This window comes from Stegodyphus dumicola, chromosome 5 (genome assembly GCF_044657685.1).
Source record: "Stegodyphus dumicola isolate Sdum_Otavi_A_Nest chromosome 5, ASM4465768v1".
Classification (NCBI taxonomy): Eukaryota; Metazoa; Arthropoda; class Arachnida; order Araneae; family Eresidae; genus Stegodyphus; species Stegodyphus dumicola.
The window spans coordinates 170,295,029-170,439,207 of NC_140772.1; the positions used below are offsets into that span (position 1 = coordinate 170,295,029).

General features: G+C 33.3%; 2 protein-coding genes across 3 annotated transcripts; one reads left to right on the plus strand and one right to left on the minus strand.

Moving 5' to 3' along the window:
- Positions 1–9,596: 9,596 nt before the first annotated feature.
- On the minus strand, positions 9,597–10,423 carry Rpp20 (ribonuclease P protein subunit p20). The gene has a single exon (XM_035363148.2). The coding sequence runs from the start codon at positions 10,105–10,107 to the stop codon at positions 9,673–9,675; it is 435 nt and encodes a 144-aa protein (XP_035219039.1). The 5' UTR covers positions 10,108–10,423; the 3' UTR covers positions 9,597–9,672.
- Positions 10,424–10,574: 151 nt separating this feature from the next.
- LOC118192235 (putative RNA-binding protein CG14230) lies at positions 10,575–78,770 on the plus strand. Of its 2 annotated transcripts, none has more exons than XM_035363146.2 (11): positions 10,575–11,314; positions 11,439–11,556; positions 22,416–22,538; positions 22,654–22,741; positions 38,195–38,288; positions 43,199–43,297; positions 54,010–54,185; positions 54,284–54,365; positions 73,359–73,432; positions 73,519–73,595; positions 78,638–78,770. In XM_035363146.2, the coding sequence occupies exons 2-11, from the start codon at positions 11,458–11,460 to the stop codon at positions 78,731–78,733; spliced, it is 1,008 nt and encodes a 335-aa protein (XP_035219037.1). In that variant the 5' UTR covers positions 10,575–11,314; positions 11,439–11,457; the 3' UTR covers positions 78,734–78,770. The 2 variants fall into 2 exon arrangements, with proteins under 2 accessions (XP_035219037.1, XP_035219036.1); XM_035363145.2 differs by having other exon boundaries at positions 10,587–11,314; positions 73,516–73,595.
- The last annotated feature ends 65,409 nt before the right edge of the window (positions 78,771–144,179 follow it).

Consider the following 144,179-nt stretch of genomic DNA (forward strand, 5'->3'; position numbering starts at 1 on the left):
GAACCAAACTGTCAGACTTTTAAAGCTTATTTTACATGGTGGTTATTATTAAAGTTCCACTTTGAAATGGTCATAAAAGGAAAACTACCGGACCAAATGTTATCAAACTTGGGAATCGTGTAAAGGAGGTTATGAGAATTTATTTTCGGCGTAAAAAAAAAAAAAGAGTTCAAAAACTCACCATCAGGGGAAAAATGGCGCTGTATACAATATTGTTAAATGAAATAAGACACGAAAACATCTGTTTAAAATGTGTTTAATATTTTCCGAAACGTGTTACAAAGCATGTTCAATGTAGCGTCCAGCATTTTCCGAAAGCAAGTTAAATCATGTTACTGCATTCTCAAGAGCAGCTCTTAGCATATCAGGTTTGGTTTTGGTTTAGATTACGGCAAAGCACTCGAGGGCTATCTGCCTTAAAGGAGGGATGCCTTCGTGGAGGACTTTTTAAGGGAAACTGGCTCGTATACACGTTACACATAGCATATCAGGAGGAATGTTATCAGTGTATCACATTTTTCATTTCTCCCAAATTGTTTAGATTATCACCATAAACAGTGCTTTTGAGATAACCTCATAGACAAAAGTCACAGAGGTTGAGGTCTGGTGGGAAGAGGGGAAGTGTTGGCCTATAAGACGTTCATTCGTGAAATGTTGCCTAAGTAACTATGCGACACTCTTGAGGTGGTGCCCAGCCCTGCATAAAAATCGTAGTATCTAAAATGCCACGTTACTGCAGTTCATGTATCACGAAACATTTTAATATTGGCTCTAAGTGAGCTGCAATCGCAGTGGTCCAGTTGTCGACTGCTCTTCAGAAAAAAATGGTTCAGTTATAAAACTAGCTGTCATTCAACAGTAAACGGTGTTAAATGACTGTTATGCAATCGAATGCAGTAGGAGAATGCAATGGAACTAGATAGATAACATGAGAGGTTTCTTTGGCCCAAATCGATTAAAAGCGTTTTGAATCAGTATCTTCATGTTTTAGTGCCGAATTCAGGCTTAAAAAATTACAAATTAGCTATCTGTAAGAAAACGATTTCCAGATTGCACGCACTTGTGAGAGTGATTTGCGATCTCACATTTTCTAATCGCTAATTCGTGGTTTTCACGGACGAAATTCTCACTTACAGGGATGGTGCACTCGACATTTATCGAATTTAACGTCTTTAAATAATAATTTGCCTACTTCAAAGTTTCTTAAGGGTATACAACATATTAAACCCGTTTAACAAAAGGTTAAGTTAGATTCCGACCCATATTTCGTTTAACAATATTGCATACAGTGCCATTTCCCCCCCTGGTGGTGAGGTTTCGAACTTCCTTTTTTTCGCAGAAAATAAATTCCCATAACCTCCTTTACACGATTTTCAAGTTTGATAACATTTGATCCAGTAGTTTTCCTTTTATGACCGTTTCAATGTGGAACTTTAATTATAACCACTCCCTATATTATTAAATTTTAATTTGAAGCTATGCGTTATATGTATACCATGCGTAAAATTTTCGCTTTTATGGAAAAATAAAAAATCGAAGCAAATATACTTAGTATAATGGACCAAAACTGAAAACATTTCCCCTCCCTCCGAAAATAAAATATTGAAATTTCGAACTTGAATTTATTGGGTTATCGAAATATTTAATTTGACTTATCTTCTAAGTCCTAGTTCCGACAACAATTCCGAATTACTTAAGCTAAAGTTAAATATTTAGTATATATTCACTGTATGTTAATAAAGTAATCAGAGTGTAATAAAAATAGATTATAGAATTTACGCTGATGTAACTTTTTGTCTGACTGCACAACATGTAATGGAAGAGAAGGTTTGTAGAGATCTGTTTTTCACATGCCTCTAAAAGTAGATGTCATATTAATTTTGTCTCTTCCATGTCAAAAAACTTTCCTTTGAGAGGCAACTTTAGTTTTTGAGAAAGAAAAAAAAATCACAAGAAGACAAATTTGAAGAACATGCAGGACGATTGAATATACATACTTATTTTCCGAACACGAGCGGTTCTCCGACTGGTTATTGAATAATGAAAAGATGCATTGTCATGCAATACAAAACATTTGGAATACGTATTCTGGCTGAATAATGTAAGATTAAAAGTCATCTGCTTAATTCACATCCATTTACAAGTCAACTACTCGGGCAATTGCAGAATCGTTTTGATCCTGAGCTTGTAAGACAAACCTAATATCACTGGATTTAAATACTTCTTTAATCTTCCGAGAATGTTCCTTCTTTAGCTCATATTCCAAGAATATTAAGTGAATACAATTATTGCCAAAGAAATTGAATATTCATTTGCACTACGACTTGGTAGTTTACTAACGAGTTAACAAAACTTAAATTCTGCTTTTTGTGTCAAAGAATACAACAATATTTTAAATATTTACAAATAAAATATTAAATTGGAGATTTAATTGGAGCCTCATCAGTTGCCTAGCATTTAAAAAAGAAAAGATTGTTAAATACTAATTGTTTGCTGCTCAGTCTAACCCAGGCTGCATGGTTGGTTTTCGTAGTTTTTTAGGTTCTCTTTACAAAGATTCTCTATGAAAGCATCTTAATCAAATAGCTCCCATGTTCTTTCTATGTTCAAATAACCAACTAACCTAGTTTAAGCGCGATTTCCAAGTGAAGTTACTAGTAAAATCTGAATACTCATGAAAAATCATGTAGCTAGCCAATTGGGAGTAACATGAAAGATACGGAACCAATAATTGAAATGTTGTTACGGTACGCTGTTTCTTAACTTAGATGGTCATTCCTTAATTAAATAGCCCACCAACAGCCGAGCGGTAAAGACGCTGAACACTGGTAGTTTGGTTCGAGTTTCGAATCCTGCGAACGGGCGGTTTCGTGGTTTTCCCCATGTGTAACGCGTATATGAGCCAGTTTCCCTTAGAAAGTCCTCCACGAAGGCATCCCTCCCTTTAGGCAGATAGCCCTCATGTGCTTTGCCATAATTAAATAATCCAATTCAATCCTTAATTAAATATAACTGATTTGTAAATTCTACTAGAACTGACGGTAAGAATTGAAGTGGAAATAAGTAATATGGTGTGCAATCTTGATTAATATAAAATAAAAAATATTTGCATAGAAAAATGTTTGCATTCAGACAAAGTTTTTTTGAAATATTTGCAATTACTTTATAAGAAGGATTTATTAATAACAGTAATAATTACTTATTATATTACTGATGATTAGGATTCAGTTCTTGACAATTACATTCTAAAGTAGAATTTTAAGGATATAATGAAAATACGCTACGTAGAAAAATACATTTTAGGAAAAAAATGAGTTGATTTTTTATGTTTTAAAACTTCTTAAATTCATTTAGTAAACATAATATCCTCGTTGTTTATTGAATCCAGAATGTTGGTGTCGTTTATATAATTATTCTTACTTGTCCACAGAATCAGCTGACTTATCCAGCCATTAAGTAGCTGCAGATCATTTCTACATAACCATTGAACTTCCATTAATTCAGTCTCTAGAGGGTTGTATGTTTATATCATAATTTGACTTTTATAAAAAATGATTATTCTAAATATTATGTTTCTATAAAAATATATTGTGCTTTAAAAATATGGATAATAGTATCAGCCGCTCTTTCACCCACTTCAAAAGCAACAGTTTGTTTAGAAATAAATTATGCAGTTAATGTCATAAAATTCAAATAAATATCAAACGAAAATTCTCAGTTTTAGACAATTCGATTTAAACGAAGTAAAGTAGCAGACGATAAAACGCCGAAGGTAAAAATTTACTCTTACAAAAACTTACTCTTAAATTTTTTTAAAAAAGAAAAGATACGAGAGAAATTTAAAAAAAAATAGTTAAAAATTTGAATAATATCATCTATAATTTAAAAAAATAGCCTTTCATATAGTATTAATAAATATTTATTACGCATCATTGAGGGAAAAAATGTCATATAATTAATTCTCCGTAAAATTTTACTTGAAGTTTAAGGTTAAAAATAGCTGTGGCAATTCAGTGTAACAAAAATCCATAGACCACATTTGGCGTTATTATCGCTCAAAAAAAAGGTGCCAAATTTCAAAACGCGAAATTGTGTAAATTCGTGTATATCTTAGAAAATTTTGAGTAAAAATGTCTAATTTTTTGCAGATATGCTTAAAAATACACCTACTTTAAGACGATGGTAAAACTTTTATTGGTTATAATTCAAAATTTTTTTCGAAAAATCTATAGAAATTATTTAAAAATAAAAATTTAAAAAATAAAACGCAAAAAATGGGTAAATTTTATTTGGAATGAACCAAAATTTCGAAATGTGAGAGAAAAAATCAAAAAAGTTTAATAAGAAAAGAGATATTAATAAATATTTGTCAAATTCAATTAACATTGAGGAGCTAAAATTTTGAGAGCTAATATTTTAAAAACTAGTCGTACGATTTTTACAAAACTTGGTATTCTGGCATAATTTGAGTCGTAGAATCGAAATATGTAAAAGAATTGGTATGTTATTTCAGAAAAAGTCCGATTTTGTGTAAAAATACCTATGTTAGAATAGTACTATATATAAATCTAATATATATCCTAAGTCGCGCTTTCGAGACATGAAAAACGTAGTTTGAATTTTGTCAATCGCCCCAGTAGAACGGGAGATATAGCACTGTCCCATTTTTTTTTTTTGAGCAGTGTACATCCGCTGAACTTGTCTACGGCACACCCCTTCGATTACCATCTGAGTTCTTTCAGCCATCCTCTGCTCCAGTCGATCCAGCATCCTTTGTCCAGACTTTCCGAGAGGCGACGAAGAAGCTGTCTCTGACTCCTACTTCGTGCCACAACAAATCTGCCCCTTTCGTGCACCACGCACTTGCACTCACGTGTTTGTGCGAAACAATGCGGTCAAACCACCACTCACTCCTCCATATGATGGACCCTTCAAGGTCTGTGCACGTAACAATAAGCATTTCACCGTTCTCGTGCGCGACAAGGAAACCGTTCTGAGCATAGATCGTCTGAAGCCTGCTTTCTGCGAAGCTTCAAACACTCAGGTTCCTGTGACCAGCGATCCTCCCGACTCCCCGGATATTCCTCCTTCGACCGACCTTACGCTTCCTCCCAGTGCTCCACCAGTCGTCACACGACCGATACGACGTGTGCACTTCAACACCAGATATTTGTGAACTGATTTTTTCATCGTACCTTTGGTACTCGGGGGGGGGGGGGTTGGATACTGTGGAGAACTCTTTATTATTATTATTTGTCCGCTGCCCCAAGAGAGGGCGCTACCAGCTTTCTCCCTCTTCCTCTCTGGAGGAAAATTCGAACTGGTTACTCGGTTCCTGGCTGCCGTCGGTGAAGCATGCACTCACCTTTCTTTCCCTCCGTGATGTTATCGTAGCTGTAATATGACTTTCTTGATTTTTACTCATGCGGACTTGCGAACTGTTGGTGTGGTGTATTTAATTATGGCAAAGCACACGAGGGCTATCTGCCTAAAGGGAGGGATGCCTTTCGTGGAGGACTTTCTAAGGAAAACTGGCTCGTATACATGTTACACATGGGGAAAACCACGAAAATGCCCATGCAGCCAGCCCGTTCGCGGGATTCGAACCTCAGGCCGAAATACCAATGTTCAGCGTCTTTACCACTCGGCCGCTGGTGGGCTGCGAACTGAAAAATGCTCATCTTGTAACTACATTCAATGTGATTGTGTATAAGTGAATATATGTTAAAATATATATCATCCTAGAATTAAATATAAATGTTAATATTACCGGTCAGATTTTGTTAACATTCAACGTGCAATCAAAAATGGCATCCATTAACAACAGCCATATATACATAAGTAATCCCACAAACAGCAATTTGCGTATTTTGGTTCTTATAGCAGAGATCAGCAGCAGCTTTATGTGAGAACAAAAATCTTTCTATTGCTTATACAAATAAAATAATTCACTACTTCTCTTCTATAGCAGCAATTCTTCATAAAAAATCAAAAGCATGTAACTATTTTAAAAACTATCAAAGGTAATGTTTCTAATTGTAGCAAGAAGTACAGGACTTTTAGGTATCTATATTATTAAACTTTTATTTCAATATAAATGCACAAGGAATTATTATCATTATTTGTTAAATTATAATTTTTTAGTGACCAGGCATTACTGTAGGATATAATAGCTCCTAATTAATTTTATATTAACATGAATAAGCCTTATTTTTGGCTCAAATAAAATAAATTATGATTTAATTTTTATGCCAAAGTATTAAAACAAATTAAATCATATAGAAGAAACACACAATATACATTTCACTCTGTAAACCTGTATAATAAACATTAAAAAAAAACTTATTAATTCATTCAAATATTCTCATAATCAGACTTTCAGAAAAATCTTCTTCAATTGCACTACAGGCTATTATTACAGGCCAAAGCCATCTCGATAAGCTTCCAACAACGGATATGATTAGTCACTGCAGTCCACCAATGATTTGAAGTCTTGAGATCTGCCTCCACACAGTTTATCGATCTTTTATGAGGTCTTTTCAAGGTACCTTCTAAACTTATAAAAGTCACCTTTTTAACAGGGTTCACGTTGTCATATCCAAACAACCTAATACGATAAGATTTGAGAATTTGGACAATATTAGGTTTTTTGTATCTTTCATATATTTCATGGTTAAATAAAATTCTCTATCTATTAGTTTCTCTAACTGCGCAATATATTTTTTGCAGTATTTTTCTTTCAAAGATCAGAAGTCTTTCTTCATCTGTGTTTGTTAATATCCAGCATTCATTACCATACAATGCGATAGGCCTAACAAGAACTGGATAAAGATTTATTTTTGTCTTTAAGTTTAATAGACACTAACAAATTCTTGACACCATGATAACAACTGTTTTAGCTCTAAATAATCTATTGCTAATCTCAAGTTTAATATTGTTATCATTAGAAATGATAGTACCGAAATATGTTGTAGGGTTTATATTTATTTTAACTAACATTTATTTTAAGTTTAAATTATCTTTCCTGTCAAGCCTTACTTTTCCCTGGAACTGCCAATGCCAGAGTATGTAAATTTTAGTAGAACGCGCAAGGATTCAAATTATCAGCGGAAGTATTCTGAGTTAAATAGAATGGAAACGAGTTCGAGGTGTGCTGTTCTTACTTCACGAGCGCGGAGGTAGTTAGCCAGAAATTGAAGAACCCCGCGTTTCGGCCTGTGTGCTTGCCTCGGAGAATTGTTAATCGTTCAACGTGATATTCAAAGTTTGCTGAATTAGGAGCGGTATTGTAAAATGCGGTGAGGTTAGTTACGTTTAGAGAGCCTCGTAGTTAGAGTCTTGTTATTATTTCTTTTCAGGTTCTTATTTTTATTTTACCGCCGGGTCGGCGTAGTTTGTAAGCGTCAAGAGCACGCAATTGTAATTTCTCAAATTGAATAAAAAGGGACTTAAACCCTTAGCAAGACTGTCTATTTTCCAGTTTCAACAGTCACCTCTTGGTTGCATGCAGGTTGGAGGCACGCAACTCTACAATGTAAACTGAAAAATGCTCTCGAAAGTATAAGAATTTATTTGCAGTGGGAAGAAATTATGTACTCTATTAGTTACTGCCATAAGTTTTGTTTTATACTTATTAATGGTTAGTCTAATGTCTCTGGCTGCAGACTCAAGAGAAATAAAAGTCTTCACGACCACTTGTTTACTTCTGCCAATAATGTCAATGTCATCAGCATACGCTAGCAACTGTATAGATCTTTAAAATATGGTGCCTTTAGTTATAATTCTAGCATCTCTAATAGCCTTTTAGCCTTTTCAAGGGTGATATTAAAAAACATGCATCACCTTGTCTCAACTGCTTTCAGTTCAGAACAATCAACCATTTTAATTTTCAACAAGAGCAATTTGTTTATTTTAAGAGAAATGCTGTAAATATACCTTTCAAATTTTTGTTATGAAAACAGATTCTAAATAGTTTTTAAAGTTAAAAATTATCGAAAGCTATATAATGGCATTAAAAGTTTTTTAATCTTATTACTTTTTGCTTTTGCAAATTAATTTTATGTATATCAATAGAGCAGTTATCAACTAAAACATATAATGCAGATATAAACAGTTAAAAAATTCCCCATTCAACTGAAAACTAAATTGGGAATTATAGCCCACTAGTGGGTGAATGATAAAAATCACTGGACGTTGGTAGTACATCCTGAGTTCAAATCCTGGCAAATGGGTAGATTGCATGGCAGTTTTTCAGATTTTCTCCACATTATGTGAATACAAGCCATTTTCTCTTAAATGTTGTCTATGAAGATATCCATCTCTTTACACAGATAGCCCTTACATAGTTTGCTGTAATACCCAAAGTAATTATTAATATACTAATAACTAGTCTGCCAATATAAGATAAGCAGTTATAAGTAAGAAGCTAACTTCTCGTTGCATAAATCCTCATTTAAAGAAAACAATGCAGAAATAAAGGTAAAATTACTGACATTTGCTTCTTTAAACTGTTTAAGATTCCTGTAAAGAAATCCTGTAGAAATAAGACAAAAGGGAACATTTTGATTCAGAATATGTTCTATGTTAAACCCTTCCCTAAAGTTCAAATTAAAAATTTTAAAAAATACAAAGAGAAAATTATACAGTAACATAAAATCATATGTATGGAATTAATACCTTCAAAGCAAACAGAACTAAATATGAAAAAAATTACACAGGCTGAAGAATAAAAAACAAACAACTTTAAAAAAAAAAATCAACATAAAACTGATATTTTTTAGCATAAAAAGTTTAAACTTTTTGCAATGATTTAGAAAAAGGAAAATTCTAAATGCAAGCTTTTACCAGATGTATTGGAAAATAATGATTTTGCAGGCCATACTGAAAACTAGGATCAGAGTAAGCATATATTAAACTTACGAGAAAATATATAAATGAAACTTTTATTTTCCCTGAAAATCTTAACAGGTCAATAATACCAAAATAATAATATTGCATTAAAATTGTTTTATCTATTTCAGATGGCACTTTCCAATTTGAATATTCATTCTTATTTTCCTATGAATTTAACCCACACAATATTTCTCTTAATTTCAACATGTTTTATTGAAATTACGAAGAATACATTGCATTTACAGAATAATGCAAAAAGATTTTGGTACTATGCCTATGATTTCTTAGCATAGTTATGGAAATAATTATGATATTTTTTGTATTGGCCTTCGTATAGAATTCATCACATATGCCTTAAACACATTAACAGCTATCCTTTTCTCCTCATATAAACATGTCAGCAATATTTTTCTTTTTAAAAAATTCTAAGAAAGATAAGTTTTTCATTAAAAAAAAAAAAAAAAAAAAAACATGAAAATGTTTCTTAAAACAGCAAAAAGTATTAACATTGAAATGAATTTCCTTCTTCAACTCAAGACATCAAAAAACACACAAAATTGTGAAACCTGCTTATGTGTGCCCCATTTCCTCTAATGTTTCACCAGAAGGAGGTTATCCAATAATTTCCTACACGAACATAAAGTTTTTGCAACAAGAATATAAAGCAATATGAAACAGCTGTTATAAAGATACATACACATAAGTTTCAAGGAACTTACCAATATTAATTTTATTTTATATTGAAAAGACATAATTATATAAGCATTTTGATTTCTGAGTTTAACTTTTTGTTGCAATCGACTGCTTTATTTTTATGTGAATAGCGGAATTCTTCCGATATTGAAAACGATGTCCTTCTTCTGATATCATATCATCCACCAAATCAACAGTCGAGGTTGAAGCCTCTAATGTGAGGTTACTTTTCGAAAAAGATGATTTCAACTGGAGAGCAAGATTCACTGCTGTATTTACAGCAGCACCAAGTCCATGAATGAATATTTCCTTTTCCCCATTAGCAAGCATTGATTTACACTTATTAAACTGAGCTATGAAATTAGACTTTTGATTTATGTATACATCATTTTTACGTCTTGGGAAGGTAGCTGGTAGTCTTTTCTCAAAGCGCTCCTCATTACTAAAATTCAGTTTACTAACTTGATTTTCTTCATGAGTAGAAGTGCCACTGTTTTGTTGAGACTTTTTTCGGTACTCCATAATATACTATAGTTCATATAGTGTTTCAAGCTTCGAAATCTAACATTTTTAACCCCGTGTTTTAACCGCACACTCTAAACAACGAGCAATTCTTTGCTCTAATAACAACTTTCTGCCTTGCAGGCTGCGATGGAGGATTTTTACCTTTGGTATACAAAAAGGAAATTGTTTTAAAACTTATTCTCAACATTTTTCTCTCTTTCTTCCGAGAGATACTACTCAGCGACCTAATAGTCTTAATAGAATTAATAGTTAGTAATGATATAAAGTGTTTAAAGATAGAAATCTGTGAATAATTAAACCTTAGATCTTGAAATGGTGTTCAGGTTTTCACCCATAAAAATTTTAAAATAAAATAACAAATTACGGATAACTTACATTTCTAGATTTGGCAACATGTTGAATAGGTAGCAATTTTGCACAGATTAGATACAGGAAATGTATACGGCAACCGTCTTATACAGCCAAATTTGGCGTTGTTTGGTCATTGGTGCTCCTTCTCGATTCTAATCATGAAATTTTTCACTCATTTACTTGCTTTATGAAATATTTGCTAATATTCAGTAGCGTAGCTAGGGTGGGGCAAGGGGGGATATCTGTCCTCGGGCGCAGCATCCAAGGGGCGCCAGATTGATGATACACCTTTCAGAATGAAATGTTTTCCATTCTTGGAACACAGAAAGGGGCGCAAAATCTTTAGATGTCCCCGGGCGCTTAAAACCTTAGCTACGTCTCTGCTAATATTCAATAAATATTTATTCAAATTTTAATTGTTTCTGCGTTGTAGTCGTTTGATTCATATATTTATTTGAGTGATATGCAGAATCGCCCAGATTTTAGATGCATATGTCTTAAATACACTCTAATTAAAACATTTCTTTTTTTAGTTGTTTCAGTAAATAAATGCTTAGTAAAATTTGGGAGAACACGAAATCAGAAAAACGGAAACCAAAGAATTGTGTACCAAAGAATATATACGTACATAATCTTGTGAACGCATATTCTTTGTGTGTATCCTGAGCCAAATGAGCGATAAATTGCTGAGCATGGCAACCACTCCACATGAGTTATTCCTTTGCCTTTCCACATGTGTTTGTTTATTTACCTTTCATTACATACAGCATTTTGATATTTTATGAATTTCTGTGTTTTCATTATTAATCGATATTTACGAACAAAAGACATATCAAAATTAAACTGTTTTCTTGTAAATATCTTGGGCTTTTCCCTTTCTTTCCTATTTTATTTTATTTATAAATAATTTGAATTATTTTGTTTGCATAAAAAAGTAATTTTGAAGGTACATAGGTGAATTAGGAATTATTTTACAGAATACAGAACTGCAGTCCAATGGATAAAAAGAAAATATCGAATGAGAAACGTTTGCAGGCAGTAAAAGCATGGAAAAAAAATCAAAGGAATGTTGGCGGCTGTTGTGGAAAACGTACGGTACGTTGACATTTTAAAAATATTGAATAATTCTAGATTGATGTTAGCAATCACTCTAAATTTCAAATAATAAATTTTTGCACTGCTGGTTGTGGAATTTTACCAGAAGGTTTAGTATAGGTTTCTTTTATTAGGTCTGACTTAACCAGGATTCCGTTGGCAAACCTCCTCAGATGAAAGCACACAGCATTCGTTATCTTTGCCATGATAAATAATCTGTATTCCTTCACAGTTCCTTCAGTAGCTAAAATTTAATTTCGGCGCGGCGGGGGCTGTGACTTATATATAAAACGGATGTTTTTCTAATTGAAACTTCAATTTCGGGAAGGGCTGCACCCCTTTCAATTTCTCCCTAAATACGGCTATGCGTCACGGGTACCGCATAAATGAAAATTTTGTATCAATAATGTTTGCTTGATTTGTTTCTAATCAGAGTACTTACCTTGTTTTCAATTGGAAGAATAATCTTGGTTTATGTTAATATGCTGAATCAAAATGTGTTGTAATAATAACTAATGTAAATTCATATTACCAAATTGCAACATCATGCTGTGTAGAGTTAAATTCAGTTTTTTGTATTGAAATGATATTGATGCTTTTAAGTTCTCAACAGGCTAAGTTTTGATATGCAGTTGTTTTTCAGGCCTGTAAATTAAGCAGTTTTATGGTTAACATTAGTTTTTTTACAGTTTTTGGTTGGTATATACCTTAATTGTGCTTCTCATGCAATTAAGTATTTGGATTGTAGGCAAGAATTTTAATCTTAAGCTAGCCATACATTAATTTAACAGTTTTTTTAATATATGTATTGTAATATACTGTAGTAATTTGATGACATAGTTGTTATGGACTTGATGCCAAATGTTTACACGTGGGAGCATTCCAGTTACACATTTATTTAAAAAAATATTAAAATATTTTATAGATGCATATGTAAAAGATTCATTTCTAGATGTAAAAATATATTTATGGGTGCCCCTTGGCAATAATTGGTGGTACATGGACACCGAGTTTGTGCAATTCTTTGATGTGTTATTTTGGCTTTGTGTAACGGAGATTTTTGCACCAAAATTCGCTGCTACACAAAGCTAAAACAACAAGACAAAGAATTTCACAAACTCTGGATCCATGTACACATCGACCTATTTTTACTTAAAAAAAAAAAAAAAAATCAGAGAATTGCACAAACTTGGCATTGCACACTCCCTTTATCTATGTACACATCGACCTATTTGCACTTAGAAAATCACCAGCAAATTGTGCAAACTAGGCATTGCGCACTCCCTTGACTTTGAACACATCGAACTATATTCACTTAAAAAGTCAAAGGAGCAGCCAACAAAAAATATATAATCTCAATAAACTAAGTTTTAAATTAATGAAATTCATCTTTGCACTATACAAAGGAAATATCCACTTACCTTATTTACAAATTAACATGTCGTCAGTCAAACAAAATTCCTTAACAGCATCCAAAAACTTCCTAAAATTATCTGAACTAGAATCTGTATACTGGCATCCCTACATAAATTCACAAAATAAGAGTAAAAAATATCTTCCATAATGCAGTTATCGTCCGACGTTCGACCATACACATTTCCTTCCTACAAACAGGACACTTAATAATGGCTACTAAGTAAAGCTTCATTTACACACCAGTCAGGTAACGCACTTTTCCCCTTTCTTTCCAAATTGTACAGAAACTTCAAATTAATCTTACCACATTCAAATATTTTATTACCTAAACTACAATACGAGCAATAAACTTTGTAACCAACACGCACCGTAAGCCCTTATGAATTTACTGCAGTCATGCAACTTATTACATCATAATAATCTTTTCATAACATTTAACTACTCAGGTTACCACAAATGAAACAACAACTTGGCAATAAATGAAACAACAACTTTGTGGTAATACAAGGGGTACCCTTCTTTCTACTCTAACCAAATTAATTAATGAAAATGGTGCTTTCTGACTATTTGCACTCTTAGTTTCACCATATAAAGAACTTTCACGTTTTGGTGTATTTCTGAGTATGCTAGATCACTACTCAAATCGTACATATGTGTACCATGCTTGTATATACAAATATGTGGATATATTCACTTTAACTATATTTTACTAGGTAAAAGTATATTTATGGGAACCCCTTGGCAAAAATTGGCGATTTTTTTGTAGTAAATGGATACCAAGTTGGTGCAATTCTTTGACTTGTTATTTTGGCTTTGTGTAGCGTCGATTTTAGCCAAAATAACAAGTCAAAGAATTGCACAAATTCCGTATCCATGTACACACTGACCTATTTTCACTCAAAAAAAATCACGGAATTTCACAAACTAGGCATTGTGCACTCCCTTTATCCATGTACACTTCAACCTAATTTCACTTAACTTGGCACTGCCCACTCCCTTGACTTTGTCCATGTATACATATATCATAAGGAAGCTAGGTACTTTATGATTACCTGCATTGCCTGATCTTTGCATGAAATTCATATTGAAACAGCATTATAACAAAAGTGTTGCATTTGTTACTTTTCTACTTCAAAAAAGAAATTTTACAGATTTAATAATATAATAAAGTGTATTTTTTTTCCAATTGAGAAGTCTTTGAAACACTTTTAGGTTATTTGGCTGCAGGGGTGTAGCTAGAGGGGGGCCATCTGCCCCCGGGTGCAGAATCCAAGGGGCGCCAAACTGATGTTACAACATTTTAGAATTAAGTGTTTTCCATCCTTGGCAAGCAGTTTGGGGCACGAAATCTTCATTTGTCCCCGGGTGCTGAAAACCCTAGCTACTACTCTTTTTGGCTGATGTGAGCAAAACAGAATATGTAAATATGATGTATTCTTCTATTTGTGCCATTAAAACCTTGAGAACTAGTACATTTTCTTTCAAATTTAATCTTAATCCTGACATGGTATATTGTATAAGCAAAGAAATTGTTTTATTTATGTTATACAGAACAACAACAGCTATCCTTATATAGTATTAATGAAATACTCTTTGTCTAAATGTATCTTATAATACTCATTTAATAATTTTGCTATATGTCTTACTTTTGTGCTGAATTGTATCTGCTTGATGAATAATTTGATTTTCTCGCATGGTAAATCAAAATATTCATCAAGAAAATATACTATATAAAAGAGCATATTTTATCATATTTTCACTTTTCAAAATCATAAGGAAGCTAGGTACTTTATGATTACCTGCATTCCTGCCCTCAAAAAAAGATTAATGAGACAATACAGTGTGTTGCCAAATTTAGCAACCCACGAAGTTGCCAAAATATATTTATATATCTATGGGCAGGCAGCAGACAAGTGCCACTCATTAGTCTTTATTTTTGTTGCAAACATACTCATTAGTGTTTGTTTTTGTTGCAAAATATTTTGATTTGCCAAACTTTAGACATTGCAAACAAATTACAATTACTTCACAAATGATGAAATTTTATGGATCAAAATTTGTGCTCTGATGCCGCTATTTGTGGAATTCTCTGATGCTCTCTTAAGCAAAAAGAGTTCACTGTATGCACAGGAAAACAACAGTGTGTGTGATGCTAAAATTGTTCAATTCTCTGGTTGTTTTCTGAGCCAAAACGAACCGTAGTGTACATGGGGAGGAACACTGTGTGTGAAATTCTAACTTGTTCACAATACTAAGTTTCTACAATTTTCTGGTGTTTGTTTAAGATAAAACAGATCACTATGTACATAAGAACAACAATGCCAAAAAAGAGGTGTAAGTCTTTAATTAAAGATGCTTCTTATGATTTTAACTTTGCTAATTAGTTGCTGTTTTATGTAATTTTTAATGCATCACCATTTTTGAAAATAACTTTTATCTTTTACTTCTTAGCTTGGTGACTTTTCGAGAGAGTAGTAGTGTTGATAATCAGGAAATACCGAAAGCTTTCTTATTTATTTTCTGGCTATGCATATTTGTAGATAACTCAATATCATCAAATAAATAATGTCTCAAATAAATAAATACAGTCAAACGTCTTTAATCCGGACCTCAAAGCTACAAACTTTGCATGCGCATATGCATTCACACATGTGCAAAATACCTTTACACATGCGCATATGTGTTTACGCATGCACATGCGTGTTTACTGTATAACGGACAGTATAAGCTAAGCTAAAATTATCTAATTATCTATTTCAGTTAATGTTGCAGATTGCATTGTTCCTTAATCTTGGAATTGGATCCGGCTTATTATTTTTTGCAGACTGTTAGAGTAATTTTATAAAAGTAAGCTTGAACTTTCGATTATGTCAAAAAGAATTTCCGATTCTGGAGCTGTGAAAAGGATCTACAAACCAAAGGCATGTTTTGATGTCCATCAAACAAAAAGTGGAATTGCTGCAAAAAATGGATAAAGGCATATCCTTTGTTTCTCTAACCATTCCGAAATCTGTTTATCAATTTCACGCTGCTCTGCGGAGGGGGACTGGAATGTTGCGGCACGCAATGAACTGGAAGTTGATCTGTCAGCACTATCCTTATCTTCGGGGCAGATATTTTAATTTTATTTGGCTGATAATTCCTTACTAAATGTAGTATTTCATATTGATGTACTTCGTTTTTGATATGATTTAAATCAAGTTCCTCATCATTATAAATATCACGAAAACACATCAAATAGTTTTCTGGTTGCAATTTTCTAATCTCGACTATGCGTAATGTATGCTTTACGCATGCGCACGTTGAAAGAAATGTTTAATAAAGTAACCAAATAAAAAATAAGCTGCTTTTTTTTTTTTTTTTTTGTAAATTTTGATACCCTTTAGATCATAATTGCTCTTTATTTCATAAATTATGGTTTCATATTTTTAATTTTATAATTTCTGCATGCCATTTTGCCAGATTTAAACTGATGATCGCTGAAGTCCGAGTCCAGATTAAAGACTTTTGACTGTAAATACAGTTTAAAAGTGCCTTTTTTTTTTACCTACCAGTAACTTTAAAAGTAAACTGCTCAAAATAATTAAAGGATATTGTAAGTTTTATATAAAATAAAGATAAAAGCGAAATTCTTTTTTGCCGAAAATGGAAGAAGAGAATCACAAATGCAAATTTTTCTGATTTTCAAACTGTAGGGTATGATAATTTTGAGTTTGGCGTCAATAACGTCGCTTCAGCGGTAGTGAATGAAATTTGACTTTCAACTGAATAAAAGACAGTGAAGACAAGGATGATCGGCATTCAGTGACTGCTTTGTTTCGATGAGTACGATGTTTCAGCGAAGTCATTTAACCGATTCAGAAGTTTGGAGAGTTGTTGGTAGGTTAGAAGGGGGCCAAACTCAAGGCGAAGTAGCGCAAGCCACTGGAGTGTCACAAAGTGTGATTTCCAGGATCTGGAACCGTTTTTTGGAAACTGGAAGTGCAGGCTGAAGACCAGGGCAAGGTCGTAGACGGGTAACAACGCCCAATGAAGATCGTTATTTAGTGTTAACAGCTCGGAGACACCGAAATATGAATGCTACTCTTCTCCAACAACACCTTCGCTCGGCTACTTTCACCACAGTTCCAACTCAGACTGTCCGAAACCGGCTCCATGGTGTAGGTCTGTATGCTCGCCGACCGATGGTATGTGTTAGACTAACATCAAGGCATCGTCCTGACCGCAGGGAGTGGGCAACAGAGCATATGAACTGGAGGAGAAATGAATGGAACAATATTCTTTTTTCTGACGAGTCCCGTTTTTCTGTTCATCCTGATAATGGGCGTATTTTCATCTGGAGGGACCGTGGCAGTAGGAATAATCCTGCGTTTGTGCACGAAAGTGTCAGATTTTGTGGTGGGGGAGTGTTGGTGTATGGTGGCATCTCCATTGACGGGCACACAGACCTCTACGTTATTCGAGATGGACTTCTGACTGGTCGCCGATATAGGGATGAGATCCTCAGACCTATTGTAGTCTTTTACACTGCAGCAATCGGAGATGACTTCATTTTGATGGACGATAACTGCAGGCCACATCGTGCTAACCTGGTGGAGGATTTCCTTTTCTAGAAAGGAATCGTACGAATGGAATGGCCAGCGTGTTCTCTAGAGATGAATCCTATAGAGCACGTTTGGGACACTCTAGGAAGATGAGTTGCTGGCTGCCAACCATCCCCACAAACTCTCCAAGAACTGGAAAAAGCTCTGCTGGAAGAGTGGGACAGAATACCCCAACTCGTGATTAATAGCCTCATTGACTCCATGCCTCAAAGGTGTTCAACGTTGCTGGCCGTCCATGGAAACCATTCCCCCTACTGAAATAATTTCCTTTGAAGCAAACAACTTTTCTTATTCTTTTTTTCTCATATGCACAAATTGTGTTTTTTTCCTTTTGTACACAAATGCGCAATAAAATGCATTTTTTTCTGCCAAACATGTGTAATTTATTCTCATATAACCTACTACGTCTGTCGACCATGTATCAATCAGCCACAAGATCCACCTAAAACCGCAATATCCTTTAATTGTTTTGAGCAGTGTACTACAACTATTCATTACAAATCCAAAGTGATTGATATTCAGTCACTATTCTTAAATATGTAGTTGATGAAACAATCAAAATCATTGAAAATCATTTAGAGCTTTTGCAGGCAGGGGCCAATAACACAAGTTTCAGGTTCCCAAGACTGATTTTACAACTCTGGTAATTCTATTTTCTCCTTAAGAAAACAAGGAAAGTTGGCTTGTAGAGGAAAAAAATGCTCCACAAAGAGTCCCAGACTCTATTAATCAGATCCTGTATGCAAGCTGATATTCTATAGGTTGTTTTTTTATATGAAATAATAATTAAATATCTGGGAAAAGTGTATTTCTCATTTAGGTTATGAGTAGTCAAGGATGCAATAATGGCGATAAATGGACTTCAAAGTTTTCATTGAAATACAGTTTTAAACTGTGGGCTGTTCATACTCTAAATTTAATTATAAATTATTCATTAGAAATACTTTCATTCTTTGCTTTGCTGAACTTTTATAGACCTCTTTTAAAAACTATATAGTTTAACTCAGCTGAAGCCACTCAATAAGGAAGTAAAATTGAAGCAGTTCTACTCCTCTGATATTAACTTGGAGAAATTCATGGCTTATTGCATGAAATTATAAATTATGATAACTCCAATTAAAAAATACAACATGATGAATAAATTTTGATACTTATCTTCTGCAGCAGCCTTGTCAGGAATGTTGATTTGGTACATATCAATACTGGGGAGAAACAAATGGTTACTGATTTGCACATGAGCATGAAACAAGCGTAATTACATTCTGTCAACATAGTGGTTTTGCTTCGCAACTTACTCATTTTGCTTGCTATTTTTGAATGAAATCAAGAGTTTTAAAGTATTTAATTTATTTTAGTACACAGCTTTGTTAGCAATTTATTAAAAAACATACCAATGCATACCTCTGTAATTTTTTTTTTCCCATTTTGTTGATCCCTGCAGTTCCATAAGAAAGGGTATTCATGATCTACTAAACCATTTCTTAGCACAAAGACATTTCTTCTTTTTATTGCTGCTGACACTGCATCACCAATTTTTTTTCCAACATATAATTCCATATTATATTATGCTCATTTTTACAAATTCTTTCTTTGGGTAAAATACCTTTTTCTTCTAATAAAATATAGCCACCTTTTCAGTTGATGGTAGACTGAAAATAAGAAGCATGATACAATGAAGAACTAATTTAAAAGAAAAAATTTTCATTAGCTGAAGAAATATGAACTATGAACCTGCATAAAACACTATTATATTTTAAAATTGAAGGAAGAAAAAATGCATATACAGAGATTGGTAACTGTTGAAAATTGCTTTATTTTAAAAGCAAAAATTTTTACTAGCTAAAGAAACATGAACTATGAGCATGAATGAAAAATTATAATATTTTATAAGCTATGTTACAAGAAAGAAGGTCCAAGAAATTCATATGCACAGATCAGTAACTATAAAGGCTTGTTTCTCGTAATGCAGGAAATTCCAAATATTAAAAAAAATCGCACACATTACTTGAAACAAAGTTTAACACAATTAGATTATGTGGCTTAGTCAAATACCTAAATTTTAATTTAAAGAAGTTTAAAAGTTAATTTAAAAAATTATCTTTTCTTTGATAATTTGATGTTGCGTTTTTATCAGATTAAATGTAGTCAATAAACAATATTATACAGTGTGAATATTAACTTGTTTTCAATCCACTGAAGTGATAAAAATACTTTATTAGAATACGGAATAGATATAAATTACTGGAATGTGTTTGAGGGAAAATACATATTACAGCAATGAAGACAGATGATATATCAGAATTTAATGCTGCCATTGAAATTTAATGAAGAGAACTGGTATGACAGTTTCAATGCTAATATTAGGATGAATTATAAGTAACCTTACAATTATCATATTTTATATGCTTTTGGATAATGTGTGCACTTCATTATTTGGACTCTTTAAATAACTGCAAATAGGGAATGGTAATTTTTATTCTTGTATAATCTGTTAGAAACAAACAATGAAGATTTAGGGGAAAATATATTACTTTATTAAAGTCAGGTAATAGAAAATACATACATATATTAAACGTCTACAATGTGATCAAAGACTTAGTTACAGCAAGGGTGAATTCAAACTAAAATGGTAGAAATAAAACTGATTAAAATTTTCACCTAGTTGATATTGTAGGGTTAAAACTTGGACATGGAATACTGTTACCCTGGAGGTAACAGTATTTAATAATTTGTAACTTATCGATTCTGTTTAAGATTTTTTAAAATTATTTATCTTAATCTTGTAACCAATAAACAGTTACTTTAGAATTCATAAGCAAAAGTCAGCTTATATGTATGATCATTTACAGATGAACTTGCAAACTTAGTGTGGTTAGTAAATGAAAATTCTATATTTGATTTTTTTTTTTTTTTTTTTGCTGATAATTTAAAGAGCTATAAAAGAATTTCAGTATGTTTTATAATGATAATATTTTCTTATCTAATAAAAAGTGTGAATACAACACAATTTTTTTTTTAAAAAATGCGTTATTGAAAACCTGTACTGTCATAGCAGTCTATCATTTGTGAAATATAATTTTTCATTTTTTCCTGAGCTTTCACATTAAATATATATATATATATATATATTTACTTGGTCTGATTGCAAAGAATGAAAACTAGGCTAAATAATGACCTTGTAAATTGCTCGAGATATCAGATTTATATAGTAAGGCACTTTGTGCATAAGCCTTGCTTTTCTCTATAAAATAGCTTCAGAAATATAGAGTTATATTATACACTGCTCAACACTGAAAATGCAACACCAAGAAGGAGTGGTCAGAAAGTGATGAAATTTGGAAAAAAAGACAGAGACAGCAAGCAACAATAAGTGATCTTTATTTCAAAATGATAGTCAGAATACAGAGAGAGAACGGCGTCGGCTCAGTAGGATGTAGGACCACCGCGGACAGCGATGCATGAAGAAGCGCGTCTAGGCATAGAGTCAATAAGAGTGCAGATGTTGTCCTGAGGGATGACTCTCCATTCCCTTTCAACCATTTGCCACAGTTCGTCTTCTGAACGAGGCAGGGGCAGAGTCTGCAAACGGCGTCCAATCACATCCTACACATGTTTGATTGGTGACAGGTCAGGAGAGTATGGTTGTCAGATGTGAGCACTGTGTGGTTGGGCGTTATCCTGCTGAAAAATTGCATTAGGCAGCCCCTGAAGGTAGGGGATTGACACCGGCCGCAGTACATTATCCAAGTATCGTTGGGCCGTCATAGTGCCCTGAATACAAACTAGAGGTGACCTCGAATCATACGCAATAGCGCCCCAAACCATTATGCCACGTTGTCGCACGGTGAGGCATTCCACATTTACTGCCGGATTAGATCTGTCTCCACGTCGACGCCATACACATATGCGGCGACTGTCACTGGGTAAACAGAAGCATGACTCATCTGAGAACACAACGTTTCGCCATTCTGTCATCCACATCGCTCCAGTCTGGCAACATTCTAAACGTTGGCATCTATGCTGTGGGGTCAATGGCAGTCTTCTTAACGGACGCTGTGAGTGCAGGCCACGTTCAACCAATCGACAGGGATTTGTTCTGGTCGACACAGGAATATCCAGGGTATCTTTCACATGCTGCAGAATCGCGATACAAGTGACTTGCGGGACGCCACAGTTTGTCGGCAGATGCGTCGATCCACGCATGCTGACGTCACTCTGGCTGCACCTGTACCCCTCCTTCTTCCCACATTTCCTTGTTTCAACCATGTTTGTCATAGCCGATGCACCATGCTCACATCGATGTGGGTATTAGCTGCGATTTGATGTAAGGACCAACCTGCCCTTCTCAGTTCGATCACCGTACCCATCGTAAAATCATCTATCTGCTGGAAGTGCCTTCGTTGACGGTGGCCTGGCATTCTCTTCTATTACATGTATCCTCCGGGACAAAAATCAACTTTCTTCGATAATTTGTCTGGCAGAAATAATGACAGGAATATTGCCCATTCTAAACATTCCTTCCCTTATATCTTACTTCACATGTGTCGGAGAGCTGCACATTTCACATCATTCGCATAACTCAGTGACGTGCGTCTACTCTAAAATTTGCATAAATTTCTGACCACTCCTTCTTGGTGTTGCGTTTTCAATGTCGAACAATGTATATGAAGCCATCTTGTATTTGGATTAATATTGTATTTCTTTTTTGTGTATAAGTTTATATTCAGTAAAATTTTATCTATCTCTTAATTATAAGTCAAATATAAAATGTGTTCTAAACAATTGAGTGTTTAATACATCTGTAAAATACCAAGTAATATCATTTTTTAATTTTTCAAGGTTTTTGAAGATGTCAGCAAAGAGGAAAATAAATTGAAATTATTTGATTCAGATAATGAAGAGGATAACTATGATGATGCTTTTAATATTCGCCCTCAGTTTGAGGGGCCTAGAGGTCAACAGGTATGTAATTAAAACTCATTAGTTTTTAAGATACCTGATATTTAATTTTTTTATTCATTTAAATGTGTAAGTTTTTAGTTAATAGATTCTGATTTTTTTTATAATAATGTTTTAGTTACTTGAAATGAGTTCTGAGCTATCGAGTCGGTTTAAACTAGATGAACGCTTCAAAGATGATGATCATGAACAGTTTGAAAAGGAAGGTATTACATTTTAAGTTTTTCATCTTCATTTGATTGAATATTGTAGCAAAATATATATAGAGAGTTGTATTGGAAGTTTTTTCATTTGTTAAAAGAAATGCAGCTTTTCTTATTTGACTATGTTCTCTTAATAACTTTAGTTGCAATGTGATATGTGCTGGGGTAATAATTGACCAATAAATGATTTGTTTTATTTTTAATTAATTTAGAACTATAGCTTTAAAAATAATGTAATTTCTTGTTATAAGGGAGCACTGTTTTACATTTCCCATTTGTATATTATTTCTCTATCTTCTGATTCATCCATGTTCATGTTAATGGTGAAATATCGGGTTTTAACAAAAGTTTCCAGCCATAGAAAATACTGTCTGCACAAACAGTTTGCGTTGGCGTGTTTAATCATATTTTGTCAAATGATTTTTGGCATTTAAAAGAAAGAGACTTGCTTTAGAACACTGTGTTGTGAAATTGTCATGAAATTAAAAAAATATATATATCATTATCATTAATTACAAGGTGTGTGAAATGGAACTGTCACACTACCAGTTTAGAACCATCCTTTACTTTCAGTTATATCGCAAAATGTCAACTGCAGAATGCCACTAAATCATGTGTACAACTTTAAGTACTATAAGATATTTCTCCCGCCTTCTTAGCATGCCTTCGTGGTCTAGTGGTCTGCATGCTGGGCGCGTATTCCAGATGTCCGTGTTTCGATTCCCGGCGGAGTTGTTGCTTATTTTTTGTCTTTTGCTTCCAAAAAAAAAAAAAAAAAAACCCTGACGTCTCTAGAATGGCCCCCAAACTAAGAGGGTGGTGAATGATGATTCTCCATACTTCGGGATTCGGGGATACTTCAGGACTTCTCCATACTTCAAGACCATAGGATTAGGGGATTAGGTCCCTTAAAAATCCCAGTTGTCCTATAAAGGGAGAGTATATAAGGTATTTCTCCCACCTTCTTAGCGTGCATTCATGGTGTAGTGGTCTGCATGCTGGGTGCATATTCCAGAGGTCTGTGCTTCGATTCCCAGCAGTGGCATTGCTCATTTTCAAGTCTCCTGCTTCCAAAAAAATCCTGTCTCTACAGTACAAAATAGTTAAACTTAAGTTTAATTATTTTGGATATTAGTTAGCTTATTTTAAAATTATTTTATATATTTATTTTTTTTGCCACTTTCCTGATGGTTTTTCGTAGGCATTTTTAATTTTAGAAGTTGATTACTGAATGGAACTATCACGCTACAGGTTTAGAACCATCATTTACTTCCATTTCTATTGCAAAAAGAGGTCAGCTACAGAATGTCACCAAATAATGTGTATATCTCTAAGTACTAATTTGTATCATATTACACTGTGAAGGTTTGGTACCGAAAGTTAAAAAACAAGGACTATGATGTTCAAGAAGCAGAGTGCTCTGGTTAGCCCACTGATGCTGATGAGGCCCACCGGCAAGAATTTGCAGAAGAAAGTCAGTATGCAACCACTCGAGAGCTTACTAAGGAGTTAGACGTTACTGCCATGTCCATTAATCACACTATGCATCGTATAAACTTGACGTATAAGTTCAATCGCTGGGGAGCGGCATGAGCTGACTCAAGCAGATAAGGATAGATATGTCTGTGCCTGCGCTAATCCGCTCAAATATTTACAAGGACAAAATTCTGAGCCGGATCATCATTTGTGATGAAGAGTGGATTTACTTCAACAACACAGGCTGAAAAGTAGGTTGGTTTGTGTCTGGTGAGCCCGTCGGCAGCATCACCAAGTGCAGTATGACTAACAAAAAGATCATGCTTTATATCTGGTGGGATTGCTGTGGTATTATCCACAAAAAATATCTGGAAAATGAAAAACCCTTGACAGTAAGGTGTACAGTGAGATGCTAGTCAATGTTGATACTGCTGTCAAGGAAAAACGTCGAACCGAAATCCAGCGCAAAAAGGTAATTTCCCATCAAGATAATGCAAAACCACATTCCATAAACTGTTTGCATTCAATAAACTGAACTCTGTTTGGACTCGAATAGGATCTTTTGCCACATCTACCATATAGCCCCAACATCGCTCCTTTGGATTTCTGCCCTTTTTCGCACCTGCAGCTATATTTTGCTGATGCTATCTTCCATTCTGCACAGGATGTCCGAAATGAGGTTGATCTGTTTTTGGACTCATGGCCAACAAGTTTCTATGCTGAAGGCTTTGAAAAACTACTAAAATGTTGGCAGAAAATCATAGATTTGGGTGGTAATTACTGAACATTTTTGGTTGGAAAACTTTTGTTGCAACCAGATATTTCATTTATATGACACATCACTCATACATTATCTTCATCCTTACTTACTCATCAGCATTTCATTTTACAGCTCAAACACATTCCTCAAAAGGCATTTATTTCTTTTGTATCATTTAGAAGTTGTTCATTGGGTGGGATATGAGGGCGGAGAAAGAAGATGAGAAATATCTGAATCTAGAGAGGGTCTAGATCTGGCATGTGAGTGCAGAGTAATAGGTAGTGAACCTGCTGACTAGACAAATTTTATAAGAGAGACAATTGATTCCTCTAGTATTTGATAAATTGGACTATTATTTGTCTTTTGCCCACTGCATGCTTTGTGCAAGACTTAAAATCAAATGGCATACCCAATGACATTTGATGTTTTTTCCCCTGTGAGAGAAATTAAAATTTGCATCTATGTTAACCACTTGTGCTACGACTAAACTTCACAGTTGCATTGTCGTGCGCTACAATATAACAACAGGTAAAGTGCCTCATTTATGCGGCTCTGCGTCTGCGAGTGCAATCCAGAGCTGTAACTTGAGAAATAAACAATCTCATTGTCAGGCAATGTGTGCACCACGCTATTTTCATTTTTGCGCATGGTTTGAGACAAAAGCATCTCGACGTGCGAGGCACGTCTTTTTAACTCAAGTTGTTAAAAATCTCTTTTTGAAAAGTGTTATTTATTCAAGAAAATTAGTTGAGGTAAAAGCAGTCATTCACATTTTTATGTATAGTATTTTACAGTTTCAAATATTATAATTTAAAAAAGGAAACATATTTGCTCTTATAAAGACAGCATTTTAAGCAAACAAAAACAAATTAAACTTGTATGACATTAATAGTATAATATCTGCACTAAAATTCTATGGTTAAAATTTAAATTTCTCAATCATAATCTGAAGTGATATTTCTCTATTGAAGATCCCTTGAAAGCTGCATAAACATCACTTTACTGTATAAGTATTATACTAAAATTGTGACTATCCATTTTTTACTGTTTCCACAGTAATGGCACATTTTTACTGTTTCCACTGTAGTTTGGTTATGTCTTGATAGTCTACTGCATACCAAATTAAATAAGTTGCATATTCATATGAATGGCTATAGGAAATTATTAGTCATAGCTTGATTTTTCCAGCTTATAAATTCATTTTTCTTAAAACTACAATAACTTAGCAATTTCAGCACAGTGCCAATATTCTACTAATCCAAGTTTACTGATATTACTGTGTGAGGTAAAAGAAACTAATCATATTTTTTAAACTGGGATAAGGAACAGCACTCGGAGAACGAAGCACAGTCACGGGACTGGAGCTGCTGAAATGGATCGCCGCCACCAGCCCATGCATTTTCAGCAGTTAAGCTTAATTAAATATCAAATTAATAGAAATAAGGTAAGGTATAAGTTCAGAGAAAGTCTGTAATGACAACTCTTCTCCAGGATTATATTCCTCTGTGTCTGAGGAAAATGAACCTTCTGATTCATTGTGAACACTAATATCACTATTACTGTCTTCATTAATCTCAGAATCACTTTCATTCATAATTTTACATATTTCACTCTCAGTTAGGTATCTCGGTCTCTTAGCCATGGTTGACACATGTCCTAAAACTTCTTCAAAAGACACCCAGAAATATTTCATCCTCAAACCCTATGTGACATCAGGTTTATATTAGAAAACTTCCTGTTTTTCTAGATAAAAAAACAGTGTCCGCCACAATGACAGGAAAATGATCAAGGAAAGACCTGCTTTGGCGGGATATCCGTCACTGATCACATCAATATATACATTATATACATAAATACATTATATGTAAAGTAATTACATTATATACCATAATATAATGCCTAGGTCATTATATATAATGACCTATTAAATCGAGTAAGAAAAACAAAAACCCTGGCTCTTTCCTGAGAAATGCGAGCGAGTAAGACACATTGCTCGTTGAGAAAGCTGATGATTTTCCCCCTTCTGTAATAATGTTGTAATGCCACTTTTTAATTAACCAAGAAAACTTATGTTCAGTTTCTAAATAAATGGTAAAAAGGTAGGTATTAAATATGGTAGATATTTGCTTGTTAAATATCTCTGAATGCAGTTTGCAAAGGGACATATTTAAATGTAGCTGCTGGAATGTGTCAACGACACAGTGCTACACTACGAGTGTTCCCTGAAAATTGAAGAGAGTGGAAAAACTAAAGGGGGGGGAATTCTATTTGGAAATGCTTAGGCAAAACAGTACAAATATTGCAAGCAAATTGACACCATTTGTGAAGTATAAATTTTAGAAGGATGATATTAATGAAAATGTAAATTTAAAAAAATAAAAGTAAACCTAATGAATGACATTTGAAAATTTAAATATCTTTTATGCAAGGATTTTGAGGATGAAAATTATCTGCCTTAATTTTGAATTAGAATCTTTTATGCATTCTAGTTCAAAATTAAGACAGATAATTTTCATTGGCACATTATAAAAGTTTTATGAAATACTAATCTAAAGAATCTGATAATTTAAAGATGTGATCCAAAATTGAGGCACCACACTAAAGAAAGCAGAAGACAACCATGCTTTAAATTGCCTCTTTCCATGTAGTATTGTCATTAGAAAGTCCGTTTATTGAACTTTAGGGTGAAAGGTTAATATTTTGGTCTAAAACTTCTTTTTTCTATACAACATATTAATTAACATTTGTATTCAGAAAAACATGATTTATAAATTATTTTACCCATTTAGATTTATCTGGAGACTTTTGATTAGCTTTTCACACAAAGAGAACTAATGAAAACTCATTATAAATCTTCAGTATAAACAAGAAAGGAACAATTTTAAATTTGTTATAATTTTAAGAGAAGGTGAAAATAAAAAAAAGAGGGTGCGATATGAAGATGAAAAGCATATACTCACTATTTTATTTATGCTCCAATACTTATTTCATTAATAAAATATTGTTCATCTTTATGTTCTTCGCATTGTTCTGTGAACATTTCTTTCTGTTACATTGATTATTTACTTTCAATAACAGATAATTTTTATCTGAAAATGTGGGAATTATTTATATTTTATAAAAAAATATATATATAACTAGCATCCAGTAGACTAGAAGAGAAATATGGCAATGAAAAGGCAGCAGTTTGTTTATTCCAAGCCATATCAGTTTTAAACTTTTCAATTAAAATTATACTGACTAATTTATTAATTAATCCAAAAATAATAACTAAAAATTACTACTTAAACATTTTATACAATTTTGAAATTCGTTTCAAAATCTTTTATAAAAATATTTATAATTATTTTCTTAATGAAATTTTATCACTTATAAGCATTTATTCTGTCTGTGTTTCATAGTGTTCAACAGCTGTTTTTCAATTGTATTCTCAATTTTGTAAAATTGCTGATAGATTTTTTTATCAGGACTTTTCAGTTTAAAATTTTTCTTATAATTAGTAGTGCTTTTCTACATTTGATTGATGATGGTATGTCTTTACTTTTTTTTGGTATCACTTTCAGTTTCTGAAGTTCATTTAACACTTTCATAGCCAGTTTTTATATTTATGAAGTTGCCTCATTATTATTGCGAGTTGACACATGTTATAAAAATGAATCTTCATAATTTTGCTCATTGTTTTCTGATACATTAGCTATAGATTGCAATTCCCAGATATAGTTATATTGTTCCCAGATCCCAGAATTCCCAGATCTAGTTATAGTAGCTGTAGATTGCAAGGCTTCTTCTACATAAAAGCCACATTTTCTAAAACAGTTTTTTATTGATTTTAAAAGATCAAATCACTACATTGACTATAATATCCATGACTTATAGCAGAGATATCGACTTACTTATCTGCTTCAAAATGGTTGCTTTTTCACAAAATTATTTCTGTTCATTTACTGAATATTTCTTCTATAATGACAGCCCACCAGCGGCCGAGCAGTAAAGACGCTGAACATTGGTAGTTCGGTCTGAGGTTCAAATCCCGCGAACGGCTGGCTGCATGGGCGTTTTCGTGGTTTTCCCCATGTGTAACGTGTATACGAGCCAGTTTCCCTTAGAAAGTCCTCCACGAAAGGCATCCCTCCCCTTAGGCAGATAGCCCTCGTGTGCTTTGCCATAACTGAATAATCCAATCCAAAAATCCAATCCTTCTATAATGACATTTAAAAGCTTTCATAATATCCTAAAATAAAAGGGTTTAATATTAAAACTGTATTTGCAGGAAGATACATTAACGTTTTTCAGATTAGATGTATGTGTGTGTACTGCACAGTTATGTAATTAGTTACTGCACAGTTATCTAACCTATTTTTAATTTTTTAGTTTGTTGTCCAATTTTAAAATCAATAAAAGTACTTTTTATCCTTCTTAAGTTCTTGCTGCTATGGTAAGTTAGAAGGAAATTCTTGATTCCTTTCAAACATATTTTTTTTTTTTTTTTTAAATTTTTGTCAATAACCAGTATTGGTATCTTAATTGTTGGGTCCAGAATGCATGTTAAAACACAGTAACTTAGTTCTTCAGTTTCTTAAATCAACTGCTGTTTCAGTTTTAAATATTAATGCATGTTCTAGTAATGTTCTGTCATTTTGTCCAGTTTCATCTGTATTATAAACAGTTAATGGATTGTATTCATTTGGTAGCCCAGGTAAAATGTCTATTATCCAGTTATTAGTTGTATGATGATACACGCTTTCCTTCTCACTATGTAATTCCTAATGAATAGTGTTGGGTTTCTCTTTCTCCAAATTCAGTTGATGTAAATTTCTGTCCTACTCTTTAGTGAATTAATTAAGAAACTCTAGAAATATAAATATTTTTAGTTTAATAACTTCAAACTGTTCTAAGAAAACAATTCAACATCTCATGATTTTCTTTTTTGTTCTTCTTTGAGACATTTGTATTCTTATTAGTTCTTCATTAACCATAACTCCTTGTTTAAGTAAATTTCACAATGCTTTTTGGGAAATTTCAAGTTTAAATATAGTTTTTTTCTACTGGAAATTATCAAGAACATTAAAATGTTTTAGTAATTTTTTCAAGCTCAATCCCCTTTGCTTCTCATTTCAGTATATTACAAGTTAAACTACATCATGTTTAAGAAAATGTTTTTTCCAATAGTTTATTCAAATTTCAGAATTCACGTTTCTAGCCAGCTAAAAAATTGACCTTTGTTTAATCGATCTGTTGCTTCATGATTACAAGCATGTAATCATTTTTTCATTCCTTTTTCTTCAGTCTATAGTTACCACTTCCTTTCCATTCAAAGGAAATGTTTATGTAGGGAATGTAAGGAAATGTTTAGAAGGATTTCATGAACTTAATTTATAATTCTTTGAGAACATAATGTATTTATCTCAAAGAGAAGGTTTTGAATGTGGAAACCTTAAAATATAGGATACAGAAGTTGCACTTCATCTCCTATCATCTAGTATTTAAGAAGGAATCCCACACATTTATAGCACCGGCAGACAATTTGTTTTTGTTAATTGTTAAGGTACAAAAATTCTGCGTCTTGCAGGTCCGGTATGAGTCCCCCCCCCAAAAAAAAACCTGAAAGTAGTGTCTTACTGGTACAGAATCTGAATGGGGTTAAATAATTTTTTATTGAAGCACGACATACTTGAGCGATAAAACCACAGCCTACAGCACATTAAATGGATGAAATACAAAATGCTTTGATAAGTAGGGTTTTTGGCATTGAAGAATTCAATCTTTTGCCAATCTGAGTTTAATAAATGATAGGTTTTGTATTGATTAATATTATTTGTTTTAATTTCTGGAAGTTTAATGTTATAAGTGATTGAGTAAGTTCCTGGAAATAAAAACATAATAAGCAGCTGAGTTCCTGAAAATCTGGGTTTGATAAATGGCTGAGTTTTTTAATAAGCATTGGGTACAATACTAAATTTACTGCAGAAAAGTGAAAATAGTATATAATCAAGGCCTTTTAGTAACAGCTCAAGGTAATTTAAAATTTGGAATTATTTGCATTTTAGTTTGTCATCATTATCAAAGAAAGTTTTCTTTTGATTATTAAGTTCAAAAGCATTGATCAGTTTACATGAAAAAATTTTTGTAGCATTCCAAATATCTAGTCCGGGGTTTCATAAACTCAGCGAAAATGCTTGTTTTCATAGGTCCCCAGTGTTGCCAGAAATTTTTGATTAGAAGTAATAAGAGAAAAATGAAAGATTCACATAAAGTAGCATGGGACATTGGAGATCATGTGTTTTGTGACATCACAGCTTCATAAGCTTACATGACCTCTGATGACATCACAAATTCAGTATTTGAGGGTTCTGTTGGTTATTGTCATTTGATTCTTAGACATTATGTTATATGTATTAATTTTGATGAAAATCTTAATATTAAATCACTAATTTTAAATTGTTTAAATCCCCAGTTCTTCTTTTAATTAATTCTCAGTTAATCTAGTTTTTTATTTTTTGGTTAATTTATTTCTGCTGTTAGATGATCTCTCATGTTTGTATTGCTAACATTATTTTACTGATTTTTTGAGCTATCAGTTTATTTTTTTATTCCCTTTTTCTTGCTTTACTTTAATTATTAATGCTCTTTTGTTAATATTTCAGTCTGATTATTGAACTTATTTCACTTCATCAAATTCTGATTGCTGACAAAAAGCTACCTTCTTTCCTTGTTAAATTTATTTGTGTTGCTATTTACCATGAGATAGTTATTTCAATTTTGAACAGACATACATAACGTAGCTTCTAGATGTCTGATTCTGTTTTGTTTAAATTCTATATAAATTATTCTACAAATTTTTCATCTTAAATTTAATCATGTAGTGTTTGAAATAATTACAAAATAAACATTCTAAACACACTATAACACAATTAGCCATTTTCAAACATGAAATTTTCTTTATGCTTTAAAAAAGTACTGTGGCTCAATAAATTAATTTTATGGGCTCTCAATTCACATTTATGTAACTTGTAATAGGCTTTTGTCTTGTTTGCTTTCATTCTTTGTAGCTGATTCTCAAACATGGCTATTTAAAGCTAAACATTTTGGAAAGCTGTGCTGAATTTTTTCATAGTATTCATATAAAATACCAACTACTAATGTTGAAAATTAAATATCTTGCACTCATAGGCTATGATTGCAGGTTTGTCAGTTACCAACTTTTATTTAAGCCTAAATTATTTACTACTTTTTTATTATAAATCAATTTTAATAGACACATTATATGCATATATATGAATTTTATGGTAAAATAATAAATAAAAAAAACTATTAAAAAGTAACATAGCAAACTGATGAAGCAGCAGAAAATTAGCAAATTTGCATAAACATAAATTTTGGTTGCAGACATTGCAAACGTAGCAGATTTGAAAATAATTGCTAGATCTGACAACACTGATAGCTGCATCAAAGAACCTCACTTTTAGGCTTCATAAATGTTATTTGACTTGACTTTCATGATCTTGTGCGATCCAAGAAACTTGAGTTTTAGCTTAAGACCAGTTCCATGTTTTATACACTTGATTGCCACTATGTCATAATGATAGAATTTACAAGCTGGTGTACATCTTATATTGTAGATTTCGCAATTTTCAGCTTATACCTTTCAAATCTATTTTTTAGCTTCCTTTTAAATGTTATCGTGAGCCTTGGAAAAAATTAACTGCATCTCAGCATTTAGCAGCTCTCTGATTTTTGTTATGATTATCGGATTTCATTTTAATCCTAAACATGGGGGTTATATTGTTGCTCTACTGGTATATTAAATTATTCACTTGCTGAGTTTCATTAATATTATATGTATACCATTTTGTTGGGCTCATAATTAATATTTTTTGTACAGAAATTATGCTAGAATTGAATCTTTCAATTTGCTCATACTCAGGAGTGAATCTAGTAGTAATTTGAATGTGCTGGATACTTTTTTTTAACAATAATCTTCAAAGTTCTTAGAAGTAAATGCTAAACCTTTATTAGCAATTATACATAAAGGATTTCCAAAAATAAATTTTTGATTTTTCAGTTTAAATTTACTTCAGCATTGTCAGTAGATTTTGTTCAGTAAAGCCATACAAACATTGTGAATCAGTCAATAATAGAAAATATATAATTGTAATTCTTTTTTAGTACTTGCTAGGGGTTCTAAATGGTCAGTGTGATTCGTATGCAGGGGAACATCTTGTTTGGATATAGAATGCTTTTTGCTTACCATATTTATGATTAATATGCAAGCAACACAATTTGCAATATAGTAGTTACCAACAGTCCCCAGGCGCAACAACGAAAGGGCGCCAAATTGTAATTAAAGAGTTTTAGAATGAAATGTTTTCCATTCTTGGCACAAGGAAGAGGATGCAAAATCTTCAATTGTCCTCGGGTGCTGTAAACCCTAGCTACGCCTCTGGTTACCAATTTCCTCTAAGTTATAAAATTGGTGTTTAATGATTTGTTCAGTTCTTTTAGAAGCGAGATATCATCAAAGATCTGTGTCCGTGGTTACATTGGTTTGTATTGATACTGGAACAAAAAGTAATTCATCACCATATACAGATTTGTAAAGTACATATTTTAACACAATAATCATCATCAGGTTTAAAGACTTCTTTGATAGCTCAAATGTCATCATCTTGCTTTTGAGCATTTTATATTTTGAAAATATGTCTATCTCGAGTGATGACCGTAACAAGATTCTACTCAGTGTGTCAACCTGCATCATTCATGCTTTGATTCGGTATTACTAGAATATTATACCTAATGGTGTGTTATGTTTAAGGTGTTTAAGTCTTGCTTCTGCCAACGTATTTGCTAGATCTCTCACCAGTTGAGAAGTCTGGTCAGTGGTTGCAGCAACGCTATCAGCCAGTGTGTAATATTGCAATACTTCTAACTGCGATCCAGAGTCTGTTCAATTCTATACTGAGTCATATAAAAGCTACTATTGTTACCAAAGGTAGAGGATACTAATTTCTTCACGTTCTGTACCTCAAAATTATTGACATTTTAATCCTTTCATTTAATGTATTCATAAAGCAAGTAAGTTTTTGCTAACTGCTGAGTTTTTGCTCTAGCAATTTTAATTGCCAGCAATGTAGTTCTTCTAAATCTCATATTCAAAATACTATTTTAGTGGCTAATAAAGGGGAAAAACAACATTTCTAATAGCACTTATACAACTTTTGTGTTCACAAATAAAGTTTTAGAATTCTTTCTTCTTTGAAGAAGCTATGAATGCTTATAAATATTTGGATACATGAATATGATAGTTCTCTGGAAATAAATTTTCAAAATGTATACAATATTTATAAGACACTATTAAATTTCTTCATAAAAATTCATTTTTTAAAAATTTATTTATTTTGAATATGATTATTTATTTTGAAAATAATAATTTTATTTATTTTGAGACATCCATCCTCTCAGACTCTCTGCCTGAGAGGATGGATGTTTTTATGAAGGACTTTTTATGCAAAGCTGTTTATATTTCGTATATAGAAAGTCACAAAAACGCTCTTGCAACTGGCCCTTCACTGGAATCTGAACCTTTCTCAAACTACCATTGTTCAGCAGTTTTGAACACTCGACCACTGGTGGGCATTCTTCCTAATAATAATTGCAATCAAATCATAGAATAATTGCAAAAATATGTGTTTCATTGTTTGCTCTTTAAATGATGTTATTAGTTAATTATTATTTCTGTTCTTGTTTTCCACATTAGCTTCTCTCAAATAAATATAAAGAACATGCAGTATTTGTAATTCATTGTTAAAAAGTCGGCGATTGTTTATAATTTTTTGAGGCACTCCCTGACTAGGATTAGTAGGAAAAGGGATCACAGTATTTTTTATAAACTGTTGAAGAACATTCATGCCATGTTTGGTAAAAATATGTTGAATGGTTGTAGTCTTTGTTTAATACCCATATAAGTTTTGACTTGCATGAGTATTAGATTAGCATACAAGTCATACTTGTTTTGACTTGATCAAGCAGACACATTTAAAACTAGCTTGGGTCAACGATTTCAATAGCAGATTTTTTTTTTTTTAATTGTTGATTAAAATCCGACATTCTTCCTTCTTTTCTCTTTTGAATTATGAGAAATTAAAGATTGAGATAACTTGTAATGCTTTTAAACAGATTCTAATTATTGAATATAAAAAAATATATAAATAAATAAGATTTTTCAAAATATATTAAATAGGCCATGTTAATACAACAGGAGAAAATGGGTCACTTCCATGTCTGTTTAGCCTCAAGAGTAAATCTGATGATGAGTACACTGCTTCAAAACATTGGTGCCTGATCTAAGTAAAAATGTTGTAACACATAATATTAAAATTTTGAACAAGATAGATTATCAAGTAGGTAATTTTTTTCTACTACAAAGACGTCATTTGTAGCACAGAAAACCCCTTTTCATAAATTAATAGAGATGTTGCATCCTGGGTGTAAATTTCGATAAATTATCAAATGACAGAAATACAGAAATGCTGTAATATTTTAATGAATCAAACAGCATGTTTGAGCTAAATGGTTAGTCTAATATCTACAATCAACCAGTAATCTGTATTAATATTTGTTCAATAGATGGAACTGTACATTAAGTGAAAACTCTTGGTTCATCATTAACACTATGTACAAGTGGAAATTTATTTACCCTGGCTTTTGATAGCATTAAAAAAGTTGAAAATGAAGTTAATTGTAAAATCATAGTTTTGTGGCTAATAATACACTAAATATGAAATGAGAAAACAATTTTAAGCTTATGTCCAATGGTTATTTAGCACATATACATAATTTATTGGCCAAAGATTTAAATATATCAAATGTTACTGAGTGTGTTATTCAAGTCATAAAATATTTTTGAAATCACCAATTCCCTAATCCAAATTTAATTAATTTGGATAAAAAAACACAGTGAATCGTATTTTTATATATAATATATGTTTAAATATTGTAATTGATATTTGAGGAAAAGTCAGTAAATAAACCATAAATTGTCATGATATCTCATGTGTGTTAGTAAGTAGCAAAATCATATTAGTTCATAATATTCTTTTAGTTAATTACTAAATACCAGTTGCACGTGTGTAGTTCGGTTTGAAAATGTTGGTGGAACTCGATGACTGTACAAAAGAGGAGCAGCATATGCTGTTATCTTTTTTTCGGGGAGGGGGGGGAAGCAAAAGGACTTTGTGCTAAAGATATTTATAAAGGAATGTTTTCTGTTTACGAAGAGAAGTGTTTATCGTGCAAAGCTGTGCACAGGTAAGTTTAGAAAGTTTCCAAAGGCCACTTTTAAGTTTGCCATGAAAACTGAAGTGGGCTTCCTGTTCAGATTTAGAAAGAGTAAACAGTGCAGTGGGTGTAAGAATTGATTCAAGAAATGTACTGCACAGTATAACAATAACACAGCAGTACCTGTTAGCCAATTAAAAAATACTTTTGGTCGTTTTGTATCATATTCCCCTTCCCTTGGCTTCCCTTTGTCAGCCTTCCAAATTTCTAGTTAAATTGGAATTGTTTATGCATCTGCAAACTGTTCATTGATGATAACCCTAATTGAAATCTGATAACAAGATAATTTCTCATCACATAATGTATACTTTATTGTGAATGATATTCTATCAAGTTTTCAAATCAATCACTTTAAAGTATTAAAGTAAGAAATGATCATTTTTTTTACAGGCAGAATTCAGAATCAGAGTGAGCTATAGTGGATTGAGAAAGCAGTTTTAATATTTTAATGTTTAATTATCATTTTTTTCTGCTGTTATTTCCTTTGTAACTTTTCAAATAATGCTGTCATTTTAAAATGGTAACAAATAATGAATTCTTTGTAAAATTATCTTTACAATTATTTATGTATATTTATTAAATTTTGAATTGAAATTAATTCTGAAAATGCTCAAAATATAATCTTTTAAAAGGTGTTGCAGAATGTTCTACTAAATTACATTTAGATATGAAAAATAAAATTACTATTTATTAACACAAGCTTCATTCAAAAGCTGAAGTACTGCAAATGACTTCCAAGCTGCAGTATGGTCATGTCTAATAGAAAATCACCATTACCATCTTTTCATTCAACTAATTTTATGTCATCATAATACACTGTGCATTTATATATTCAACAGGTCAAAACTGCTTTTGTAACAGCTTTCACATTTCTCTTGAAATTAAATAAAAAATTGAAATTTAAACCTCTCTCATTTTGCTTTCTGTGCAGGAATTTTATTCATTAAAAGATCTCTTTAAGTTCACCCATCTTTTTATAAGCATCAGAATAAGTCTTTGTAATAGCTCAGAAACTAAAATTAAATGCATCAACAAGTTGTAAGATTCCTCACTGTGTAATTCTAAGTTACAGTTAAAAGTGAAGAATCTTAAGAACTAGCAAGCGGATAATCGCTTGAGTTCACGAGACAGTGAATAAGCTTGGAAAGAGTTAAACGACCCTTTATTATTCAAATAAGATTTAACAGAACTCTGTCTTGGAGTTGTGCAATAAAGCCGACACTCGGGCTTCAACTTAAGAGACTAAGAATTAAACTAAACTAATCTTAACTAAAGAAATATAGCAGAAGCTATCCAAATTCTAACAGAGTTGGCCCCTTAACACCAATTGACTGCGAAGCTATCAAGGGCCTAAAGTACGGCCAAGCATAATAATAGCTTACGAGAGAGTAGCCTAAAAAGGCGGACTCGTGCTAGCCAGAATATCTGGTATCTCTCTCACTAAGACAGTAGAAATTCGCAGTTAAATACCACTCTTCCTCATTAGCATTCAGACGTGATTCTAAAACTACGTTCTGACCGAAAGTGGTAAGTTGAAATTAAGAAGCGATAGGAAAGGAAGTTTAGCTCAAAATTTAATTGTTAATAAAATTTACATAATCCTTATGAAATAATCAGCATTTTAAGTATTACGCTAAGGATGCCTAAAAGGAATTTCCTTCAAATTGTCTTCAGGAAAAGTAAACTTTAACAAACTATTTTTACAATTTTTTTAACAATAACTCTTTATTGAATGAAGCAAGAATATTACAAAATTAAATAAGAACAGCTATAGAATGCCTAATTTTACTTTTGCTTATCATCAAACTCTGATTGCCATCAAATCAGCAGTTTTTTTAAATATGTATAATCACAAGTTTTTAACTAAATTATTGTGCTATTTTCAGAAGAAAATGATGAAATGAAAAAAAATCTTAAAATACTGGAATCTGTGTTGGGTCATGAAGTTATTCCCAAACATAATACTGAAGGAAAAGCAAAGTATGTATTTTTTTTAATAGTAGTTTTATCTACTTTTTCAAGAAAAAGTGTAATTATTATAATTATTATTTGTATTACCCACCTTTACTTTTTAAAATAATACTTTTATTTTTTGTAACTGAATACTTAATTCTGTTTTGTAATCTCATTTTAATGCTAAGCATAAAAAAAAAAAAAAAAAAAAAAAAAAAAAAAAAAAAAAGACTGAAGATAAATTATAATCTTGATTTTTACTTTAATAATGGCTTTAATATCTTTTGAGATCTTAAAGAGTGGGTATATTTTGTAAAATGTACTAAATAAAGGGTTAATACAAGAGTGCAGCAGAAATTTGCATTTGAGTGATGATCATCTAATTTAATCTCGGAGCTCATCCAAATGTTACCTATTTTGGAAGAAAAGGCAAAAGAGAACACAAATGTTTATTTCAGTGTATGTAAAATATTTTGTACTTTAGCTTCTTATCATACAGCTTTTATAACATTTATAATATACATGTAGTAGTCTAGTTTCTAACAATTTCTTAGGAACATGATAGTGGTATATTATGGCTAAGCAGAAACTGACTTGGGCATCAAGTAAGAAAAAAAATCAAGACAGGAACAGATAAAAATTTCTAGAATATGGTCATGTCATTATATGTAATAATCTGACAGTGGGAAAGGTTCCAAAATACTAGAGATATTAGTTAAAAACTAATATAAGAGTTAAATTATCAAATCAACTGCATAATGACTCAGGATAATGTCTACAAAAAATTTCAAAGAGCTGCCAATAGCCACAAAAGTTATCCTTTATAGGAAACTGATTGACATTAAACAATTCATCTGTCACTTATGCACAGATATGTGCATTTACAGCAGAGTTCGGATCAATACTGAACAGTGGTGATATTTCTTAAAGTATGAGAAAAGAAATCACTTACTGGAATTTTGTGTATGGCTTTTTCAAAATGAGTCAATGTTTTACAATCATGACTAATAATATATGTCTTCATCAGTCTCATCTGGTTTTAATTCTTCTTGAAGAGAAGATATTCAGCAAACCAGCCATATCCATCACAAGAATTCCACCAAAGAGCATTCCTGAACTGAAAACAGCTGTACAGTATAAAGTCTAGACATCTGATATCTGGAGTGATCTAAAATTTGGACTACCAGCATTTTTGAGGTCTTGGCATATTTAGAGACAGGCAGAAAATCTTGACATGTTTAGAGGAGTATAACAGGGAAATTTTCACTCGTGTCTACTTTTTAATATAGCAGTCGAGAGAGTTATCCTGATTCAAACATCAATTTCAATGGACATATTTTTTCTAGACTGGTACAGCTACTTGCATATGCAGATGATGATGATGTGATTACCAGGACTCTTCATATTCTTTTTTGAATTACTTCATACATTTTTGAATTACTCTAAGACAAGCTTTTCTTCTACTTTAGGTTGGTGGGAAGTCGAATGAGCTTAATTATAAATGAGGAGAAAACAAAATATATGTCTTTTTCATTGTCTGTTTGGGATTTATTATTACTACTGATAATATATTATCTCCTGAAATTCAGAATTGGCTGTATCTGGCTATTGTATGTTTAGAAAGTTCTTCAAATCTGGATTTCGTTCAAGAAAAACAATGTTTTTGAATTACAAAAGACTAGTTGCTTCTGAGACTTTGACAAAACTGGAGGAAAATCGTATTATTGCAACTTTTGAAAGAAAAATTCTTGATGGAATAAATGAAAATAATCTATGGAGGAGATACAATTTTGAGCTTTATTAGATATATAAAGAACCTGATATATTAAAATATATAAAAATTAATGAAATGAATTGGCGGCTTATGTGGTCTAAATGGAAAATGACAATTTGATAAGAAGCATATTGGTTTTTAAACCCACTGGAACACGAAAGCAGGGAATACTGTAGCTGAGACAGGCTAGTTTACTGGCTTTGGATTTTTTAGATCAAAGATAACCAAAGAGTCATCATGGGAAAGTCTTCTGAGGAAGGCATTGGCCCATAATGGGCTGTCTGGCTATTAATGATGATGATGATGATGATGATGTGATTTCTTTTGATTTATACATATCACAATGTGTTTTGATGTTGTTAATCACAGTTTTGGGAGTTAAACTCCACTTCTCTGACAGTATGGTCTGTAGAGCATTAACATCTCTTGTAGGACAAATTCTCTGTGTAACTGCTTTTCATAGATAGTCCCCTAAGTTCTCTGTTGGTTTAAGATCAAGAGATTTTGGTGGCCAGAATATTTGCTTAATGTCCTCTTTTTCAAGGTCCAATGAGGTTTGCTCAGTGTGGACAAGAATTATTATACGTATATTAAAAGTCAACTCCATATGCATATATGAAGTTGACTTTATATACACCTTTTAAAAGTCTTACTTAAAATTCTAAGACCTCATTTCAATATCTTTGGATGATCACAGATCCGATGCTGAAAACGTGTGAGAGCATATGTCCATCAATCATTATTCTTCCTCATACCATCATACCTGCACAACTGAAATGCTCACATTCTGTATAGTTCGAAGGAAAATTTCACATTCCTGACTCCCTTCAGATGTAAACACATTTAGAATCAAATGTTAAATTAAACCTCGACTTATCACTAAAGAGAACATGGGACCATTGATGTTCACTCCAGTTTTTATGTTCTTTGGACCAGTTAAAGAAATCCCTCTTTTGCTGTGAAGACAGTGATGGTTAGGTTAGGTTAACTTAGGTTATTTAAAAATGCCAAAGCCATTTGCCTAAGAAAAGGATGCCTTCGTGGAGGGCTTTCTAAGGGAAATAGCTTATGTTCACATTACAGATGGGGAAAACCATGAAAATCAACCATGCAGACAGCCCATTTGTCTAGGATTGAACCTAAATCAGGTCAAACTACCAGTACTCCTCAGCCTTAAGTACTCAGCCACTGGAGGAACAAGACAACACATATCCATGGCTTTCTGGCATGAAAAACTTTTTCATTAAATGTTTGTACAATTTGCTGCGATACGACAATCCGCTGACAATTCACCACTTCTCAGATTGTTTCAAATGATGTTTTGGAGCTATAACAAATGTTTTTAGTCCTTAAACACTGAAACCAAAAGCTGCATCACAGAAATTCGCTCAGATATTCACTTTGCGCACAGCACTTGATTCACTGTCAGAAGATGCAATGCCTTGATATGCATATCAAAAACCAGTTGATTACTTTTGTTTTGAATAAAGCAATTAGGCTTGTCTTTCACTCATTCCCCGCAAAAAATGGATTACATCAACTTGATATTTCATGGAATATCATTATTTTTGGATATGTAAAGATAATTGTGGACATGAATGTATATTGAATTAAGAATTATAGTGTAAAGTAATTTGTGTTAAAATTCATAGAACAAGTGTTCTAGGTTGTATACTGGAATTGTAACTGTTGTAGAATGTTGCAGTGTGTTACAAAATGATATTAATAGAATATAAACACTTCTTTAACTGCACAATTTTAACTTTGCTGCTTGCTGTGCTGAGCTCTGCATTTACTTCTCTTTTTTTCCCAGACTGAAGGTATGGAAAAAAGAGAGATAGGAGGAAAAATAATTATAGTATTAAAGGTACTTTTTCGTTTTGCCGGCACAAACGATAAAATCGCCAATAATGGTACAACTGATGCCAAACGGAATATCTTTGCTGGTAACCTTTTACCCTTCATTTTCAAAATAAGTCGCAGCCATTTATCAGATTGATTGTTTCTTTCAATACTGGCATAAAATTACATAGAATTTTTACTAGTTAAATTTTATGTCCTAAGACCATTAACGGTAATTAATTAGGATGCAATCACACCACTCACTCGAAGGCGAAAGTATAGAAAAGGCAAGATCAGGGGTTAAATTCATCAAATCTAATGAGAATGCACTAGCGAAGTAAAGCACTGCAGTTTCACATAATTTTTGAGTAAGCTATTCGTACGAATTGAAATAATTCTTGCATTTAAACTTGTATTCTGTAAGATTTAATTTAAGATTTAACTTGAAATTAATGTAGATAATTACTGTTAGATTTTTGTAGCGTAGTTTACGTGAGATAAGATCACTTGGGGTCACGTGATATGAACCTGTGAATCAAGATGTTGAACCATGAAAGCATAGTAAATTCTTAAATTAATGTCTTTTTACAAATTTGTTGTCTTTATTTATTGGCTTTTTACAAAATTTTAAACCATACTAAAATGTTTATGCCTTCAAAATAAAAAATTCTTAGAACTAACATTTGTTAACATTTTTTATGTGTATACTGCACGCTGTCACCAACAAAGTCTGCTTGGTGAGATTTGTGCCAGCAAAATAGAAAAGTACCTATTAAAGTAATTATAATAACTATATCTGATGAAGATTACACTACATTAACTGTGAAAGATTTATGCACAGATTAATTTAAAACTATAATCCACTGCATTACATTATTAATTATACTATTTATACTATCAGATGCTGGTTAACTTTTTAAAAAAAACCTGACTTCATAGCATAATAGTGTTTTTGTGAATTTAATTTTTGCACATAAGTATTAAAGAAGCTAGTTCTCTTTCATCTTTCAACTATGTCAGACAACATTATGTGCAACATAATGTGCAAAATCATTGAGATTTTTTTTAAAAGAGGAGCTACAATATATCCTTCTTTGCAGAGGAATTTCTATGAACGTTTTGGCCTAACAACTCTTCTGACAGATAATTCTCTGACCAGTGCATTATCTTATCCACCTTTTATATATTTTTTAATTTCTGAATTTAACTGTAATAATTATGTTCATACTTTTCTACATGCAGCAGTATGTAATATTAAAATATATCAGAAACTATTCAATGAACAAAGTTTGTACTATTAATACTGAATTAATTTTTCTAGGAAACGTCAGTTGATGAGATTTGACCCAGAGGATGAGAATGCATCAAAATACATGAAAAGAAATGAAGTTAGTGATGAGAAGAAACCAAAGAAAATAAAGTATGTAATTATTGGCTTGTATATTTAATTTGTGTAAAACAGCATCAAATATAAAGTAATTTAAAAGTGTAGCATGTCTATATATATAATTTATGAACTATAGAGTCGGACAGTCTAACAGAAAAAGGTGAATGAAACTTGTGTTCAAAATAAGTAAAAATAGCATTAAATAACAATCGGCAAGTTTATTAATTAATTAATAAAGTATTATTTAATTTTTTTGATTATGATTTTAATCTTTTAAAACATCCATATTTTACATATTGCAAAATACATGGTACATACACTCTCTCTCCCATCTGTAAAAGTTTAATGCTAACCTAAACTATAAACTGTTAGTGTATAAAGAAGGAAAGTAGTTTATATAGTAGAGTACAGATCAAAACCAAAATCTGGACATCCAATGTACAAATCTGTGTACCATCAGCAGTTCTCTTAATTATTATTATTTTTTTTTTTTTTTCAAAATTTACGAATGGGGAATATCCAAAAAAAAAAAAAAAAAAAAAAAAAAAAAACGCAGGTATGTCATAAAATAAATTTTTTCTCAACTAAATAAGATTCCTGTATGTCGCTTTCAACACTTGCTGGTTGGGGCATCACTGCGGTTAATGACAATGCATGATGTTAGCCATCACAACACATTTGGCCCTTGAATGGTTGCGGAGGGGGTTATTAATATTTTTTATCTGACATAAACAATAGCTGAATACATATTTGTTTGGGATGTGGCTAACACTGGTTTTCTTTTATTGGCTTAAAAGTGGGAGGAAGTAAGAATTAGATTAGGAAGAAATTCAGTTAATATAGCAGATTGCACTCTTCCTTAACTGATTTCATCCAACTTATTATTTTTTGCATGCTATTGTTATTACAACTTTCTTATCAAAGTTTGAGTTTTTGATTATATTGAAAAGATCTTATTTTGGAGCTGTAGCAGGATCTGTAAAATAAAAGCATACTTGGTACTTGTCTTGTTTAATGGCCTTGGGCCAAGAAAATAGCACTAATTCAATTTCGGCATAAAAGGTTCAATTTTTCAATTAATGAAATTTGTGAAGAAATGTAGAGAAGTTATAGTAAATAAAGATGATATAACAGATGTTTTCAATTGCAATGACAATGCCTTAATCAGAAATCAGCTAATGAGTGGCAAAATCTGTAATATGGTTTTAAATCCATAAAATACTGTTCCTGATAGTGATAGAAGTGAGAAATAAATTTCTGAGAATTAAAAGATATCAATCAACAGATTAGGGAGAATTTTCAGCACAGCAATTACAGGATTTGAGCATTGGAACTTTCTGACTGTACAAGAAATTATGTATATATATAAAATTAAAGAGAACGTTACACAAAAATGAAGTAGCTTAAACTACATACATTATATGTTTTACATTAAGAGAAATGTTTGCTAGAACAAACAAATAAATACTAAGCTATTTATATATATATATAAAAATTTTGATTACTTTAAAGTCATAAATGCTTCATTATTTCATATTTTTAATTTCAGAATTTCTGCATGTCATTTTACTAGATTTTAACTGTGACCTAAGATCCAGAATTTTCTGGAATCCAGAATTACCAGAATTCCAACAATTCTGGACCTCAACAGTTCTGGATTTTGAGTATATTTGTACTACTTTGAAGAATAGAAGTAAAAAATCATTCACCATCCTAATTGTAATAATTACTATCAGATTGAGCTCTATTATCATCATTACTCTTCCACTTTAGGACCATTATTATAGTAAGAACTTTTTAGCATAAAAGCTTTGATTACATCTCACTAATGAGAGTAGGAAGCGTGGTAAACACAAAATTAAATCAAATCTACAATTTTTGTGTTAATCGATTCTGTCGAAGCACTTGAGAGCTGTCTTACATTTGGAAGGCTTTCTGATGGCAGCTGGGTCATATGCATATTATATGCTGGAAAGATCATGAAAATGGGCAAGCAATCAACCTTTCACTAGGATTTGATTTCAAGTTGAACTGCCAGTGCTTGGTGGTCTTGCCCACTTAGCTGTTGGTGTGCTCAGAATAAAATTGAACTATTTGATGTGAACATACATGTGCAAAAGACAGTAATAGTGCTGTATTTCATTATGTTGCACAACAAAACTCGATTCTTTTAGTATATGTAACATATTGAACATTCTAAAGTTTAATACGTTTTCATTATTGTAGTTCCTTTTTTGTTCCTCAGCTACAAACTGTGGATTCAAAGGCAAAGCTGTGTGTACAACATTCCCCCCCTACAATAAACATGGGTCTTCAAGCTTCATTTAATGATCAGAGAGCTAAATGAGACAGGAAAGTATTGCCCCTTCCACAGGACTCTGAGGCTGTTAACGAAAATGTTGTTCACTGGCTGTGAAGTGTATAAAGGTGAAACACTATGCAGGATAATTTAGCACTGTCACTGATAATGATGTTACTTGGCAAAAGAAATCTAAGCAGACTGGGAGTAAAATCGATTAGTCTATCTAGCTTTTTCTTGAGTGATATAGTCTTCCTACTCTATATCACGAACAAAAATTTCTCAAAAAAAGGGGGGGAGGGAAATAATGAAAGAAAATTCATAGATGGTTTTAATAATTGGCCATTCTAATTATTAGACATCCAGATTTTGGACTTTGTACTCTATTCATTCTTTTAACCATATAATTTTGTACACACTCTTGCTATTGAGACCTTTCCTTGGTCATTTTCTTTTTCCTCAAAACAGTGGGGTCATCTTTATTTTGTATTCTTTTTGTTATTATTATTTATTTCATTTCTGTGCGTTCCTCCTGCAACATTTATTATCACTGCCCATGTCCAGTTTCTTCAACATATTTTTTATCACATTTTTTAATGTTATATTGAAGGATATGACAGAAGTACAAAGAAGGACCCACTTCACCTGAGCTTTATGTGGGGCCCCTCATTTTACAATATAGCATATGTATATTATATTTTTTAAATTAATTAATGAGTCCATTTAACTTTTGGACCTCATATAACTCTTCTCTGATGATTCATCTCTGATAATAGCCCATCATTAGTACTAAGTAAAGAAGATTTGATAATCTTATATTCAATATGGTTCACAATCATTAACATTAATTTAGAAGGAAGACCTCAATATGTTACTTGTGTAATTTTTCTGATATTTCTATGAAACCAATAAAGCTGAAACGACATATTCAGAGTGTTCATTCTCAACACTAGGACAAAAACGTTTTTTGGTTCTTACATATTGTCTCATTAACAGTGGAAGTTGACTACCATCAAATCATCAAAGTTAACCAAGATCCCGCTTTAAGTTGCATTAATCATACGTACGAAATTCTAAAGGAATCGACATCTCTTTATTTAATAAACAATCAGTATTCAATTTATGTTTCTTTACACTTCATTAAAAGGTTTTCGTCGATTTTTACCATTTTGCTAAACTCTCCAATTTTACCAAAAGCTCTGTTTTGAACACCATGAGCACATACCTTTCACAGGTAATTGTTCTAATCTATTACTGTTCTCTATTCCATATTCAACTGACCATACCGTGTCCATTTAAACACTATTTTTTTTTCCTTTTGTGGTAGGATGCCATGATCTTAAAAATAATCTACTGCTTGCTGATTTGTAGAAGGCAGGTCCCAAATTTTAATCATGTTCAGAAAGAAAAATCCAGCAATAGCAGCTAATTTATATCCTGCTTGATGATAGTGTCATGGTCAACAGGATAATATTTAAACACTGTTTTTTTATAGTTATATATGTATATGGAGAATGAAGTCGCATTCAATAAAGGCATTTCATATACCAAATAATAGAGTTTTGGAATCTTCTTATGTTGCAGCAATAAAATAGCAAAACCAGAGAAAAAGCGTAAAATGCTTACAATTGGAAAAAATTGATCAAATTGTATGTTGTTAAAATAGTAGAAACTGTATATTAGGAAGTGTATCGCAAAATAATTTCATCGATTCCACTATCAGGTAGCACTATTCCAAGAACAATATATAGATGATGATAACAAAGATTCAGCTGTACAAGAAAAAAATCTGCAGTATGTGATTTATTTTCAATTTAACTTGATGAATCAATTGATAGCCTATAATGTTCCCAACTGCTAGTGTTTTGACAGAGTGAAGTTTTGGATTCACTTAAAAAGGAGTTTCTGTTCCATAATGGAAATAAAATCTAGATTTTAGATTTGTTTAAAAAAAATCTCCATGGTGGAATGAATTCATTATGTGATACATCAGTTGGCACTGACTTTAAAAGCATTTCAGGATTCATTAAGAAAGATTTTGAATAAAGCAACTGAAATCATGAATTTTCATGAAATCATGCAGATAACTTTCCAAGCAATTATTTATTAAAATGGGATAAAGGCCATCATTTACTTACTTTCATTCTTTTTCCTTTCTCTGCTTTTTAGTGCTTTTAAAAAAGAAATGGAATTTGATAATGTGCTATAAAGATTTGAGCTCAAATTATTTTTTTAAAGATAAAGTAAGGTGTTATATGCAAGTTATGAGGTAGATTGTGTGTATTCATGGCCTATAATTAGTTGTCAAGTTGCAGACATGCAATATATTAAAATATGACTGAAAACCTCACTGAACATAACAGTAAAATAGTAATCAGAAAATGAATTCAAGTTTTCCACATTGAAGACAGCATGCATGCACTTTTGTTGCAAGTGCAATTTTGAACTGGAATTTCATTTGGAGGATGTACTGAGTCATGTTGAAAAGGAGGTATAATTCCTAGCTATATTATTTGACAATAAGCATACAGTCATGGCTTATGTTATTTAAGAAATGTTTAAAAATTGTGGATGTTTTTTATGTTGAAATACCCACAACTTATGTTGAATGGGTTTTGTATTGGAGTTTATGTTGAATACTTTTAGGAAGTTGATTTGAGCTCAGTTCTATGAGCTGTTGAATAAATCGGTTGTTTATGTATTGGCAAAACTTGATCCGGTTCATCACCAGGCTCCTCAGATGTATACTAGAGCCTTTAGAACAGCTCTGGCAAAGAGCTTGTATGTTGAATGTTTCGAGCTTCCCATACAGTTAAGAAATTCCCACTTGCATCTCAAGCATTATTTTAATGGCATATTACAAACTGAGAATCGCTTTCAATTACTTTTGTTTGATGGCTCGTGCTCCATTTTGTATCCATAGCACTTATGAGATACAGACCAGGCAACTGGTATTCCTTTCAACTCAGGAAAAAAATTAGAATGACTAACTTCACTTAAATATAAAATCTCTGGGGTTTATGTTGAAAAACTGATTATAATGGGATAAACCAAATGTTTGATGTATAACATGTATATAAAATTCATGAGTTCTAAACTTTTTCTAGCTATTAAAGTATGATTTTTATATCTAAATGAATATGAAATTATTGGACTTACTATATTATGTGCAATTTTTGATTTTTCAAAAAAATAGAGTAGTAATGGTGGATAAAATATATGTAAATTAATTTTGCTAATAAAGATAAAAAAATCAATGTAATTAAATTTTTTTGAAATTTTCTTTATTTTTATATCATTATTTCATTTTACTAAATATTGTGTTGCACCAGAAGATATTAAAAATGTTTTAAGTATAAATAGTAATCAAAGTAGTAAATGCTTTTCAGCTTTCAACTTTTTCCAGTTTTTATATAAAGTATATTTAAAAAATAATTAAATAAATATATAAAGTTAAAATAAATTCTTATATAAAGTATATTTTTAAACATTCTAGTATTGATATAATAATAATAACAAAATTCAGCACTTGCTTGATATTGATTTACAGTATGGCAGAAAGACAAAATTATTAAATTTGTAAGCAGTTTGGGGGCTTACAGGGGTGCAAAATTACCATAAACAGCTGCCATGTTTTGCATCCAAAACAGTCCTTAGGTCGAACTGGCATGGAGTTATGCATGGAATCGAACTGGGCTTGGATGACAGAAACGGACAACTTACTGCATGCTGATTCAAGTTTATGTCACACTTCATCAATCGTATTAGCTGGAGAAGGTGGCAGACCAGTCTCTCAGCAATCCATTACCAGATATTTTCAGTGGGTGACAGATCTGGAGACTGTGCAGGCCAGGGCAGCAGTCAAATACCCTGTGTATCGAGGAAGGTCAGAACACGACGTGCAACATGTGGTCTTGCATTATCATGTTGGAACATGGCTTGGCAGGCCTTGAAGATAGGACACAACCACTGGACGTAAGATGTCAGAAATGTACCGATCTGAATTCAAATTACCGTCGATCTGTACTAAAGATGTGCATTTGTGCACCCAATTGCTGCCCAAACCATTACACCAGGTGCAGGGCTCCTATGCTGATATCAAATGCAAGCAGGTGACACGTGGTCTCCTCAGAGCCTCCAGACATGTATATGGCCGTCAAAATACAACACTCAGAACTGGTACTCATCTGAAAAGACTATGTTCTGTATTTCATTTAAGTTTCAGTTATTTTGATTGTTCTGCATGGAAAATGAAGCTGAGAATTTTCTTATAGATTTGTTATTGCCTTTTAATAGTCATCTTTTTATGAGGTATGTTTTTCTTTTTTTAAGTAAATACCATTTTGCTTTTACATTAACACAAGAACGATTTTATCGTTACACGAAAACTTAGGTTTTAATGTATTTTTTAATGTAATTTGCCTACATTAAGGCACTTATTCTGTCATGCGACCAACTTCTGAATTTCATCTTCATTGACCAATCACCTATTCATCCCTCATCATCATGCTTTATGATTTCATCATTTTCTGTGGAGTTTTTTCAAGTTCCAAGAAGCGTTCTTTATGAAATTGTGACAGAACACTTGGATTATTGGAAATTTTGCTCATACTAAGTAATGAAAATGGTTATGAAATCAGGCAACAGGTTTCTATGATGACATAAATCAAAAGCTGTTTTGTATGATGTGATGTGATAAGTGCCTTCACATAGGTGAAAATTATACTGAAAAGTAGTAATGGCCAGGCTTTCATATAAAAATAAAATTGTTAAAAACTTTTACTTGTATAAATGTAATGTCAAAATGCTACTAACTTAAAAAACCTTGTTTGTTTTTATTTATTGTATACTAGCAGCCTCCGTCTGGTTTTTAAATGCACTGGGAAAATGGCTGAAGGGAACACCAAACGTTAAATTTAAAAACTGCATAGAATTTTACTCTGCAGAAAAACTTCATAAAAAAAAGTTATTATGTATAACAAAATTACAATAAAATAAGGAATATCCCTTAATACAAATATTAATTATCCTAATAAATAAATTAACCAACTTCCCTTTGCAAAATCTTAAGAACTCAAATGGTATAATGGAAGTTAAGAACTTTGTTTCCTAAAAAAATCACTCAGATCTGTTCAATATCTTAGAAACAGTGAAATGAACAATAAATAACATAAAAGAATACAAAAAACAAAAAATTTTGAAAAGCAAAATATAATTAATGATATTTTATCTTATATTTTCAAGAGAAAAAAATTAGATGCTACTTTGGTAGACGGTTGCACAGATTTTTGGCAATTTACATTGGCGCAATTGTTGGCGCAGTTTTTATAGTCATCAGCCATCTTGAAAAATGCTGTTTTTACGTATTTTACGCATATAGAAAAGTATTAGAAACTTTAAAAATATAAATATTGTTAAAAATAATGGATTCATTTTTTGTTGAAAACGTTGTTTTTAAGATGGCTGGCAAATGTAAGTAAATAAATTTACTAAGAGTATAAAACGCTAAAGTAAGGTTAAATTATTACTTTCATATAATAGAATAAAAACACCGCTATAAAAACATTCGCCAACATTTAATTGGATTAAAATATTACTTTAATTGAATATCGAGTTCAAATATCATACCAACGTTTAAATGAATTAAATATTACTTAAATACTTTAAAATAAGTTTTATAGGATTTAATAATTTAACATTAAAAACTTATGTGGCAATAAATATCTCCGGAATTTTTGAAAACATTGTATTAATATTTTAATAAAAGTTGAAGTATACAATTATAAAGTAAAAGAAAATTATGTACTTACAATTTTTTATTCCATTTGAAATCTGAGGAATTCGAAGAGATGAATAATAAAATTTTAAAATGGCGTGGTAATGCACAAATACTCAGTAACCAATCAGGAAGCTGATTACATCAGGCATAGAATTAAAATTACTTAAATAATCATTTATAATAAAATCATTTTTAAAACAAATGCAAAATTAAATTGATTTTTAATATTTAGAAGCCATAAATAATATTTAAAACACGGAATTTATGCATAATAAAATGCATTATTTTTTAAATAAAATGACAACAAAGTGTCGGTTACCATAAATAATTTATCCAGCAATGGGTTTACCATAAGTCGTATTACTCGCCAAAAGAAAAATTGCCAAAATCCGTGCAACCGTCTATCAAAGAAGCACCAAAAATTACAATGAAATAAGCTATATCCTTTAATACAAATATTAATTATCCTAATAAAAAATTAACCAACTTTCCATTGAAGAAAAAAAATCATGCAAAACTTTTCAATATTTAACAAACAGTGAAATAAGCAAAAAATAACATGAAAGAAACTCAAAAAACAAAAAATTCCGTGCACAATTTTACTCTGCAGAACATCTTTATAAAAAACATCAATAAAAATATATTATACAGTCAAAAGTCGTTAATCCGGACCTCAAAGATACAAACTTTCTGCGCATGCGTCGCGTTGACGCCGTAAGGCCTTTACGGCTGCGAAAATGCGTGTGCGCATGCCCAAAATACGTTTACGCCTGCGCTTTGAACTTTCGATTATGTCAAATAGAATTTCCAATATATATATACTAATATGTAAAGGATCTACAAAGCAAAAATATGTTTTGAAGTCCATCAAACAAAAAGTGGAATTGCTGCAAAAAATGGATAAAGGCATATCCTTTGTTTATCTAACCATTCCAAAATCTGTTTATCAATTTTACCCTGCTCTGCGGGGGGAGGGGGTGCCGCAGCGCGCAATGAATTGGAAGTTCATCTGTCAGCACTATCCTTATCTTCAGGGCAGATGTTTTTATCTTATTTGGCTTATAATTCCTTACTAAATGTATTTAATCTCGATGTACTCCGTCTTTTATATGATTTACATCAAATTCCACATCATTATAATTTGCTTCCGACAGCGAAGAAAGTAAAGTAAACAAATACATATTAAGCTTTTTTTTTTTTTTTTTTTTTTTTTTTTTTTTTTTTTTGTAAATTTTGATACCCTTTAGATCATAATTGTTCTTTTTCATAAATTATGGTTTCATATTTTTAATTTTATAATTTATGCATGCCATCTTACCAGATTGAAACTGATGATCTATAATCTGGAAAAATCGATAATCCGGAATCGCCGAATTCCCGACGAGTCCGGATTAACGACTTTTGACTGTATATATAAAAAATGACATTGAAATATGCCAATCTCTTAAAAACAGTGACATAAGAATAGATGCACCTATGTACCAAATTTCGTAGCCGTGGGTCTATTAGCTTACACGCAGCGTGAACGAAAGACACACACAGACAGACTCTTTGTTTTATTATATGTAGAGATTTGGAAAAAAAAAAAAAAAATTCTTGCATTTAAATTCTGATAATTTTTTAAAAATTAGTATAAATCTTATCAGTGTTTATTAAAGCCCATTTTTTTAAAAGAGGATTTTATTAGTACTTCTTAACAACCTGTATCATTAATATAGAATCTGTATCTTCAGTCCATTAATTTTATGTATAAAAAATCTGATGTCACCACATGACATCTTTGAATGGCCTATTAAATTATACACATTTTTTGCTGCATTTTATGATACTAGTTTATCCAAATGAACACAGCTTGTAGTACTTACTGTTTCCGTGATTCATAGAATTATTTTAGCAATAGTCTTTGTTCTTGGATGAGGTTCTCCTGGATATCTAGTTGTATACTTTGGTGCAACCTATATGGTATTTCATTAGTATTCACCATACAAGAAGATCTGCTCATAATATTGCTATTGAATGAAACTCACCATTTCTACACATATGTAGAATTATTTGTGCAGTGATCGTACACTCAATTTTTTATTAATTGAAGTGTGCCATCACATATTTGTATGTGAATATTTTTGACTTTCTGACAGTTGTATTTGCATATGCCTTAAAGAATTCCATTTCAAGAAAATTTGCACTTTGTGTAAACAAAATGTCACACTTATTTTTTAAACATTTTTGATTATGTAGATCACTTTTTATACCTGTAATGTACAATATGTTTTTTAATATTAATTTTTTTGTCAGCAAACTTTGTAATTCATTTCCCCCCATATTTCTCACAGTTCTAACTAAGATTGCTAAGTTCTGAATTTTACCAATAGGGGTAGCTATAATTGGTCCATTTTGCAAAGCAAGGCCTTTTTGTAAATCAAGGTTTTACATTTATAGATGTAGCTGACTTTTCTTCAGTGTTAGAGATAAGAGAATTTACATAATTTCTGATTCACCTTGAATAGGCATAATATGTAAGTAAAAAGTAGGCTATTTTAGGAGTAAATTTCATACATAAATATTAAGCATTGTTGAATGGGATAAACGAAAATTATGTTTAAAATGATTTTTTTTCTTTTACTTAATTTGTTACTCTTACTTACCTAATTTGTTTTTTCATTCTAGTAAAAAGAATAAATGTGATCAAAATACTGCTGAAGAAATACCTATATCATCTGAACGGTATACAGAAGTAAGCTGCAATTTAAAAGATGTGCTAAATTCAGCTTCTGCTCCATTTTCACTTTCCCAAAAATTTAATACCAGTGCAGAACCTTTAGCACAAGAAAGTCACAGAAATGGTAATCTTGTTTTAATACTTCTGAATTTTTTCATTATTCATTTTAAATGAGCAAACACAATTTTACTAAATTATTTTTAATATAATTTTTTCCCATAGATTTTTTTTCTTCTGAAAATACTGAAGCAGCACATTTTGATTCAAGAACACAGTCTGATGATGTTACTCCTAAGAAAGAAAAGTATTGCTTTGTTTTATTTTAAAAAAAATTTAGCATATTTTATGGCCTTAAAAAACTGCATTTCTTATAAAGTACAATATATTTTTCATAGCTGCCAGTTTTTAATTTTTAGTCTTTGCTATTGAAAATGTTTTTCAGCAATAAAATTAAGTAGTGCAAATGAAATCAATTTATTTGCACAAATTAATTTCAGTTTTAAGTTTAATTATTGATTTGAGTTAAATTTGTGCAATTTAAGTTTCATTCTCCATCCATAGTGATCTTCATAATTTTTCATATTAAATTTTATTTGAACTAAATTGTGTTAATCTACTGTAGACATTTATAGAATGTGAAGATTCAACCAGTAAATTTAATCAGTAAATATTTTTTTATTTTGTTTTGCATGAATGTATATTTAATTACTAAATTTATTCATACAATATGTATATTTATTATTAATATTTTAATATCAATTGTTAATTTTTTTGTTAAAGTATTTTTATAAATTAAAGCTTTTTTTCTGTACTCAGAATTTTCTCTGTATAAAAGTGCAAGAAAATTACTATGAAATTAGCTATAAAACATAAAATTTAGAGTATGTAATTAATATTATTTTACATCAAAATCATGTAATAAATAATTCAATAAACTGAATTATGTTTTTAGTAAACTTAGTCAAAGCAAATTAAAATTAATTTAGTGCTGTTGCACAGTGCAAAAATCTCCCATAAACTCCTGGTTTTTCATATTTCAAGTTTGGCAGCCATGTGTGTGTGAGGTGTATAATATGAAAGTGAATTATTAATTTACCAATAGTCCTTTTAATTTGGCTATGCCTCTTTTCTGTTTTGAAACTGCTGATATAGGAATCTAAAGTGCATCATCTGAAAATTAACCCTCATTATGCCATTACGTTAGTGAAGCATTGTGGATATTTTTTATGCAATCACATTTCAAAATTTAAACAAAGAAGACAACTGTATAAATATCTCTTTGGTGAAATACATGCTCACTTTGATGCCTTCGTTTCACTGTGCAAAGCCATGCTGCTTATTTCTCCATTTCATCCCTTGTATAACGATGAAACAATTTATATAACATAATATATATTATGAGTGTGATTCATAATATGTGTCACAAGAATTAAGCATCCAGAAATAAACTGTGTTTCATTATCTTCAGTCAGATCTGTTGAAGTTTTTTCTTCTTTATGTCATCTTGTGAATCTACACTGCTCAATCAGTCTCTATATACAGTAATAAATTAAGTTACAATATATTACAGATTAAATGAAAATTGTTTTAAACCTTTAAAAGTATTTGTAATCCAGATATGACTTTTTAATCCAATGAAGACTCTAAACCTAATTGTGGCAAATTATTCCCAAATTTGATTTTTTCCCAAACTGGCTCCTTTTCTAACTTAACTTTTCCTTCTTCCCAGAGCTTTTCAATTAAAATTTTCTTTGTACATCCCCCAAAACCCAGCAATGGGGAGAAGAAAAACTCAAAACTTAGTTTTGCATTCTGGCCAGAATACTAGATTTTCAGAAAATGAAAATAAATCTTGCAGTACTGAGAATCACACTATGTGTATCACTTCTTTCTTCTTCTGCTTGGGGAGGATACAAGCAATGGTAGCATACTCCTGTTGTCCCTTTAGCAGTGGTAGCGTACTCCTAATATAGACATTAATTTTTTTTAGGAAAGTCAGCTATCGCTTTGACAGAACTGACTATTTCACCAGTGTCATTAGTCTAGCCATAGTTTAGCGCAAAGTACTACCATACATACACACATTTATATTATTGAAGATTATGTAAAATTTTATTTACTAAATTTGTGACACTTAATTTGAATCTAGAAGTTATTAGTCTTAATTTGGCTTTGAATTTTTGTATATTTATATTTTTATTTCAATTATGTAATATTGAAGAATTTTATGGCCATAAATAATATTTAATAGCTTTGATGTATTTATGCAATGCTGAAAGTCATTACCTTCTATAAGGAGTAGCGGTTTTTATTTGCCATTATATAGAGCGTCTATAATTAAAGAACCCAAAGCTGTCAAAGCTATCTTCAAGCAAAGCCAGTGATCAGAAAATTGTGAAATTTTGTGGTGACTTAATGAAAGAATGAGAATTTGAGCGAAAAAAAAAAAAAAGCACTGGATGGAGCATGTCACTGGATCTGTGGATCTCAGTTTCTCGAATTATGGGCCAAGAATAAATGATGCAGGAAATCTACAACACAGTGTCACTTTTGATGAATGCAATTGAACTTCTAAAACAGGACACAGATTTTTCAGATTCCAAAATTTGGCAGTTACATTCACTGCACCATCCGAACGAAAATGACTTCATCTGTCCAGAGGATATTCCAAGGCCATTCTGTATTGACTTCAAAGTGAGCAGAAAACTGAAGGGAAAACCGGTGTCAGGTGTCAAAATCATGTGAAAGCAACTGATGCACCAGTGAAAGTTTGTAACAATAGTATTGGAGGATATTCTTAAGATATTATGGACAACTGAATAGGGTCCATCCAGTGCAAGGCCATCCAGTGCAGTATGTCTTTGCTAGCCTGAAAGTTTGAAGTAGTGTCCTCTACGACCTGAAGTGCTACCTCCTGTACTGCTTCTGCTGACAGATTTTCTTCCTCTTCAGGAAGAACAGAAAATAATCCTCTTTCTTCAAATTTTGTTTGCATTTTCTGAAAGATTTTAACATTCATTGGCCCTTTTAGAATCCTGTTCAAAGTCTGAAATTTCCGTACAGCAGCTTCTGCGGAATTACTGTTTTCATAAAGTAATTTTATTAATAAAGTGTGATCTCATGAACTTTTTGTTATTTTGAGCAACAAGCACATTGAAAAGAGTCTCTGAGAGTGTTTCTAGGATTTATAACAGCTGCTGCAAGGTGTCGACAAAGATTTACATTTTTACTACAAGTTTTTCAAAGTAAAATGCTCTCTGGATCGCTATTTGTAACTATTTTTTTCCCTGCTGAAAGAAATTCTCATCCCTTCATTAAGTCTACCCCAAAATTTCACAGTTTTTTGATCACTGGTTTTGCTTGTAGGCAGCTTTGAAATAGGGTCCTTTAATTATAGACATCCTGTACTTAAGCACTGAATGCTTGCCCATTATAACAAAGTTTATGTTGTTATTGTACTGTATTTTGTTATTTTGCTGTGTTTATTAATGTATCATATCCATTTCATATTGCTTTATAATAAGAAAATGTTAATTATTTTGTAAAATAATTAATTATGATAGAATTTCATGAATGTGTAGAAGGAAATTTTTAGTTTTTCTTACATCACTAGTTTTTTAGTTACATCAGTTTTTACAAAACATTTTTGAAGACAAGTACTGTAAAAATTACATTATGATAATCAAGTACAAATTTCAAGAATTGTGAATTTTTATGACTATTTCTTGAAAATTTTGGACAATTTTGCAATATTTTTAGAGAACATTTGAGGAACTTTAAAAACTTATATGTTTAGAGAAATCAAGCCATAAAAATTTAAAAATTGGACTGTACATTTAATTTAGATATAAATTAAATGTAAATGATATATTGGTAATACTTCCAAATTATATTTTTTATGTTGTTTTGAATGTTAAGATATAAGAAAGTTCATGAACAAAATGACGGGCATGCAGAAACCTAAAGGCTTATGTCCTTGAAGAAAATCATTTTCTTTCTCATTGAAAAGTTGTATATATAGTACAAAATTTATCTTCATTTGCTAATACTCTAATGCTTTTTTTCTAAAATGGCTTCCATTACAAAGCCTTTTTCTCTTTGAAAGGGAGGAATTTGTGAGATATAAAGTATGGAAGAAAAACTACAGATTTTAATTTAGCTGCAGTCTTTTTAATTCCTTTTTTAAATTTGACTATATCACCATCCTGTGTTAAATCTAATATGTGAATCTAAAGTGCATCATCTGAAAATTAATCCACATTGTCATTATATAAAAGCAGCACTGCAGATATTTTTTATCCAGTTGCAGTTCAAAATTTGAACAAAGAAGCCAATTCTATAAATATCTCTTTGCTGAAATGTGGAATGATTTTCCCTGCTTTTCTTTCACTGTGCAAACATGTTCTGCTCATATCTCAATTTCATCCACTGTATAACAGTGTGACAAGTCATATAAAATTGTGGGATGCATATCACACCTAATATAATGTTTGATTGAGAATACATACTGCAAGAATTAAGTGTCCAGAAATAAATTCCTATCTTCAGCCATGTTGGCTAAAATTTTTCTTCTCCATTATGTCATCTCGTGAATCTACATAATTCTATCATTCTCTGTGTACACAATAAAGAATTATGTTATCTACAATATATATTGCATTTATATATATATGCAATATATATTGTAGATAACATAATTTTATACACACATATATATATAAAACATATATTCTCTATCATAAAAAGCTAATTTAAATTTTAAACTATGAAAATTCATTTGTATGCAAATAAAAGATTAATACAATGGCTTCCAAATATTAAACAAGCAATGCAAATTAAATTTTTTTTTTAAATGTTGAATTTGAGATGCTGAAAATCGCTGCAGATGCAAATAGCAGTATTCAAATATCATATATGACAGCTAGTCATGCTTGACTGGCCAAACATATGGTAATTAAGCAGCTACTGCAGATGATATGATTTTTTGTTGTTTTTAAAGTGTTTGAGGAGGTTCATTTAAATGCTGATGCAAAATGTCTATAACTTTTGTAGTATAATTTTTTATGAGATTTGTATTTCTGTGCCTGAAAGAAGATAAATAACAAACAGCAAGTGAACAGATAAATAACAAACAGCGTGCTGTCGGATGCATTGAAGCAGGACAATCAGACAGAGATGTCACTCATTCTTTTGGCATTCAGTAAATTCTTGAATGTGGAAAGAATTCCAGGGAAGTCAAACTGTTGTACAGAGACCTGTGCTTTGTCGACCAAGGGTTAACACTTCTGAACATTGGTATATTACTATACTAGCAAAGCGAAATCAATAAGAAACCTCCATAACTGTTACACCAATGGTTGCAGCTTCACTTCTAAGATAATGTCAATATTGTATGCCAAAGGCTTTACATGAAGAAACTGTATGTCTGAATATTAAGTGTATGTGTTCCAATCCAGAGGAGCAAAATTAAAGTAGTGTTGTCAATATCCCAATTGGGCCATCTCAGATTGGCACAACATCCTGTTCAGGAATGAGTTCAAAGTTATCCTCAAATCAGATCATAAGCATGTAAGGGTCTGGAGAAAATAAGGCACATGAAATCAGGCCCAGAACATCATTGCATGTCATGCATTCAGTGGTGGCAGCATCATGCTGTGAGTGGCAATTTCGGTGGCATATCGTACCTAGCTGCATATTTTTAAAGCCTCTTCTATGATAGCTGTGCAGTGTCAAGATAAAGTCTTACACCCTATTATGAATACACTGCAGGAGTTGGTCCTGTTTTTCTGAGTTGGTTCCTGTTCAGTTGCTTCCTGCAGCAGTTGGTTCCTATTTCCCATCGAGCCAACATTATTAACAAGTACCTGAAGGGCAAGAGCACTTCTCATATAAATTGGCCCCCATATTTCCCTAACTTTAATCCTGCTAAAAATTTTTAGTATCCTCTTAGATATGCTAACTTTGCACGTTTATCTTCTCCAGCAGTTTGACAGCTGCAAACTGCCCTAATGGAGGTACGGCTATTGCTATTGTCTGTTTCTTTAAAATAGGCATTTTAATGCCATTGCCTGCCCCCCATTTGTAATTATAACTCATATTGTCATTACTGCTCAGCATTTATTTTCTTCATATCATTTAAGACTGCCCTTCATTCACATGCTTTTCACATACACAAGCAAAACTTGCTAAATACAATTGAAGAAAGGGAAAAAAAAATCGATCAAGTTGCTTTTTTTTTTCTGCATCTCCTGTTTCTGTCGTTACAAGTCAAATCAGGCAGCAGAAAATGACTTCAAACTTCTTATTTTAAAGTAACAGACTATAGTATCTGCTGCCATTGCTCACCATTGCAGCATGGGGAAGTATGGGGAATCGCTGTAAAGTTTGTTTGAAGGCTGACACATATCTTAATAATGCAAGTTTTGTTTGTTTGTTTTTAGCTTTAAACATTGATTTGTTAATGACTCAAATGTAACATCATTGTATAATTTATGAAAATTAAATACTGTTTTCATCTTTTTATATAATACTTTCTTACTTTTCTGCTATCTTCATATGCAATTTGGTGTTAATCACAGCTTTCCATTTAAATTTTTATTGATTTCTCTATTGTGTGCTCAACTTTTGGGAGCCAATATAATACCATAGGTAATATGGTACTTGGTATTTTATTATTTAATTGCAGTTTTCAAAATTTATGGTATTTCACTCAATAATGCTTTTTTCATTTTTGCATTGCTTTAATGTGTTTATTTCTTTGCTTTCTTTCCTTTTTTGGAAGTTGAAGGGGGATTATGTAATACAAAACTTTTTAAACTACATCTTAAATCATTCTTAATTTGAAACTTTTCTCCTTCAAATTCCATCAATCTTATTATTGAATTTTATAATCTAATATTATATATTGCTGTATTTGATAATCTAATAATTGTATTTTATAATCCAACATTATTTATAATTTATAGATCATTCACATATTCCTTGGCATTTATTTGGCCTTTATTTGTGGGAAATATCGAAAAGTCTTGATATTAATTTAAGAGGTCTCAAGTTTTCATTTTATTCCAATAAGTGACATCATTAATTGACAGTAACATAGCTTGATAACAATACCATCTCATGAGGTATGCTAACATTCAAACTAAATTTTACCCCCCCTTTGTTTTGTCCTCATCTGCAACTTTTTTCTTTTATTGTTCAGTACAGTGAGCTAAAGTTTTACCTGCTAGGTAAAAAGTGCTCATTTACCTTATGCACTCTTTATTATATGCATTTTATCATGCTGCATGTTTTATCATGCTGCATGTTTTATCATGTTTGTGAAGCTTAGGTTAGTTATTTGTATTTGGCAAAGAACACAAGGGCTATCAGCTTAAAAAGAGGAATGCCTTCATGAAAGATTTCCTTATGGAAATTGACTTGTGTTCACATTACATATGAGAAAAACTCAGAAAACCAAACTGACTTTAAAATAGGCTGGCTGCAGGTGAGTTTTTATAGTTTTCCTCATGTATAATGTGAGTACGAATTTGTTTCCCTTAGAAGGTCCTCCACAAAGGCATCCCTTTTCTTAGGCATATGGCCCTCATGTGTTTTGCCATGCACAAATAACCTACCATACTTGTGTAAGGATCTTAAGTTTTACTAACGTTTATTTTATTTTAAATCTTTACTATCACTTCTTATTTTCTACTTCCGGCCAGAATTATAAGCGTGAAGGAGTTTATGCAAAGTTGTCTGGCGAACGCCAAGTATTTAAGTGTGGCCTTTTTGCCAAGAGAGAGAGAGGAAGCAGTGAGTTCGAAGCAGGCCGCTTACCTTAGAAGTTACGCAGTTGCTATTTGCCTTCCAGGCCAGAGGTTTTAATCCTCTTGATAAATTAAACGTATTGTAGTGTTCACAGTCTCTGTGCTACATACGCTTCCTGTTATTATAAGGCCAATCTTCCACGTATATTATTCTAAAGTTAAATTAGAGTTTAGTTTTATTTTGATATCTTTTACGTTAGACCCCGAGTGGAGGGTCATTGTATTCCGAAGTACGGAAGTCATTGTATATAAAGAAAAATAAAGGGTTTTGTATACCCTTCGTCTGTATCCTGTCTACTTACTACAATTAGTGAACATAGCTTTAGTAAGCTCTCTGTTCTAGTCAGGTCATTGTATGTTTCCGAAGAAGGTTAGAAAAAACATTGAACCTGATAGTGGCGCCCAACGTAGAAGAATAACCATGGCCGAGTTTCAAGAAGAACCTGTGCTGTCTGCAGAAACGGCTCAGAATCCAGAAATTCCAGCTGCCGCCCTGGAAGGATTTGGGTATATCGTCCAGACCATGCGCGCTTCGATGAAACCAGAAGCAACGTTTAATGGAAACTCACCGGTAACCAGTTTTTTGGAAAAATTGGATGACCACTTCATGCTCTACCCCGTGCACGAGTTTCAAAAAGTTACCTTAGCTACCAGCGCTTTGAGGGGCCAAGCGCTTAACTGGTTCAAATGTATCGGCAGAAGTCTCTTAGGTCAAGCAGGAAGTCCCACCTATACTTATGAAAATTTCAAGACTGCCCTATTAAAAGCCTTCCCTGTTGTAAGGGATCGTGCGAAATTAGAAACGGAACTTTTTAGCATATATCAACAAAGAATCGAAAAACTCTCGAGCTTTATTTTAAGAAAAATTCACGTTTTCAAGCTCTTGTATGGAAACCGTCCGGATCCTGAAATAATTCAAGTGATTTTGCCGAGGTTACTACCCCAAGTGCAAGACTTTATTGAATTGAGAAATCCGACTACACTGGAAAAATTATTTGAGCTAGCAATCCAGTTTGAAAGTAGAAGAACGGCGGACGTCGAAAGAAGACGCCAATATCAACAGCGAAACCAATTTGGTACGCCAAGACTACAGCAAACTCAAGCACATGGCTACGGAGAAAAAGCGAATCAGTGGGCAAGGAAACCCGAGCATTCAAAAACAGCCGGCGAACGTCGACAGTTCAATAGCAACCCAGGAAAAAAGTCTCAAGGCCAGGGGAAAAAGAAGGAAAGCACGGAAAGGAAAAATAATTTAAACTAAAACGGATTTCTGCTGACGAGAGGGTGCGGAAATCCGAAGGCCACGAAAACCCCTCTTCCTACAAGTTAAATACAGTAATGGTGAAAAATTTAACTCTTCCGAAGATTGAAGTCTTGGTAAATAATATCCCGGATACCGCACTCCTGGATACCGGCGCGCAGTGTTCCTGTGTGGCAGAAGTCTTTTTTAGAAAGTATTTTCGCAAATACCGCATATATAATGCGGATAATACGACAGTATTAGCGGCGCAAGGAGAAGAATGTAAGTGCGTAGGTAAAGTACCTTTGTATATCCGTATCAAGGACGAACAAGTAAAGGTGATGTTTTTTATAGTAAAGAATTTGCAAGCACATTTAATCCTAAGAATAGACTTTCTTTCAGACGCACAAGCTACACTGGATTTTAATGAAGTGTCCCTTAGGCTGACAATGAAACCAGTGCGTGTAGAAAAGGTTGAACCGCCAAGGTTAAATCTTGACCACCTGCCTAATGACGAGCAAGATAGAATCCAACAAGTGGTAAGTGAATTTGCTTCCTTATTTAGTAATATTCCAGGATTTACTCAGGTTACTAACCATAGTATTGACACCGGAGATGCATTGCCGGTTCGTCAAAAACCATACCGGTATGATAAGAATAAGGAAAAAATTATAGAATGGCATATTACCGATATGCTACGTAAAAAGATCGTAACGCCTATCTCAAGTAGTTATGCTAGCCCGGTGGTTTTATGTAAGAAAAATAATGATTATCCTTTGGAGCATCCAAAAAGGTGGAGATTCGCTATTGATTACCGTAAATTAAATTCCATAACGAAATATCCGGTATATCCATTACCGATCATAGAAGAAATTTTAAGGAACATAAAATCAACCAAATTTATGACGACTTTAGACTTAACGAATGGTTATTTTCAAATAGGGGTCAGGCCTGAGGACGTGCTTAAGACTGCTTTTATAACCAAGTCTGGCACTTATGCATTTTTGCGTATGCCGTTTGGCCTTTCAGGCGCCCCGGCAACATTTCAGCCATGCATGGACATTGTGTTAAGACCTGTTCTTGGAAAGTCCACATTTATCTATTTAGATGATATCATTATTACTAGTGATAATCTCGACCAACATATACAGGATTTAAGACAGGTGTTTTCTTTATTAAATGAGGCCGGTCTAAAAGTTAATGTCGAAAAGTGCAAATTTGCAGCCCCTGAATTAAAATATTTAGGTTACAAAATATCGCAAAAAGGGATCGAGACAGATGAATCAAAAATAATCGCTGTACAAAAGTATCCGACTCCAAACACGGCAAAGAAGCTCTCTTCTTTTCTAGGACTTTGTTCATATTATAGGTCCTTTATAAAAGATTTTGCGGCTATCGCTGAGCCATTGTTAAAATTAAAAAGAAAAAAGGCAAGATGCTCGTGGACGGCCGAAGCCAATAGTGCTTTCGAAAAATTAAAACAAGCATTAACGCAAGCCCCTGTGTTGAAATTTCCTGAAAAGGATGAAAATTTAGAAATTTCAGCGGATGCTTCGGATTATGCGGTAGGAGCGGTACTTTCGCAAAATCAGCAGCCCGTGGCATTTTTTAGCCGAACTTTAAATCAAACACAAAGAAACTATTCCGCGACCGAGAGAGAGGCACTTGCAGTTCTGTTAGCAGTGCAAAAGTTCCGAGTCTATTTTGGAAAGGCGCCGATAACAGTATATTCTGATCATGCGGCGGTAACTAGATTGTACTCAGGGAAAAATTTATCCCCAAGGTTAATAAGATGGGCACTCAAGCTGCAAGAATATAATCTGGTAATCAAGCATACCCCCAGAAAGGAAAATATCGTAGCAGATGCCCTATCACGAATTAAATTAGACGAACAGGGTAATACCGTAAAAGTTGCAATGCTGACAGCGTGTACAATAAATTCCCGAGAAACTGTAATAACCGAACTGGGTAAGGATCCTGAGTTTGGAAGTATTTATGAGTATTTGAAGGATCCTGAAAATTTTAGCCACCAAGATATTGTGGCGATAAGAAATAGGGCGGCCCATTACGAACTAATAGATGGTCTATTATTTTATACAAAAACTACGAATTCCAACAATGAATTTCGACCTGTTATCCCAGCTAGTCTTAGATTAAATATCCTGCAAGAGCTCCATGACAGCCCTTTAGCTTCTCATGCTGGTATTCGAAAAACTATCCAACGCGTACGCGAGGCAGTCTACTTTCCTGAACTGCAAAAGTTAACAAGGGCGTATGTCCAGTCCTGCCCAACATGTCAAGCCGTTAATTATATTAATTTCCGCCCGGCCGGGCTTCTAAATAGTATTAAATCCGAATTTCCAAATGAAATAATCGGCATCGATTTATTGGGCCCTCTCCCAAAAAGTCAGTTAAACAAAAGTCGCTATCTCCTTGTTATGGTTGATCATTTTAGTAAATGGACCGAAATTGTTCCCTTAAAACGAGCCTCCGCGAAATTAGTTACCGATTATATTTTAAATAAATATATTTTAAAATACGGGGCGCCCCTAAAAGTTATATCGGATTATGGTCCTCAATTTGTAAGTAATATATTTGAAGACATGTGCAAAAAACTGGGCATACGTCATTTAAAAATGGTCCCGTATCGGCCGCAATCAAATATAGCGGAACGGGTCAACAGAAATATAGTGAAAATTATCCGTAGTTATGTTAAAAATTTTCATAAAAGCTGGGATAACTATGTCAATGAATTTGCTTTCGCCCTTAGGACCGCAAAACATGATACAACGGGCAAAACTCCTGCTGAGTTATTTCTAGGCAGAAAGGTTATAACACCGTTAGATAAACTATTTTATGTGCAACAAAGAGCCCCAGAATTTAAAATGGGTGATATAGAAAAACTAATAAAAGAAGCAAAAAAGAATACGGAAGTGGCACAAAGAAAACAGAAGTTATACTATGATCTGAAACGACGGGGAGTAACTTATAAAGTAGGGGATGAAGTTTTAAAAATTAAGCATTCACTTTCTTCAGCACCAGAAGATAAAACTGCCAAATTTTTTCCACGCTTTGAAGGACCATATGTTATAGAAAAAATAACTCACGCTGTTGTAGTGTTAAAGGCAAGAAATGGTGAAACCTGTTCCGCAAATATTGATCAAATTAAACCCTACTTCGATCGTAATAAAATGAAAATCTTTTCAGATCTTTTGCAGGATCCGGTATGGCAGACACCGCAGGTACAAGTTCCAGAGGTGGGAAAACGACAAGTACAAGGGCAAGCCAATGAGAGACAGAAGCAAGTGAAAAGAAAATTACCCCGCGGAAAAATTGAAGGTAAAAAGAAAAAGAAGCCGTTCCACCGTCCAGAAAACAGAGTTCACGAACACCCCCAGAATGAAGAAGGGAGAAGGACGACGTATGTGAAGAGGACCAGGAGAAATGACGGCAACTATAACCCGGTTTTAAAACGGAAGATCGACTCATCCGACAGAACTCTCCGCAGCAAAAGTCGCCGAACTGCGGAAGGGCCATCAGCGGCGGAGGAAAAAGTACAAGAAAAATTTGAACGGCCAACAACGAGGTCCAAGCAGGATCACGACAGAAGTTTCCCGGTTCCACCAAGACCAGCTGCCTTCAAATGGCCAAGACCACAAGCAGAGGACAAAAGGAAGGTGTTCAAGGGTGGCCGTACTGGTGAAAAACGGAAGCTTCCAGAGGAAAGCACTGAAGGGCGAGCCCGTACAAGAAGGAGGATCAACCAAGCTACTATCTGCTATACCTTTAAAGACTGGGCCCAGAAAAGGATGTCTGAATATTACAAAGATAAGTAAAATTTTATGTTACTTTGCAAACTGTTAATCTTTCATTCTTACTGCAAGTGGCAGATTTCAAGAAGTTTTACCTCATGCGAGGTCTACCTTTATCGCCGAAAGGGCGAGAAATGAGTTATGACCGATTTTCGTATCATGTTTTTAAATTACTCGTGCGTAAAACTAAAGTTGATGTATAATAGCGTTGTGTAAAAACTTAAATATTGTAAAAAAAAAAGTTATTGTATAAATTTTATTTAAAACATTCTAGCAAGAAAGAAGTTTTAGTCTGAAAGACTTTTTTAAATGTAGTATTATTTCAATGTAGAAAGAATTGGCACTTGCTTTGAAAAGAATAGAAGTTAACAATGTACTACTAATGTATGTTTTCAAATGTGTAAAATTAACGGCATGTTGATATGTTCTTATATACATGTGAACTGTTATTTTGAATGTTTAGAAATACCGTGATATGGTAAAAGTGAAAGTAATGTTAAAAAAATTTGTTATTCGTGTGACTGTAAAGATTAAATCATGGTGAATATGTGGTAAAGGTTGAATGATGTAGTTAGGCTCTCTGACGCTACACTTTAGAGTTAGCCACTTTTAGAATAGTACCTCAGGGTTTAGAGTTGAAAGTAGGGTGTGTTAAGAGGTCTCGTATGTTGAATTTTAACACGTTAGTGTTTTGATTGTAGGAGGAAGTGTGGCACACGTAGACAGAAACACATTCGTGTTTGGTGTTTTTACAACACATGTCAGAGAGCAAGGGGAGAGATAATTAAAATAGTCATGAATGAAATAAGAATGTTAAGAGAAGTATATTCTATATGTTATTTGCAATGTCATTCTGTAACATTTCATTAAACTAGTGTTCCTTCCAGATCGCTGGAAGGAACCAGAATTGAATAAAGCTCCTGTTTAGATGCAGTACAGATGAAAAAAAAAAGATTGTTGTAGATCCTGGGAGCTGCTATTGTAACAAATTTCTTTCTTTTAAAATTTTCTAGTTTCTAGCTAAGTTATGATTGTAAAAGGTTGGCCTCGCGTTAGTTTCTAGAGCTAAAAGTTTTCAACAAGGTCGTTTTAGACCTCAGTTTCAAACTAATTAACTCTGGCGGGAAGTATGTAAGGATCTTAAGTTTTACTAACGTTTATTTTATTTTAAATCTTTACTATCACTTCTTATTTTCTACTTCCGGCCAGAATTATAAGCGTGAAGGAGTTTATGCAAAGTTGTCTGGCGAACGCCAAGTATTTAAGTGTGGCCTTTTTGCCAAGAGAGAGAGAGGAAGCAGTGAGTTCGAAGCAGGCCGCTTACCTTAGAAGTTACGCAGTTGCTATTTGCCTTCCAGGCCAGAGGTTTTAATCCTCTTGATAAATTAAACGTATTGTAGTGTTCACAGTCTCTGTGCTACATACGCTTCCTGTTATTATAAGGCGAATCTTCCACGTATATTATTCTAAAGTTAAATTAGAGTTTAGTTTTATTTTGATATCTTTTACGTTAGACCGCGAGTGGAGGGTCATTGTATTCCGAAGTACGGAAGTCATTGTATATAAAGAAAAATAAAGGGTTTTGTATACCCTTCGTCTGTATCCTGTCTACTTACTACAATTAGTGAACATAGCTTTAGTAAGCTCTCTGTTCCTAGTCAGGTCATTGTATGTTTCCGAAGAAGGTTAGAAAAAACATTGAACCTGATACTTGTTATGAAGCACCTTAGCTTGCTCAGGGTACTAATACTACACATGTGGTTCTATGGGATTTTTAATATGCGTACAGTGACAATTCAGGTAAAAATAAAATGGCAAAACTTTCCATGACATCTCATGTTTGAAACTTGTTTTTCAAGAAAGTATTATTTTTTTGTGTTCATTATTATCATGTATTAGCAGTATATCCATTTTTTGCATAGAGAGAAAAATTATATTGATAGGAAATATAAGTATTGAAAGTGTTCATGTAATATTATCATAAAATTTATGAAAATTAAAACTGTTTTCATCTTTGTATATAATACAAAGATAAATGATAAAAAGATTATATTAAAAAAAATTGATGTGGACACCACATGACTTCATTGTACAGCCTGTTAAATTATGCAAATATTTTTGCTGCACTTCATTTAAATCTATTTCTTGAATTATTCTAACTTAAATAACCAACCCCTCAAGGCAAGTTGAAAATGAGATGAAAAATTACAAATTTTGAAATTAAATATCCAAGTCAATTTTTATTGTACAGGAAGTTTTATTTTTTCTTAAAAGAGTATAAAACTTTCCGAAATATAATTATAGGAATTAGAAGATCGCATTAAAAGATAGATTTTGTTTTTCATCGGAAATTAGTGTATCTTTAAGTTTGGTATTCTATTGCCAAAACATGAGTATTTTTGTCACTTAAAATGTTTCTGTAATTGGAAGTATATGACTATGACCAACGATTTGAAAATTAAAGGACAAATAACGGGGTGGGTATATGTATATCTACACACATATAAATAAATGTTTGGTACTGCTAATCGCAAGGGAGGTGCACAACTAGATGTTATAGCAGTCCCCTATAAAAATTTCAATGTTCTATGGCTAATAGCATTTGAGTTAAGCGAGATATCTGCATACTTATATGTGTACATATGTCATGAAAAAAAATCCCTTTTGGATTGATTTTAAATCCATTTTACAAAACATTTTGGAAAAATAAAGGAGTCATTTAGTCTGTCTGTATGCACAGAAGTGACACAAAGCGGGGTACGGATTTGGGATCAGCCAAAATGGATGTTTTCATTGAAATATGATAATCAAAGTTTTTTGAGGTTACAATACTGCCTTTACTTAATACAAGGAAATAATAATAATAATGTTGAAAAAGAAATAAAATATATGTATAATATTTTTTTAACGTACACTGTTTTAAATAAATGCATTAAACGGTATGAAATAATTCTTAATAATCAAAATACTGTTGGTCATACTTGATTTAAAAAACTGTGGCATTGCTAACATTAAGAGATTTTTAAATGAAAGCCATGAAAAAGAAATTATTATTAATTTTCAATTTAGAAATTTAAGAAAGATATTGTTACAAATTTGGTATTTAAAAAGCTAATGTTAGTTCAATTATAAATTAAATGGTTTTATTTCTCGCGCAGTGCAGCGCGTGACGAATATTAAAAGAAAGCTAAGCTGGAAAATTGAAAATACAAGAGCGCGTGCATTAAATAAATAAATATCTCTTTTTGATTTCGAGAAAGTACTGGAAAATTCTAGCGCGTGATTTTAAAATCTTATAAAAGGAGGAAAACATCTCAGTTTGTTGGAGTTGCTTAGTTTGTTGTTGTTTAGAAAACTGCTCTTGTCGATTATAGCGAATTCGCGGATTAGCATTCTTTAGCTGTTTTGAATTACGTTCTATTGGACATTTGAGTAGTTAATAGATAACTACTGTGAGATATTGTAATACTGCATGATAATTTGAGAATATTTAAGCATTTTTGTTGTGGTAATAATAAATTTTTGTTCATTTTTCATCGGACTTGTGCATTCATTCATAACGAACCCGTACGCACGCAACAATATCTATTATTAATACCTATTTTAGGTTACTACACTTTCACCATTAGACAATTATTGTAATGTAATTGTTAATGTAAAACAATTATTGTAATGTAATTGTATTATATTGTAAACTAGCAGCTTTGCTGCCAGCCTTCGTCTGGCTTTTAAATGTACCGGAAAAATTGCTGAAGGAAACACCAAACGTTAAATTTAAAAACTGCGTAGAATTTTACTCTGCAGAACAACTTCATAAAAAAAGTTACTACATATAACAAAATTACAATGAAATAAGCAATATCCCTTAATACAAATATTAATTATTCTAATAAATAAATTAACCAACTTCCCTTTGCAAATTGTATAATGGAAGTTAAGAACTTTGTTTCCTAAAAAAATCACTCAAATCTTTTCAGTATCTTAAAAACAGTGAAATGAGCAATAAATAACATAAAAGAATACAAAAAGCAAAAAAATTCTGAAAAGCAAAGTATAATTAATGATATTTTATCTTATATTTTCCAAGAGAAAAACATTACAATGAAATAAGCTATATCCTTTAATACAAATTTTAATTATCCTAATAAAAAATTAACCAACTTTCCATTGAAGAAAAAAAAAAAAAAAAATCATGCAAAACTTTTCAATATCTTACAAACAGTGAAATAAGCCAAAAATAACATGAAAGTAACTCAAAAAACATAAAATTCCGCACAGAATTTTACTCTACAGAACAACTTTATCAATAAAAATGTATTATATATATAAAAAAATGATAATTAAATATGCCAATCTCTTAAAAACAGTAACATAAGAAATATAATGAAAAATTGTTGCCAAACCCATATTTCTAAAAGAATGAAACTATTCAAAATTATATGATTTCATCAAAAATCTATCAACAACAATAAGACAGGAAAATTTTTACCAAAACCGCATTTTTAAAGATGTGAGATGTGAGAAGTGTACTCAGAAGCTTCATTTAAAAACTTTTTTAAAGATACAAAATATTATCATTTTTCTAAAATTCTTTTTGTAAAAGCAGTCGCAAGGATAAAAGTTTAACGTGTCCAAAAATCAAAGAAAAATAAACTGTACATTTTTAAAAATAAACTTTTTTAGAAAACATCCCGTTAAAAAGGTGTTAAGCTCCCTTTGTTAAATAAATTCATATTTAATTGATTTATTGAAACATGAAATTTATTTTAAGTTCGTAAAATAGCTAAGTGCCTACATTTCATGACGATGTGAAAATTAAGTGTGTAGAGTAAAATCTCGCTTTCCTATAGCCCATTATGTCTCAAAATGACACGATTTCGTCACAAAACATAAAATAAAAAAAAATCGAATTTGAATTTTGAAAAAATCGCTTCAAGGCGCACTGGCTCTTGTCTAGATGCACCTATGTACCAAATTTCTGGGTGAAAACTGAAAATTTATTAGTCAGTTTATTATGCTTTTCATCTAACCGTACTTCAAGTGTGTAATTGTTATGCTGTTTATTGGGAAAAATATTAGATCTAGAAATGCCATGTTACCAAGGGCAATAAAAAGAAACATTCATCAAGTGAATTTTTTAATAACCTTTTAACTGCACTGAATTTGATAAATAACATTAGTTTTTTAATAGGCCATTAGACAATACAGTATATGTGATTGCATAGACAGGTGTGATTGTGATATAAATGCTGTGGAAATCATTAGAAATTTTCAGCATTAAAATTAATAGCAAATAATGAGATTAGACCATGGACATCATATAAATAATTTATAGTTGAATAATTGGTACAGAATTGAGCAATTAAGTTACTTGTAAAAATCAACAAGCAACTGTGAAATTTGCCTATTTGAGAATTATTACTAATACTAATTATATTATACGTTTAACATTTTATAATAAACACTCTATTACAAGGTCACTTTTAGCATATATGGATGGTATTGGTATTTTTAACATATAGTGGATTTTGGAATAGCAGTGGTTATGTGCCAAACTCTTTCCTAAAAAAGTCTTCTACACTTAATAACCATATTAGTCATTTACCTGTAAGTGGTAAGCATGACATTAAGATGGAGCGAAAACTAAATTTTATGCACTTGCCCTCTCAACCCATTACAAATTACCATAAAAATACATTTAATACAAAGTAATGAAAATTTTTTTATACAGAAAGCATATTTTAATAATGCTTTATAGTTTTAACAAAAAGTTATACGAACCAATACACATGTTAAATTGGAAGAGGAAAAAAGGCAATGAGGTTATTCATTATTATGAATAAATTGAATTTTAAGTTTTAATCAAATTCTACATCAGTCTAAAGTTGATTATTATTATTATTTGGTTTTTAGCAATACAAAGTTACAGTGCCTGTGAGGAGCTCTACTAGACATATTTTTGCAAACGAGTCTTATTTTGTAAGAAATATGCTTCTGCTTTGCTATTTTAACCAGATAGATACTCAAGGAGCCAGTTCAAAACTTTCACTTTTGCTTATGTATATCGCATTGTTATTCTAAATGTCAAACATTTTTATTTATACTGAGATTCACCTATTTTAGAAATAATCTTATAATTTGTGCTTTTGATAGTGATACATAGTTCATAGTCAAATGCCTGTCATTATTATTATGTACGATCCATAAATATCAACATAACTTCACAATAAGACCTCAATGAGTATTTTATTTTAATGCTTTGCTATGTTTTGTGTATTAATTCAGAAAATATAAAATTTATAAAAATTAATTAGAATGTTTAGGAATAACAAAAACTAAAATTAATTTTTTTTTCAAGATTATGTTTCATATCAGTTACTTTATAAAGTTTAATATGTTAATTTTCTATTTAGCCAGTAATCAATGTGTACTTTCAGGCCGATAATATTTGAAAGTAAAGTTTTAAAGAAGGAGAGATTTTTTGTATCAGAAGGAGATCCTCGTTTAAAAGGTGTGTAGCAAAATGTGTGCTTTGTTTGAATGTTATGCATTCAACATGAAAAACTAGTTTTAATAAATTATTCTTTTTAATAGAAGGTGTAGATTTTTTCATGTGTCATAAACCATTAGATGTGATTAAAGAAGAATGGAAACTGAACAGAGAAGAAGTTTTGGTAAGAAAGTCAATTATATATATTTAGAGTGACTTTGTACTATTTATAATGACTGATACTAGATGTGCATGATAACTTGGAACAGTAAAAAATTAGCCTTTTCATTTAAATTTGGTATTAAATAAAGGCAGATTTTAATAAAGGTAGATTAAATAAAGGTAGATTTGCATTAAATGTATGCGTGTTTCTCGCATTGTAATAAAGCAACGATACTGTGGTGTGGGGTTAATGCTCGAACAGTGTGGTGTTGAACTCCAATGAAAACTCTAATGATGGAACACCACATGAAAATTTTATTGAACGCCCCCCTCAAAAAAAAAAAAGGCTACATACAATCAATAAGAGAAAAACCTGTTTCTTCCCTTTTTTCAAAACAAATTCAAATATCTGTCCATTTTATGTGCAAGAGCAATATGTGGCTCTTGAGCCTGCTTTTGAAACAATGCCAACATATTAAAATTATTTTTAAAACAATTAATTCAACTTAACAACTATTGAAAATGTATTTAGAAGTTAAATAATAATAATATTCATCTTATGCTCTCAAGACATCCTTGTCCATATTAATCTTCAGTTTCTTCTTCCTTTATGCAACCTTATCACAGTACCTAGAGCCATCAAATTTTGAATAACATACATTTTCACCTAAATATGGGCATCTGGAAGCCCAAATTGGAATTGGTTTTAATATCTATTTCATATTTCGTGAAACTTTAATGAATTTTTGATTAACAGACACAACGATTTCAAAGTGAGTAATGGCAACACAGTATGGGAAAATAAAACAACATTTTAATCTCCAGCGTGTGAGACTGTGTATTGGAAATTCTAAAGATACTGTGTGTTGGAAATTCTAAAGATATGCTCATTTAAAAATTATTTTGCATTCTAATATTGAACTGAATTTTATGGTTTAAGTGTGAAGAACATGATATTTAAATAAATACAGGTAACAACTAAAATGTTAAAAAAAACCTGAAAATCTGAAAGTTTTCAGATTTCCCCCCCCCAAGAACAGAAATTAACTTGCTGGAAACTGCTTTGCAAACTTCAAGCACAGCAACTTGCACATCATTATCCATTTTGCAAACAAACGGAGGTAATGTGTCAGTCCGGCTCTGTTTGGTGTAAACAATCTGTCAGATTACAGGTCCGTTCACTTGGTTCGAGACGCTCGGACGAGGGGTTCGACGAAATTCACTTGGTGAAGTGTAAACTGGTCTGTAGTATCGGTATTCTTAAAAATCTTCTTAAAGCATTCTTTCAGGATTCCAAATAATTTGGGAAAGCAGGAATAATTTCAAGCTAAAATTTTATGTTCCAAAAGTTGCATCTTATCAGTCTATGTTGTGATGGCATCCCAAATTATGGTCGAATCTCAATCTTGTAATTTCAAGTTTGATGAATTCAACGAATCGAACATATTTGATAGATAAGCCAATTTTATTTAAGCATTTGATTTTCAGAATTCTCACATACAATTCAGTTTGGTTTTGAATTTCCATAAACTGAATCACTTCACCTCAAAGTTCCAATAATCTTGCTAGCATATTTTCTTTTGAGAGCCAATGTTTTTCTAAATTAAATAATGTTCTGTTCTCAAATTTTCACAAAAGAATGTTAAAAAAGTAAAAAGTCAAGTATTTACCCATTCTTTTTAACATAGTTGATAATTTTGATGCATAATTTTTTTTAAACAATGTTGAGTTCATTTCGAAGTGTCTTAACTACTGAGGCTTAATGGTGTATAGCACAGTGAATAGCAGTAACACTGGGATTTTTTCTCGCGAGATTCAAGCATTGATGGAGCACTGTTTGTGCACATGCCTATTAGATTTTGCCATGATAGTTTATAGTTGCAAAAGAATTCAGAAATTGCTATCATTATATGAATTGCTAAGTAGTCATTAACTCTGTTGAAAACAGCATTCCATCTTTAATTGTTTTATTTTGTATGTAGCAAATGAAAAATAAGAGTTAACATTTTGCAACATCAGGACTTTTGTCCATCTGTATTGCTAATAAGTTTGGTTCTTTCACAACCTACACTAACCAATGTTTTATGTCTTTGGCCATGTCATCTATGTGATGTTTTCACAGTGTTCTCAGAAAGCTGTATTTGGGAAAGTTTTTGTTTATTTTTAGTTTAAGAATAATATCAGCTGCTTTCCATAGACAGGGTTTGATAAGTGTTTCTTCAATAATATGACTTTTCTTGGCCTTTGTGATGAGTAGTGATAACTCACGCAAAGCTTCGAGAGCTTTTCAGATAATTGAGCAAAGGATCCAGTATTATCCAATTTCATATATTTCAAACTTACTCATTTTGCAGGGGGGGACTCTTTTAACTTGCCTTTTATTATGCTGTGTTTTGTTGCCAAATGTCGCCCCAGACCAGATCTCATGGCATAGTAACAAATAACATATTGCAGCTGGTTGACACTTTTTTTTTTTTTTTTGCGTATAGCAAAAAAACCACATTTAATACAATCATCATTGTAGTTGCCTTTTTTTTGCTAAAATCATGACCAAAAAAATTCAATAGTTTATTTTCACATCAAGAGTACATGTAAGCACTAACATGCATATACATGTAATTGAGGCCCAACTAAAACTCATGCACAGCATATCGAGGTGACGTAGGTGGTGTGGTATACGCGGGTAGGGGTAAGTACCACTTTCTTTGCCCACATTCCCCTTTAGGTATGAGCACACCCTCATTTTGAAAATCAGTGGCTTAGAAGAATGCTTACAGTATTGCTACCTTGCAGGAAATGAGCAGCCTATCCCTGTGATGAAAGCATGGTCTCGGCATCAATCATATAATTATTTTTAACATTAACTAATAAATTTAATTTCTTTAGAAAATCAGTGCTTATGATAAGTTGCTTAACTTTGGCAGTTATGAAAGACTTAGTGAAGATTTGCCATAATTTGAAGTCTAGAGTCAGATGTTGATTACTAGATTAAAGGTTGGTATTTTTGTTTCATAAGTGGCATAAAGAGCCACTTTACTATTCACAACAGGCTGTTTGGTGTGAATAACTGGAAGGACAGAAATTTCTGCTCCAGTTTCAATTAAAAATTTCAGTTTAAAGGAAGGCTGGGCCAAAAGAACAGATTCACACAGTGATTGCCACCATGGCCCAAATTCAATCACCAAATTAGTTTCCCTGGTGTTGGAAAGAGCATGAGAGTGTACATTTTTTCAAATTAGAGCCAAAATTCGTATGATAAAAACATTGGCTCTTTGCTGACTCTTTATAGCATTCGCTGGGAATGGCTGATTGTGCCCTTTATAATTTATAAATTGTGTCTCTTAAAAGGTTACAGTGATTTACAATAGCAGCAAGTTCACTCTCCTGCTGCGCTAAGCAATTTCTGCTTCCAGTGGTGAATTTTGTGAACTGCATGTTGCATTAATTTGAGGAACATGGCCAGATTATGATTTGGTCTGTAACAACAGCCATCTGTGACAGTGTGTCACTCAGTGCCCCTACAGTGCTATGTATGGTAGTAGAAAGATGCACAAGCCAGAGAGCTTTGAGGAATGCTTCCCCTACAGTATCACCCATGAGATTATGTAAGTAAATGGTATTGAAGTGAGTCGCCATGCCTTGAAACAAAGCACATATACATTATTATTCATGCTCTGAGTGAGATTTGATAAAACTTTTTTTAAGGTTTCATACCGCTTATTATCAGGAGGATTAACAATAATATCATGGTGAGCTGCATGATGAAATATATATAATATATATATATAAGAGAAATACAGATAATGCAATAAAAGTAAATATCAAAATAAAATGCAAATGAGTTGTTATGTATTAGGTTTGAAACAGTTAATTAAAAGTACACTTAAGTAAAAATGCAGAAATGATACATGGAAATTAAAACATTTGATTGCCGACCATAACAAGTGAGAAAACAAACTCAGACATGTGACATCATTGTAGAATCCAAGCTAATTTCATGTACACATGCCTTTAAAACACTATGTCACACACATAGCCTTATGCATATATATGCTGAGCAGCCATCAAAATTACAAAAATATTTAAAAATATCTGTGGGGTTTTTTTTTTTTTTTTTTTTTCTTGTCTGATCACTGTTGGCAATTTTACCTTTGTAATTAAGAAATTGACCGTATGTCCTGTGGATGTACAAGGATGCCTATAATGAAGGATGCCTGCTCAATTTTTCACTTTGCACCATTGTAGTGTACTAGGCAATTGGTTTCTGCAGACATAATTATACTACTTAAAACTAATTTATTATAGAGACTAATTTACTTAAGAAAATCAAATCACTAGTCATCTTTTTTCATAGCATTAAGAACTTTATAGTTAACATAAACAAGTTACAAGGAGCATGGATCTGCGCACGATGCCAAACTATTCTACATGCTGATATACAGTTACATACTTACAGTTTCTTCATAGGTTAAAAGTACAGTTACTACATTAAATAGTGCAGTTAAAAGTAAATAATAGGTCAAAAGTTCGGTTACGGTTAAACTGCTACAATTCTATAAATAGTCTTATGGTTAATTTTACAGGTTTATTATTTTAACTTTTATTTTTTTAATGTAGTAATTTAATCCTTCATTCTATGTACTTTTGTTCAGATAAATATTTTTTGCAAGAGATACAAAAATTTTGTGTTTTAAAAATGCAGTATATGTAGACTTCCATGCTGAATTTCTTAAAAGTTTAATAAGTTCAGTAAACAATCTTGTTAATCTTTTGGAATAAAATCTTCATAAAAGAACTTTCACTGAATTGTTAAGATCTAAGTAATGGCCTCTTGTGGGGGGAACCCCTCAGTTATTGGTACTTAATAAAAAAGGCATATGCATTTCCATTCTGAAGAAAAAGAATCTCTTGACAGACCTTACATGTTTAAGTGCTTTCTAATTATTATCTTTATTTAAATTTTAGTTTAAAGACGTAAAGAATATATAAAGGGAAATAAAACATATTTACTTGCATTTATCTATTAATTAAGTAAATGTATGGTATATATGAATTTATTTGCAGGAAATATTTAGGCAGAGGAAAAGAACAAATCAGAAAAAGCATGCAAATAAAGTTCAAAATGTACAGAAGAAGTATGCTTTCAGAAAAGCCATGTAACATTTTCTAGAAATAAATTGTGTACACATATTGTAAATAGATACTCCATTATATGAATACTGGCAGTTTTTTTATTTTAATTTGCTACAATTGTCCTATATCTAAGCATTCTTCAGAAATGATTTTGATATATAAGGCAAGAATCTTGGTATGGTGGAAAAGTAACTTTTTGCTACTTCATGCCTCTGTAATACACATTTCTTGAAGTCTGCATCGTATTTCTATAAAATTAAAAAAGTATAACATTGAGTATATAGAAGATTAAGTGAAATTAAGTATCGCTTACATATTTTGTAAAGCATAACAATATAAAAAGAGTAATTCTTTCTAGAGTAATACTTGATCGAAATGTAAACCAAAAGTTATGTGTGTAATAATTTTTGTTTTTAAAATTTTTGCTGTTGTCTTCCGCTCATTTTTCATGAAATAGGAAATTTGTTTTTTGTAACTTTGGTATACTTTAAAAGAGATCCGTAAAGTAATTTAAACTTAAAACGATTTCTGTGTTGTTCGAAAGATACATTTGTAGATTGGCAATAAAATAACTGTAAGAATACAAAGCAAATGTGGGAATCTGATTTTTTTCTGTTAAACTGTTGTCCAAATTAAAGTTACAAACATATTTTTTTCAATAATTCAAAAATAGTTTAGTTAAAGTTTTAAAAGAGGATTTCGTATGTAATTTGGGGAGCAGTAAATATAATATTAGCATCTAGTGGTTGTTAAAAAGTTTAAAAAATACTGTTTCTAAGAAAATATGATGTTTAGTTTCCAGGTCTCTGATATTCATTTATACAGTTGTGTTTTGTGTGAGCAAAATTACAAGACTGACTGATTTCTGTTAAAATGAATTCTTGCAATGGTTTAGACCAGTGTTTTTTGAACTAGGGTCGTGACCCCCAAATGTAGTCGCAAATCAAAATTTTAAGATCACAAAAATTTAATTCGATAGTTGAATTTAAAGAAACTCAGGGGCGTAGCTAGGGTTTCCAGCGCTCGGGGACAATTGAAGAATTTATGCCCCTTTTTGTGTGCTAAGAATGGAAAACATTTCATTAGAAAATTTCGTAGCATCAATTTGGCGTCCCTTTGATGCTGCACTCAGGGACAGATGTCCCCCCTTGCCCCACCCTAGCTAAGCCACTGAAGAAACTGCATTCACAAGACTTTTAAAGAAATTACATTAATTGACATTAGATTGATAGAGACAGTACATTTAGTTACCTGTTATATGAAGTGCAAAAGGAATTTGTAAAGTTATCTAGCGATTCAAACCTAAAACTTGAATTTTCACAAAAGTAAGTTGGAATTAGATTTCTCATTATTTTTGAAATGGCATTAAATGTTCTTTTCTCAGCTTCACATGTTTTTATAAAACTACTTTTTCAGCTTTAATGCTAATTAAAACCAAATATCATTCTATGTTAAAACATGTTAAGATGCTTTATCTCCAGCTGTGTCAAATATCGCAACAAAATTTAATTTGTTATGCAGCAGAAAACGAGCTCATCTGTCTCATTACAATTTTCTTTAATTTTTATGTGCTTAAAATAAATACTAAAGTGCTTCTTTTTATATGCATATTTTTTACTAAAGAAATAAATTATTTATGGGAGGATATTAATTTTTATATCTTTATTTTATATTTAATATCTGAGTTCACGAAAAAAATCTTACTGATAAAATGTGGTTGTGATTGAAAAAAGCTTAAGAAGTCGTGGTTTAGACTAGCCCTGGTTTAAGACAAAAAGCCATTAGTCGGCCTGAGGCTGTCCACTGTCTAGCTAAGGTCTTCCGATGTTTATGAGTGCCTCGAATAGTGATATCCGAGTTATGCCACCAATCCCAAAATATGTATACCATCACTGGAAAGCCTATTTAACACCGTCCAGAAGCCATGACACATGTTGAGGATTTATACATGGTGTAGCCACTCATCTTGTATTTCTCACTTCCTGTTACCTTTTCTAATTAATTAACTTGTTATTGAGTTGGCGGACTTGGCAACGGAAAAAGAGAGAGAGATTGGAATTCTGTTCATGTTTACTTTGTTTATATTTCCACCTACATGATGCTAACAAAATTAGTTTATATTGAAAGATCTTCAGTCATAATAAAGTGGCGTCCGAAGACAAGACAGAGTTTGTATTATGCATTTGAAGAATTCAGAATTTGAAATTATAAAAGTGTACAGGTACGAATGACTTAAATTACTGCTTATAAGTACACGTTATGCTGTTTACGATGATAAAGTGATTTAAGTGTAAGAAAGTATAATCACTAAAATTTCATGAGTATAAACAAAAATTAAGAATTTATTGCGAATCATTTTAAGTAACTATTTTAAGTGTACATATAAATATGGATGCTCTGAAAATAAACGAAAGTCGTTAAGAGCTTCATTTACGTCTACGGTGAATAAGTTGAAGCAATATTTGGTGACGAAAGTAGATGCCAAGGACGACGATAAGCTAGGCGCGTTGAACGCTCAGTTACAAGATAAACTTTTGCGTTTAGATGAGATTCAGAATAACATTTTGGCATTACTTTTAGAAAATATTGAGGCTGTTGCTGAATACGAAGCCGGTTTTGAGGCGGCAGAGGATTATGAGATAATTATCTTGAGCTTTAATCAAAGATAAAAACGCTATTAAGTAAAGATTCTGGATCTTTTTGGGGAAGTTTTGCAGAGCGTGATGTGGTAAAATTAAGGTGCTACTTTGGTAGATGGTTGCACGGATTTCGGCGATTTTTCTTTTGGGGAGTATTACGACTTATGGTAAACCCACTGCTGGATAAGTTATTTATGGTAACTGATACTTTGTTGTCATTTTATTTAAAAAATAATGTGTTTTATTATGCATAAATTTCGTGTTTTAAATATTATTGATGGCTTCTAAATATTAAAAATCAATTTAATTTTGCATTTTTATTTGAAATAAAAATTTTATTGTTTATGATATTTTATGAAATTTTATATTGTGGAAGATGTAATCAATGACGTCACCTTACTTTAAAAGTAATTAGTTTTAATAGCCATAAATTTAATCGGTACTATTCGGTTTCGAGGGCCGTAAAAAATCGCCAAACTATTGTTGATGCCAATGCTGCCAAAAATAATTGCGGCAACCCTAATAATTGAGGCAAGAGAGGAAGTATAATAGTAAATAACTATCTAAGATTGATGTTTTAATTTAGATGAAAGGTTAATTTCATATAATACTTTTTTATTATAATTTATATGAAAAAGGCTAAACATGACTGAATGGAAGCATAAGAGTAAATAACTATTTCAGATTATTATAATTTATATAAAAATTGCTAAACATAACTGAATGGATGCCTGCATTGCTATATCGCTACCGACTTATCGCTAAAGCATAATTTCATCTCGTTGGTTGTTCAAACGTAATTTTCTGTAATGAATGATGCCTTTCCTTTGAAAATATTCCCGGTAAAGTGCAGAATCGCTCACTTATTTGTTCGCCGCTTTTTACAAGGGTAAAAACAATTGGATTTTTGTCAATTTTCTTTTACTTTTTAAGTGATAATAGGTCGATGTGTACATAGATAAAGTCAAGGGTGTGCGCAGTGCCATTTTTGTGCAATTCTAGGATTTTTTTTAAGTGAAAATAGGTCGATGTGCACATGGATACCGAGTATGTGCAGTTCTTAGAAACGCGTCAAGCAGTGGATTATTCTGCACTTTACCCAAAATTCTATTGCCGACGTTTCGTCATGGGCAATTGTTAAATCCATAGGATATCAAAAAAGGATTTAAAATCAAAAAGTATTTAAAAATTAAACTAGTATTTCAATGGCGTCTTAAGAAATATAGAACTATATAAACTTACGCAATCTGAAATCAGCGCGTACGCTAGATTAGGCGCGCTGTTAAATGACGCTTTTGCGCATACATTTTCGCTGCAATTTTTTTACAGCCCTCAAAACAGAATAGTACCATTTAATCTAATGTTTTAAACATTATTTATCGCTGTTAAATATTACAGTACAGTTTAATTTTGCATTGTTTTTGAAAAATGATTTTATTATGTATGATTATTTAAATAATTTTAATTCTAGGCGTGATGTAATCAGCTATCTGATTGGTTATAGAATATTTGTGCACTAACGAGCTGTAATCAGCTCCCTGATTGGCTACTGAAAATTTATGCATTACTGCGCCATTTTAAAATTTAATTCATATCTTCGAATTCCTTCAAAGATGAATGTTGTTATTGGTAAGTACAAAAAAATATTGGAATCGGAATCAAAAAATTGTCCTTTGTACTTCAGGGAGGGGCGGTTAAAGGATCTTTGAAATCTTAAATACAGTACCTATTATTGGAGGTTCCCCCCCTCTTTTTTTATTTATTTATTTATTTATTTATTTATTTATTTCCTTGTACGAAGTAGAAAGGAAGTATTGTAATCGCGAAAAGTTTCAGGCAGCATATTTCAACGAAAATATCCATTTTGACCGCTATCGAATGCAATTTAACGATGTTTTTGCGTGATATTTGTACGCAAGAACGGAATGAAAGACTCGTTTCCTCCAAAAAAAATATAAAACTGCTTTAAAATTAATTCTGAAGAGAATTTTTCGTGGCGTCTGTACGAACGTATGTACGTACGTGCGTACGTATCTCGCATAACTCAAAAACGAGTAGCCTCAGAACGTTGAAATTTTGTATATAGGTCTGCTATAACATGTAGATGTGCACCTCGTATTTTGGTTGCAATCGGCCGCACCAAACGTATATAAATATATTTATATATACTATATCCACTCTGTTACCCGGCTCAGTGATCTCAGTTTCTTTACTCTTATATGTTTGTAAATTGTACATTTTTTGCTTTAAAAATGATTGAATTATGTTGTTTTTATATTCCGGTTAAGGTTTTTATGCCTTTAGTAAATCTGTATGCAATATTTTTAGAATTATCAACAATTTTAAAGTTGTTTAAGTGCCGCTAAGCCTTTTTTTGATGGCGGCCATTGATTGTTTACATTTGAAACAGCAGACTAGTGGACTTGTTGCCAATCTAGAGAAACTTAGCTTCGCAACAACAAAGATAACGCCTTCATTTATTATTGCCAATTAAATCATGCTTAATCCTTTCTGGAATTTTTTCAAGGAAATAAGTGTTTAAGATTTACTTCGTAATTTTTAATATAGATATTTTGAGTTTTTATTTATTTTTGCCTTCTCGCGAAGTGAGAACTGAATTAATTGAATGAGAAATACTCAATCGTCTGTGAAAAACTGTTGCTTTTTTGTTTTGTTTGCTTAATTCCTTTTATATATCATTCTAGCTTTATTATAGTATTTGAATAGAACATGTGGCAACGATTAGATAATTCTATTCTTTAAATGATATAAATTTTGTGCATTATGAGTTATAATATGAACGAAATATAATACTGTTAAGTGAATCTAGCGCCAGAGTGTCGCTATGGTAAACAAATACTAGAGTGAATTTTAAAGAATGCGTTTATTCTATTGTGGTTTATGCGCTGTCGGCGAAGTAGATTTAATTCAATCCAATAAGTTTAAATTGAAATGCAAGAAAAAATGCGTGTAATTTAATATTCCGTGCAAGGAATATTAAATCGTGGTGTACACATCAGGTTTTTTTTTTTTTAATTTTTTTATTCCTGCCCTTGATATTACATTTTTCAAATTTTTTTCATTGATATCTAAATTATGATTCCGATTTTTTTTGTGGTACTTATCAATAAACGACAGGTTAAATGACTCAAAAAAATGTAAGTACATATTTTTCTTTTACTTTATAATTGTATACATCAATTTTTGTTAATAAATTAATATACTATTTTCCAAAATTGCTGAGATAATTATTGTCACGTATGTTTTAATGTTCATTATATTCTATATAACGTATTTTAAAGTATTTAAATTTAGTAGTATTTTAATTCTTTTAAATGTTGGTATAAGGTTTTTAATTCGATATTCAATTTAAGTAGCATTTTAATCTAATTAAACGTTGTGTTTTTATTCTCTTCTTTGCTTTATGAAAGTAATAATAACCTTACTTTAGTATTTTACACTCAAATGTATTTATTTACACTTGCACATCTTAAATTACATCTTAGAAAACGACATTTTGAACAAAAAATTTATCCATTACTTTTAACGATATTTATTTATTTATTTATTTATTTTAAGTTTCGAATACGTAAATCTATGCGTAAAAACAGCGTTTTCAAGATGGCTGACTATTGTAAAAACCGCGCCAACAATTGCGCCAACGTAAATCGCCAAAAATCCATGCAACCGTCTACCAAAGTAGCACCAAAATTAAAATTACATAAATTTGAATTTAAAATGTTTTCGGGTGATCCCAAAGAATTTTTATCATTTTGGAGTATTTTTTCAAAAATACATGACTCAGAGGAACTGACTGCTATAGACAAATTACAGTATTTATATCAGTCTGTGGTGCCTGATTCGAGAGCTGCTAGATTAATATCTAGTTTCCCAATAACAGCTGAAAATTATCCAACAGCTGAAATTAATATTTGGCCGGGAGGATCTCCAAGTGCAAATATAATGTCCGCGATCTCCTTTTACTGGCTCTGAAAAATGCTATGGCCGGGAAGAATGCTCCTGATTTAGCCACCCTCTACGATATGCTAGAGACAAAATTAAGAGCATTGGAAAGTTTAGGGCGCACAAAAGAAAAATTTGCGGACATTTTAGAGCCATTCGTGGAGTCATGTTTGCCAGCAAATGTTCTGCGAGGGAAGGGAGTAGAATTTCAGAAAATATTAATGAAGCTACAAGCCAGAGATCCCTGGAAAACCTGATGTGCTTTTTACGCTATGAAGTCGAATCAGCAGAGATGATACGTTTAGTTCGTGAAGGATTCGGTAAAGATAGGGGGAATGGTGCTGTTCGGAAAGATTGTCCGCAAAGATGAACCCACTGCGGCTAGGTTAATTTCAAGCACAACTGGAGCAAAACTTAATTGTATTTTCTGTGACTGCCCTCATCTAAGTAAAGACTGTCAAAAATTATCCGAGATGAGTTATGGGAACAGAAAATCACAAGTTATAAGGAAAAGATGCTGTCTGGAGACGTGGCAAGAAAGTGTCAGAGTAATGTGAGATGTTTAATTTGTCAACGGAGACATTATATATTCCTTTGCTCTGATTTACGAAAGGAAAAGTTTTCGTCTAAGGACAGAACGGCCGATAATGAGCAGAAATCCGCAGAAACATTGCTATTAAATCTTCCCTCTGAACACGATATACATCTCAAAACTATTATGATCAGACTACGAAGACAAGGAAGTCCGAGTTCGAGCATTGTTGGATGATGGATCGCAGCGATCCTATATCGAAAAGAATTTAGCTGCGGAATTAAGCCCTTCTTCCTCTGGAAGAGAAATATTTTCTCAAGGACTGTTTGGCGAGGAATTTCTCCTGCTTCTGAGCATAAGGGATACATGATAAACTTAGAAAGCTTAAATCGCAAGTATTCAACCCCATTTTCTCTTCTCGAGCAACCAAGGATTTGCTCAGCCCTGCTTAGAATCCATGAGAGAAAAATGCTTTCTGAGCTTCCTTCCCGAGGAATGAAACTAACAGTTGTTGGAAGAGATTCACCACCTATACGAGTTCTTTTGGAAGCTAATATAATTGGAAGCATTTTGACTGGAAGGATAGTGATATGATCTTCAGGAGTATCTGCAGTTGAAACTTTACTGGGTTGGACAATTTTAGGACTAAGAAAGAAAAAACAAGTTGTTAACCTAGTCACATTAAGCTTGCAAAATATGAAGGTGCCTAAAATGTGGGACTTAGAAGTTTGGGGCATTACAGATCTCATAGAGAAGAAAAATGAAAGCCTTGTTGAAGAAGAAACGTTGACACATTTTAAGGAAACGATTAGGATCTCTGAAAATCAAAGATATGAAGTGATTTTCCATGGTTAGCTGGACATCCTGCTCTGTATGATAAATACCACGTAGCAGAATACAGACTTCATACAGCAACTAAACATTTGATAAACGAAAATTACTTTGAAGCCTACAATAACGTATTTAAACGGTGGGAGTCAGAAGGCATTATAAAAGCTGTTCCAATGGATCAACTTGCCAAGGAAGTCCATTACCTCTCTCACAGACCAGTCATTAAACCCTCAAGTAATACCACAAAGATTCGCCCAGTTTTCGACGCTTGGTTCAAGAAACCGGAATTTGCCTCCTTGAATGAATGCTTAAGTGTAAGACCAAGTCTTATACACAAAATACCGTCTCTACTGTTAAGATTCCGTTCTGATGCCATAGGTGTAATTGCAGATGTGAAGCAGTCATTTCTACAGATACGTTTGAGAACTAAAGGCAGAGAAGTCGTAAGATTTTTATAGTGGTAGAAAGCTGAATGCTCAAAAATAAGAATTTATCGTCATTGTCGAGTAGTCTTTGTTGTTTCCTCCAGCCCTTTTCTGTTAAACGTCACTATAAATTACCATCTAGAACGAGAAAAATTCCAGACAGAGAGCCTCAGGAAGAGAATTGGTCATTTAAGAAAATGATTATATGTGGACAATTGAGTGTTAATGACGCTAAAGAATTGGAACAACTGAAATCGCAGTTTACAGAAATAATGAAAGAAGGCAAATTTAAATTGCGCTGTTGGGCTTCTAATGACTTTAAAGAAGATCTTGGTACTTGGTCTGAGTTGGGATGTAGTCAGCGACGAACTTTCTTGCAAGTTACCATCAAATTTAGATTGTACCCAAGATAAACCAGTTACAAAAAGGGTACTGTTATCTGTAATCAACAGCTTTTACGACCCGATTTACTACTCCAGCGTTATTGTTACCTTACAAAGTTACTTATGCAAGAAGCTTGGAGAGGAACAATAGGCTGGGACGAAGTATTTGCTGCAGAACTTGAAATATAGCCAATGGGAGAAAATCATGCATCTGATACCTAAGTGTACAATACCTCGAAGATTATTTAATGAAAATTACGAAGACTTCACACTGCACATCTTCATAGATGCTTCTGCCTACGCTTACGCTACTTGCGCCTTTCTATGAAGTGAATACAAAGGTCAAGTGACAGGTAACAGGTGAGAGCAGGTACGGACGCCCGGACGGCTTGCATAGACTAGTCGGGTATCGTCCGGAACCCGCAACTATCTGAAGCTACAGTCCGAAAACAATACAAGGGCAAAAGTACTTGGCCATACAAGGGCAAAATATAGATTTTTCTGCATGCGAAATTAAACATTTTCCTGGCTACATCGCATGTTAACACATTGCTACACATACTCGCTACAATATACATTTCATAATACGCATTGCGTTGATCATTGCACTGTACTTAAGGCACATTTACAACTCAAAACTAATAATAATCAATATCTCTTTTACAATATAAAAACGAGAACTCTGCTATGAACAGTATCTTTTTTTTTAAGTTTGCAAAGAAACAATGATTTTTTAATACTAATGGATTACAAAAGTACTATTCCATGAACAAAAAACAGGAAAAAAAAAAAACATTTTCGTCTCTAGCGCGCGAAACTTTGTATCGAAAATTCTAAAAGTATGTCTCAGTCTTATAGCATTGTTACTTTATAGCATAATAAAATAATAATACAGTATAATTCTGCTAATAAGCCAACCAGTGGCAGAGCGGTAGAGTCGCTGAACGCAGGTAGTTTGGTCCAAGGTTCGAATCCAACGATAGAGCTGCCTGCCCGCATCGGCGTTTTCGTGGCTTTCCCCATATGTAATGTGTATACAAGCCAGTTTCCCTTAGAAACCAATTTTAAAGCGTAATAAAACTACACACACACACAAAAAAAAAAAAAAAAAAAAAAAAAAATCTGAAAGCTTTCAGATTTTATATTATTCACAAAAGGCCGGTTTTTAAATTTTTTTGCGTGTTACCTTTATTTATTAAATATCATGTTCTTCGCATTTAAACCATAAAATTCAATTCAACAGCAAAATCATATAATTTAAAAAACGCATATCTTTAGAATTTCCGATACATAGTTTCGCGCGCTAGAGATAAAAATGTTTTTTTCCTCTTTTTTTTTTTTTTTTTTTCCGTACAACGTTGCCATTGCTTGCTTTGAAATCAATCAGTTTCTTAATCAAACACTCATAAATGCTTTACAAAATATGAAAATAGATAATAAAACAAATTCCCAGTTCCAAATTTTGCCAAGATGCCTATATTAGGATGGAGGATTACGTTATTCAAAATTTCATGGCTCTAGGTACCGTTGTTTTATCACAGTGCGAGAAACATTCATACATTTATGCAGATTTCTCATTATTTAATTTCTTTAAATATAATACAGTGCGATGATATTTAGTGGCAACGATTTGAAAAGTGAAATGCTACAAAATGGCAAAACGAAGTTAATAGCCCTCTGGGTTAAAACTTATTTTTAAAAGTATCGCACTAGTAGTAGTACTGCTACTGAAAAAATATTATAAAGCTATTTTATACTTTTATAATTGTTTTTTAAATTTTTATTTGACAGTAGTGTGAATTTCGCGTAATAATGAACGACATTCCTTTTTGTGTACAGTATTGTTCGTAAGGTATTCAACTGTTAGATTTTAAAATAAACGTAATTCTTGCTGTACATAAATGGAGCAGAAGCTTATCGGATGTCTATATGTGCTTAATAAACTTATTATCTTCTACATTTTTAAAGCATATAATTACAATTTATATCTATAATTTCAGGAATAGTATAAATAACCTTTCTTTCAGTAGAAACTGCGTTCTTGTTTTCTGAATGTGGCTCCAAATACTCAGTCGGTTCATCGCAAATTAAAATAACTATAAATTTTGGCAATCTGAAATACGCAATGAAAACATCTTCTGGCAGAGCAAAAGCATCAACATCTTTTCTATAAATTCGCCACCGATTCAGAGATCTACGACTGTATTCTTCGTTTAAATATGAAAAAATCAGCGGCGAAAACATATACAAAGCCATTGTCTACTTAGTACGTCAACTTCACAACCCTGATTGACGACGCGGCAACACTTTTTTGCGCGCTTTCTACAACTTCCGTACTCAGAGAATATAGGATGTCGGGCAGACCTGTTTTTCACTAGCAGCGACATCTGGCGGCCCACAACTTGCTGTCGACTCTCGTAGCGTAGAATAACCGTCCTGGTCGGTGGAACGGCTTCTTTTTCTTGTTACCTTCAATTTTACAACGGGGGAACTTTCTTTTCAATTGCTCCTGCCTCCTAATGGCTTGCCCTTGTGATTGTCGTTGTTCCACCTCTGGAGCTTGTGCCTGCCGTGCCGGATCCTGCAAAAGATCTTTAAATATTGGCATTTTATTACGATTAAAAATGGTTTTATCTGGTCAATGTTTGCAGTGCATGTTTCACCATTCCTGGCTTTTAACACCACTACAGCCTGAGTTATTTTTTCTATGACAGATGGTCCTTCAAATCGTGGATAACATTTGGCAGTTTTATCTTCTGGTGCTGAAGAAAGTGAATGCTTAACTTTTAAAACTTCATCTCCTACTTTATAAGTTACTCTCCGTCGTTTCATATCGTAATAAAGCTTCTGTTTTCTCTTTGCTACTTCAGTGTTCTTTTTTGCTTCTTTAATTAATTTTTCTATATCGCCCATTTTAAATTCTGGGGCTCTTTGTTGAACATAAAATAATTTATCTAACGGCGTTATAATCTTTCTGCCTAAAAATAACTCAGCAGGAGTTTTGCCCGTCGTATCATGTTTTGCGGTCCTAAGGGCGAAAGCTAATTCATTGACATAGTTATCCCAGCTTTTATGAAAATTTTTAACATAACTACGGATAATTTTCACTATATTTCTATTGACCCGTTCCGCTATATTTGATTTCGGCCGATACGGGACCATTTTTAAATGACGTATGCCCAGTTTTAAGCACATGTCTTCAAATATATTACTTACAAATTGAGGACCATTATCCGATATAACTTTTAGGGGCGCCCCGTATTTTAAAATATATTTATTTAAAATAGAATCAGTGCCTAATTTCGCGGAGGCTCGTTTTAAGGGAACAATTTCGGTCCACTTACTAAAATAATCAACCATAACAAGGAGATACCGACTTTTATTTAACTGACTTTTTGGGAAATGGCCCAATAAATCGATGCCAATTATTTCATTTAGAAATTCGGATTTAATGCTATTTAGAAACCCGGCCGGGCGGAAATTAATATAATTAACTGCTTGACATGTTGGGCAGGATTGGACATACGCCCTTGTTAACTTTTGCAGCTCAGGAAAATAAACTGCTTCGCGAACGCGTTGGATGGTTTTTCGAATACCAGCATGAGAAGCTAATGGGGAGTCGTGTAACTCCTGTAGTATATTTAAGACTAGCTGGGATAACAGGTCGAAATTCGTTGTTGGAATTCGTAGTTTTTGTATAAAATAACAGACCATCTATTAGTTCGTAATGGGCCGCCCTATTTCTTACCGCCACAATATCTTGGTGGCTAAAATTTTCAGGATCCTTTAAATACTCATAAATGTTTTTAAATTCAGGATCCTTACCCAGTTCGGTTGTTACAGTTTCTCGGGAATATATCGTACATGCTGTGACCATTGCCACCTTTACAGTATTACCTTCTTCATCTATTTTTATTCTGGATAGGGCATCTGCTACGATATTTTCCTTTCCGGGTGTGTGCTTGATTACCAGATTATACTCTTGTAACTTGAGTGCCCATCTTATTAACCTTGGGGATAAGTTTTTCCTTGAGTACAATCTAGTTACCGCCGCATGATCAGAATACACTGTTATTGGCGCCCTTCCAAAATAGACTCGGAACTTTTGCACTGCTAACAGAACTGCAAGTGCCTCTCTCTCAGTCGCGGAATAATTTCTTTGTGTTTGATTTAAAGTTCTACTAAAAAATGCCACGGGCTGCTGATTTTGCGAAAGTACCGCTCCCACCGCATAATCCGAAGCATTCGCTGAAATTTCTAAATTCTCATCGTTCTCAGGAAATTTCAAAACAGGGGCTTGCGTTAATGCTTGCTTTAATTTTTTGAAAGCACTATTGGCTTCGGCCGTCCACGAGATCTTGCCTTTTTCCTTTTTAATTTTAACAATGGTTCAGCAATAGCTGCAAAATCTTTTATAAAGGACTTATAATATGAACAAAGTCCTAGAAAGAAGAGAGCTTCTTAGCCGTATTTGGCGGCGGATACTTTTGCACAGCGATTATTTTTGATTCGTCTGTCTCGATTCCTTTCTGAGATATTTTGTAACCTAAGTATTTTAATTCAGGCGCTGCAAATTTGCACTTTTCGACATTAACTTTTAGACCGGCCTCATTTAATAATGAAAACACCTGTCTTAAATCCTGTACATGTTGGTCCAGATTATCCCTAGTAATAATGATATCGTCTAAATAGATAAATGTGGTCTTTCCAAGAACAGGCCTTAGCACAATGTCCATACATCGCTGAAATGTTGCCGGTGCCCTTGAAAGGCCAAACGGCATACGCAAGAATGCATAAGTGCCAGACTTGGTTATATAAGCAGTCTTAGGCACATCTTCCGGTTTAAACCCTATTTGAAAATAACCAGTCGTTAAGTCTAACGTAGTCATATATTTGGTAGAAGTTATGTTCCTTAGAATTTCTTCAATAATAGGTAACGGATATACCGGATATTTAGTCATGGAGTTTAATTTACGATAATCAATTGCAAAACGCCACCTTTTCGGATGTGTTACCGGATAGTCATTATTTTTCTTACATAACACAACCGGGCTAGCATAACTACTTGAGATGGGCGTTATGATGTTTTTACGTAACATATCTCGAATGTGCCACTCTATAATTTTTTCTTTATTCTTATCATATCGATATGGTTTGTGGCGAACTGGCAGTGAATCTCCGGTGTCGATACTATGGTTAGTAACTTGAGTAAATCCGGGAATATCACTAAATAACGAAGCAAATTCACTTACCACTTGTCGAATTTTTTGTTGCTCTTCCTTAGGCAGGTGGTCGAGGTTTAACGTCGGTGGTTTTGTTTTTTCTTCTCAAACTGGTTTCATCGTCAGCTTAAGGGACGCTTCGTTAAACTCCAGCGTTGCTTCTGCCTCTGAAAGAAAATCTATCCCTAAAATGTCCTTGTAAATTTTTTACGATAAAAAACATAATCTTTACTTGCTCGTCCTTGATACGAATGTCTAACGGTAATTTACCTATGCACTTGCATCTTTCTCCCTGCGCAGCTGACACTGTCGTATTATCCGAATTATATATGCGGTATTTACGGAAATACTTCCTAAAAAAATCTTCTGCCACACAGGAACACTGCGCGCCTGTATCCAGGAGTGCGGTGGCTGGGATGTTATTCACCAAAACTTCAATCTTTGGAAGAGTCAAATATTTCACCATAACTGTATTTAACTTGAAGGAAGGAAGGGTTTTCTTGGCCTTCGGATTTCCGCACCCTCCCGTCAGCAGAAATCCGTTTTAGTTTAAATTTTGTTTCTTCCTTTCCATGCCTTCCTTCTTTTTCCGCTGGCCTTCAGACTTTTTTTCTGGCTTACTATTGAACTGTCGACGTTCGCCGGTTGTTTTTTGATACTCAGGTTTCCTTGCCCACTGATTCAATTTGCTTCCGTAGCCGTGTTCTTGCCTTTGCTGTGGTCTTGGCGCACCAAATTGGCTTCGTTGCTCATACTGGCGTCTTCTTTCAATGTCCGCCGTTCTTCTACTTTCAAACTGGATTGCTAGCTCAAATAACTTTTCCAGTGTAGTCGGATTCCTTAATTCAATAAAGTCTTGTACTTGGGGAAGTAACCTCGGCAAAATCACTTGAATTATCTCAGGATCCGGACGGTTTCCATACCAGAGTTTAAAGACGTGAATTTTTCTTAAAATAGAGCTTGAGAGATTTTCAATTCGTTTCTGGTATATGCTGAAGAGTTCCGTTTCTAATCTTTCACGATCTCTTACGACAGGGAAGGCTTTTACTAAGGCAGTCTTAAAATTTTCGTAAGTATAGGTGGGACTTCCCGCTTTACCCAAGAGGCTTCTGCCTATACATTTGAACCAATTAAGTGCTTGGCCCCTCAAAGCGCTGGTAGCTAAGGTGACTTTCTGGAACTCATGGACTGGATACAACATGAAGTGGTCATCCAATTTTTCCAAAAAACTGGTTACCGGTGAGTTTCCATTAAATTTTGCTTCTGGTTTCATCGATGCGCGCATGGTCTGTACGATGTACCCAAATCCTTCCAGGGCGGCAGCTGGCATTTCTGGATTCTGAGTCGCTTCTGCAGGCACCACAGGTTCTTCTTGAAACTCGGCCATGGTTATTCTTCTTCGTCGGGCGCCACTATCAGGACTGGTGTTCCTCTTTACTTGCTTTGGAAACATTAACTGTCCTGATTCGGAACAGGGAGCTTACTGAAGCTATGTTCAATAAATTGTGAGGTAGACAATACACACAGGAAGGGTATACAAAACGCTTTATTTTTCTCTCTTTACAATGATTTCCGGAACTTCGGAGTACAGAGACCAACCACTTGTGGTCTGAACGTAAGAATATAAAAATATTAACTAAAACTCTAACTAAACTAACTTTGGATTAATAAACAAGTGCCTAACTCCAAGATTGGCCGTAAATTAACGAAAAGCCATATGTAGTACAGAGAGCTGCTAAAACTACGATACGTTTAAAATTATCACGAGGATTTAACCTCTGGCCTTGAAGGCAACCAGCAAACGAGTAAAACTACTATAGCAAGCGGCCTGCTTCTAATAACTCCTTCCTCTCTCTTGCTTGGCAAAAAGCCACAACTTAAGTACTTGGCGTTAGCAAGACAAATTTGCATAAATAAGTTAAAAGCTTTTAATTCTGGCCGGAAGTAGAATATAAGAAGTGATAGTAAAGATTTAAAATAAAATAAACGTTAGTAAAACTTAGGATCCTTACAAACTTTGTAATTAAACATTCTACTGGTTACATTGCACCTTAATATACTGCTTTATATAAAACACCCAATACACTAAAATTTTTATAATACATATTACATTGAACACTGCACTATATTTAAGACACCTTACAAAACTCATTTCTACACTTAATGCACTGTGTGTATTGGCTACATATTACATTGAACATTACTCTTGATTAAATAATATAGGCAGTGGTAGTAACTCTTTGTTATATACAACATAATTCTTAATACAAAAAGCTTATAAAAACACTGTTAGAAATACACAATGAGGGAAAAAATTACAGATTAAATTAATTGCTGTTAAAAAATTACATGCGCTAGATACATTAAATAACGTATTTACCATGCGCTATACATTTCATAATATGCACGTTAACACACTACTATATATAAATCACTCAATGCACTAAAATTTACAGAATGCAATAATATTTACATACATATAAGAACTATAATAATTACCACTATAATATTTACATTCTGTGCTCTTGAATACATTAAGTTGTAGTACTACAGTTATAATTATTATGCTTCTTTCGGCTCAAAGCATAGCTCTGCATGCTACGAGCACTTACACATTTTACCAAGGTACTATACACAGTGTGCTGTACAATACATTATTCACAATACGCTGCACAATATTCTATTTATAAAATGCACGTGCTTACAATATTGCACCCATGCATTAATATGCTCATTACAAATATACATAATTAAACTATTTACATTTGGATAATATTAAATCATATTTACATTTGTTTTTCGTGTTCCCAGCCTAATGTTACTCTGCGTACTGACTCAAGATGGGCTTCTTGCAGAGGCCACTGGAAACCAGTGTGCTTTGAATCTCTGCGAAATTCAAGTCTGTTATTGTGGGCTGCATAATTCTAGTCCTAGTGCTTCAAGTTTGTTCATAATGCTTTTGAGCTTCTTGAGATAGGCTGGCTGCTTAATGAAGAAGCGTTTATAAGCAATGTCAGTATCAGGAAGCCTCATGTGCCATTCTTCCGTAAGAGGGCAAGACGTAACGTAATGATCAGGTGTACCTACTTCATTACAGACACAATGATCAGTTGTTGATATTCCCCATTGATAGAAATATTGGCGAAATGGTCCGTGGCCTGTAATGAAACGGAAAAGAAAAGGGGCTGAGATGAGTCGATCTTGGGAAACTCTATGGACAAAGTCATGGGTTCTACGGCCTTGCGATACAGAGTTCCATTTCTCTTGCCATTGTTGCTGCGATTTAATGCGACAGACTCGCTTCAGATAAGATTTGGGAAGCGGGATCTGGACATCTTGCGCACCGATATTCTTTGCAGCTTCCTTTGCAAGAGTGTCTGCATCCTCATTGCCCCTGTGGCCCACGTGCGCTTTAATCCATAAAATCTGTATGTTGCAGTCATGCGCATTTTCTTTGAGCAGGCATTGTATATCTGCTATGATCGGTGATGGATGGAATGGATCACGAAGAGCAAAGATTGCCGACTGACTATCTGAGAAAATACAAACTTCTTGGTCAACAAACTTCATAGCTGCTGTTATAGCCTGGCGCAATGCTACTGCTTCAGCTTGGAATACCGATCTATTAAGTCCAAGGTATCCTTTCCATGTTTCTAAGACTTTATCATGATAATGAGAAATAAAAGCGCAGACTGCCTCTTCGTTGATTTTTGAGCCATCAGTGAATATGCTGATGGTATTTGCACCGCCTGTGTCTCTTACCCATAAATCCTGAGACATAGAGGTATGGGCACGAATGCCCAACCCATAACTAGCGGGATGAACTTTGAGCTGAGAATTTTTGTTCTCAAAGTCTGATGGTACAAATGTAGTTCCCCTAAATGAGGCTGACTTCCTAAGAAGCATGACAGTAGAGACAGTTGCCTCTTGTAGTGCGGCTATTGGCAGAGGAGTAAGTCCAGCTAGAACCGCTGCCGCTGCTGTGGCCGTTGTCCTGTATGTTTTCGTGATAACAAGGACGAAAGGTCGTTGGATGCTATTAAGTAAATTCAATTTTCTCGCAGTCATAGGTAGGGCCCAAATAGCTGCCCCATACAAAACTATTTTTTCCACTACCATCTTGTAAATTGTCTTGAGGATGTGGGGTCGTAATCCCCAATCTTTGCCCTGCATATTTTTAATTCTAGTCGCTATTCTTGTGGTTTTGACCCTTTGGGCTTGCAAGTGAGGAGTCCAAGTGAGGTTTTCATCCAAAATGAGGCCAAGGAGTTTTAACTCCTTGACCATCTTGACCGTCACTCCTCTTAGCTTGATGCACGGGTTCCTTATGATAGTTTGTTTAGGCTTGTGAAATATAATGTATTTTGATTTATCCTGTGATATTTTTAAGTGTTTTTCAGTGCAGAGGTTGTCAAAGAGCGAGATAACCTCGTTGCAGTTTTTCTCCAATTCGTCCCTGCTGTGGCCTCCGAACGATGAAAGTGGCATCATCTGTAAAGGCTACTGTGTTTGTATGCGACGGCCAACGCGCATTCAGTATGGAGTTAAATGTGAGATTCCAGAGATCTGGTCCAGCGCATGACCCCTGTGGACAGCCTCGTATTTGCTTTTTATTTACTATGCCGCCATTATAGACCACGGTAAAAGTTCGGTCGCTGAAATAGCTTTTAATTACTTGTAGAAGATTATTAGGCACGCTTGCCGCATGTAAAGCTTTAATGATGGCAGGCCCCCCACAGGGAGTCAAACGCACTCTGTAAATCAAGGCTGAGGACGGCCGCATGCTGGTTATCTTCTTTGATCTTTTGAACTTCATCTTTAACAATGTCAAGAGCGTTAAGAGTGGAACGGTTCTCCCTGAAGCCAAACTGCGCCTCCCAGATGTGGCCAGACAAAGTTAAATGATGCTTGATCCTGAGTATTGTCAGCTTTTCATAAATTTTGCCTAAAGCCGAAAGAAGACAGATGGGGCGAAAGGGAGAAGGATCTTCTTTGTCTCTTCCGGATTTCTGAAAAAGGACCACTTGCCCGATCTTAAAGGACTTAGGAAAATATTGCAGAGAGAGGAGCTTATTGAAGTAGGTGACAAGAAATTTCGGATTCGCTGTGTGCACCGCTCTAATGATATCGTAATCTAAAGAATCGGGACCTGGAGCTTTCTTCTTCGGCAGATTTCGCAGTCAAACTCAGAGCAGCTTAAGCTCGACTAGCCGCAATGAAAAAATCCACAATTCCACAACTTGAATTGTTCGGAGCACCTCTAGGCGCTCGATTAGCAAACACTGCGCATTCTATCCTACGAAGTGCTTCTAAAACCTACTTTTGGACTGATTCAATGGTAGTTTTAAGTTGAATTAAAAAAAAAGCCATGGAACACATTCGTTAGCAATCGAGTAAACGAGATCAGGGATTTGACCAATTTAGATGACTGGAGACATGTACCTGAAGAGGTCACCCCTGCCGATCTAGCTACCCGATGCTGTGATTGGTCGGACCTCCGGCAAAGGCAATCATGGGAGGGTCCAAGTTGGCTGTATAAAGACGAAGAATCTTGGCCAAGTTCTGAGGTATCAGAGATTCCGGATGAAACATTTCTAGAGCGGCGTAAGACAGCTGTGACAAATTTAGCCACAGGAAACGAAGAGAAATATGGAGATAGATTCCTTTACTTTTCAAACTATACGAAAATTCTTCGAATGACGGCTTATGTTCTCCGATTCTGCAACAATATTAAGAAAAACTCTCATAAGTTAGTTAATTCACTTTCATGTGAAGAGATTGAAAAGGCAGAGGAGACTCTAATAAAAATCACGCAGTCAGAATGGCTCTCTGAAATATGTGAGAAGTATAAGTATACGATACAGTTTTTCGTAGAAAATGGCATTCTGAAAGTTCAAACAAGATTAATTCTCAGTGAAGATCCAAAGGACTTGACTCCTACATTTCTACCAGACCATCGTCTTCTAGAAAGACTAGTTTTACATATTAATGCATGATCCTTAATGCATGCTGGGGTATTAACGACCTGAACACAGTTAAGAGAAATATTCTGGATTCCCAAAGGTCGGAGAGTTGTAAGAGCAATTTTACGACAGTGTATAAAATGCAAAAGGCTAACAGTTGGCAAAGTTAATCCAGATCCTTTATTTCCCGACAGAATACACCGAGTTGTAGTCTTTCAAATAACTGGAGCGGATCTGACCGGTCCGCTTTCCTTACGTGGTGGAAGCAAATCGTGGATACTTCTATTCACGTGTGCGGTATATCTAGCAGACCATATAGAATTAGTTTCATCTTTCTCCACCGAAGCTTTTATGCAAGCTTTGAGAAGATTCTAGGCAAGAAGAGGAAGAGGTTCTACTGTATACACTGATAATGATACGAACTTTGTAGGGGCAGCAAATGCTTTGAAATCTTTGGATTGGGATTTCATTCAAGCTGAATGTTCTTTAATAAAGATAAAATGGTTGTTTAGCCCGCCTTCCGCCCCATGGTACGGTAGATTTTGGGAAAGGATGATCCGCAGTATTAAAGAACTCCTCCGAAAGTGTTTGGGCAAAGCTTCCGTAACATATGAAGAAATGTTGACTTTACTCTACGATTGTGAGGTTACAATAAATGGACGACCACTGACATATTTGTCAGACGATTCCAAGGAGCTGAAACCTCTTACACCAGCTCATTTAATTCAAGATATAAAAGAAAGATAACCATTTGATTTGGATCTGATTGATTCTCAGCATATATAGAAACGGGTGCGTTACCTTCACACCTTACGATTGAATTTACGCAAACGTTTCTACAAAGAGTACCTCGGAGAATTAGTAAGAAGTCCCAAAGTAGCTTCAAGAAGAAAGATGATTTCTCCGGGAGAAATCGTCATAGTTGAATCAACGAACCCGAATCGAATGAATTGGCCTTTAGCTCAGGTAATCGAATTGTTTCCAGGCTAGGACGGCGGGGAACGTGTGGCCAAGCTGCGACTAGCCAGTAGTGAAATTATATTATCGAGATTCAAGAGATCTCGATATGACCGTCCTTTAATTCCTGCTAAAAGACTGGAATTTGTGAACTCTTAATAATCTTTACTTTTGCAATGTCACTTATAAGACTGTTTGGTTTTGTAATGTAAATCTGTTATAATTTTGTTTATGTTTTCTATTGCTTTAAAGCGTTTGTATGCAATACAAAAAGGTAGGAGAATGTTGCCACTCATCTTGTATTTTCCATTTCCTGTTGCCTTTTCTAATTTAATTGTTATTGAGTTGGCGGAATTGGCAATGGAAACAGAGAGAGAGATTGGAATTCCGTCCATGTTTACGTTGTTTATAGCCCCACGTACATGATGCTAACAAATTTAGTTTATAATGAAAGATCTCGTTCAGTCAGTCATAATACATGGTATCAAATGCGTGATGTCATAGAGAGATGACAGGTAGAGAATTCTCTCAGGACCTTAGTGCTACATCTGGGACAACAATTTTGAGGCAAATTGCATATAGATGCCTAGAACAGCAAGGCATTTACATCTGAGGAACAATAGTGTATGCCCCTTTCAACAAATCGCAGAAGACAGCCTTGTCTCTTGTGGAACCAGGCACATCAGATTAGGGCCATGTCCTTTTCTGTGATGAGTTAGCATTCAAAACAGAATGATTCTTGATGATTCTTCATCCAAAGAGAATCTTGGGCCCTTTGTTGTTTTTCAACATAAGAGAAATTAATCATTTATGTAGAAGTAGAATCCTCGTGTTGGGAGGCATTATGTTGGACAGACACACACACCATTGCATATATTTTATACGATCAGTGTGACTGCACAGCAGTATGGAGATGGGGCTTTTGAACCTCATAAGAAGCATTTCTGATGAGCTATTGAAGAGGACTTTATTTTTATGGACATTAATACAAGTTCAAGTTGTCAGTGATTTTCTGAATGAATAGAATATTTGATGCATAGCATTATTTTCAAATCTTTTTCAGTTTCGACCATTTCTTCACAATTTAAGATACCCTTTCCTCAGGTATGCCTTATCTTTCTATGCAAGTGATTGATGGCTTTAAATGCAGATATAATTTTCTATAATCATTTGAACTTAAAATAGAAATTCAGCATCTGATTGATCATTGAGCAGCATCAGGATGAATTTTTTATGCTTTGTAAATGGATTTTAGATTTTCTACGTATATATCTATATAGATTCAAAATTAATCTGGATGCATATTTGGCATCGATATATCTGAATATTTGCTTTTAAACAACTAGAAATATTTAAGAGTTAGAATTTTCAGCATGATTGAATTTCAGAGTTAGAAGAAAATTTACCAGAAGTGGAACTCCTATTCTGAGATACGCACTTTAATATCCACTAAATTCCCGTATTGATGTTTTTAATGCTTGTAATGTTTATTACATGTTTTGAAAACAAATTAATGACGTGAAGATAGGCAGATGTTTTATGAGGAATTTTCGCCTTCCTCAGTGTGCTTTCATGGTTGATAGCGCATCTAGCTAGCAATCGTGAAAATCCTGATCTTAAATCACAGGGAGAGCATAGTTAACTATTCAACTTCTGGAAAAAATCTCAGTCTTCCTGGTATGATATGGCACCTAAGTAAAATTTGGGGGACTATTATTTGTCACCACCTGAACCCTTATGCAATGATTACTGGATCTCAGTGACTTTCGCACTGTTCAAATTTCAAGTTACGAAGAGTGATATCGAATGGTTAAAAGGAAGATGTTTAATATTTACAAAATCTTCAATTACATTCATGGCAGTTCAGTCTTAGAAATAGTCGAACAGAATCGAAACATAAGAGTCAATGGATTAAAGCAATTATTTAATTCTTCCTAAGCTGAAGGCGGAACTATAAAGAGAGAGAGATCCCTGTTCTGAGCTGATTATGTGTAGAACGTCATTATTATTGATTATTAGGGATACGTTACCGCCGTTAGGGCCTATCCAACGCTGTGCAAGTTGACTATGATCCGTCTTCAGGCGATGTTACTTCTATCGAAGGAGGCTTGATCTCAGATGAGGAACGCATTATTAAACAGAAAATCGAAGACGTTGGTGCTGATACCGACACCGTCATGATAGATGGAATGGCTCAAACCCTGGTCGATCTGAGAAAGGAAGCTAACTACCTGAGGGATAAGTTGAATTTGCTACATAACTCTGGTTGATCTAAAACTAGGGCAGCCCTAATAATCTTAAATGTAAAATAGTTAATGGTAAAAATACTGCTAATAATCAAAATAGTGATGCAGTAGGTTTTCAAGCCCGCCACTAAAACTGTTGGACAAGTCGATGAAGCTAAGCAGACTCTACCAATTCAAAGTTTTTATTGTAAGCATGGCTGCATGGGTGTTTTCGTGGTTTTCCCCATGTGTAGCGTGTATAAGAGCCAGTTTCCCTTAGAAAGTCCTCCACGAAGGCATCCCTTTCCTTAGACAGATAGCCCTCGAGGCTTTGCCGTAATTAAATAACATAACCTAACCTATTGTAAGTTTGATATTCTAACAAATAATCAAGATAAAACTTCCCGGACGCACATGCTGGCAGGAAGAATCTGGTGTTAACGTCACTGGGATTCCGCCAATTTTGTTCAATCCATGTGCCTGTTCTTTTGTTGACATTTTAAGTCAAATTTCACAAAATACAACTGCCATGTTCCTCGACAAAGTTAATGCCGAATTACTCAAAATATTGCAATTCACGAAGGCTGATCAGAGAATACTGAGCGGGATTTGATTCCCATGGCAAACTGAAGCCATGGGAAGCCCCCTCAGTCCCATCCTGGCTGATATCTACATGCATTATTATGAATCAAAATTGTTTGAAACTTTAAACTTCCCGGTAGGGTTCCGCTACGTAGACGATAATTTTACCCTGTTTGAAGGTAATGAAGATGATTTAAATAAAGTTCTTTCAACAATGAATTCCATTGATCCTGCAATTCAGTTCACTTTTGAACTTGAGACTTGCAATTCTCTTCCGTTTCTTGACATTCTGGTCACGCGTAACACATCCAACTTCAGTACTACGGTTTACCGTAAACCTTCATCGGTTTGCCTTCCACCACACTTCAAATCGTGCCATCCTACTAAACAAAAGTTAGCTTCATTTTATTCCTATGTTTTCCGTGCTCTTCAAGTTTGCTCCTCCAAACTATCCCTTGACGAAGAACTAAATTATTTAAAAGCAATAGCTATTAACAGGGGCTTTTCACCCAACATTATTAATCAAGCAGTTAAAAAGTTCTCATCTCAACACACCAAAAGTCACACTTTTGTTTTAGGAGATTATAAAAAATCTGTTGTCATTCCCTTCTTTGCATCAATTAGCTATAAAGTTGCACGTATTTTGCAGAAATTTAACTTTCGGGTCGTTTATTCTCCCATCAATAAAATTCCGATTTCCATACTCAAGGATCCCATTCCGGATATGAATTCCTGGGGTATTTACAGGATCCCTTGCCAGTGTGTTTTAATTTACATTGGCCAAACTAAGAGAGCCTTAAAATTTCTAATTTCGCGTTAAGGAACATGAGGCATATTTTAGAAAAAAGGAAACACAGAAGTGCCCAGCATTGTTGGTATCACACTTTCAATTTTTTTGCTGCAAAAATTATTCAAAAAACATCTTCCATTGGTGAACTGGATTTTCTAGAGGCATTTCACATTCAAAAAAAATCTTTCTGTTCTAGTTAATGACACTAATTCCAATCCATTTTTGCTTTCAGCCTTTAAAAAAATTGTGTTTTAGTTCTGGTTTCATCAACAGATGGCGCCAGTAGCTTATCTCCTGTCCAGGCTTTCGTATCTTATCTAATCATTATATCTTAGCTCGTTCATTTGCGCATTTGCAGATGAGGATGATGGTTCGGTAAAACCATCGAAACTAGTCCTGAGAAAATTTGAAAATATAACGCTGATTTTTGTTGTTTGGCTTTTAATAAAGTTAACCCTTTATTAACTGAAATTAAAATTCACAAATGTCTCTGACTCATACTTACAAAAGCCAACACGTTTGGCGTAACTCAAAAAGCTAAGGATTAACTTAAAACTAAATGGAGTAACTTTAGCGTAACCACTTCACGGGTTATTTAACACGCAGGTTGCCTCTCACTCGTAAAATTGGGCGGTAACAAAATAAACGGCAGCATGAGCTCAATGCCACAGATATCTAATTGCTAGTAAATCAAATAATAAAAACGTGGTCTTCAGGCAAGCAGAACATGCTCTCAGTGCATCTTCCAAAACCTTCCCTTAAATACTAACTTCTTTCTACATCATTTAAATAAATGTGCACTAACTCATTTACATTCTGGCAAGAAAGCCTGAGTTGAAAGCAAGAGCGACAGGAAAGTTTGCTTCAACATAAAATTAACGGCCAAGTAAATTACATAAATCCCCACAATATACGTGATTCAAAATACGTGATTTTGAAGAAAAAAAGGTTCGAAAGAGATGAGTTTAATTTATGTTTCAACTCTGTATATCGTACTAGTATTCCTTTTTAATTTATGTTTCAACTTTGTGTATTGTGCTAGTATTCCTTTTTCTTTGTTACTTTAAATATATCGTTTGAACCAGTTTTAGTTCCCAAAGTTTGTGCATTTTTAATAAAAAAGAATTCGTAAATATTGTATGAGTGTTATTATCTTAATAAAATTAGATTAGAGCGTAATACACTGGTGTGCAAAAATTAAGGACGAGACAGTTTTTTCAATATAACTTTGTACAAAAGCTTTCCAAATCAACACATTTAATACCGTAAGATCCCCAATACGTAAGGACACGAGTAATGTAAGGAACACTTACTAAAAGAGAAATCAGAGGGATAAAAAGAAGCCTTATTGAAAAAGTAGCATGGAGCGCAATGCGATTGAAGGCCGAAACATCCCTGTGATGGGTGTCCAGCAAGAAACATCCGGTCTTTAATAGGGGATATGATCTCCCCCGACTGCTAGGCAGGTTTCACAGCGTCTGCCCACGCTGAGAATGAGGGTGTCAATGAGTTGTTGAGGCACTGCTGCCATTCGTCTTTCAGCGCCAATCGAAGCTCCGGAATCGTTACTGGTGGTAAGGTACGAGCTGCCAAGCGTCTGCCTAGAAAATCCCGTACATGCTCGATGGGATTGAGATCCGGAGATCGTGCCGGCCAATCCATACGTTCAATATCCTCACTCTCTAAGAGCTGTTCGGCAGCTACTGTGCGATGACATGGTGCATTGTCGTCCATGAAAAGGAACTGCGGACCCATAGCGCCTCTAAAAAGACGCACATATGGAAGAAGAATCTCGTTACAATAACGGGTCCCGTTGACTGAACCTACGTCGAAGATGTGAAGGTCTGTACGACTACCAAGCATGATGCCTCCCCAAACGAGAACACCGCCACCTTCATACCTGTCCCTTTCAATGATGTTCGAGGGATGATTGCGGCTTCCCCGCTCTCTCCAGATGAGTATGCGATGAGAATCGCTACTCAGACTGAATCTGCTCTCATCTGTAAAGAATACTCGTCCCCATTCATTGTCTCTCCAATTCCGGTGTTCCCGGCACCACAGAGAACGCCTTCTCCGATGGGCAGGCGTTAGAGGTACACACCGTACACCAAACAGACCATCACCGTGCAGTCTTCTGGCCACGGTAAAACGCGATATCGGTCGTCCAGTCGCCTGTGTCGTGTGTCTAGCGATTTCTCCCGCTGTCTGCCGCCTGTTTCTTCTGGCCTGTAAGGCAATATACCGGTCATCTGCGGGTGTGGTTCCTCGTGGACGACCACTACTAAACCCCCGGATAGCTGTTCCTGTAGTTTGAAATCGTCTCCAAAGTCGTGAAACGATGCTATGAGCAATTCCGAACTCTGCAGCCACATTTGTCACACTGTGGCCTTCCTCCAACTTCCCAATGATTCGACCTCGGGTAAAAGCATCCAGATGTCGTCTAACAGATTGATTATTCGCCATTTCTCGCTGAGGCAGCAACTCGGTGTGATTTTAACTGCTATACGGCGTGCAATCTCTTTGCCAGAAATACTTATCTTACACCGACAACATGCTTTATACTACTCAGACACTCCCCCATTACGTCTACCTGCATATCTGCGCATGTGCTACCGTACATCACCTTACTTAATCTCCTGATTGGTCTTTCTGTCCGCTCTGCCTCTTCGTTCAGCTGATATGCTAATTTTTTGACTTCGTCCTTAATTTTTGCACACCAGTGTATTCTGGTTATCATGGTTTTTTTTTAAATATATAAATCTGTTTTGTTTTAATATTGAAGTTTTTCAACTTGGGGGGGCGGCACTTTTGAGGTTTTCCTGCGGCGGCAGGAACCCTACGGCCAGCTCTGCCGGAACACAGCATGAATTATTCATGCTAATCACGGCATGCTGCGGAAGTTGGAGTTGGAAACACATACATAACCTCGAGAAACTTTCCATTAGGAAAGTCCGAAATTTTAAAAGTAAACGAAGATCTTAGTCTCGAGACTGCAGCAAGATGAATGTTGTTAAGAGCGAAAGTTAATTTTAGCCTCACATGATTCGAATAGACGAATACAAAGAACTTTCCGCTTCTTCATTACTTGTTTCCGTGGTGTAAGTGGTAGCACTTCCGGTTAAGAATTCGAAGATCCGGAATTTTAATCCTGGTAAGGGCATAGCTGATTTTTCACATTTCCTGCACACTTTGAAAACATAATAAGTCTTCAGTAGCTTTCGACAAAAATGTGGTGGAACGATAATCCGTCATTACTTAGATTCGACTGACTGGTTACGCTCTACCCCAGTGTTTCCCAACCTTTTTTGTGCTATGCTCCACCTAAGCCTTTCTAAAATTCCTATGCTTCCCTCAATTAAAAACTATAAAAAATAATAATATGAACTGGAAGAACGTAGACTAAAACTGCATCATATTTTAAAATGTATAGCACATTTTCCTCACCGGAAGGAAAAAAAAAAAGAACTTTTCATTGGATAATTTTTTTTGGAAAATTACTTCTAAAACTGAAATTAATAAAAATTACCAATTGAATTTACATACCATTTATATATCATTTATATTTATACAATGTATATATTTTTTAAATCAACGAGACTTTTACAACAATTTAACGGACGCTTATTTTAAATTAGCACCAACGATAAATGCTGAACTTTACTGCAAAACTCTGCAGAAACTTAGATCCCTGCACTATTCGCGCCATTCAGAGCAAATATGGCGAAATGCTTAGTGTCGCTCCAGTATAACCAGTAACTGAACTAACGTCTAACGATGAAGTCACAGCTACTAACATGGCAGATAGAAGTTGCTTAGACCTGGAGGTTTTTCCAGCTTGAGCTGTGAATGAGAGTAGCCATACGGTTAACTTAAACTTGGAACGAGTCCATTTTCAAATTGCCCTCTTGTAACTCCACCTTGGGAAACACTGCTCTACCAGTCGTCCTTTAAGCGAGAGCGAATGAAAAGTTTTTTTCTTTCTGAGTGCATGCCGCTATTTTGCTTGTCCAGCAAATAATCGGAAAATATGAAGCTCAAATGCTAGCTACAGCTGAGTTATTTTCTGTGTCCTACTTCAAGTAAATATTTAACAGCTCTCCAATTTGAGTTATATACATTTATTTGGGAGGGGGACTTTTTTTAAATATGAAAGTTAATTCGAATGCTACATAATCAAGTAGTCTCACTATGCAAATCCAAATATTCTAAGGCAAGAGATAATCAATAAATCAATATATGAAATATACTAAAAAAAAAAAAAAAAAAAGGGCTAAGGAAGTGAGATGCGGCATATCTTACTTTTTTAATATCTGGCATTCGTTTTAGAGTAACAGCTTCTTGTCTTGTAACTAACATGCAATTCCACGGTGCCCAATCTTCGTTAATATTATAACGAATGAATTCTAGATCATTTGCATTTGCTGTGCCACTCAAACAACTTTGATTTTTCCAGATTTTTTCCACCAAGTGACCAATATCAGAAGGCTGAAATTTATGAAGTAAAAATTTTAATTCCATATTATTATTTTTTCATTATTTTTGTGCTGCAAAGTACATTAATGATGATCAGAAATTTTAAGGTTTGTTAAAATATAACAATCGTGTATGAATGTATACAGATTGATTCGCTTAAGTGCGTACGAACTTCAGGGAAGGGTAGATTACTGAAAGACAGTTTGGAAATTCGTATCAATGGTAGTCGGGGAAACGCATTCGTAGCCATCGCGAAGTTTAAAACCTTCGAGCGCGAAACTCGGCATTAGACAGTCATTCGCAGAGGAAGTAGGATGGAAGGTCTCAGTAATTCCCATATCCAGATATGCATCTAGCATATATAGAGCACCCTACTATAATGTGCAAGACGTTGTGCTTCTGTACAGTAAACGATACCCTAATAGGCGATTCACCAGATGTTTGCATATCTCTATCAAAGTGTGTGCGATACGAAATCTTGTGCGTATTTAACACCTCCGCAGAAGGCTTAAAATACCTTTTTATTTCAATCAAAATAGCTTTACAGACGGTTTATCTTGGGCGTAACAGAAGCGTGCACTTGGGCTTTAACTCAAAATATAAAACTAAACTAATGCTAGATAAATTTAATCAGCCGTAGCTGCACAGGATCATACTCGCGTAGTTGCCCTTAAATAAGGATTACCGGCGTATACTAGCAGGCACGTATTAAGTATCGGGTTGTCCGGAAAACAATGCAGGTTTTCGCAATTATTTATCTTTCCTATACATTTTTAGCAATAAAAATATTTTGAATTACATTGGTTTATATATCATTTTGAAGCTCTATTTTCGCTCTATAATTCTGTAATAATCATTTTGTTCCAAAATTATTTAAAAAAATATATATACTAGGTGTTTTTGTTTAGAAGCAAAACGGGATTTTCTGCAAATTTACTTTTATGAGTACAAGCTAGGCCACATTGAAGCACAAACGGCTGGAAATGTCTACGAAGTATGGGGCGAGAAAAGTGTTAATGAATCTAAAGTTCAACGGTGGTACCAAAAGTTTCGTCGTGGATAATTTGACTTGGAAGATCACGAGCGTCGTGGACGCTCTTCAGCTGTTGATGATAATGATTTGAAGACTTAAGTTGAAACAAATCCGTGCACAACTGTTCGAGAGCTTGCGGAGGAACTTAACGTAAGCAAAACAAGGATTTCTGATCACTTCATAATCGTATAGGAAAGTGAAAAGAACTCGATAAGTGTTTGCCTCACGAATTGAGCGAAAATTTAAAAAAAATCGCCGTTTTGAAGTGTCGTGTGCTCTTCTTCTCTGAAACAAAAACGATAATTTTCTTGATCGAATTCTTACGTGTGATGAAAAGTGGATTCTCTCTAACAACTGGCGACATTCGGCTCAGTGGTTGGACCCGTGTCAGACACCACAACACTTTCCAAAGCCAAATTTGCACCAAAAGCCAAATTTCCAAAGCCAAATTTGCACCAAAAAAAAATTATGGTGATTGTTTGGTGGTCTGCGCCGGTCTCATCCACCACAGCTTCCTAAATCTGGGCGAAACGATTACAGCAAATAAGTACTGTCAACAAATCAACGAAACTCACCAAAAATTGCAACGCATGTGCTCGGCATTGGTCAACAGAAAGCGGCCAGTTTTTCTCCATGACGATGCTCGGCCACACGCCGTGCAGCTGACCCTACAGAAATTGAACGAATTGGGATACGAGACTCTCCCTCTTACCCCATGTTCGCCTGACCTCTCGCCGACCGATTACCACTTTTTCAAAAATCTGGAAAACATTCTGCAGAAGGAATGGTTCAGAAACCAAGACGAGGTCAGAAACGCCTTTGACAACTTTATCGCGTCCAGAACTCCAGAATTTTATTCTACCGGCATAAATAAACTTACATCTCGTTGCCCGAATGCATTGATTCGGCTGGTGCTTATTTTGATTAATAAAGTAGTTCTTGAATTGAGTTATGATACTTCAAAGATATAGGTTAGAAACCTGCATTATTTTCCGAACAACCTAATATGACCGTAGAATAGGAAGCTTTAACTAATAACAACAACGTGGCCGTATAAACACGTAGGATGCGTGTTTATATATCCAATTCATGTATTCTAAAAGGGGTACTGAAAACATCGTTTAGATGTCGGTCATTTCCTATGTTTTTTTTTTCTAAAGAATATTTCCTTTTTCCAATCTATTTCTAGGAGCCTTACCATTCTTCTTACAACAGCCTTTCTTTGATATTGAGCATAGTTGTTTCCAAAAGCGTTTGCTATGTCCCCATGAGAGATCAAGATTTTATTTTTAGTAGAGATTGTTTCCCGTTTGAACACTTTCTTTTTGTTCTAAATATTGGCCAAGAATTCATAAAGCCTTAAACAATACTCTCTATCGTTTGCGTAAGAAATAAAGTTTTCAAAGGACGTTCGTTTCGCATCCAAAACTGCTTTTCTAAAAACTTCTACTTGTCTTTTCCATGAGGTTACATCACGTTTTCTACTCCTCGTAGTGCACCCTGAGCAGCGTTCTTGACATCAAAATGAACTACAGTTTTGGCATGCGATCTTTGCTCAAACTATTCAAGGACTGAATAATAGTACCTAAACGAATAGCGAATCTTCCAAGTGGATTATAACTATTGTGAATGATGGGATTACGCTGAAGGAATGTAAGCAGAAATGCCTGAAATAAAATTTGCGGCCAAAGAACTTCGTTATTTGGGATATGAGATATCTCAGAAAGGAATCGAAACCGAAGATTCCAAAATAAAAAATTACCCTACATATATAATATAGCGAAGAAATAAGCATCATTTTTGTGTTTGTGTTTTTGTGTTTTTATTATAGAATTTTTATCGAAGATTTAAGCTTACCTGGTCGGCCAAAACAAATACAGCATTCGAAAGATTCAAAACTGAATTGATCAAAGTGCTAGTATCAGATTCCTTGATCCAAGACAGGCGGCCAGTGGCATATTTTAGTAAGACGCTTAATTCAACTCAGAAAATTATACGGCTACAAAAAACTAGCAGTTCTTTGGGGGGGGGGAGGTTCAGAAATTTCCAGTGTATTTCGGAAAGTCACCTAAAAAAATACCCACATTTTTCAATAAATTTATCTGGATGACATGGAGGGCACGTGATTAAGTGGAATTGGTATTAACTGCTGCTGAAGAAGGTAAGGAATCAATCTTGCTTTTTACTTTTGCGAGTGATAGGAAAGTCTGCTGATCTAAGGTAATTTGATAGAAGGCAGATGGTTAATGGCTCGAAGACTCGGAACGAATATCTCCGAAACTGTACGACTGGTAAGTTGTTCACGATCTGCCGCTTTTACTGTTTATGCAAAGTCGATAAATGACGGTTTAACCAGTAGTAGACGCCAAAGCGTTGGATGTCAAGCGTCATAAAAGAGAAAGAACGTCGGAGACTATTCTGGTTGGTACAGCAAATAGGCACCAGGCTGTGACTCAGCGACAGCCCAATGCAGGTCCAAGTGCATTGTGGAACAAACAGTTCAGCGTACACTGTTGAGTATGGGACTACGCAGCAGACGTCCCACTCGTGTGCCTCTGTTGATCAAGCGTCTCTCCTAATCCCTGGCCACCGTTCTCTCCTCATCTCTCACCTTTAGAACACATTTGGGATATAATAGGATGCCATTTGCAGACCCTGCCATTGCCGCTTTCAGAAAACGAACTGTGGCAAATAGTTGACAGGGAATGGACAGCCATTCCTCAGAACACCATCCATAGTCTCATTGATTCTGTACGTAGAAGACGTGTTGCTTCGTGTATCGTCGTCTAAGGTGGTTCTAAAACCTACTAAGCCGACGCTGTTCTCCTTCTGTATTATGCATATCATATCGAAATAAAGAACACTTATTATTTGTTGCTGTCTCTCTCTGCTTGCCGAGTTTCATCACTTTCTTGTCACTCCTTCTTAGTTTGCATTTTCAATGTCGGGTAGTGTATAAAGTAAAGAAAGCTATAGTTTGCTAAGCGTATGAACAAAAGTTAAATTAATTATTATTTTGCGTGTTCTTTTTTTGCCCTTTTGAATAAATTGTTTTTCTTTTAGAAGCATTTTTATCTTTATTTTTTCCAATAAGAAAAATTATGAAGTAGGTAAAGAACAGTATATATGAAACTTATCTTATTTCTTTAAACTAGATCCTTTCTGAAAAGAAATTTTAATAACGCAAGAGTTTCAGAAAAATGTCAGTCATTGTAAATAAGTGAATAAAATGCGAATTAAACACCGGAATGTAGTGTGCCTTTGGCATTTAGATAAAAAATAACCTTATAAGGTATTTATCCCGCGCTCTTGGTATGCCTTCGTGGTGTGGTGGTCTGCACGCTGGGCTCGTATTCCAGAGGTCCATGGTTCGATTTCCGGCGAAAGCGTTGCATATTTTTCATCTCTCTTACTTCCAAAAATTCCTAATGTCTCTACAGTGGCACCCGAACTAAAAAGGGCTGTGGGTGACGATTTTCCTCACCCAGGATTTGGCGATTGGGTTCCCTAAAAACCCCAGTCGCCCTTTAAAAAGGGAAGTATATAAGGTATTTCTCCTGCCTTCTTGGCATGACTTCGGGGTGTGGTGGTCTGCACGCTGGGTGCGTATTCCAGAGGTCCGTGGTTCGCTTCCCGGCGAAGGCGTTTCATCTTGTCTGCTTCTAAAAAAATACCTAATGTCTCTACAACCTAATACCCGGATTTTTCGGATATTCGAAAGGGCTGTAATCCTATTCAGTCTAAAGGTTTAGAGTTATACTGTACAAATGATAAAAAACATGAAAAAAGGGAGGATTAAAAAATGATATCTTACTTGTAAAATATAGATTAGGCTTGAAACTGTCGGTTTTTTCTCTTCTTCGGTGATCAAAAGCTTTAATATCTTTTTGTATACTTCTAGGTCTCTCCTAATCCAACCTTCGTTTTCGAGATACAAGCATTTTTTACATCTTGCAAAATGTTTCTCGATAACGCTGTTCCCCAGTGATTCATCAATGGCATTTGCAGATAAAATATAAAAACGTTTACAAGCAGCACAGCATAGTATATGGGGCTGAATTCCATTTAATCTTTTCATCTGAAATAATAATAAACAAATTTAGCAATTTGAAAAGTATAGTCAGATAACAGGTAAATTGAATGAACATTAGAATATTTGAAGACTACAGAGCGCACAAAACGCTTTGAGGTCTTAAAACTTACGAGTGGTATTTAATACCAATTTTTATCGTAACTTCTTGGTTCGAAAATGTTCTAAGCGAGTGAGAGATGAAGTCCCTTCTTGTTTCAAAATATTTAGATAAACCATTCATTTTTAGTTGTGAATAATTTTTTAAGTATACATATGGAGGCCATATACCCGCTCCTAATCACAGCTATACATTATTGATACAGAAAAACTCTTCACGATCTTGAACTATCGATCGACACAGAAGCGACAGTAGATAGAAAATGGGGGTTCTGCGACACGCGGTGTGCGGTGTGTGCGTGGCCAACGACGTCACACAGAGGGCGGGACCAAAGGCAACGTCATCACACTAGGAGGCGTGGTTTCGAGGGGAGTTGAGGTATTCGTAGACTGCTGGTTGAGTTGTAGACCTCCTGCTTTTCATTTAAAGTTAGTTTTTTTATATTGGCAACGGGAAATATTTTCTGCATCTTAATTTTGATGATATAGCGATGCTGCCCTCTCTTGACGAAAAAGTGAATTATATGTTTTAGAAATATATTTTTTAAGTCTGGTGTTAAAATTATTCAATGCGCGACTCTGAAAACAATGTAAAAGAAACAAATATAATAAAGACTTTCCTTTAATGATAGTTCACCATGTCATGAAAATGAAATTACAAGATAATTTGTTTTTATTACTCAATTTTATTCTGATACTTTTATCCTTTCTAGTTTTCCATGAAACTTTAACTTATTTCTTAGGTTTTCTGTTCATAATAACATATTCATTTACTGTCATATTTTTTTAATACTTAACACGTTTCTAATTTGTAATATTTATTTAATTTCCACATACTATTTTTTTTTCATACCTTTCATAAATTTCAGCATACCCTGATTTTTAACTTATATGTTATATTTCACAAACGTTCCCACACATGCTGTTTATTTGTTACACTACTTAATTTTAGATGCAATTTCACACTTATTTTAACGTTATAATGTTCAATATATTCTGAATTTTAACTTCATTTACTTTTTTTAAACCATTCTAGTATTCTATACACACTTTAACTTAGTGGTATGAAATTGTCTTTAAAAACAAACGTTTAATTTTCGTGATCTTAGTTCTTTTACTAAATTTTCTACAGAATTTCTAATTTCTTTCACGTGTTCAACAATATTTTCCTTATATTACCGAATATTTTTTTAAAAACTTAAGTCTATAACTCTTAATTGCTTTTCTTACGTTCATGATTTCCCTTCTGTGTTTATATTTCTTAATTCTAGTTTAACTTATTTATTATAATGTTTTTATTTCTGTCTCATCACTCGTAATTCCAACATTTTATCCCTTTTTATTCATTTTAACGATATGGATTGTTTTCATTTACTCCATATTCAAATATTTCCTTACAATTTTTATAATACTTGTTTTATTCCTCGATCATAATAGATCATCTACAGGTTTTACTCAGAAATTTCCATTCACAACTTTACAGTTTAATACCATTTATATCTAAATGTATTTCTTTCTCATATAGTTTTATGGTCTTCAAAGTTTCTAACATCATATTTAGTTTTAAATCCCGATTACCTTTAAGTGTGTTGATAATTTTCATTTCTAATTTTACAACCACGTTCAGTGTTTCATCCACACATACCAAAATATTTCTTACATTTTCTGATATTTAGTCTATGTCATATTTCAGTACTTCAAATGTATTTACACTGCTCACACTATTATTTTTTCATGTTTTAGAGACACTAACTATATTAATTTTACTATTTTTCCTGCACTAATTGCATCTATGTCAGCACTCATGCTAAACTAGCAATTGTTTTGCATCACATGCATAAAGAAATTCTTAAAACCAACTTTTTCAATATCGTACTCAAATTACTGTTTTCCAGATGGGAATTACCAGTATTCTTTGGTTTTACTCTGATACATCTTTTTAAATTTTAACATCTTACTTTTAATTCTAACATACATCTTTTAAACAGTTTTTTCTTTTAATGATAGCCTTACCTTATTTGTTCAAATTAATTCTTTCATTCACCTTCTTTACTACCTTTCAGTACCTTCATAATTCACTATGCAAACGCAATGTCTTTCACTGACATTCTGTTTAATAATACCACAAGTTTCCTTAATTGACAAAAAGCGAATTATTTCTCATTTCAAAATAGAACTACTATATTTTTGCACAAACATTACCTTTATCCATTCAAGCCACCCCTTAACCTGTAACTGACGTAGCGATAGGAAAAGAGATTCTTATCATATGCTCTTTTGACATTTGAGGTTTCTAGAACTTCTTTGACAAGTATATCAATACCATCAGAAAATATACTTAACACTTTTACCCAGTTTAAAGGCAACATACTGTTATAAGAATGGTTTTAGTTAAATTTATAACACAAATAAACGCATTTTGTGCTAAATAGGCATAAACATTTAGATTCAGAATATTTCTTTTTAATCCGATGTAAGACTTGAATTTCATTCATGATACGGATTGTCTCTTGATTTTCTTTTTGTTTACCTTACACTAATAGAAAATTTTTATTTTACAAGTTCAGCTTTTAATGAAATAGAAATAAAAACTACGATACACCTGCTGTTTTTAAGAAAAGGAACTTTGATATATTTCTGGAAATGTAAATGCTTTTAGAGTTTTCTTTCAATAACGTTGATTTTCATTACTTTACTAACTTCAATAATTCTCTTATTAGCTAATATGAATGAAAGAAGATTGTCAAAAATGTGACACAGTATAATTCTTACGAACATATGTACATTTACCAGCATACAGATATTACCGATTGAAATGAAGAAAGATACAGATATTTTACTCCAATCTACATTAAATTAAAAAAAAAATATTTAAACTTTCATACATTCCAAAGAATAAACGAAAACTCAATAGATATTGTCATGTTTGCATATATGAGATAAAAGTTTTATGAATGGTATCTAAAGTAATGCTTAGAACTTCATAAAAGCGAACATTCACTATGTTAATACACATATCATCAGTTATTTACATTAATCAATGTAATATTAATCATTACATGTATTATATGCATATATATTTAAAGTTTAATTGTCTTACAATTGAATAATTAACTATTGAGAGAAAGAGGTTCATATCTTACACTATTTAATTCACATGGAACAAATTTTTCCATCAACCACATTGAACCACGTTTATTAAATTCGCCAAAGCTCTTTTATTTCTGCATTTTCACACTCACGACACATTTTAAATGTAACTATTGATTACCATTTCAAACACCGATATCATAACTCAGTGTAAAACTACATCATAACTCATTTTTTCCCTACTAACTACAATTTTATATATTCAAGAAGTACATCTAAGACATGATCATTTTCTATGTTCTAGCAAATCGATTCAATTGCGAACATACTATTAAGACTTGCGATTTTAGAAGACTTGCATGTATTAACGATGTCAACGTTTCTTCGTTTTTGTAAGATTCGTATCAAACCATCTCGCATTCGAATGTGGTGTAAAAGATCACTTTTTCTTTTAAACACTTGTAAACAATGGATGCAATTTATAAGAAGAGAAGTATCATGCTGTTTCAAAACATCATCATCAGCATATTTCTGTTTCTTTTGACACCAGCAAAATTTAAAAAAAAAAAAAAAAAGGTTCGTGAGATTTTCTTCAAATTCTGTTTTACTTGAAAAAAATGTCCGAACATTCAATACGATGTAAAGATTCATATTGTTTTAAATTCTTATGCTCACTAAATATTTTTTATCACGATTTACTCTTAAAAGTAACTTTATAAGTTTTCATATCCTTTTTACATGAAAAGAACTTGTGATTATTCACTACAAAATTCTAAGACGAGAAGCTTCGCGACTTTTCAAACTACAAACTTAAATTTCTTAGGACATACACTACATCTGATGTTTCTTTCATGAGATTTCAAATATCTCTTCAGATTACTCGTATTCAAGAAACCTTACAAATATATCACATAAGTTCAGCGAATAATCGCTTCATAAACTCTTAAATTTTCAACACGAGTGAATCACTTGAAGCATATACTGCACTGTAAACATACAATACTTAAAAAAATTGTTATAAAAATAAAAATACATTCATTTCACCAAGAAGCTTTTCTATTTAAATACATTTATTTATTTCCAAAGAACAAGTTTCTGTATTATACATAAAATATACTTAGAATTTTCTTTCATTAGTTAATATCAAATTAACAACAATATCCATTTACTGATATTTGATATACATGTTTGCTTTAAAATTAAAACTAAAATTTCAATATATTTCTATTAAAAAAAACATAATGAAAAAAAAATACTCATAACATCAACCAAAGACAGAAATTTAAATAGAATAGCTGTACTTATATTAGTGCATTTTTATAATCTTCATAACATTTCGATTCAAAAAACCTATTACAAAATAAATGAAACATTTTTTTCTGCCTTAAAGAATCTCTTATATTTTTAAAATTAATACATAAAAATATATCTTCACCAATATATTTAATTCTGTCCTCAACACTTATTATAATGCAATCATGTCTTGTTTGTGAAGGATGATTTACAATGCAACCTTCGCATTTATATAGCTTTTTTATCACTGAATTTAATTCAGTTTTGATAGAGTTTATGAGTTCTTTAAAAAGTTCATCATCATCACTTACCATATCCGAACAATTGTTTTTACATTTGATTTGCAACGGTAAAATAATTTCAAAAATACTTTTATATAAAGTATTAGATACATCAGGAATAATTTCTTTCAATTTTTTTAAAATATCACAGTTTACTTTTAGGTATGTAGGTTTTAGTTTAAAAGAATTTTCATCTTGTTTAAAAACTTGTTGAAAAATACACTCACCTTCTTTGTTGAAAACTACCAACTCATTATTGCAAATGATGCTGGCACTCGTATAGACCAGATTAAATTCATATATTTTTGAGGAAAATTCTTGCCATGTTGCAAGAGTTATAACAACACCGCGTGTAGTAGGGTATAATATTTTATTTTGTTCCACACATTCACGTAGATGAATGTTCATTCTGTTTTCAAACTGATTTATGGACACAAAATATCCCCAACCAAGAGTCCACTGTGCAATCAACTTCGAACTTTCTTTTTTCTGTTCTCGATTATTCGGCATGAAGATATTTTCAGGAACAGATTTCATATAGTGGGCAAACCAGTCATCCTCTGGAAGTTCATCCTCATTATCTTCCAAGCGTCGTTTTTTGATTTTCGAAATTTTTATGTTTCGGAATGTGATACTAATTCTAGGATCTTTAACGTCAGGTTGAGAGGGTATTCCATGCATCCAAAATTGGTTCGTTGGGGATTTCATTACAAGGAGAGTTCCATGAGTTAAGTCCACGCTTCGAGATGTGAAATTTCGCCTGGTAAATACCATTTGACGTTTTGCACCTAAACTGATGATAGGTATATCACTTTCAGGTTCGAGACAAGTTTCATTGTCTTTATGCGTTGAAATTTTCGCCACTCCGTCAGGATAATAGTTCAATAAAGCAAAATTATATTTTTTGCCAGTTATCGTTTCAACATAATCTTTTACATTTAGAAGAGTTTGAGTCCATGGTTCTGCACAAATGCTCGTTCCAGAGAATTCGTAACTAAGTTCTTCATCACCAAAACAGAGTACTTTTCTTCGTGGAACATACTGAGTCCCATTAATTTCAAAACTAATATTTTTAAAATCATAATTTGATAGTTCATCTAGCAAAATATCAGCTTCATTTCGTGAATAAAATTCTTCGTATAATTCCACATTTAACTCTGTATCACATATATTCCTCATATTCGCTTTTGAATCTAACGACAATTCTGAATGATATAGAAATACGTAGCATTCTTAAATAGCAAAAATTATCTAAAACATACATTAACGAAATGATTTCATCAACACTTATCGTAATACATTCTTGTCATGTCTTGTTTGTGAAGCCAGTCTTTCCGGCGTCATATGTGTAAAAATAATCATGATAGGATAGTGGGAAAGAGTTATAGTGTCCTAATGTTGTTATTCTGAACCTCGATATTACATATATGCATAAGGAGAATCTTAAAAGCATCATCCACTTATCATGATAGAGTAATGGAAAATTTCTAAAACTCTGATAATCATACGCGAAAGAATGTATTATCTTAAGGTTGTTGTTGCTATTCGAAATTTGACAGTACATACACAGACAGACATGACAGAAGTGAAGGAAGATCCTTGATAAGCGCTGTAGACTTCACGTTATCATGATAACGCGCAGCACTTATCAAGGGTCTTCCTTCACTTCTGTATGTATTGTCAAACTTGGAATAGCAACAATAACCTTAAGATAATACATTCTTTCGCGTATGATTATCAGAGTTTTAGAAATTTTCCATTACTCTATCATGATAAGTGGATGATGCTTTTAAGATTCTCCTTATGCATATATGTAATATCGAGGTTCAGAATAACAACATTAGGCCACTATAACTCTTTCCCACTATCCTATCATGATTATTTTTACACATATGACGCCGGAAAGACTGGCTTCACAAACAAGACATGACAAGAATGTATTACGATAAGTGTTGATGAAATCATTTCGTTAATGTATGTTTTAGATAATTTTTGCTATTTAAGAATTCTACGTATTTCTATATCATTCAGAATTGTCGTTAGATTCAAAAGCGAATATGAGGAATATATGTGATACAGAGTTAAATGTGGAATTATACGAAGAATTTTATTCACGAAATGAAGCTGATATTTTGCTAGATGAACTATCAAATTATGATTTTAAAAATATTAGTTTTGAAATTAATGGGACTCAGTATGTTCCACGAAGAAAAGTACTCGGTTTTGGTGATGAAGGACTTAGTTACGAATTCTCTGGAACGAGCATTTGTGCAGAACCATGGACTCAAACTCTTCTAAATGTAAAAGATTATGTTGAAACGATAACTGGCAAAAAATATAATTTTGCTTTATTGAACTATTATCCTGACGGAGTGGCGAAAATTTCAACGCATAAAGACAATGAAACTTGTCTCGAACCTGAAAGTGATATACCTATCATCAGTTTAGGTGCAAAACGTCAAATGGTATTTACCAGGCGAAATTTCACATCTAGAAGCGTGGACTTAACTCATGGAACTCTCCTTGTAATGAAACCCCCAACGAACCAATTTTGGATGCATGGAATACCCTCTCAACCTGACGTTAAAGATCCTAGAATTAGTATCACATTCCGAAACATAAAAATTTCGAAAATCAAAAAACGACGCTTGGAAGATAATGAGGATGAACTTCCAGAGGATGACTGGTTTGCCCACTATATGAAATCTGTTCCTGAAAATATCTTCATGCCGAATAATCGAGAACAGAAAAAAGAAAGTTCGAAGTTGATTGCACAGTGGACTCTTGGTTGGGGATATTTTGTGTCCATAAATCAGTTTGAAAACAGAATGAACATTCATCTACGTGAATGTGTGGAACAAAATAAAATATTATACCCTACTACACGCGGTGTTGTTATAACTCTTGCAACATGGCAAGAATTTTCCTCAAAAATATATGAATTTATTCTGGTCTATACGAGTGCCAGCATCATTTGCAATAATGAGTTGGTAGTTTTCAACAAAGAAGGTGAGTGTATTTTTCAACAAGTTTTTAAACAAGATGAAAATTCTTTTAAACTAAAACCTACATACCTAAAAGTAAACTGTGATATTTTAAAAAAATTGAAAGAAATTATTCCTGATGTATCTAATACTTTATATAAAAGTATTTTTGAAAATTTTTTACCGTTGCAAATCAAATGTAAAAACAATTGTTCGGATATGGTAAGTGATGATGATAAACTTTTTAAAGAACTCATAAACTCTATCAAAACTGAATTAAATTCAGTGATAAAAAAGCTATATAAATGCGAAGGTTGCATTGTAAATCATCCTTCACAAACAAGACATGATTGCATTATAATAAGTGTTGAGGACAGAATTAAATATATTGGTGAAGATATATTTTTATGTATTAATTTTAAAAATATAAGAGATTCTTTAAGGCAGAAAAAAATGTTTCATTTATTTTGTAATAGGTTTTTTGAATCGAAATGTTATGAAGATTATAAAAATGCACTAATATAAGTACAGCTATTCTATTTAAATTTCTGTCTTTGGTTGATGTTATGAGTATTTTTTTTTTCATTATGTTTTTTTTAATAGAAATATATTGAAATTTTAGTTTTAATTTTAAAGCAAACATGTATATCAAATATCAGTAAATGGATATTGTTGTTAATTTGATATTAACTAATGAAAGAAAATTCTAAGTATATTTTATGTATAATACAGAAACTTGTTCTTTGGAAATAAATAAATGTATTTAAATAGAAAAGCTTCTTGGTGAAATGAATGTATTTTTATTTTTATAACAATTTTTTTAAGTATTGTATGTTTACAGTGCAGTATATGCTTCAAGTGATTCACTCGTGTTGAAAATTTAAGAGTTTATGAAGCGATTATTCGCTGAACTTATGTGATATATTTGTAAGGTTTCTTGAATACGAGTAATCTGAAGAGATATTTGAAATCTCATGAAAGAAACATCAGATGTAGTGTATGTCCTAAGAAATTTAAGTTTGTAGTTTGAAAAGTCGCGAAGCTTCTCGTCTTAGAATTTTGTAGTGAATAATCACAAGTTCTTTTCATGTAAAAAGGATATGAAAACTTATAAAGTTACTTTTAAGAGTAAATCGTGATAAAAAATATTTAGTGAGCATAAGAATTTAAAACAATATGAATCTTTACATCGTATTGAATGTTCGGACATTTTTTTCAAGTAAAACAGAATTTGAAGAAAATCTCACGAACCTTTTTTTTTTTTTTTTTAAATTTTGCTGGTGTCAAAAGAAACAGAAATATGCTGATGATGATGTTTTGAAACAGCATGATACTTCTCTTCTTATAAATTGCATCCATTGTTTACAAGTGTTTAAAAGAAAAAGTGATCTCTTACACCACATTCGAATGCGAGATGGTTTGATACGAATCTTACAAAAACGAAGAAACGTTGACATCGTTAATACATGCAAGTCTTCTAAAATCGCAAGTCTTAATAGTATGTTCGCAATTGAATCGATTTGCTAGAACATAGAAAATGATCATGTCTTAGATGTACTTCTTGAATATATAAAATTGTAGTTAGTAGGGAAAAAATGAGTTATGATGTAGTTTTACACTGAGTTATGATATCGGTGTTTGAAATGGTAATCAATAGTTACATTTAAAATGTGTCGTGAGTGTGAAAATGCAGAAATAAAAGAGCTTTGGCGAATTTAATAAACGTGGTTCAATGTGGTTGATGGAAAAATTTGTTCCATGTGAATTAAATAGTGTAAGATATGAACCTCTTTCTCTCAATAGTTAATTATTCAATTGTAAGACAATTAAACTTTAAATATATATGCATATAATACATGTAATGATTAATATTACATTGATTAATGTAAATAACTGATGATATGTGTATTAACATAGTGAATGTTCGCTTTTATGAAGTTCTAAGCATTACTTTAGATACCATTCATAAAACTTTTATCTCATATATGCAAACATGACAATATCTATTGAGTTTTCGTTTATTCTTTGGAATGTATGAAAGTTTAAATATTTTTTTTTAAATTTAATGTAGATTGGAGTAAAATATCTGTATCTTTCTTCATTTCAATCGGTAATATCTGTATGCTGGTAAATGTACATATGTTCGTAAGAATTATACTGTGTCACATTTTTGACAATCTTCTTTCATTCATATTAGCTAATAAGAGAATTATTGAAGTTAGTAAAGTAATGAAAATCAACGTTATTGAAAGAAAACTCTAAAAGCATTTACATTTCCAGAAATATATCAAAGTTCCTTTTCTTAAAAACAGCAGGTGTATCGTAGTTTTTATTTCTATTTCATTAAAAGCTGAACTTGTAAAATAAAAATTTTCTATTAGTGTAAGGTAAACAAAAAGAAAATCAAGAGACAATCCGTATCATGAATGAAATTCAAGTCTTACATCGGATTAAAAAGAAATATTCTGAATCTAAATGTTTATGCCTATTTAGCACAAAATGCGTTTATTTGTGTTATAAATTTAACTAAAACCATTCTTATAACAGTATGTTGCCTTTAAACTGGGTAAAAGTGTTAAGTATATTTTCTGATGGTATTGATATACTTGTCAAAGAAGTTCTAGAAACCTCAAATGTCAAAAGAGCATATGATAAGAATCTCTTTTCCTATCGCTACGTCAGTTACAGGTTAAGGGGTGGCTTGAATGGATAAAGGTAATGTTTGTGCAAAAATATAGTAGTTCTATTTTGAAATGAGAAATAATTCGCTTTTTGTCAATTAAGGAAACTTGTGGTATTATTAAACAGAATGTCAGTGAAAGACATTGCGTTTGCATAGTGAATTATGAAGGTACTGAAAGGTAGTAAAGAAGGTGAATGAAAGAATTAATTTGAACAAATAAGGTAAGGCTATCATTAAAAGAAAAAACTGTTTAAAAGATGTACGTTAGAATTAAAAGTAAGATGTTAAAATTTAAAAAGATGTATCAGAGTAAAACCAAAGAATACTGGTAATTCCCATCTGGAAAACAGTAATTTGAGTACGATATTGAAAAAGTTGGTTTTAAGAATTTCTTTATGCATGTGATGCAAAACAATTGCTAGTTTAGCATGAGTGCTGACATAGATGCAATTAGTGCAGGAAAAATAGTAAAATTAATATAGTTAGTGTCTCTAAAACATGAAAAAATAATAGTGTGAGCAGTGTAAATACATTTGAAGTACTGAAATATGACATAGACTAAATATCAGAAAATGTAAGAAATATTTTGGTATGTGTGGATGAAACACTGAACGTGGTTGTAAAATTAGAAATGAAAATTATCAACACACTTAAAGGTAATCGGGATTTAAAACTAAATATGATGTTAGAAACTTTGAAGACCATAAAACTATATGAGAAAGAAATACATTTAGATATAAATGGTATTAAACTGTAAAGTTGTGAATGGAAATTTCTGAGTAAAACCTGTAGATGATCTATTATGATCGAGGAATAAAACAAGTATTATAAAAATTGTAAGGAAATATTTGAATATGGAGTAAATGAAAACAATCCATATCGTTAAAATGAATAAAAAGGGATAAAATGTTGGAATTACGAGTGATGAGACAGAAATAAAAACATTATAATAAATAAGTTAAACTAGAATTAAGAAATATAAACACAGAAGGGAAATCATGAACGTAAGAAAAGCAATTAAGAGTTATAGACTTAAGTTTTTAAAAAAATATTCGGTAATATAAGGAAAATATTGTTGAACACGTGAAAGAAATTAGAAATTCTGTAGAAAATTTAGTAAAAGAACTAAGATCACGAAAAATAAACGTTTCTTTTTAAATACAATTTCATACCACTAAGTTAAAGTGTGTATAGAATACTAGAATGGTTTAAAAAAAGTAAATGAAGTTAAAATTCAGAATATATTGAACATTATAACGTTAAAATAAGTGTGAAATTGCATCTAAAATTAAGTAGTGTAACAAATAAACAGCATGTGTGGGAACGTTTGTGAAATATAACATATAAGTTAAAAATCAGGGTATGCTGAAATTTATGAAAGGTATGAAAAAAAAATAGTATGTGGAAATTAAATAAATATTACAAATTAGAAACGTGTTAAGTATTAAAAAAATATGACAGTAAATGAATATGTTATTATGAACAGAAAACCTAAGAAATAAGTTAAAGTTTCATGGAAAACTAGAAAGGATAAAAGTATCAGAATAAAATTGAGTAATAAAAACAAATTATCTTGTAATTTCATTTTCATGACATGGTGAACTATCATTAAAGGAAAGTCTTTATTATATTTGTTTCTTTTACATTGTTTTCAGAGTCGCGCATTGAATAATTTTAACACCAGACTTAAAAAATATATTTCTAAAACATATAATTCACTTTTTCGTCAAGAGAGGGCAGCATCGCTATATCATCAAAATTAAGATGCAGAAAATATTTCCCGTTGCCAATATAAAAAAACTAACTTTAAATGAAAAGCAGGAGGTCTACAACTCAATCAGGAGTCTACGAATACCTGAACTCCACTCGAAACCACGCCTCCTAGTGTGATGACGTTGCCTTTGGTCCCGCCCTCTGTGTGACGTCATTGGCCACGCCCACACCGCGTGTCGCAAAACCCCCATTTTCTATCTACTAGCGACTGACCTTTTAAATCGCTGAACACTACTAGTTCGACTTGGGTTCCATTCCAGGTGAAGGGACTCGCTGCAAAAGCGCTTTTGTGGTTTTCCTCGTGAATACAAGCCGGTTTTCCGTAGAAAGTCCTCCACGAACGCAACCACCCCCTTAAGCTCTAGCGTGCTTTGCTATAATCAAATAAGCCTAAATTTTGACTAAGATCGATATATCATCTATGTGCAGATAGAGAGCAACCTAAAGATGGCAGACTCTCTACTAGTCAGACGTGACAGAGGTAGCCGATCCACAGTAGAAATGCTTTACCTCTGACTAGTTGCTCAAAGACATATTTCCGAAAGCCGTTCATTTCCGAACATTCAAAATTTGGCATGTATAGCGCAATTTAGGAAGGCAGTCGAGTAGCGTTTGTACGTGCTAATGAGTTGTGCAGCGATTGCTGTTGTTTCTGATTGTAAGTTAAATTAAGTTTAAGATCTGTCGACGTTTGCAGCAGCGTAGACTATCAGCAAGGGGACCATTACTTCGGCTGCTCTTGACAATGCAGCATGGAGAGAGACAGGGAAGCTAGTGCGCCAAACAACAAAGCTAAGCGCAGGAGTGGCACAATGTCACCTTTTCAAACGAGTTCTGGTTTTACGTGCAGTATTCTGATGGCCGTATACATGTCTGGAGTGTCCGAGGATACTGCACGTCGCCTGCTTGCATTTGATATAGGCATAGGAGACCTGCACCTGGTGTGATGGTTTGGGCAGCCATTGGGTACACGACACGCACATCTCTAGTTTGGATTGACGGTAATTTGAACGCAGATGGGTACATTTTTGACATCTTAAGTACAGAAATTGTGCTCTATCTTCGAGGCCGCCAAACGCCATGTTCCAACAAGATAATGCAAGACCACATGTTTCACGTCGTGTTCTGACCTTCCTCGTCGATTGCTGCCCTGGACTGCACGGTATCCATATCTATCCCCCATTGGAAACATATGGTCATGGGTTGCTGATGAGAGACTGGCCCGCCACTCCTCTCCAGCTATTACGGTTGATGAAGTGTGGCATAGACTTGAAGCAGCATGGAATGAGTTGCCTATTTTTGTAATCAAAGCCCAGTTTGATTCACGCCTAATGAGGTAAGAGTCGTTTCAGCTGTGTATACTAATTTTGCACCCCTGTAAACGTCCAAAATGCCTACCAATTTAATCATTTTGTCTTCCTGCTATACTGTTTACGTGCAATAAATATCTTTTTTTATTTGCTTTTCTTCATGGTGTCGCAATTATAATGGCCAGCAGTGTAGCGGCAAATGAGGTCAATGAGTGCGCCTGAACGACCTACGGAGACCAAATTGTGAATAACATCTGGCGACCACACTGAATCGAAGCCTCTTTGTATGTCGAGTGCAATAACAAGTGAGTGGTTATCAGCTCCTTTATCTGCCAGTATGGTGCATGTTCGGTAGTGCGGCCTGCTCGGAACCCATACTGCTTAGGATGCAATCTGCCATTTTCTTCAAGCTTATAATTGAGATAATAGACAATGAGTCGCTCTAAAGATTTTGCGAATGCAGGAAGGCATATTGGTCGGTATGCTGAGAGTAGGTGGGTTCTTACTTCTCTTTAGAAAACGAGCTACTTCCGCTGTTTTGGTGCCGATGAGGAAGTAACGTAGTGTCCAGGAAGCGAAAATAAATGCATATAAAATTTTTGGATATGAGTGATGCATTATTTTAAAAATATAATTATCTACTCTCTGGACCTGTTACCATTTTTGAAACTAATGAATGGATAATATTATCTATCTCAGATGTCGAAGCGAAGGCAGGGGATCACAGCCTAGCTTGTCTGCACCGTTCTTGCGTACGAATGCGTTTCTTGCTTGTTTTTGGCGAGTAGATGAGACTTCCTTCGTCTCGTTTCTAGAGATTGTATCCAAAATAGCAGTGATAATATCAGCGCTGGTACGAACATGTGGCAATAGAGGGGCTGTGAAAGAAGTGGGACGGAGGGAACAGAACTGACGCCAGGATGTTAATTTGGCAGCTTTTATGTTGCGCTTATACTCAGCTCTCGCTTGACGATATGCTAACATGCCAAAATTTATCAACATTTCTTCTGTCGCTGCCTGTGGCCTTCTTCTAGGAGCTCTCACATGGTTGCGCTCTGTCGTAAGAGCACAGGGCCACTAGGGAGTGCTTTGGGCTGAGACAAGCGACGTTTGCAGGCGCTTATTATGCATTACATCATGCTTGCCTATAGAAAGTCTAATATAAATGTGTCATTACATTCTGTTAGAGATATTAATTGATTAACGTGTAGCCTCAGATTTCTAAAGAACTGTGTAAAGGAACTCCATAAGAAGTTTTAAAGCGAAGTTTTATTAGATAAGATGTGGTTTGTTGAGAAAGTAATAATCTTGTGGCCACTAAAAGATAGGATATCCGGAACTGATCAATCTTGAAAAAAAAAAACTGCAGCTATGTTTGCTGTGGCAAGGGTAATGCCGGGTCAACCTTTCGCTCGAATCGTCTCAAAAGTGGGTGAAGAGTCTTGCTCATTCAGAATGACTAGACTGCGTGAAGCACCATATTTTTGGTTTTAAATAGCACGTTGGTCCCCACGGTTCGCTCTCCACACGAGACTTGTAGCATTAAAAATCCCCTGAAATAATGCAATACTGTGCAGAATGTCGAGGACTAGGCTCTAACTGCATTAAAAGAGACTGTATTGAATAATTAAGAGGGAAATAGATGGAAGTTACTGCCATGGTATACTGAAGGATATTCTAATATAATGGTAACGGTAATATAATGGTTGTCGATGCTCCTTTGGTGCAGTGGCGTAAGCGCTCTGTTGTAGACTATGACCGCCTGGTTTTTGTTAGAAAGGTAGACTTTACCGGAATTGAGAATGCCAGGGATAATGCCATGAGCAACATACGGTTCAGGGAAAATAGCTACATAAATTTAAAGCTGTACCATTATTTGCAGTACGTTCAGTGTTGCTGGATGAAAGCGTTGTAGCTAGCACTGCAGGAATTTTATTTGGCGGGCAGTGCGGAGTAACGGACAGGTGGGACTGCTGAGGTTAGCGCTACACATGTTATCAGCAGATGTTTTACGAGCGCCCTGTATGCTGGACCTGTTCGAGAACTTGCCTGATGACGGGTGTCAGCCTTTAATGGAGTTAGAAATTACGCAGTTCACGTAGCTATCTTCTTCTGCCGTGCACTCTTGTAAAGAATGCGATTTGTCCCACTTTGGGCACACTGGTTTGGACTTGCAAGCATGTCTGTAACGACCGCACTCTTGACAATTGTAGCAGCGAGTGATGCGATGCTAAATCCTCAAAGTGCAAGAGTAAAAGCAAGTACAGCTTGCCCTTTGAATCTTGTCAAAGTAAGTGGGTTCCAAATCAACTATCCAGTTGCGCTTGGGATCCTGAGTGGGGGAGGGATTCGTGGGCTGATGACAATTTAGGAGAATATTCTTAAACCCTTGGATGATATCTTTTACTGTTGTTTCAGTAGGAATTCCGAAGACTATAACTGCGGACCTTTCCGATCAGAGCTCCCTAAGTATGATGTATTCAATGAGAGGAGGTATCCCTTTTATCGCTGTTATTAACTTTTGCAAATGTGCTCCTTCTTTGCAGTGCACAAGCAATTCAACGAAATGAGTTGGCCTAACCTGCTGAATAGTAATGACGAGCTTTATTGGATGGATGTTAGCTACGAGTTGAGAGATTTGATACTATCTGGCGTCCGGCTAGTTTTCTTGGAATGATGATGAGTACGTATTCTAATGGCTGGTATTGTGTTAGTTGAGTAAATCAAGGCTATGAGAGCTCCTATCTCATCCGTGTCACATCTGCGAACGTAACTTCTGCTGCTTTCTTCAATGCTGGAAGTATGGCAGGAGGTGGAACGATAATATGCGGGAAGAAAGGCTAGATTCTGCTTGTTTGAGTTCAGCGACCTTGCATCTGGGGCTCTATGATACGGCCTTCTTGTCTGGCAATGGTCAGTTCCTGTGTAAATGTTAAGTTGCGCAAATTAGTTAAATGCGTGGTGAAAGCGGATGAAGTAGCAGCAGTGATCGTCTTCGTCCTACATGACTGAAGAAATCCTGCAAAAGTGTCTAAAATTATGTGCAGGTCTTGCAAATGTTTCGCAGAGTCGAAGTAGTTGTTGTGGCTATTGTCAGCCACCAGCTGAATAAAGAAGGAGCGCTAATTGGGGGGGGGGAATCCAGAGCACCCATGGTAAAGAGCTGAGAAGATCCTGAATAGGAGTGGGCACGGGATGAAGAAATCCTCAGAATACAGGACAAAATTATGCGTAGAGCGTAAGGCAGAAGTATATTACCAGTGGAATAATTGTATGTGTTAGAGCAGTGGTGCGCAAACTTTTTTCGACTGCGATCCCTTTTGTAGAGAAAAAATTTTTGCGACCCCTAGAGATAAATGTTCACAAATACGATGTATATTTCGCGCATTTCTTTCATTTCATCGAATAAACACATCATCATATCTGACTCACATTAATTTTATTTATAATTTTAAGAAAATACTTTTTGTATAACACAAAAATCAGTAAATTGCCCTTTAATGAGATGTATGTGGCTGCAAGTTTCCAATTATCTCATCGATGTTTGGATGTATGTTGCTAATTGCAATTCGCATATCATCTTCAGGGTTTAAACGCGAGCGGTATTTAGTTTTTATTGAAACTAGTTTGCTAAATCCAGTTTAACATAAATACGTTGATGCAAATTGTATTAAAACACTCTGATGGCATTCTTGCATAAAACGGGATATTGTTTTTCCACGGATAGCCAAAATTTTTGGCAAGGCTGAGTCTTAACTTGATTTCGAAGAGTATAATCACTAATTAGATCTATCAATTGCTTTTTCTCACTAATTTGAAGAGTTGAACTGCATATGTCAAAGGAAAATGGATCACGAATCCAACCAAGATCGTTTTCAGGAAAATCCTCGAATCTTCTCGAAATATTTTCCTTTAACTTTTCAATGTGATTGGAAATGATGTTTTTAAATGTAAATATATCTATATTATTTTCCTTAATAAAATCGTTAAAGCAGGGGAACATGTTGGTGTTGTTTTTATTCAGTTCAGTTTGCCAGAGACAAAGCTTATTCTTAAAAGCTTGAATTTTACTGGCTGAAGTTATGATAGTTGAATTCTCACCCTGCAAGCTCAAATTTAAATCGTTAAGTTTTTCGAAAATATCGACTAAATAGCTCAGCTTCATTAGCCAAACTTCATTGATATAATAACTTGCCAATCTATGTTTCTTTTCGATTAAAAACATGTACACTTCATTTCTCAAATCAAATATCCGTCGTAGTATTTTCCCACGTGAAAGCCATCTGACTTCGGTGTCTAATAGTAATCTCTCATACATTGAGCCCATCTCATTGCAAAGTATTGAAAAGAGACGGCTGTTGTGGCTGTTGCATTTAATGTAGTTAATTGAAATAACAGCGTCTTGTAATATGTTGTGCAACTCTTCATCCATATCTTTTGCAACAAGAGCTTGCCGATGAATCATACAGTGATTAAAGACCATATGAGACGCCACCTTTTGAATTATGCCTCTGAGCCCTTTATTCGAACCTGTTAATGCTGCAGCACCATCAGTACAAACTGCAACACAGTTTGCCCAGGTAAGGGACTTTGTTTCAAAATATTTATTTATTACTTCGAATATTCTTTCTCCAGTTGTTTTTCCTTCCAAACTTTTGCAACATAAAAACGCTTCTGTTATATCTTCATTAAAAATAAACCTAACGTAAATAATTAGTTGTGACATTTTAGTAATATCGGTAGGCTCGTCCAGTTGTAAAGCAAATACAGATGAATTTTGTATGCGTTTTATAAACTTCTGATTCGATATTTCATGACATTTCGGAAATCTGCCTAGACACGTTATCTCTTGATAATGGTATTGTTTTTAGTTCATTTCCATATTTATCGCCATGCATAATTGATGTCATCTTAGTTGCTGCAGGAAGGATAAGGGATTCTCCAATTGTATGGGGTTTCATTGTTTTTCCTATTATATAAGAAACTTCTAAAGAAGCTCGTAATGCTTTCTGAGGTATTGTTGTAAATTTCTTTAAATGTGCACTTTGAATTTTCAGATTTTCAACTCGTCTTTGAAAAAAATCGGCATGTTTATTTTGAAGTTCTTTATGTTTAGTTTCCAGGTGCCTTTTTAATTTAGCTGGTTTCATGCTCTCATTTGCTAATTTTTCGTTGCAAATGACACATATCGGGCGTTCTTCATCATCAACAACACAAAATGTAAAACCATACTTAATAAATTCCTCATTGTATTTTCTTATTATTCTCCCCAAAACTGATCGCGTCCTTGACTACTTAGTTTTAGGTGAACGGCGGAAGAGGCACTTCTTGCCTCTCAACTGTCGGAGCGTCGGGAATGCAATCAAAGAAAGACATAGGCAGCAAGTTGTTATTAATGAGAAATGCTAATTAAAATACTTTAGTGGTTTCGAATATGTTTCCGAGCTCCCTTAATTGGGCAAGATAAGTGGTTGTGATAAATTTGTATTCGGTGATATGTCCCTTAAAATAAACGGTTGCGATAAAACTTTTATTGGGATTAGTGTTTTTAACTATTTCGGAAGAAGATTTAAGTTTTTAAGATAGGAGTAAATTTGTAACTGCTTCTGCTAGATGTTATTTTGTTTTCATCGGGAGAAGGGTTTTAGGGTTGTCTATTTTGTGGCTAGCATTATTACTATGTTGAAAATTCAGGGATTTGATGAAGTTTGCCTTTTAGAAATTTTGAGCAGCCATTGATTCTTAAAAATAAGGCAGAGAATCTGCATTGCACAAGAAAACTTCATACTGAAATACTTTCAAATGTTTCTGATTTCTTTATTAGTCTATGTTATAATTTTAATAAAATGTTTCAATGAGAATTTCCAATTTAGTCTTTCATTACATGAGATATTTTTATTACCTTCTCAGGTCACGAAACATATTTTTAATTAAATTAGAGCTGGAAACTTAAAAATTAAATGTTTATGTAAAGAATTCACGTTTTTTAATTATTCGATACAGCGCTCTGGCAGGTTCTCAGATGTTGCTAGCGGTTTCGGATAGCATTCATATAATTTCAAGGCCTTTCTTTACGCCGTAAAGTTTCTTGACGACTTACACATTTTCTACTCAGTTTTCCTCCGCTGCTGTGGCTTTGAAGCATTACTTCTCCAAATTTAAATTCTTTGATTGAAATTTGCCTTTCAGTACGTAGGGGAACCACAACTGTACCCTTCGAGGCTATTCTTCCAAGAGAGAGAACGACCGGTTCTTCCTATCGTAACCCCACACTAAATGCACGAAGTAGTAAGTTATTAAGCTGAAATAAGAATACTATTACATTCAGTGCAATAAAAATTACATAAAAAAGTAGGAAATCCGTTTCCGCGTAAGAATATATAAAAATAACGTAGTTTTGAAAGAACTTGTACCTTCTTTTGTTTCAACGGGAGACCACAGAAATGGCGACGACACATAGCTCATATGAGTACATAATATACATCACCGACATAGCATTTAACTCGTGTGAATACTGAAATAATAAGTGCATGAACATAATTTGAAAACAGGGAACATACTGCAAGTTCTGGACTACTCATTATTTTTCGACACTATTAAAAACACAGTGACTCTTGCTTTCAATTTGTTTTATTCATCCCTGAGAACTTGCTTGTCTGATGCGTTATTTGCAATTCTGCTTCCATAATACTTGCAAGGTAGATTTTTAAAACACAACCAGTTTTGTTTTATTTAATACAAAAGTTAACTTGCACTTTGTATTGATTTTGTAAGTTATGATATTTATCATAACATAAGGCAATATCAGCTTGACCAAATATCCCAGCTATGTGTGTGCATATATTGCATATTACTGGCGTCTAGGAGTTCTGTGAATACGCAGGATATTTCTGGAATTATTTAAAAAGATCCTTTTATTAAATTTTGCAGCTTACAAATAAAGGCTTCCTCCCCCGAAGGGACTTTCCAAAAAAAAATAATAATAATAATTTAGCAGTATTTCTCCAATCGCAAAGCGGACATTCAGTTTAGTGACCAAACTAAGCCAGGTTTCAGAGGGTGATGCCTTAAATTCTACTGGGGTTATTTATAAAATACTGTAGTTATCTACAATGAATTTCACATTCTAAAGTGTAATAAAATAATTACGCACATTACACATAATAACCAGGTAAAACTAAAGGACATATACACAAAATATACATATTTACATAATTTACAAGGGATGTATGCAAACTAAAATAAAACTGACTTCCCAAATCATCTGTCATTTGATTTGGTGAAAATAAAAATTATAATTATGTGTAATACAAAAGTAGCTGAATTAACATTGAATATCATTTCTTACTTTCGAAAGCCTTTGCATTTCTGGATTAAATGAAGGCTGCTTTGCATACTGCCAAAATAAACTTCGAATCCTGGATCTTAAGCCTTCCAAATGGATACTTTTTATTCCTCTTAGAAGCAAATCGATTTCTCGGTCAGCTAGCTTCGTCAAGTTATCTGTCAGAGCGCACTTATAAAGCTGCATTTTAGAAAGAGAAAACATCTATAACATAACACAATAGAATATCTAATTAAACTTCCTCTCGATATTAATAAAACTTTCACTGAAAGATGTCTTTGAATTCACAGAAAACTTAATTTTTAGCAAATTGTACTGCAACAAAGTTAATCCTCACCCTCCCCATATATGTACCTGTATTTAAATTTATCTTTAAAAGAATTATGTTTAAAACTTCAAGATTTAAAAGCTATTATCATGCACATTGATTTATTTCTTTTCCTTCCTTATTTTTATAAAAGTTTTGCTGTTCATAAAGCTAAAATAAATTCAAAGTAAATTACATAACACAAACATGCCATTATAGGCAAGTGCCCGCCATTTGTTAAAAAAATATCATAATTATAATTTTGTATTGTGAATTTATTTTGAAATGATTTATTTTTAATCTAACGTCTACAGTAAAAGTTCAATGTACAGAAAATAGCTTCTAAAAACTGTTTAACTGCATAAAACAAAATAATATTTTAATAATTTTTTTTGACTTAATATAATTTTATGCCGTAAAAAGAACCCCGAATTCCTGACTATAAATTTTAAATTTGAAAGCGCTTATCTGAAAGAAAAACAGTTATTTTCTTCATGAATTTTTTTATTATAATCTTTGTTTTATTAAATAATGCAGAGACTATATATATGTGATGTACCAGCTTTTGTCCGGAATAAACAGATTGGTGAAGAATCATAGATGTAGTCGTAGCTTAAATTATCAGACGATAAGTTAAAAATAGGATCCATTTATTATACTTCAGTAGAAAATAGCAGTTACAAAAATTAAGATCTCCGGAGTAAATAAAAAAGAACTAATAACTTTTTGTATTAAGTTTACTGCATTGTTACATTAAAGAAAAGACCCCGATATTTCTTTGCGAGTTCTTTTATAGCCTCTGGAAAGGCGGAGCTTCAAAGAAATGACATCAGCCTCGTCAGCCAATCCAGTTCGCTTTAAATATTTCCAGAACATTCTATAACTGTACGTGTAGAAAAGGCGGGAAAAACAACTTGACTACGGGGCTGTGGATTTAATTCCACGTACTTTCAAATAAGAGACCGTCGCCATTAAAAAATGAAAAGAACATACAGTTAGAATTTTAAGTGTATTCTTGACTATGGAATTTTATTATTACAAAATATTCCCCCCATCTGAAAAGGCTTGAAGCCGGGCGCCTCGACCACAAGACATTCTAGATAGTGAAAAAAAAAAAAAAAAAAAAAAAAAAAAAAAACGCGACAACAGCTAGAAAATTATTTTAAAATAATTGCTTAATTTGTTTGAAGAACTCGCATCCAGAATTCGAGTTACAATAATATTAATCTTAAATAGACACTCTCACTATAACACAGTCAATAATAATATCAATATATAAATTGTAAATAATATATCTTAATATATTGACATTTATAGAAAATAAAGAAAAATAACATTATGCATGCAGTATTGGGAAAACATTTCTCGAGAAGAATTTCAATTCTGGATCCAGGTCTTTAAAGATTGCTGCAAAACATTAGAGCAGTTCTTATTTTACAAATCTTTCATTTCCAGCTCGCCGTGGCTTTAATATTAAAAATTTCTATTTGAAGTGAGGTATTCTTCTATTTTTTTCTTCATATCATTGACAATTGCAATACTTGACTAATTTCTTAACATTTCCTTTTGACTTTAAGTTTGTTTACAGTATTTTATTTTGACTACTTATTCATATAAAACACTTATTTTGATAATAATCATTTTACACAATAATTTTACTCGTATTTTACCTTTTACTATCGACAATGACAATTATGTCATATACTGCATTGTCGCTCAACACAACTTTCAACTTCAATAGTATTTTATAATTACCATTAATGTCGTTGCCAAAAAATTGACACATAAATACAAATTAAATACAAAGATACAAAACAACACACCAAAAATTTACAACACAGAAAATTAGACATTAAATAACTAGAGGTGCTCTAATTACCTTTAGTAGCAACCCCAGTTGAGCGTTTACCAAAAGGAAGGTGTTTCTACCTATTGGTGATGTAGTTTAAAATTTTCTGGGTCTTGGTAGTGTCGTAGTCTGGAAACATGGACAATATCAGTAGGTTTCTTTGTATGGTAATTCTTTTTATCAATTTCATAATTAACCTCAGATAATTTTTTGACAATTTGGTATGGTCCAGAATAAGGAGCTGTCAATTTACGTGTATTCGGAAATTCAAATTCATCAAATAAAACTAGATCACCAGGTTAAAATTCTACATCTGCAAATTTTGTGTCATAACGACTTTTATTCCTTTTATGATATTCAATAGTTCTCTCTTCAGCTAATTTTCTCGCTATGTCAACCGGAGGGTAAGTATTTTGATCTAGGGGAGAATCGAAAGGAAGTTTTCCGAGTAAAAGATATGCAGGGGTGAATTTAGTTACCGAAGGAGGGGAATTATTATATTCACTAATAACTTGATCCAAAATTTTCGGCCATGGAATTTTCGATGATCTAGAATTTACTTTACATCTTAAAAGGGTTACTAGGGTTTGGTTCACACGCTCTACTTTACCATTTGTCTGGGGGTGATGGGCAGTAGTTAGAAGTTGTTTTACATTATAATTTCTAAGAAATTTTCTGAATCTATCGCAGGTGAATGTGGCATTGCGGTCACTAAGGATCTTTTCGGGGACTTGAATTTGGAAAATTTGTTTCAAAATATTAGCATTAGTTGCACTTTTAGATGGAAAAGCCCAGGCATATCTTGTGGCATGATCGATCACAAGATGTAAATATTTTTTTGTAGAATTATAATAATTAAAACCGCCGACTGTATCAATAGAAAGACATTCAAAAGGTTTATCAGTTGAGAGTACTTCTTGCATAAGTCCACATTTTTTGGTTTTTTTTTCTTTTTATTAACTTGACAAACATGACAATGTTTCACGAAATTTCCAATATCTTTATTGATGTAGGGCCAATAATATTGTGGGGTGATTAAATTTAACATAGCAAGAATACCTGGGTGTCCGAATTTTTCATGAGTTTCATTTAATAATTTTAATCTTAAGGATTTTGGTACCACAATTTTATAACCTTTTTTCTTCTTAATTACCATCAAATCATTTAGTTCTACATATTTTTTATCACACAAATTGTCACTTTTTTGCTGTTGTATAATTTCATCACGATTAAGTAAATACACAGAATGTTGGATCTGGTGAGAAACAGGTTGTCTAGAAAGCTTATCAGCTTAAACGTTTGTAGAGCCTTTTTGATATTTAACTTCCTAATCAAACATACTGAGTCGGAGTGACCAACGGAATAATCTACCTCTTAAATTCTTAACATTTTTAAGCCAAACAAGGACTGCATAATCGGTATGGATTGTAAATTTTTGACCGTGAAGATAGTAATAAAATTTATCTAATGCATCAACAATAGCTAAACATTCAAGTTCTGTAATTGCATAACTTTTTTCGTAATCTTTTAAAGCTCTAGAATGGTAGGAAACTACGTGTAATACAATTTTTTCGTCTGGCTGCTTCAAAACAACTCCCACAGCAATCTGTGATGTACCAACAAAAACATGACAAGGTTTATTTGGATCATAGAATTGTAAGACTGGTTTTGAAATAAGAATATTTTTCAGTTCGTCAAAAGCAGTTTGACATTGATCATCCCAATGCCATGATACATCTTTTTTCAATAATTTATTTAGAGGATATCTTAATTTAGCATAATTAGGTATGAATCTATGATAAACATTTACACTGCCTAACACTCTTTGTACTTCTTTTACATTACTTGGATATTTCAAATTTTTAATACTTTCAATATTTTGGTTATCTGGGGTAACTTTACCCTTTCTAATTTCATAACCTAGAAAATTAATTTTATCTTTGGCAAAGACACATTTACTCTGGTTCAATTTAATACCTTCTTGAATAAATATTTCAAATAATTCACTCAAATGCTTTAGATGTTGTTCTTTGGAAGAAGAGTAAACAATTATGTCATCAAAATAACTACAAGCAAATTGGTGTGGTGTATTTAATTATGGAAAAGCGCACTAGGGCTATCTGCCTAAGGGGAGGAATGCCTTTGTGGAGGACTTTCTAAGGGATACTGGCTCGTATACACGTTACACATGGGGAAAACCACGAAAACACCCATGCAGCCAGCCCGTTCGCGGGATCCGAACCTCGGACCGAACTACCAGTGTTCAGTGACTTTACCGCTCGGCCGCTGGTGGGCTCACACACAAGTAAATTGGATTTTATTTTTAGTGAGGATGCGTTTAATAACTCTGTTAAAGATAGCCGGTGCATTTTTGAAGCCAAAAGGGAGTCTTAGCCATTCATACAGTCCAAAATTTGTAATAAAAGCCAATTTTTCGGTGTCATCAGGGTGAATAGGAATGTGCCAAAACCTTGATCTTAGATTTATCAATAGAAAAATTTCCTTTAGTTTGCCTAATTTTAATACCTTTTACCTTTTGAATTTTTAACTGTAAATTGTTTGCAGATTTTTCTGAGATGATAGACAATGTCGTGCCAGTGTCCACGACACAGTCGACTGATCTGCCATGGCATAAAAATCCCTTAATTCTTAGTTGTCAAATTCCCGAAGAATCAGACCCCGAATTTTTGTTTCCCACATTAGAATTAGTTTCAGTTTCGTTGTTCTCATTTCGGAATGGGCAGATTCGAGCCCAGTGATAACAATTTGGTATCCCTTTTTTTGTACATATTCTACAAGGTGATGGGGCTATACTGTCAAAATTACTATTAGTATGGTGACTTACAACTTTCTTTCCGTTGTTGATATTGCTGTTAGATTTATTTGCAATTTGTTGAAAACTATGAGGTTTGTAATTAGAAGCATTGGGTCGATTATCAACAAACTGACGATTATTATTTCTGAAATTAGCTTGTCTGAATTGTTGACTATCCCTATCTCTGTTATAATTTTGCGAATTTTCGTCTTTAAATTCATGAATTTGTCGAAGTTTGTGGGCTTGTTCTAGCCAAGTTATCGGATCAGCGGGACTTTGAACAATCATCAAAGACTTTAAGTTCGTTGGCAAACCATCTGTCAAACCTTCTAAAATAATTGATTTATCCAAATTAAGCCGCTTACCCACTTCCATTTTCTTTCGAAAGTAATTTGTGATGTCTTCTCTGGCGTTATACATTTTAAATTAGCGAAGTCGTCGAAAGTAGTTAAGGTGGGATCGATAAAGTTTTCTTTTAATATTTGTTCAAATTCTGAGTAAGTTTTTAGCTCATGGCAATTCTTAATATAGAGCCAGAGGGCTTTTCCCTTAATGTAACGAGAAATATTTTGAAGTTTCCAATTTTCATCCTTATTTTGGCAGACTTTGTTAAAATAACCTAACCAAGAAATTATGTCACTGTCGTTAGAATCTTCAAATGGAATAATCTATTGTATCTTGATTCACGTTCAGTGAATCGTCAAAATTAACGGGTTCCTGATTTGTCGACATTGTAACTGAAACTTTAAAATTTTCTTGAGAACAAAAAATGTGCACTTTTCTCAAAATATTTTTACAACAGTTAAAATATTTTTTTTAACCAAAAACTCTTCAGAGTATTATCAACACTTCATAGAATAATAGACTTGAATAAAAATTTTGTATTCTCAAATTTTATGATTATCACTACACATTTCAGTATAATATCAAATCTTACTTAGAATACTATTAATTAGAATAAGACTTGAAATTTAAATAAACTCGTAATTACTTTAACATAATATATTTAAAACAAACTATTGTCGTAGCAATTTAGTTCACACACTGAGAAAAAATAATTTCTTAAAATATGTTCTTACTTGGCTGTTGAGTACACTATTTAATTCTGCTCGTTTGTGTGCTGTTAAAAAAAAAAAAAAAAAAAAAAAGCATAAATGATTGAAATTCTTCAGCTTCTTTCTAGCAGACGATATCCAAATCGTGCGTTTCTAACTATGAGACGCGCTCAAAATGCGAAGACAAAGCTGTATCACAATTCACAATTCTTCAGTTGTAAAAAACAGACACAACTTGCACTTAAAAAGTTCTTTCTCTTCCATTCGAATTACTTTCCTTCTTTGGGTACACCTGTCCTGCCGACTCCTTGTGATGTACCAGCTTTTGTCCGGAATAAATAGATTGGTGAAGAATCATAGATGTAATCGTAGCTTAAATTATCAGACGATAAGTTTAAAAAACAGGATCCCTTTATTATACTTCAGGAGAAAATAGCAGTTACAAAATTAATATCTGCGGAGTAAATAAAAATGAACTACTAATAACTTTTTGTATTAAGTTTACTGCATCGTTGCATTAAAGAAAAGACCCCGATATTCCTTTGCGAGTCCTTTTATAGCCTCTGGAAAGGCGGAGCTTCAAAGAAATGACGTCAGCCTCGTCAGCCAATCCAGTTCGCTTTAAATATTTCCAGAACATTCTATAACTGTACGTGTAGAAAAGGCAGGAAAAACAACTTGACTGCGGGGCTGTGGATTTAACTCCACGTACTTTCAAATAAGAGACCGTCGCCATTAAAAAATGAAAAGAACATACAGTTAGAATTTTAAGTGTATTCTTGACTATGGAATTTTATTATTACATACATATATATATATATATATGCATATTCCTCTCATTGTGAATAAACGGTGTAACCTAGCGCCATCAAATTTTGACACACGTGGTCCTGCATTCGAACATGTGTACATTTCGAAGCTAGGAAATTGAATATAGAATCTGTTTCTGTATTTCTTTTACAGTTTTTGCGATTTTAATGAAATTTTGATTAACAAACCGCAATTGAAAAGCAATGTATCGCCATTCGGTAAAGCGTAAGATATCTATGTAAGATATAACAAAATATGATAGCTGTTTTCAAAAAGTAATTGGCTACTTCAAAATTAACATTCTACATTTGGTGATGTCCCCCTAAATTCATCTGTTCTCCAGAATTCGAGATATTTCTATGTTATATTGGAAAAGGGCAACTAAAACTAATATTAACTAATCATAGCTTGTCTCTGCTTTCTTTTACCAACCATGATAAGTCTTTACTTTTTTCAGAGTGCCTACGTGGCGAAGCTCTGGCATTTTTTCTCCGCGAATGTGTTGAGTTAGAATGGAAAGAAGTAAAGGATAAATTTCTTACGTATTTTGTCCATGCGGAAATTATTACTTTTAGTGATTTAGTAAATATTAGTTACTTTCAATTCAATGACATTGAAAAATATTTTATAGAAAAATTGAAATATGCCGTGAGTATAAAATTAAATGAAAAAATTACAATCGAAGCGTTAAACTAAGGCCTTCCTGAGCAACAGAAAATGTTGCTTATTGTTCAAAATATTACTGAAATACAAGATTGGATAACTTTGGTTAGGAAATTATTTCCTAGTCCAAATTCTACCTCAGATTCACTGGACGAAATGCGTAAAACACAAATTTTTTCAATTCCAAGACAAAGTATACCTCCGAGTTCTTACCATTTTTTAGATGTAGGTCTCCAAGATCATTTTTCAATCCTAGGTATAATGTTCCTCAAAATCAAGTCTGGAGGATTTCCGTCCACAACAAATTACTTACCCGTATAAGATCATTTCCTTGTATTGGTTATTACAATCAAAGTTTTCAACAAACTGAGCCAAAAATGAAGTGAAATTATTTTAAGGTGAATGTTCAATGTAAAAAGAAACATTTACCGGGTATTATCGATATAGGATAGCAGGTAAATGGGATATCTGAAAGTATTTTAAATTCTATTGATGCAAAAATTGAACTATTTCAAAATAATCCTAATACTAATTTATGTTCATTATCAGGACGTCTTGTTGTGACTAAAATAATTAAATTGTTATGTAAAATTAGCAAAATAAGTCATATTATATCATTTTATGTTGTGAATTCTAATTTATCTAATTTATTATTATCATCATCTTGTGCATCCTTATTTAAATTTTAATAATTATGAAGAGTATCAATTTAAACCCATAATATGTAAAGGTATTCAATTAAATAAACTTCTTCAGAATAATTTTTTATACCATCTAAGAATCACAAAGGATCGCGTTTCACCGTTGATTATAGAAAATTTAATTCAGTTACTAAATAACCTGTCTATCCCTTGCCCATAATTGAAGAAGTAATCTGGAGAATAAGATCAACCAAATATATGACAAGCTTGGTTCTTACGTCCAGATATTTCGAAATTGGCGTGAAGCCTGAAGTGTATCTAAAACAGAGTTAATCACAAAGTCCGGGGTCTATGCTTTCTTAAGAATGCCGTTTGGATTATGTGGAGCACCTGCCTCTTTCTAAAGAGCCATGGACACGATGTTGAGGCCAATGCTCGAAGAAAGCACTTTTATTTATTTAGATGGCTTATAATTACAAATTAAACCATAGAGCAGCATGAAAAAGATTTACACGAAATATTTTCGCTTCTAAATGAAGCCTGACTAAAAGTAAATGCCGCAAAATGTAAGTTCGCCGAGCCAGAACTTTGGTTTCTATCATACAAAATATCCAATAAAATCATAGAAACGGAAAATTCAAAAATAAGAGCGATCAAACATTACCCTTCGCCAAATACCGCACAGAAACGTTCATCATTTTTTAGAGATGTATTATTACTATAGGACGTTTATTAAAGACTTCGCTCAAATAGCAGAATCGCTATTACAATTAAAAAAGGAAGAACCTCCCTTTAATTGAACAGCTGAGGCTGAAAACTTAAAAGAAGCACTCATCGAATCCTCCGTGCTAAAACTCCCGGAAGGCGATAAAAACTTAGAAATTTCGGCAGATGCCTCTGATTTTGTGGTGGATGCAGTCTTCTTGCAATTATATTGCGACTGAAAGAGAAGCATTTGCAGTGTTGTTAGCCGCACAGAAATTCTGAGTTTATTTTGGCAAATCACTGATTACAATTTATTCAGATCATGCGGCAGTAAGACTTTTATACTCAGGAAAGAATTTATCGCCAAAATGGATCCGTGGAGCATTTTAACTGCAGAATTTTAACTTAATCATAAAACATACGAACACAGTGGGTAACGAAAACACAGTGGCTGATTAGTTGGCAAGAATAAAGTTAGATGATGATGACAATAAAATGCGTGATGTTAACAGCGAAAATACTTGACTCACGAGAGAAAATTATCGAAGAATTAAAAATGGATCCCGAATTTTTGAAGTATTTATGTTTAACTAAAGGATGCGGGTCACTTTGAGCACCGAGACATTGCGGCAATACGAAATAGAGTTGAAAATTAAGAAGTCATTAACAATCTCTTGTTTTATTCAAAATATACAAATCAATGAAATACGCCCCGTTATTCCAGCGACGTTAAGGTCAAATATTTTAAACGAACTACATGATTCGCCCATGTCTGTCCACCTAGGAAATTGTAAAACGAGTTCGTGAGGCGGTATATTTTCCATTGTTACAGAAGTCCATAACTGCGTATGTCAGGTTCTGCCATACTTGTCAGGTAAATAACGAAGTTAACTACACCCGGCCGGGTACTTAAAAATATAAAAGCAACATTTCCTAACGAATTGGTCGGGATCGACTTGTTCGGCCCGTTTGCGAGAAGCGAAATCAATAAAAATCGTTATTTACTCGTTATAGTAGATAATTTTTCTAAATGGGTTGAAATAGTTCCTCTGAGAAGAACCACGGCAAAAATAGTAACAGTTTCTTTTTAAAACAAATATGTTTTAAAATACCGAGCTCCATTAAAATTAATTTCTGACTACGGCAAACAGTTTATTTCCCAAATATTTGAAGGGCTGTGTACAAGACATGGCATATGCCACCTAAAAATGTTGTCGTATCGGCAACAGGCCAACATACCAGAACGGTTAAACAAGAACATAGTGAAAATAATACTTTATTACGTGAGAAATTATCACAAGCGCTGACATAGCAGGGTCAATGAGTTAGCTTGCGCGTTACGAATAGCAAAACATGATACTACGTTGAAAAGCCATATACTTAAGCCGAAAGTTAATTACACCGCTGAACAAATTATTCTTTTGTACAGAAGAGAGCCCTGAAATTCCAAATGAAAGAAACTGATAGATGAAGCATACTGATAGATGAAGCAGTTGATTCTTCAGATAGGGCAAAGGAAAAACAAACAAACAAAAAAAATATTATTACTTAAGGCAGTAAATTAAGTAAAGAGGCGAGAAGTAAATTATCAAGCAGGAGACGAAGTGCTAAAAATAAAGCACTCTCAATCGTCGGTAGGCGATGAGAGAGTTGTCAAATTTT

Coding starts and splice junctions, on each gene's coding strand:
- LOC118192235 (XM_035363145.2), top strand. CDS start 11,458: ATGGATAAAAAGAAAATATCGAATGAGAAACGTTTGCAGGCAGTAAAA. Junction 38,289..43,198: donor AATACTGAAGGAAAAGCAAA/GTATGTATTTTT, acceptor TAATTTTTCTAG/GAAACGTCAGTTGATGAGAT. Junction 54,186..54,283: donor ACAAGAAAGTCACAGAAATG/GTAATCTTGTTT, acceptor TTTTTCCCATAG/ATTTTTTTTCTTCTGAAAAT.
- Rpp20 (XM_035363148.2), bottom strand. CDS start 10,107: ATGGAGTACCGAAAAAAGTCTCAACAAAACAGTGGCACTTCTACTCAT.